Below are 144,179 nucleotides of genomic sequence, written 5' to 3' on the forward strand. Positions count from 1 at the left end.
AGATAGAGGGTTTCTGGGGGAGGGGGCAGGAAAGAGGATAAAATTTGAAATGTAAATAAAGAAAATATTCAATAAAAAATAATGAGGCAACATGGAAAAAAAAAAAAAGAATGGCAAGCTGGTGTGATAATGGAACATGTTTTTAATCCCAGTACTTTGGGGACAGAATCAGGTAGATCTCTGTGAGTTCAAAGCCAACCTAGTCTACAAAATGACATCCTGGACATTCAGAATACACAGATATACTCTATCTTGCAAAATTACAAATAAAGGAAAGAAAGGAAAAGAATAACAAGCTGAACTACAGAAAAGTAGTAATAAAAAACTACATGGGAATTGTCATAAAAACAGATACATTGATAAAGATAATTGAAATACCAGACAAATACACAAACCTATGAATAATTGAATTTTGAGGAAGACTGAAAAATATAAACTGGAAACAAAATCTTTAAAAAAAAATAGTGCTGCCGGACACCCGCAAGACCTGCACAGGATTCCCCACGGGATCCTAAGACCTCTATGAGTGGAACACAGCATCTGCTCCAATCCAATCATGCAGAACCTGAGAATGCATTAACTAGGGAAGCAGAAAACCCGGCCTGAAGTGGGGCACAATTCCCTTCTGGTCCACTCAAGCACCGGGGTGCCTTGCCAGTGGAGTCTCAAGACACCCGCAAGGACTCACACAGGATTCCCCACAGGATCCTAAGACTTCTGGAGAGTGGAACACAACTTCTGCCAGGAGGCAGGTTCAAACACCAGATATCTGGACACCTTCCCTGCAGAAATAGAGCTTGCTTGAAGAGAATACTCTGACCACTGAAACTAAGGAGAGAGCTAGCCTCTCAGGTCTGCTGATAGAGGCTAACAGAGTCACCTGAGGAACAAGCTCTAACCAGAGACAACTATAACAGCTAGCTTCAGAGATTACCAGATGGCGAAAGGCAAACGCAAGAATCCTACTAACAGAAATCAAGACCACTCACCATCATCAGAACGCAGTACTCCCACTCCACCTAGTCCTGGGCACCCCAACACAACCGAAAATCTAGACCCAGATTTAAAAGCATATCTCATGATGATGGTAGAGGACATCAAGAAGGACTTTCATAACTCACTTAAAGAAATACAGGAGAGCACTGCTAAAGAGTTACAGGTCCTTAAAGAAAAACAGGAAAACACAACCAAACTGGTAGAAGTCCTTAAAGAAAAACAGGAAAACACATCCAAACAGGTGATGGAAATGAACAAAACCATACTAGACCTAAAAAGGGAAGTAGACACAATAAAGAAAACCCAAAGTGAGGCAATGCTGGAGATAGAAACCCTAGGAAAGAAATCTGGAACCATAGATGCAAGCATCAGCAACAGAATACAAGAGATGGAAGAGAGAATCTCAGGTGCAGAAGATTCCATAGAGAACTTCAGCACAACAATCAAAGAAAATGGAAAATGCAAAAAGATCCTAACTCAAAACATCCAGAAAATCCAGGACACAATGAGAAGACCAAACCTACGGATAATAGGAGTTGATGAGAATGAAGATTTTCAACTTAAAGGGCCAGCGAATATCTTCAACAAAATAATAGAAGAAAACTTCCCAATACTAAAGAAAGAGATGCCCATGATCATACAAGAAGCCTACAGAACTCCAAATAGACTGGACCAGAAAAGAAATTCCTCTCGACACATAATAATCAGAACAACAAATGCACTAAATAAAGATAGAATATTAAAAGCAGTAAGGGAGAAAGGTCAAGTAACATATAAAGGCAGGCCTATCAGAATTACACCAGACTTTTCGCCAGAGACTATGAAAGCCAGAAGAGCCTGGACAGATGTTATACAGACACTAAGAGAACACAAATGCCAGCCCAGGTTACTATACCCGGCCAAACTATCAATTACCATAGATGGAGAAACCAAAGTATTCCACGACAAAACCAAATTCACACATTAACTTTCCACAAATCCAGCCCTTCAAAGGATAATAACAGAAAAAAAAAAACAATACAAGGACAGAAATCATGAAAGCAAGAAAATAATCCCTCAACGAACCTAAAAGAAGACAGCCACAAGAACAGAATGCCAACTCTAACAACAAAAATAAAAGGTAGCAACAATTGCTTTTTCTTAATATCTCTCAATATCAATGAACTCAATTCCCCAATAAAAAGACATAGACTAAGGGACTGGCTACACAAACAGGACCCAATATTCTACTGCTTACAGGAAACCCATCTCAGGGAAAAAGACAGACACTACCTCAGAGTGAAAGGCTGGAAAACAATGTTCCAAGCAAATGGTGTGAAGAAACAAGCAGGAGTAGCCATTCTGATATCGAATAAAATCGAATTCCAACCCAAAGTTATCAAAAAAGACAAGGAGGGACACTTCATACTCATCAAAGGTAAAATCCTCCAAGAGGAACTCTCAATTCTGAATATCTATGCTCCAAATGCAAGGCCAGCCACATTCATTAAAGAAACTTTAGTAAAGCTCAAAGCACACATTGCACCTCACACAATAATAGTGGGAGACTTTAACACACCACTTTCATCAATGGACAGATCCTGGAAACAGAAACTAAACAGGGACACAGTGAAACTAAGAGAAGTTATGAAACAAATGGACTTAACAGATTTCTACAGAACATTTTATCCTAAAACAAAAGGATATACCTTCTTCTCAGCACCTCACGGGAACTCTCCAAAATTGACCATATAATTGGTCACAAAACAGGCCTCAAGAGATACAAAAATATTGAAATTGTCCCATGTATCCTATCAGACCACCATGGACTAAGGCTGATCTTCAATAACAACATAAATAATGGAAAGCCAACATTCACGTGGAAAGTGAATAACAGTCTTCTCAATGATACCTTGGTCAAGGATAGAATAAAGAAAGAAATTAAAGACTTTTTACAGTTTAATGAAAATGAAGCCACAACTTACACAAAACTATGGGACACAATGAAAGCATTTCTAAGAGGGAAACTCACAGCTCTGAGTGCCTCCAAAAAGAAACTAGAGAAAGCACACACTAGCAGCTTGACAACACATCTAAAAGCTCTAGAAAAAAAGGAAGAAAATTCACCCAAGAGGAGTAGACGGCAGGAAATAATCAAACTCAGGGATGAAATCAACCAAGTGGAAACAAGAAGAACTATTCAAAGAATTAACCAAACGAGGAGTTGGTTCTTTGAGAAAATCAACAAGATAGATAAACCCTTAGCTAGACTCACTAGAGGGCACAGGGAAAACATCCTAATTAACAAAATCAGAAATGAAAAGAAAGACATAACAACAGATCCTGAAGAAATCCAAAACACCATCAGATCCTTCTACAAAAGGCTATACTCAACAAAACTTGAAAACCTGGACGAAATGGACAAATTTCTGGACAGATAGCAGGTACCAAAATTAAATCAGGATCAAGTTAACGAGATAACCAGTTCCATATCCCCTAAAGAAATAGAGGTAGTCATTAATAGTCTCACAGCCAAAAAAAGCCCAGGACAAGATCGGTTTAGTGCAGAGTTCTACCAGACCTTCAAAGAAGATCTAATTCCAGTTCTGCACAAACTATTCCACAAAATAGAAGTAGAAGAAACTCTACCCAACTCATTCTATGAAGCCACAATTACTCTGATACCTAAACCACAGAAAGATACAACAAAGATAGAAAACTTCAGACCAATATCCCTTATGAATATTGATGCAAAAATACTCAATAAAATTCTTGCTAACCGAATCCAAGAACACATCAAAACAATCATCCATCCTGACCAAGTAGGTTTTATTCCAGGGATGCAGGGATGATTTAATATAGGGAAACCCATCAATGTAATCCATTATATAAACAAACTCAAAGACAAAAACCACATGGTCATCTCGTTAGATGCAGAAAAAGCATTTGACAAGATCCAACACCCATTCATGATAAAAGTCTTGGAAAGATCAGGAATTCAAGGCCCATACCTAAACATGATAAAAGCAATCTACAGCAAACCAGTAGCCAACATCAAAATAAATGGTGAGAAGCTTGAAGCAATCCCACTAAAATCAGGGACTAGACAAGGCTGTCCACTCTCTCCATACCTATTCAACATTGTACTTGAAGTCCTAGCCAGAGCAATTAGACAACAAAAGGAGATCAAAGGGATACAAATTGGAAAAGATGAAGTCAAAATATCACTTTTTGCAGATGATATGATAGTATATATAAGTGACCCTAAAAATTCCACCAGAGAACTCCTAAACCTGATAAACAGCTTCGGTGAAGTAGCTGGATATAAAATTAACTCAAACAAGACAATGGCCTTTCTCTACACAAAGAATAAACAGGCTGAGAAAGAAATTAGGGAAACAACACACTTCTCAATAGTCACAAATAATATAAAATATCTTGGTGTGACTCTAACTAAGGAAGTGAAAGATCTGTATGATAAGAACTTCAAGTCTCTGAACTAAGAAATTAAAGAAGATCTCAGAAGATGGAAAGATCTCCCATGCTCATGGATTGGCAGGATCAACATTGTAAAAATGGCTATCTTGCCAAAAGCAATCTACAGATTCAATGCAATCCCCATCAAAATTCCAACTCAATTCTTCAATGAATTAGAAAGAGCAATCTGCAAATTCATCTGGAATAAGAAAAAACCTAGGATAGCAATAACTCTTCTCAAGGATAAAAGAATCTCTGGTGGAATCACCATGCCTGACCTAAAGCTTTACTACAGAGCAATTGTGATAAAAACTGCATGGTACTGGTATAGTGACAGACAAGTAGAGCAATGGAATAGAATTGAAGACCCAGAAATGAACCCACACACCTATGGTCACTTGATCTTTGACAAGGGAGCCAAAACCATCCAGTGGAAGAAAGACAGCATTTTCAACAAATGGTGCTGGCAAAACTGGTTGTTATCCTGTAAAAGAATGCGAATCGATCCATTCCTCTCTCCTTGTACTAAGGTCAAATCTAAGTGGATCAAGGAACTTCACATAAAACCAGAGACACTGAAACTTATAGAGGAGTAAGTGGAGAAAAGCCTTGAAGATATGGGCACAGGGGAAAGATTCCTGAATAGAAGAGCAATGGCTTGTGCTGTAAGATCGAGAATTGACAAGTGGGACCTCATGAAACTGCAAAGCTTCTGCAAGGCAAAAGACACTGTCAATAAGATAAGAAGACCACCAACAGATTGGGAAAGGATCTTTACCTATAGTAAATCAGATAGGGGACTAATATCCAATATATATAAAGAACTCAAGAAGGTGAACTCCAGAAAATCAAATAACCCCATTAAAAAATGGGGTTCAGAACTGAACAAAGAATTCTCACCTGAGGAATACCGAATGGCAGAGAAGCACCTGAAAAAATGTTCAACATCCTTAATCATCAGGGAAATGCAAATCAAAACAACCCTGAGATTCTACCTCACACCAGTCACAATGGCTATGATCAAAAATTCAGGTGACAGCAGATGCTGGAGAGGATGTGGAGAAAGAGGAACACTCCTCCATTGTTGGTGGGATTGCAAGCTTGTATAACCGCTCTGGAAATCAATCTGGTGGTTCCTTAGAAAATTGGACATAGTACTACCAGAGGATCCAGCAATACCTCTTCTGGGCATATATCCAGAAGATGTCCCAACTGGCAAGTAGGACACATGCTCCACTATGTTCATAGCAGCCTTATTTATAATATCTAGAAGCTGGAAAGAACCCAGATGCCCTTCAACAGAGGAATGGATACAGAAAATGTGGTACATTTACACAATGGAGTACTACTCAGTTATTAAAAAGAATGAATTTATGAAATTCCTAGCCAAATGGATGGACCTGGAGGGCATCATCCTGAGTGAGGTAACACAATCACAAAGGAACTCACACAATATGTACTCACTGATAAGTGGATATTAGCCCAAAACTTATGATACCCAAGATATAAGATACAGTTTGCTAAACACATGAAACTCAACAAGAATGAAGACTGGAGTGTGGAATCTATGCTCCTCCTTAGAATTGGGAACAGAATACACATGGAAGGAGTTACAGAGACAGTTTGGAGCTGTGACGAAAGGATGGACCATCTAGAGATCCATCCCATGATCAGCATCCAAACGCTGACACCATTGCATTCACTAGCAAGATTTTGCTGAAAGGACCTAGATATAGCTGTCTCTTGTGAGACTATGCCGGGGCCTAGCAAACACAGAAGTGGATGCTCACAATCAGCTATTGAATGGATCACAGGGCCCCCAATGGAGGAGCTGGAGAAAGTACCCAAGGAGCTGAAGGGATTCGCAACCCTATGGGTGGAACAACATTATGAACTAACCAGTACCCCAGAGCTCTTGACTCTAGCTGCATATGTATCAAAAGATATCCTAGTCGGCCATCACTGGAAAGCGAGGCCCATTGGATATGCAAACTTTATATGCTCCAGTACAGGAGAATGCCAGGGCCCAAAAAATTGGGAATGTGTGGGTAGGGAAGTGGGAGGGAGGGTATGGGGGACTTTTGGGATAGCATTGGAAATGTAATTGAGGAAAAGATATAATAAAATATATAAAAAAAATTAGTGCTGGTCTAACTAGATGTCAATATGTAGAAGAATGCCAATAGACCTATGTTTACAACCTTGATTAAACCTTATGTCCATGAAGATCAAAGGCCTCAACATAATCCAGTTACACTGAATCTCATAGAAGAAAATATGGGGAACAATCTTGAATACTTTGGCAGAGGAGAAAACTTGAACAGAACACAATGTAAGATAGGCACTACTCTCATCAGTTGATCAAACTGTACCTCATGGAATTAAAATGATCTTTAAAGGAAAAGAAACATTCAATAGGACAAAATGGCAGCCCACCTAATGGGAAAAGGATTTCACCAACCTTACATTTGACTGAGGGCTAATATCTAAAATATATAAATAACTCATGTAATTAGACACCAATAAATAGATAACCCAATTAAAATTTGTGTACAGATCTACAAAGAGAACTCTCAACATAGGAATCTGGAGAAAAACATTTAAAGAAAAGTTCAACATTCATGGATCCTCAGCCATAGCCAACAGGGAAATGCAATTAAAAATGACGTTGCAATTTCATCTTACTCCTGTCAGAATGGTTATTTTCAAAAACACAAGTGACAGCTAATGCTGGCAAGGATGTCCAGCAAGAGGAACATTCCTCAAATATTGGTGGTAGTGTAGTCTTCCACACTTACTTTTGTGTCAATATGACTGTTTTGCAGAAAATTGGGAATCAGTCTACCTCAAGGCTCAACTATACCAAATCTGGATATATACCCAAAAGATGCCCCATCATGCCACACAGGCATTTGCCCAGTTTGGTTAATAGCATCTTAATTCATAAGAAGCAGAAACTGGAAATAGCCTAAATGCCCCTCAACTGGAGAATGGATAAAGTAAATGTGGTTCAGGTATACAATGGTGCATTACTCAGCTCTTAAAATTAATGAAATTAATTCAGGAAATTTGAAATCAACAGATGTCATTTAAAAAAGAGCTACCTGAGTGAAGTAACCCAAAATCAGAAAAAGAAATATGAAATGTATTCATTTCTAAGTGGACATTACGTGTAAAGCAAAAGATAGTTTCACTGTTGTCCATAGACCCAGAGAAGCTAAGTACAAAGTAGGGCTGTAGGAGGAAATTTAAGAGTATCCCTGTTAAGGGGAAATAAAATAGCTTTTCCAAGTGGACTGGGGGTGAAATGGGTTTGGAACAGAAGTGATAATATTGAGGGGAGGGAGAATATACTGGGATAAAAGGGTGAAGTGGTGGAGGAGAATATTGGGAATGAGGTGGAAACCTAGTGCAATAGAAACTTCATGGAATCCATGAAAGCAGAATGGAATGTATGACTAGCAGATTACCAGTAAGAGAGGATAGGGACCAGAAGTGGCCATCTTCTCTAAGCAGGCAAGGCCATAAGTGGAGTGATTGCGTTGCAAACTTAGCTATAAAAGCTTTGACTTGCAGTTTGTTCTGGGTCTGGAGCTTATCATAATTATCATCAAGAAGACCAGAGATATTTCACCTAGCAACTGATCAAAGCAGACGCAGAGTCCTACATCCAAACATAAGCAGAGCTCTGAAGGTAATATATAGAGAGAAGAATCATAGGAACTGGAGGGGTCAGGAACACCATGAGAACATGGGCTAGAGAATCAACTGATTAGTATTTATGGGGGCTCACAGAAATCAGGGAGTCAGGGAGTCTGTAGAGATCTGATTTGGGTCCTCTACATATATATATATATATATATATATATATATATATGTTATGGTCCCATACCTTGCTGTTCTTGTGGGAAGTTGATATCAGGGTGAAAAGAAAATATTGTCTATTTCCTTTCCAGGGAGATCCTTGCATCCTGTCTTCAGTCCTCTTTGTCACTTAGCCTCTCTGGATTTATGGATTACAGCATGTTTATCTTTTACTTTGCAGTTTATAACTGGATGTTTCCATTTATAAATGAGTATATACTATGTCTGTCTTTCATGGTTTGTTTTTCCTCACTCAGGATGATTTTATTTTTCTAATTACATTCAATATGACTCTTTAGTCTACTCATGGGAAACTTCTTCCCATATTGGGTTGCTTTTTCCAGTCCATGTTTCTAGATTAGCCTAACTTAACCTGATTGTCCTTTAAGTACATTGTCTCAAAGAAGCACAAGTTCTCTGCTCTCAGGAACATGACTGGATATTGTGGGAGCAGTGTACTTGATATGTAGTCCCAATCATGAAATTCTAAACTTAAAATAAAACTCTAAGTGTATATGTAGTATAATACTTAACTGGAATGGTATGGTGGTCAAAACATTTTACATAGCACTTGAGAAGCAGAGGGAGGGTAATTCCAAGGCCAACCAGGACTACGTAAGGAAACCAAGTTGCAAATGACAAATAAAAGTGACAAACCAACCAATTAACCAAACAAGGAAACAAAAACCCAAACAAAATATCTGAAATAATAGAAACTCTTACTGACTTGATGTGTAGGGTTGTATATATAGTGTGTTTGAAATTTTTCAGCTCCTTTCACATTTCTGTTAATGATTGAGAATTTTGCAAATCTAGGCTTAGAAAAAAGATACAACATAATTTTATCTCTATTAAGACTATTGAAATTTGAAAATTTGAAAATTTGGAATGATGCACCATTATACATCAAGGGTATGGGTATGACGCTGTTGTGTAGACATGTACCAAACATATTTCAACATCAGAACCTTACTCTACATTTCTGACACCTCTGTTTTCCAGACATAGAACCATAATGACATGTAGTAGCCAATTTAGTAACCCATGTAGTCAAATTGATCCCCAGGTTTTGCATCCCAGTTCCTGTGAACCTTGTTTTAAATTGTATAGGGCAGGATCTAACACAGTCCTCATGATTACATTGTAAGCACTTCTCTGAATAAGTCGTATTCCACACCCAAATTATCTTGTCTAAAACCTTAAAATATTCCCCCACATGTCAATTCTTCAATCTCTCTGTTAACAAATAAAATAGATATAGTTATGATCATCAAACCTAATAGATTTCTGCTATGTTCATGGTAATCTGCAGTCATAACTTTTCTTCATTGTAAATATTTTCATTTAGGGAATACAATCCTACTTGGAAAAACAACATAAATGAATAATCAAAAACAAGATGAAACAAAGCCCTCTAATTTTCTCCAAACCCAAATGATGCTGCCTTTGCTCCCAACCAAGCTATCCATTATCCTAGGTACCCACCATGACAGGAGGCTTTAGCACTTGTCATTCAGACACTCCATGAATCTCCTCATATTTCTGCCACTGGATTTCCAATTTTCTGTCAAAGCAAACTTGTCTTTGGAGTGCCCAGTGCTGAGAAACTGCTCCAAGACCAGTTGAAAAATCATCTCTTCCTTGCTTTGCTTTTCTGGGTGCAACCAGGAGGTAAACATTTCCCAGATGAATGATGATGAATGATGAATGTCCTAGGATCTTCAAATATGCCTGTAACCATTCAGCAGACCACAGAATGCTCCAGAAAAAAGAGGGCATTTTTCTGTCCCACTTGTCAGAAAATATTCAGCCGTATCTCTGATTTCTGACTTCATGAAGTCATACAGAGACCAGAAAAGGCTTTAATATGCAGCACATGCAAAATGTCTTTCAGCCACAAGACCAACATGCAGGCTCATGATAGAATTCACACAGGGGAGAAGCCTTTCACCTGTTTCCTATGTAACAGTAGCTTCCACCAATCATCCATATACCACTGTCACTTAAAGAATGTCCAGAAATCTGACTGAACTGTGGTACCTCCTCAAAGAGGCTGGCAGGGCTTCTGCTTTAGTGTGTCATCTGTTTATGAGGAGGCCTGTAACTACTAAATAGTACTAGCCAATGAAGATATCTCCTTCATCTCCTTCAGTCTTCCTCATAACTATTCCACAGGGCTCCCTGGCCTCAGTCCAATGGTTCGCTGTTTCTGCTTTTGTCTCAGTCAGTTGCTGGTAGAGGCTCTCAAAGGGCAGCCATGCTAAGCTCCTCTCTGCAAGTACAATATGTTATCATTAATAATGTCAAGATTTTGTGCCTACCCATGGGATAGTTTCCAAGTTGGGCCAGTCACTGGATGGCATTTCCTTCAATCTCTGCTCCATGTTTGTCCCTACATTGCTTTTAGTCAAGAACAATTCTGTGTCAAAAATTTTGAAGGTAGGTTGGTGACATCTCTTCAGTTGGGGCCCTGTCGATCTATAGGAGGTGGTTTCTTCAGGTGCCACTGTCCCATTGTTGGGCATTTCAGCAAAGGTCATCCCCACTGAGTTCTGGGAGCATTTCACGTCCCAATTCTCTGGGACTTTCTAGAGGTCTCCCCGTGTAACTACATATTTCTAATCATTCTCCTGTCCCATCTGGACTACACTTCTATTTCCCAACATATGTGACCTTGCTCCCCTTTGCTTCCCTCTCCCCTCTCCCAGATAGGTCTCTCCTTTTCTATGCCTCCCATGATTATTTCCCACTTCTGAGTGGGACTGAAGCATCTTTATTGGGTCTTCCTTCTTGTTAAACTACCTACAGTTTGTTGTTTGAATCATGGGTATTTTGTAGATTTTGGCTAATATTCACCCAATGAATATATACCATGCATGTACTTTTGGGTCTTGGTTACCTCATTCACAATTATATTTTCTAGTTCCATCCACTTGCTTGTAAAACTCATGTCCTCATTTTAATAGCTGAATTGTAGTTCATGGTGTAAATGAACAACATTGACTGTATTCATTCTATGGTTGAGGAACATCTGTGTTGTTTCCAACTTCTGAGTATTATCAATAAATCTGCTAGAAACATAGTGGAGCATATGGCCTTGTAGTGTGGTAGAGCATCTTTGGGGTATAAGCCCAGGAGTGGTAGAGGTGAGGCTTCAGGTAGAACTATTTCCCATTTTCTGAGGAATTACCATAATGATTTCCAGAGTGGTTGTACCAGTTTATAATTTCACCAGCAATGGAGGATTGTCTCTCTTTCTCCACATCCTTGCCAGTGTGTGCTATTGCTTGAGGTTTTAATGTTAGCCATTCCCATTGATGTAAAGTGGAATCTCAGGGTAGTTTTCCTTTGCATTTCCCTGATGACTAAAAAATTTGAGCGTTTCTTTAAGTACTCTGCTATTCAAGATTCCTCAGCTGAGAATTCTCTGTTTAGCTCTGTACCACAACTTTTTATTGGGTTATTTGGTTTTGTTTGTTTGTTTGTTTTGGGTTTTTTTTTTTTAGTTCTTTGAGTTATTTTTATATATTCAATATTAGTCTTTGATCAGATGTAGGGTTAGAGAAGATCTTTTCCCCAATTTGTAGGTTGCCATTTGTTCTATTGACAGTGTCCTTTGCCTTTCAGAAGTTTTAAAGTTTCATGAGGTCCCATTATTAAATTGTTGATCTTAGCGACTAAGCCATTGGTGTTCTGTTCAGGAATTCTTTTCCCTGTGCCAATGTGTTCAAGACTAATTCCTACTTTCTCTTGTATTAGATTCAGTTTATCTGGTTTTACATTGAGGGCTTGACTCACTTAGACTTGAGCATTATACAAGCTGATAAATATGAATCAACTTGCATTCTTCTATAATCAGACCACCAGTTAGGTGAACACCATTTGTTGAAGAAGTTCTTTTTCCATTGTATGATTTTGGATTCTTCTTCAAAGACCAAGTGTCCATAGGGTTCTGGGTTTATTTCTGGATTTTTGTTCTACTTTATGTATCCACCTCTATGTCTCTGTACCAATACCATGCCGTTTCTATCACTATTGCTCTTGAGGTCAGGGATGGGGATTCCCCCAGTTGTTCTTTTATTGATCAAGATTGTTTTCAATATTCTGGGCATATTCTTTTTCCATATGAAGTTGAGAACTGCTCTTTCCATATTGTGAAGAGTTATGTGTTAATTTTGATGTGGATTGCATTGAATCTACACTTTCACTATGTTAATCCTATCAATATATGAGCATAGGAGACATTTCCATCTTCTGAAGTCTTCTTTGATTCCTTTCTTCAGAGTCTTCAAATTCTTGTCATACAGATTTTTCACTTGCTTGGTTACAGTCACACTAAGATATTTTATAGTATTTGTGGGTATTGTGAAAGGAGTTGTTTCCCTAATCTCTTTCTTAGCCTGTTTATCATTTGTATAAAGGAAGACTACTTATTTGTTTGAGTTAATTTTATATCCAGATAGATATAGATCAACTTGCTGAAGTTTTATTATCATTACTAGTAGGTCTCTTGTAGAATCTTGGAACTTGCTTATGGTTACTATCATATCATCTACAAATAGTGATACCTTCAATTATTCCTTTCCAATTTATAGTCTCTTGATCTTTTTTTGATGTCTAATTGCTCTAGCTAGAACTTCAAGTACTATATTGAATAGATAGTGAGAGAGTGGGCAGCCTAGTCTTGTCCCTGATATTAGTGGGATTGCTTCAAGCTTCTCTCCATTTAATTTTATGTTGGTTTGCTGTATATTGCTTTTATTGTTCTTAGTTATGTGCCATGAATTCCTGATCTCTCCAAGACTTTTAACATGAAAGAGTGTTGTATTTTGTCAAAACTTTTTCAGTACGTAATGAGATGATCATGTGTTTTTTTTAGTTGAGTTTGTTTATATGGTATGTTACTTTGATGGATTTTCATATATTGAAACACCCATGCATCCCTGGGATGAGGCCTACTTGATTGTGGTGAACGGTTGTTTTGACATTTTCTTGGGTTCAGTTTGAAAGAATCTTGTTGAGTATTTTGGCATTGATATTCATAAGTGAATTTTGGTCTGAAATTTTCTTTCTTTCTTTGGTCTTTGTTTGGTTTAGGTATCAGAGTCATTGTGGTTTCATAGAATGAATTAGGTTGTATTCCTTCAGTTTCTATTTTTGGTTGAGAGGTTTTTGTTGACTGCTTCTATTTCCTTGGAGATTATGGGACAGTTTTGATAGTTTACCTGATCTTGATTTAATTTTGGTATTTGGTATCGTTTAGAAAAGCATCCCTTTTATCTAGATTTTCCAGTCTGTGGAGTATAGTCTTTTATATATGATCTAATGCTTTTTTGGAATTCCCTCAGTTTCTGTTGGTATGTCTCCCTTTTCATTTCTGATTTTATTTATTTGGATACTCTCTCTGTGCCCTTTAGTTAGTTTGCCTAAGGATTTACTTATCTTGTTGATTTTCTCAAAGAAGCAGCTTTTGGTTTTGTTGATGTTGACTCAATCACACTCTTTGTTTTGTTTTGGGTGCTTTTTGTTATTATTATTGTTTTGTGTGTGTGTGTATATATATATATATATATATATAATTTTAAACTCCAGATTTTATTCTACTCCTAGACCACTATCTGACTGTCCCATATCCCATATGTCCTCCCTGCCCCCCTATCTCCATGAGGATGTCTCATCCTCCCACCCCATCAGACCTCTAAACTCCCTGGGGCCTCCAGTCTTTTGACAGTTCATCTCTGATTTGACACAGACTAAGTAGTCCTCTGCTGTATATGTATTGCAGGCCTCATATCAGCTGGTGTATGTTGCCTGGTTGGTGGTCCAGTATCTGAGAAACCTCAGGGGTCCAGGTTAATTGAGACTGCTGGTCCTCCTACAGGATTGCCCTCCTCCTCAGCTTCTTACAGCTTTCTCCTAATTCAACAACAGTGGTCAGTAGCTTCCGTCCATTGTTTGGGTGCAAATATGCCTTGTCGTGCTCAGGTTTCTGAGTTCCTCTACATATTTTCCTAGGAAAAGTGAGGCATCCTTTTACACTTGCTGAGAAACAAAATAAACAAAGTTTTTATGACTTCATGTTTAATTTAATACATTATCTTCCACACATACATAACTCTGCTCTCTCTTTATTTGATGGCTTATGTGGCCATGTATGTAAACCTCAGGCTCCTTTATTTAGTTCCCAGCAATGTGCTGTGTCCATAGCTCTACTATACAACTGTACTTTACAGAGAATGATCTTAATAAAATTTACTTTGTTCACTTGAAAAAAAAATCTGTATCTGACTCTTTCAGCTACTTATTGGGTCTTTCGTAGGGCAGCCATGATAGGTCCCTTTTTGTGAGTGCTCCATAGCCTCAGTAATAGTGTCAGGTCTTAGGACCTCCCCTTGAGCTGGATCCCACTTTGGGTCTGTCACTGGACCTTCTTTTCCTTAGGCTCCTCTCCATTTCCTTCCCTGCAGGTCTTTCAGACAGGAACACTTATGGTTCAAAGTTTTGACTGTGGGATGGCAACCCCAACTCTCACGTGATGCCCTGTCTTCCTGCTGGAGGTGGGTTCCCTCTCCCCAATGTAGGGACATTTCATCTACGGTCCTTCTCTTTGAGTCCTAAGATTCTCTCATCATTCATGACTCTGGTACATTCTGGAGGGTTTTCCAAACCTCCTACCTCCAGAGGTTGCATGTTTCCATTCTTTCTGCTGGCCCTTAGGGATTTCAGTGCTTTTCCCTCACCCAATAATTGATCATGTTCCTCCCCCAACCCCATCCCCTTTCTCTCCCAGATACCTCGCTCCCCCTTTATGGTTGCTTTCTTCTCCCTCCCAAGTGGAGGCATACTCACTTGGGTCCTTCATCTTGCTGAACTTTATAAGTTCTGTGGGCTATATCTTGCGCATTCTGCATTTTTTTTCTTTTTGGGGTAATATCCACTTATTAGTGAGTACATACCATACATGTACTTTTGGGCCTGAGTTACCGCACTCATGATGATATTTTCTAGTTCCACCCACTGACCTACAAAACTCAGGATGTTCTAGTTCTTAATAGCAGAGTAGTTTTCCATTGTGTAAATGAACCACATTTCTGTATCCATTCCTCTGTCATGGGTCATCTGGGTTGTTTTCAGCTTCTGGCTATCACAAAGAAGGCCACTATGAACTTAATGGAACACGTGCCCTTGTGGCATGGTGGGGCATCTTTTGGGTAAATTCCCATTAGCCACCTACAGATAGGGAAAATATTTTCACTAACCCCATATCTCATAAAGGGTTAATATCCAAAATATATAAAGAACTCAAGAAGCTAACCACCAAAAAACCAAACAAAGCACTCAAAAAATAGTGTATAGAACTAAACCAAGAATTCACAACAGAGGAATCTCAAATGGCTGAGAAACACCTAAAGAAATGCTCAAAATTCTTAGTGATCAGAGAAATGTAAATCAAATGACCCAGAGATTCCACCTTACACAAATCAGAATGGCTATACCATTCCTGGGCATATACCCAGAAGATGCTCCAACATGCAATAAGGACACAGGCTCCACTATGTTCATAGCAGCCTTATTTATAATAGGCAGAAGCTGGAAAGAATGAAGATGTCCCTCAACAGAGGAATGGATACAAAAAATATGGTTCATTTACACAATGGAGTACTACTCAGCTATTAAAAACAATAAATTTATGAAATTCTTAGACCAATGGATGGAACTAGAAAATATCATCCCAAGTGAGGTAATCCAATCACAAAAGAACACATATGGTATGCACTTATTGATAAGTGGATATTAGCCCAGCAGCTCGAAATATCCATTTTTTATTGGTCATTTGTTTACATTTCAAATGTTATCCCCTTCCCAGTTTCCCCTCCACAAACTCCCTATCTTCTCTTCCTACACCTTCCTTTATGAGGGTACTCTATCACCCACCAACCCACCTACTCCTGCGTCAGCATCCTAGCATTTCCCTACACTGGGTCATCTAGCCTCCATAGGACCAAGGGACTCGCCTTCCATTGATGTCTGATAAGGCAATCCTCTGCCACATATCCAGCTAGAGCCATGCCCCTCGCACCCCAATGTGTACTCTTGGGTTGGTGGTTTAGTACCTGGAAGCTTTGTGGTTCTGGTTGATTGATATTGTTGTTCTTCCTATGGGGTTGCAAACCCCTTCAGCTCCTATAGTCCTTGCCCCAACTTCTCCATTGACACCCCCCCCCAAACACCTCAGTCCAATGTTTGGCTGAGTACATCCACATCTGTATTGGCCTCTCAGGAGACAGCTATACTAGGCTATACTAGTCAGTAAGCACTTCTAGGCATCAGCGATAGTGTCTGGGTTTCCTGTGTGGAGATGGCTATCACAAAGAAGGCCACTATGAACTTAATGGAACACGTGCCCTTGTGGCATGGTGGGGCAGTGTCTGGATGGCCTTTTCTTCAGTCTCTGCTCCACTCTTTGTCCCTGCATTTCCTTTTGACAGGAGGAATTCTGGATTAATATTTTTGAGGTGGGTGGGTTGTACCTATCTACTGGATATGGTCTCTAAAGGTTCTATCTCCCCTTTGTTGGGTATTTTGGCTAATGTCCCCCCTGTTGGGTCCTAGGAACCTCTTGGGTCCCTGATATAAGAGAATTTCTAGTGGCAACTCCAAGTTCTCCCTCCCCGACTGCTACATACCTCCTTTCAAATTCCTGAGTCTCTGTACTTTTCCCCAATCTCTTCCCATATCTGAACTGGTCCCTCTTTTCCTTCCTCCTCCTCCTCTTTGTCTCCCAGAACCCTTACTACCTCTACTTCCCAGAGATTATTTTCTTCCCCATTCTGAGTAGGACTGTAGCATCCACACTTTGGTGTGATCTTCTTTCTTCTTGGGTTTCTTATGGTCTGTAAGTTGTATCATGGGTATTCCGAGCTTCTTTTTGTCCAATATCCGCTTATCAGTGAGTACATACCATTTGTTTTCTTTTTGTGACTGGGTTACCTCACTCAAGATGATATTTTCATGTTCCATCCATTTTCCAGTGAATTTCATGAAGTCATTGTTTTTAATATCTGAATAGTATTTAATTTCTATCTTTATTTCTCCCTTGATCCAGTGTTCATTCAGTATAGAGTTTTTCACTTCACGAATTTGTAGGGTTTCTGTTATTTCTGGTCTAATAACATACAGGGGACTACTCAGTTTCCCTCTATCTCTTGTCTCTTGCTTTGTAAGGCCACTTTTGAAGAGGATCTGTGAGGTGCCGAGAAGAGACTATATTCTTGTGTCTATCCATTTGAGTTATAGTATATATCAGGGTTGTTATTTCTCTGTTTAGTTTCTGTCTGGATGACCTGTCCATTGATAAGAGTTGGGTTTTGAAGTCTCCCACTATTATTATGTGGAGTTTGATGTGCAACTCAAGATTTAATAATTATTCTTTTACAGATGTATGTCCCTATTTGGGGCATAAACGTTCATAATTGAGACATTCTGTTGGTATATGTTTCATTTGATGTATATCGTGTCTTCTCCATCTCTCTCTCTCTCTCTATATATATATATATATATACATATATATATTGGGCTTATCTGTTCAATTTTGTTATAAAATAGAATGGCTCGATCAGTTTGAACTTTTGCCCATTTGCTTCGAAAAACTTTTTCTAACCCTTTACTCTGAGACAATGTCTTTTTTTATGTTAAACTGCTATTTGTTTATGAAGCAGAAGGATATTTCCTGTTTCTACATCAATTCCTTTAGCTTGCATCTTTTTATTGAGGTATTGGACCATATATTTTGAGAGATTTTAATGATAAATGACAGTAGTAGGACAGCTGGGCTCTGGTGGTGCCATAATGCCCTAGCTTTGTTGATTTTGCTGTCATGCTGGCCTCTAATTGTCTGGCTTTAGGGTTATTATAAGGACAGGTGCTGATTTATCAGTTTGTCTTTTTATCTGTTTCTGCCCTTGGTTTTCATTTCCTCTCTGATCTTTTGGTCTGAGTTGCCTGGGGTTTTGCTAACAAGCATGTCTTCACTTCCAGTAGGATGTCTTTGCTGGGGCTTTGGCCAGAATATGGAGACTATGAGAGGCTGTGCAGGTGGAGGTTGTTGAAGAGGAAAGAGCCTTGAATGGCTCTGGTCTCCAGTAAAGGATCTGGACTACAGACTGTAATATCTATTGGATTAGTTTTTAAATATAGTATCTTCATTAAATCTTTGAGAATGTTATATTTGCATAAAGTAGTATTTGATCATGTTGACACCTTTGCTTGTCCTGTGAATTCCTCTAGATGTGCCTTCACATTACCAAATTCTCCCAACTGCATAATTTCTTTTATAATAACCAACCTATCATGTCAATTTCTGTTGTCCATATATGTGTAAATGTATGAGTTTATCTACTGGTGGTTGGTCAACCTACTAGGGGCTTCACCCTTAGTGAAATTTGCCTCTCCATGCCCAGAAGCCATGAACTGTCAAAAACTCCTCACCTAGGGCTAGATTTTCATGAACACCTTCCTCATATTAAAATGTTGACTGGCCTAATATTGTGTATGTATATTGCCAAATGCAACATTTACAGCAAAAAACCACAGTGATCTCACAGGCTACAAATTCCCCACCTATTGTGAATTTATTATTACACTGGTTCAGATAGAGCCAGTAGATACTGCTACTGCTACTTCTACTTCTACTTTACTTCTACTTCTACTTCTACTTCTACTTCTACTTCTACTTCTACTTCTACTTCTACTTCTACTTCTACTTCTACTTCTTCTTCTTCTTCTTCTTCTTCTTCTTCTTCTTCTTCTACTACTACTACTACTACTAATAATAATAATAATAATACTATCATCATCATTATTATCATCATTATTATTATTTGTGGTACTACTTGACATAATGCCCTTTGAATTTTTTCATCCTATTTACCATGATGTTATCTGGTTTGGAGAATGATATAGACATCCTATTTGTGACAGGGAATTAAAGTTTTACTCATTCTTTGCATTTTGGTGAATATGATAACTACCCTCACAGCACACAGAAATTTCTCTGATAGATTCTGAATGTTGTACTAACCTAAAGTTATGGGATCTATGAATTTAAAGGCTAGTTTGCTACTATGTTCATTTATTAAAATAATGGCATTCATGTAGGCATTCATGGAGCCTACAAAGTCTCCTATCATGGGTTCCTGGTCCAATTAGCAGCTCTAGGCTTCCTGAAGAGCAGTGATTCTCATCTGTAGCTCAAAACCAAAGAAAAACACATATTTTCTCTATTTGTATGAACTCAAAACCATAATTTATTTTTGTTGGTACTTCATGACTGTAATTTTTCTAATGAGAAGTCTTTCAGATACTCAGAAATATATGTTTTCCAATAGTCAGGATCCACAGATTGAGAACCACTGCTGTAGAGCAAGCCCCAAATGCAACTGGAAAGTGACTGATTACCCCCAAAAAACTTGTTAGACCAATGTAGTCATGGGAGTATCTTACTAGGTCAGTGTTTGTTGTAGTTCACAGTGTTCACAGGTAGGTAAGACTATGAATGACGTGCATCTCAGATGCCAAGGAATGTACCAAGCACAGAGAAAACATATTGGTCAATATGAATTTAATTTCATATGTTCCATCTTGAAAGTGTATGGTGTCTTTGACAAGAGGGTCTTGCCTTGTATTACTTTTATTTTGTTTTTACTTTTATTATTTTTAACCAACTGCAGTGACAATAGTCTATATTGTTTGAGGGGTCTCCAGACACTCAGATCAAAACCTCAAGTGCATGCATATCACAATTGGCCTTTTTGTGGATACCCTATGAATTGCAATATTGTAATACTCTGTACATAATAACCCTAAATAAATATTTCTACAAACAAAAATATATAGACCTTCCAAATGACTTTTTAAAGTATACATAGTGTTAGATATACCCTCCCTCACACTCCACCTGCATCCATGTTTACAGTAATATAATAGAGAACAGTTTTTGAAATGATTAAAGTATATAATGAGCATAAATATTTGAGGGTTTGCATATGCACATTTGTTTTGTGTGTGTGTGCATCTTTATATTTGTTGATTCTGTGTTGGGATTTTTACATCAATTATGGTATATGTGTATTTACCTCCTCCTGATTAATTATGCATTTTAAAGTTGGGAATCCTGTGCATCTTAACTCAAAAAATATAGACTTTTAAAAAATATTATTTTAATAAAATATTATTTTTTTATAATTCAAAATCATATGTATGGATGTCAAGTAGACAATATGGCCTTGTGCTAGTTACCCTTCCTTGTCCACATGAGAGTGAAGGTATTTCAGAGAGGTTTCTCTGAGGGCATTAGACCAATTTCCAATTTGTGTGATACCATCTCATAAGCTGATATAAAATCTAAATAAAAAGCAGCCCCCAAAGAACCTAATACCACAATTCATTGTCTCTTCTTTATGACTGTGAACTCAGTGTTTACACATACCTCATGCTTCTACCACCACGAAAACCATCTCCCCAACTGCTTCTAGCTTTCTATGATGGAATTTACCTTCAGACTATGGAGTGAAAGAAACTGACCCATTCTTTAAATTGGCTTTGTCAAGGAACAAGAAAATAAATATCAGTTCTATCAGGTGGCTTTTCATTTGTCCTAAGATCCTGCTTTTCTTATTTCTAGGGTGTGAAATGTGTGTGTGTGTGCGTGCATGCGCACGTGTGTGTGTGTGTATATATATATATATATATATATATATATATATATATATATATATGTGTGTGTGTGTGTGTGTGTGTGTGTGTGTGTGTGTTAGTGTGTGTGTATGTGTGTTTTATAGGTAACTTTTTACCTAATTCCAAATTTTGAAAATGCTTTCACTAAATTTGTAGTATTATTTCGATATTTTGATGAAACAAAATATAAGAAGTTTTGGCATTTCTGCTACTAGTTGAATTTTTTAAAATTTTATATTATGAGAAAATTTCAAGTTCATAGAAAAATTGCAAAAGTTACAAAAAAAAAAAACCTTTCCCATCTAACTTTACTCAGCTTCCCAGGGTGTGGACAATGCAGTGGTAGAATGTTTTCCTAACAAATGTGTTGCCATAGGGAATTTATACAGGTAACTATTTACAGCATATGTCACACAAAATTTAGTATACATTTCCTAACAGGAACAGCATCACAGCAAAATCCTCATTGAGACTGCAAACCCATAGTATTAATCTCTACTTAACAATACTATCTCATCAGCTACCACCTTTCATATTTCCCAACAACCACAATGGTGTGCTTTGTAAGAAGAAAACCAAGTGTTCCTCTGAAAAATGTGAGCCAGGATTAAATATAGTATTTACAAACCTTCCTTCTCTACAGTATGTTTACATCCAAATCATATATGAAAATAAAATTCTATACTAAGATTAGGAAATGTATTGTCTAGGAGAAACAAGAAAATGTGGGAACATATTTTCACTTATTTTGGAGCTGGAGAACAAAGTGATAATGTCTGTAATATGATACATTGCTCACAGATAATGCATTATACTAGAAGATAAGAATTGAATCAGAGAAGTCTTAAAATATTCAGTGTTATAAAATCACAAATATGGAAAATTGTTCTGTTTTGTGAAATTGACAGATGGAAATAAAATTAAAGTTGAAGTATTTGAATGAAACAAATTAAAGTTGTCATGTAAATCCTCTAAACCAACTGGAAGATGGTACTTATGGTTTGGTAGTGCCCTGGTTATTTAGAAAATATATAAATGCCTTTTTTTTTTCAAGACAGGGTTTCTCTGTGTAGCCCTGGCTGTCCTGAAACTCATTTTGTAGACCAGGCTGGTCTCGAACTCAGAAATTCTTAAGAAGGGTGCTAAAGTCTGAATTTGAAGGTCTCTGAACAAAGCACAATCCGTTAACATGATTTTTTCCACCATGAAAAAGTTGGAGCATTTAACTACTTGATGGAAAGCATTTGGGTTATTGGGGTGCACACACTCTAGGAAATTGCAGACTTGACCCATTTATTCTTTGCAGAAAAATAAGAAAATTTATCCTAGTTAAAGTTAGTATAAACTAAGCATGTAAGAGATGTAACTCCTTAGAAATAAGCAGGAGGCCAGAGGTATATTTTCTTGAGAAAATGAATCTGTGCAAACACCATAATTTCACACAATTAAAGTATTTTGAAGAACTTTCTAGAAAGTTAAAGTTACAGCACATGGCATGCAGGAGAGAAAGAAGAGGCACAGAGATAGTCATGGAAGTAAAATAAATGAAATGAGCCCCAGGGCTGTGATGAAAGGTTTCAATTTCTTTCTATTTTAAAGCATATGCTAATTATCCATGTTAAAATATTAAAGGATTGTGATACTTAAATACATGTAAAATATGAGTTTGTGTCATACTAGCTGTTCTTCATCTCATCTCTATCTCCCTTTCTTTCTCTATGGATCTTTTCAACTGTAATTCATATTTGACTCTGGTTCCTCATTGTTCCATGATTTCACATTAAAGAAAATGTTATGTTTACCTTTGTCAGAACAACTAATTTTATTAAGTTCCCCTCTGTTTGCATCCCCATTTCTATAATGTATTCATAGCAGAGATGACACTTGGAACATTGTAGTTTCTACACATGAGAAGCAATAAACAAGACCTTGGAGCTTGGGAGCTAGCTCAGTATTTAAAATCATGCAGTGATCTTGCAAATAAACTGATTTCTGTTCTAAGCAACTACATTGACTGATATGTCACTGCCTGTAGCTATAGTTCCACAAGATCCAAAGCACTCTTCTTGCCTCTGTGGGCAGCAGACCTGTATGGTGTGGACATATACACACTTAAGTACTTACACATGGACAAAATTAAAATATTAAAACATTATTAATAGATTTCAGTTCTGAAAGGATGGCTTGGTAATTATCATCCATGGCTGTTCTTCCAGAGTTCCAGTGTTTTGTTATCACCCAATGCTTGCTTGCTCAAAACTATCAGTAACTCCAGGTCTAATTGTACAAAACATCTTCTAAGCTCTCCAGGTATTTTGCACATATGGTACACAGATAGACATGGAAGAATTATATCCATTCATATACAAAGAGAATATTATACATGCACATACACTCACTCAATCAAATATATACTTTCCTGGGCCATCAGATAATTTCTAGCCTCCCAAATATATTATCTTATGTTCACTATACTTTTATTAATAACAATTTATATAAAAGGGTAAAAATTTTGGTCATTATTGAATAGTAACATGTAAAAATAAAGTTGTGATGACTGATAACTGACTTCTAATGAGTTCATATAGTGAAGGAATTGAAGGAAACAATATTTTCAAACTGCAATCATGGCATTGTACAACAGATAAAAGAACAAGACAAGGTATAAGATAAGAGAGATGACCAGGGCTCATATCGTGCTTGAACAGAGCTATCACTTACAAAAGCAGGATAAAAACAGGCTAAAACTAGGCTTGATATTGCTCATGAGAACAAAGGGGCAAACTATGGGAAAGCATGTTTCCAGAAATGTAAATACACTTACTCGCAGTAACATTGGATATTTGGAGTAGGACATAAATATAACCATAATGGAGGAGAACAAATAAGAGATGACAAAAGTGCACACTAGGATGAGGATAGATTGGGTGGCTCGGTTTTCAGGTGAAGCATTTAGAAACTGCTGAGAACTATGGATATATTTGACTTGTCTCTTATGTCTGTAGAGAATACTCACCATGGAGACACTTGAGCAGGCCATGAGAACCAGACATAGTCCATCAGAGAAGCACAGTAAGAACATATACAATGCATCTCCCACATTTCCAAAAGTAAACCATGAGCAGTATTCATAAATCTTCCACTTAGTCACATTCTTGTTGTACCTGAGACCTGATACTCTTACTGGAATCATGATGTTTAGAAAGAGATGCACAAGCCAGCCCACTGAGCAGGAGGGACCAATGTACTTAGTAGCTCTTTGTTTAAGTGTCACCCACCTGTAGTTGTTGGGGCTAATGGTGATTGCTTGGAAGCAACTCAGTATGCACATTGAATACAGGGACATTCCCCTTGTTATTCGATAAACATAGTTTATTAACTTACACCCAATATCATCCAGGAAATCTTTAAATCCATAATTTAACAGTGTCTGTGGAATACCTTTTGAAATGACAGACAAGCAGTTGGCAAAAGTCAAATGCTCTATAATCAGGTCTTTGGGCATTAAAGGCTTTCCAGTTGATATCAAAATGACATAATAAAATAGTATTGAAGAATTTCCAAGCATTCCCACTGTAGTCTGGGAGAAGAGAAAAATCCCCATTGCAAAGTTTTCAGAAGCCATTTTGTTTCCTATTTTAAAAGTAAACAAATTTAGTATGGTTATGAGTCTCTAGAAATATATTATCAGTGTGCACTATTTCATGTTACCTAAAGGAATGTAGTTATTACTTTATTATATTTTTACAGCTCTCCCACTGAAGAACTTTCAAAGGCTTGCTCATTGTTAGAGTAAATATTCTCTATTATTTACATGAAAAGTTTGAATACCTTTCCTTAAGAATAATGTTTTTACTGGACAAGATAATGCATGACCTTCATCATAGCTACCAAGACATAGAAGTACACAGACAAATGAATATAAGAGTGACCTAGTCTACAGAGTTATTTTCAGGGTAGACAGTGTTACAGAACACATAAATCTATGTTAACCCCCCAAAATGATAAATGCTTTTATTGCTTTAAAAAATAAAAGATGATTTGGGGTCAATTTTCAAAGAAAGAATTTTTAAGACACTTTAATTCTGAAATTCATAAGTAATACAACTCACAATTCCTTAAGAAAAGCAATAGATATTTGAAAATCTTATTTTAAAAGAGTGGTTAAATATTCACAACATATAAAGTGTTTTTAATTTTAATATTTATATAATTTTTCATTATGTGTTTTTAACTACTGGGGTGGTTGCATGAGAGTATAAGTGCCAACAGGGGATAGAGTTATTGGCTCTGCCATCTTTGGATTTGAAGACAGGAATAAGCCACAAATAGGAACTTTAAAATAAACTCACATAAAAAGTATTAGCAATATGCACTCTTAAGAATTGGCTTATTGTTATCTATCCTATAAAAATATTTGAGTCTACATTTGAAAGAAAACATAAAATATAAAGCAAATGAAAGATGAGTTCATGACTTAGATAAGTTAAATATAAACTGTTCACATGTCAAAAATGTGCAAGATCTGGCCCAATATCCCCAATAATTAAAGGAATAGAATGAAGGGAAGCAAATCAAAGCTGCAATGAGACATCAACACATTCAGTATAAACAGGTGTTAATCAAAACAAATTACCATAAATAAAGGCATGATTTAAAGCTGCTGAGCATAAGATGAAATAAGTATCCATGTTCAGACTAGTGGAAAGTAAAGTATTTTAGCAACTATACTAGTATTGTTTTTCCTGAGGAAACTGATAAATCATTACCAAATTCCAATTGACATGTTACAAGAATCTAGGGTCCTGAAAGGATCCAATGCCATATCAGAAATGATTGGTTTTGAGTAAAAAGTATAAATGAATGCTTTTTGTTTTTGTCACATTGCCCTACTGAGTCTCAGCAGCTCTCAGATAGAATTTGAAAAGCCACAGTAATTTCTTTCTTTATTGTTTTGTAGTCTGAATTTCTGACCCTGAGTGATTTTGTATGAAATTGATATCAGCATACCTAAAAACTGGATTATGAGTATATCCTCTCACTTTGCAATAAAATCATCATCTCATTGAAAAGCTAAAATGCAAGAACTGTAAGAAGAAAATGCTAGTACACAGATGTTGGTAGAAACAACAAGACTCAATAGTAGAGACATTGCACAAAGAATTTAGAAGTAGAATTGTTTGAAATTAAAAAGCATTCAGCACATCAAAGGAAAGTAAAACCCTAGCTAGGTAAAACCTACAGGATGGTAGAACATATTGACTTTTGAAATTGAATCAGGAGCTTAGTACCAACCAGCTATAAAGGAAAATAAAGATTAAACTATATCTTCACTAACATTTCAGTCAGGAGAGTAATGAAACTGACAGTAATTCTTTAAATATGAAACACAGAAGGGCAGGAAATGGCTTTTTTTTTTTTTTTACATAAACTCACCTTATTTAGCATTCCCGTGAAATGAAAATTCCAAATATTTTGAGACTACTTTGCAGACCTTAGAATGATTAGCATCAAGAGAATAGACAATAACAAGTGATGAAGATGTTGTGATAAATAATCATAATTCTATACTGGTGGGAGGGCAAAGTAATAAATACATTCATTACAGACGTGAATATAAACATTCCTCAAGTAATTAAGAATAGAATTACCATATAACATGCTATATAATTTTGGGGTATATATCTAAAGGACTCTATAACCTACCGCACCAGGCATGCTGCTGTAGTGAAGACATGATGTCCATCCTGTTGGACAACATGATGAACATAATGTTCACCAGCAGACAATGGAAATTTACAGTGAAATTTTGTTCAACTCTAATGGAAAATAAAATTGTGAAATATTCAGTAAGGAGACAGATTGGAAAATAATTCAGCAAGGTAACAATTTAAGATAAACAAGTTGTTCATAGAACACAGACATGTCTATATGAATGTATGTGGTAAAAAATCATTATGGACTATAAAATCAGAAAAGAGTTCAAAACATTGAGACAAAAGAGATATTGAGGAACCAAGGCTAGGGTAGTAAATATAGTATATGTGGCAAAAAGTGAGTATTATTATATACTGAAGTGCTTGATGTTGAGGGGGTTTGAGAGAAAACCTAGAAGAGAAACAAAACTAAATTTTTGAAAAAGTAATGAAATCCAACGTTATGTATAGTAACTTAGCTTTAAAATCTGCCCCTCCATTATTATTGTTTTGGAGTAAATTTTTACAAATAAACATGACAATTCTTGTTGTCAATATAATTTTACAACTTATACCCTATACTTAAAATTAAAATTTCCTAGTGATTCTTGTGTTATATGTCTTCTATGGAAATTTGCTTATATTTGAAGGACTGTGAATTAAACCCTGAGTTCATGAATAGAAGATGAGTACTCTGCCATGGTGCTATAGTCCTATTTTTTTCTATATGAATTTTAGACCAGTATGCCATGATTTAGGAAAATGAAATTTGAAATATTTATATCTTGGTGATACGGTGGCTATACTGTCATTTGGTGCATAGGAAATTTTGATTAAATCTGTCTTGTTCTTGTCCCAGAATTTTAGCTTGAAGGACATGACATAAATGAACATTCCTCTTTGCTTTATAGAGTAAATTTTAAAGTGTAATAACTTTATTCCTAAAAGCAATGCATTTTCCAAGATATTTCTTATGTTTTATTAATTATGTTTTGATATAAACACATCTCTGAAAATCGAGTGTAAATATATCTCTGAAAGAAGTTCTTATGATATATGTCTATATGTTTGTGATATATTTTTCATATGAAAGAGGAATTGCTATTTCATCTACCAATTCCACTTCTTAGTATGATTAAAAAATAGTTAAAATCAAAGTTGTGAAAAGTACCTTGTCAGTAACTTCCATAACACAATCACTCAAAACAAAACAGCAGAAAAGCAATTATTCCACATGTCCATCAACAAAGAATTTCATGAAGACTACATGGTGTATACATATAATGGAATGACATTATATGTATTATAGTGTAGTTTATATAATATATGCTTTCTACAAAGCCTGATGTCCAGATACCAAAAAGGGTCCAACATGGTGAAAGGAAAGAATCAGCTCGCAAAACATATCTTCTAAGTTCCGAACTAATATGTTGTCCTAGGTTCACATATTTTTTCTCAAAATAAATGAATCCTATAATAAAAATATAAAGGAGAGTAGAATAATGATTGACAAGGATATGCAGAGAAGGTGATGAATATTTGATGATTGGGCAAAGTGTTTTAGATCTGTGATGAAAAATTCTTGAGATCACTACAGAATAATAAGATCATGTTTCTCATTTTTGAACTGTATACTTAGAATGATTTACATGAAAAATATTTGTAATTTGACTTTGGTTTTTACTTTCACAATGAGGGCATTGTGAGTAACATGTGGAAACTTCTTGTTATGTTTTGAGGTATGGAGCTATAGTGATGACAGCCAACTAAGCAGGATACTAATTTGTGCTCTTAGCTTTCTGATATATAGCATAGGGTCACAATGATGAGTTTCCATTTTTGCGTATAAGGAAGATTTAGAATTGTATTAGATAAGGGTATAATATGGAAGAGTTTTGCTGTTGTTATTTTTGGTTAGTAACATTAATCCCTGGCATTAGGTAGGTGCATGATATCTTCTGAAATTCTCTACAGTGACCATGACATTGGAATATAGAAAGCCAAACACTTGTGTAAAATTTCAAGAGGTAGATAAGCCTAGCTGTTCATATTAAAAGAACCCTGAATCTGCATGTTATTTCTACCCAATCAAAAAAATGTGGTATAGAACTAAATTGAGGTGAGAATTCTTTGTTTAGCTCTGAGACACCCATGGAAGGAGTTACAGAGACAAAGTTTGGAGCTGAGATGAAAGGATGGACCATCTAGTGACTGACATACCTGGGGATCCATCCCATAATCAGCCTCCAAATGCTGACACCATTGCATACACTAGCAAGATTTTGCTGAAAGGACCCAGATATAGCTCTCTCTTGTGAGGCTATTCTTGGGCCTAGCAAACACAGAAGTGGATACTCACAGTCAGATGGAACACAGGGCCCCCAACGGAGAAGCTAGAGAAAATACTCAAGGAGCTAAAGGGATCTGCAACCCTATAGGTGGAACAACAATGTGAACTAACCAGTACCCCCCAGAGCTCGTGTCTCTAGCTGCATATATATCAGAAGATGGCCTAGTCGGCCATCAGTGGAAAGAGAGGCCCATTGGTCTTGCAAACTTTATATGCCTAAGTACAGGGGAATGCCAGGGCCAAGAAGTGGGAGTGGGGGGGGGGGGGAGGAGAGTGGGGCGAGGGCATGGGGGGCTTTTGGGATAGCATTGGAGATGTATAAAGAAAATACCTAATTTAAAAAAAAGGAAAAAGAAAGAAAAAGAACTAAACTGAGAATTCATAACTGAGAAATCTAGAATGGCCAAGAAACACCTAAAGAAATGTTTAAATTCCTTAGTGATCAGAGAAATGCAAATGAAAACGACCCTGTGATTCCACCTTACACCGGTCAGAATGGTTGATATCAGAACCTCAGGTGACAACACATGTTGGAGAGGCTGTGAAGAAAGAGGAATACTCCTCCACTGCTGGTGGGGTTGCAAACTGCTACAACTACTCTGGAAATCAATTTGGAGGTTCCTCAGAAAATTGGAAATAGATCTACCTGAAGACCCAGCTATAACACTCTTGGGACTATACCCAAAAGGTGTCCCACCATGCCACATGGGCACCTGTTCCATTATGTTCATAGTGGCCTTATTTGTGATAGCCAGAAGTTGGAAACAACCTAGAGGACCCACGACAGAAGAATGGATGCAGAAAATGTGGTTCATTTACACAATGAAATACTACTCAGCTATTAAGAAGAGGACATCCTGACTTTTGCAGGCAAATGGGTGGAACTAGAAAATATCATCCTGAGTGAGATAACTCAGATCCAAAATGACATACATGATATGAACTCACTAATAAGTGGATATTAGCCAAAAAAGAAAAAAGAAAAAAGAAAAAAACCTATACAGAATACTGAAGATACAGTCCACAGAATCCAAAAGGCTCAACAAGCTGAAGTACCCACATGAGGATGCCTCAGCCCAACTTGGGAGAAAGAAGAAATCAGTAACAAGTGGGGAGGGAGGGACTGGGACGGAATGTGGACAGGGTGGGTGGTAGTGGGGGATAGAGGGGAACCTGGTCTGGTATTGGGTGATGGAAAACGACTGAAGCCTGGAGTGCCAGCAGAAAGGATGAAAATAGGCAACCTCAGGAAAGCAGAGGTTATGGAGGCCCCCCAGAATGCACCAGAGACCTGGGAGGTGAGAGACTCCCAGGACTCATAGGGAGGGACCTTTGAGGATATGCCCGACAGTAGGGAGTGGGTATTTATAGAGCCCACCTCCAGTAGGAATGCATGTTATTTCTAATAACAAGTAACCTGGGATGCTATACCAACCAATCTAAGGGTTTCTTTAGTGAAACCTAGAAACAGAATCAGAAAAACATCTGAAACAGTCAAAATAAGTGAAGTAAAAAGAAATTAAACATATTCCCAGTAGGCATTCACCACTTTCTTATAACTCATTGAACTTTTGATTCCAATTCTCAATTTTCTATAAAATTCATATTTTCCTTATAGAAAAATCACCCTGTAATTTTATCATTAGTTAAAGAAAATACAAAGTGTAAAAAGCTACTAGTGCAAAACAGCTAGAAAATTCAGGATACAATAAAAAGATCAAATCTAAGAATAATTGGAATAGCAAAGTGAGAAGATTCCCAGTTCAAAAGTCCAAAAAAATTAAAAAAAAATCATAGGGAAAAACAAAAATAAAAACAAAAAAACCTTTCCATAACCTAGTGATAGAGATGGCCATAAATATACATGAAGCCTAAAGAACACAGAATAGATTGGACCAGAAAAGAAAATCCTCCCATCATACAATAATTAGAAAACAATACTTGCACAGAACAAAGTAAGAATATTAAAAGTTATGCAGGGAAAAAGGAGGAAATATCACAATTATACCAGACTTCTCTACAGAGACTCTAAAAGCCAGCATATCCTGACCAGATGTCAATCATACCATCAGAGAATACAAATGCTAGCTTACTGTGTACAGCAAAACTCTCAATACCATGGATAAAGAAACCAATATATTCCATTGTTAAAACTAACTTTATACAATATCTTTCTACTAATCCATACATACTGGAAGGAAAACTCAAACACAAGGAAGTTAACTATAATCCAGAAAATATAAGAAATTAAACATCTCACAAAAAACCCAAAAGAAGGGAATCACATATACATAATACCACTTCTAACAACAAAAGTAACAGGAATGTACAAGCATTAGTGTTTTATATCTCTCAACACAAATGGGCTAATTTCCGCAATAAAAAGAAACACACTAACAGACTTGATATGCAAGCAGGATCTAGAATTTTGCTGTATACAAGAAACACACTTCAGTGGTAAAGACAGACACTACCTCAGACTGCAGGGCTGGAAAAAAGTTCTTCAAGCTAATGGTCCCAAGTAACAAGCTGGATTAGCCATTCTAATATCCAAGAAAATAGACTTTCACCTTCTAGTCTGAGCTGGTGCCCTGAGCAGATCTTGGACACTGACTCTGCCCCAATCCCACAACACTCAGAGTAAGTTGGACTCCCAGGATCTCTAAAGATCAGAATCATAGGTGAGACTACAACATCTGCCCCAACACCAGGAGGTACTGGGACACCCAGGGCCCAGAAATGCAGGAACTCCAGCCCAGCCAGTGGCACGGGTTCCTTCCAGTCTGAGTAAGTGTCCTGAGCAGACCTTAGGTGCTAGCTCCCCACCAAGTCCCACAAGATCCAGAGGAATCTCTACTTCCAAGTGTTCTAACATGCACAGGATCATAGGATCACAGGATCTCAGGAGCTTGGTCACACCAGAATTTTGATCCCAGAGGCAGCTTGACTACTATGAGCTCTTACACCCAGGATCTCTGGATTACAGGATCACAGAGACAGCTGGACTCTGATGAGTTTGGACACAACCAAGATAACATGAGGAACAGGCTCCAGGTAGAGACAGTGAGTACATTTAGAAGTAGAGATAACCAGAAGGAGAGAGGCAAACACAAGAACATAAGCAACAGAAACCAAGATTACTTGAAATCATCAGAACCCAGCTCTACAACCATAGTAAGTCCTTGATACCCCAAAAAGACTCTGATTTAAAATCATATCTCATGATAATGATAGAGGACTTTAAGAAGGACATAAATAACTCCCTTAAGGAAATACAGGAGAACACATGTAAACAGGTAAAATCTTTTATAGAGGAAACCCAAAAATCACTTAAATAATTAGAGGAAAACACAAACAATCAGGTAAAGGAATTGAACAAAACCACCCAGTATCTAAAAAAGGAAATAGAAACAATAAAGAAATCACAAAGGGAGATAACCTTAGAGACAGAAAACCTAGGAAAGAGAACGGGAGTCATAGATGCAAGCATTACCAACAGAGTACAAAAGATAGAAGAGAGAATCTCAAGTGCAGAAGACAACATAGAAAACATTGGCACAAGAGTCAAAGAAAATGCAAAATGCAAAAAGCTCCTAACCCAAAACATACAGGAAATCAAGGACACAATGAGAAGACCAAACCTAAGGAAAATAGGTATAGAAAAGAGGGAAGATTCCCAACTTAAAGGGCCAGTGAATATCTTCAACAAAATTATAGAAGAAAACTTTCCTAAATTAAAGAAAGAGGTGCACAAACAAACTTCCACATCTTAATAACAAAAATAACAGGAAGCAACAATCACTTTTCCTTATTATCTCTTAATATCAATGAACTCAATTCCACAATAAAAAGACAGACTAACAGATTGGATATGTAAACAGGACTCTGCATTTTTCTGCATACAGGAAATGCACCTCAGTGACAAAGACAGACACTACCTGAGAGTAAAATGCTGGAAAACAATTTTCCTAGCCAGTGGTCCCAAGAAACAAGCTGTAGTAGCCATTCTAATATCAATAAAATTGACTCTCAACCAAAAGTTATCAAAAAAGATAAAGATGGATACTTCCTACTGGTTAAAGGAAAAATCTACCAAGATGAATTCTCAATTCTGAACATCTATGCTACAAATTCAAGGGCAAGGGTGGATAAAGAGAAACACTCCTCCATTGTTGGTGGGTTGTAAGCTGGTACAACCATTCTGGAAATCAGTCTAGCAGTTCCTCTGAAAATTGGACATAGTATTACCTGAGAACCCAGCTATAGCAATCCTGGGCATGCACCCAAATGATGCCCTAACATATAACAAGGACATATACTCCACTATGTTCATAGTACCCTTATTTATAATAGCCAGAAGCTGGAAAAAACCCAGATGCCCTTCATAGAGAAATAGATACAGAAATGCCACACCCACTCTAGTGGAGTCTGTGTGACAAGTCCAAAAGCTTGGCTGCAGTCCTGAGGAACAAAGTTTCATGAAAACTGGTCTTCTGGAGTCTTTGGTGTCCTATAACATGGATGTGGTGCAGATATGTCCTTGCCATAGTGGTGGAGGGTCTTGCATGCTTCCTTTCAGTATTGTTTTATTATAGGTGCTCCCAAGGAATGATTTGACAAATACATAAGTTAGATTGAACATTGCTTCCTGGCCTCCACTAGTGTCCCAATATCCTAGGCAATCTTTGAGTCGACCTTGGGCTTGGAATTTTATAAGAATGTTACTTATTCAGACGAAATGCCTCCAGAGAGATATTGAAAGATATCAGGCATTGCAGTTTACTTGGTAAGAGCTAGGAATCTCAGGGCTCGTTCAACAAAGTAAACTTAGAATTCTCATTACAGTCAGTTATGGCAGACTACATTAGATATTAGAAAAAAGTTTGTGAACTCCTCTGATAAATGGAGGTTCCCTATGGATACTTAAAATAACAGCTAAGTTACTCCCATATGTAGCAATTTACAATGGTCTAGGAAGAAGGAGAGTTGTGTCTTAGAAGGGGTAACAAAATACTAATGGGTGCAAATACGGAGACAAAGTGTGGAGCAGAGACTGAAGGAAAGGCCATCCAGAGACTGCCCCACCTGGGAATACATCCCGCACATAGTTACCAAATGCAGACACTATTGTGGATGCAAAGAATTGCATCCTGACAGGAGCTTGATATAGCTGTCTCCTGAGAGGCTCTGCCAGAGACTGACATATGCAGAGGCAGATGCTCACAGCCAGCCTTTGAACTAATCACAGGGCCCCAAATAGAGTAGATAGAGAAAGGACTGAAGGAGCTGAAATAGTTTGAAAACCCATAGGAAGAACAACATTATCAACCAACCAGAGCTCCCCCACCAACCAAAGAGTGCACATGGAGGGACGCATGGCTCCATCCCTATATGTAGCAGAGGATGGTCTTGTTTGGCCATCAATGGTAGAAGAGGCCCTTGGTCCCATGAAGGCTCAATGCCCCAATGTAGGGAAATGTGTGGGCAGGGAGGTGGTATTGGGTGAGTGTGTAGGGGTACACCCTCCTAGAATCAGGAGGCAGGGAGAATGGTGTAGGGGATTTCTGGGGGGAAATTGGGAAAGGGGATAACATTTGAAATGTATATAAATAAAATATCCAATAAAAAAGAGAATAGACTCTATTTTGATTCCATTGCAAATCTTTCAGCTCTACTTCTTACTGTAATGGATAATTTATTTTAATAGATGGTGTAAGAGCCAAGGGATAGACAGAAAGTCACCTATATAATATTTCATTGGACAAAGGAAGAAAGTAAGTGTCCATATAGAAAAATAGAACAATAAATTTCAAAATATGTGGACTCTAACTCTGAATCTCAAAAGTAGAGACCAAAGCTCAAAGAGAAACATCATAAGGAGAGTGTAAGTAGGATTTCAAAGCTGATGAAACAGACAGGGAGCATTGAGCATTGAATGAAATCTAAACTATACCTGTCACAAACCATTGAAATTAGATCAGATCAGGACTGTTCCTTCTATCTTCCCCATGAAACTGTCTTTGAAGAAGGGCTATCTCAGGCCTTGATTCAACGTTCATCAGGTGACTTAGGGGATCTAAAAGAAATTATGTTTCTGTACAGACATACATCAGTATGAATGGGATTCAGAATGACTTTAAGAAAGGCTGAATCAGAGACAAAATTTGTTTTTTATTTTTTCTTAAAATGTTCAGCAGGAGGTAAGACAGGAGTTGGAAGACAGTAGACGTAGAACAAATTGAAAAGCAGTAGATAAGAAGGAAAATCATGAAGCTTGAATAAGAAATCATTAAGGGCAGGGCTAGGAATCCACATTTAAAATGAAATGAAATTGAATGAAATCTAAACTATACCTGATATTTATTTTATTGGAATGTCTCATAGCCGTGAGATTATTCTAGGCATCATGAATCTAAGGTTTCTGGGAGTCATAAAAATAGGTTGATTATGAGAAAAAAGGAGTAAATCTGAACTTCCTCTTCATCACAACCCAGTAGCCTACTTGGTGAACATCTCTCTCTCTCTCTCTCTCTCTCTCTCTCTCTCTCTCTCTCTCTCTCTCTCTCTCTCTCTCTCTCTCTTTCTCTTTCTCTCTCTCTCTTTCTTCTCTCTCTCTCGTGTGTGATTATTTGTTTGTTTCTCTGTCTTTCTCTCTCTTTCCAGATAATGAATCTTCCTGACAATGTAAACTTTTTCTTCCTAAGACCTTCACTAAAGAATTATCTTCAAGGAGCCAGGATAAATGAGATGGCTTTTAGTTGAAGACCTGGTGAATTAAGAGATAAATCCTGATCTTGGGTCCCGGATCCCTCAGTGAGTAGTCTGCACAGGTGAGTGTGTGGACTACAGAAGCTGAACAGCTTCTGAGGCAGACCCCATTTCGGGCTTCAGACATTCAGGCACCTTCCCCGCCAGAGGAGATGTGTCCAACCTGCCCTGGAGGGCTCTGCTGCAGAGCACCTGGGGGACCCATCTTGGGTCCTGGTTCCCTCAGAGACTAGTCTGCGCAGGTGAGAATGCAGACTACAGAAGCTACACAGCTTCAGGGACAGGCAGAAGTGACACAGCTTCTGGGACAGGCCCTGTTTCGGGCCTTCATCTTCAGCCAGGAGGCAGATCCAAATACCAGATATCTGTGCACCTTCCCTACAAAAAGAGAGCTTGCCTGCAGAGAGTACTCTTATCACTGAAACTCAGGAGAGAGCTACACTCCCACGTCTGCTGACAGAGGCTAACAGAATCACAGGAAGAACAAGCTCCAACCAGAGACAACTCTAACTATTAACTCCAGAGATTACCAGATGGCGAAAGGCAAACGTAAGAATCTTACTAACAGAAACCAAGACCACTCACCATCATCAGAATCCAGCACTCCTACCTCAGCCAGTTCCCCAACACACTCGAAATGCAAGATTCAGATTTAAAATCATATCTCAAGGGATACAAATTGGAAAAGATGAAGTCAAAATATCACTTTTTGCAGATGATATGATAGTATATATAAGTGACCCTAAAAATTCCACCAGAGAACACCTAAACCTGATAAACAGCTTCGGTGAAGTAGCTGGATATAACATTAACTCAAACAAATCAATGGCCTTTCTCTACACAAAGAATAAACAGGCCGAGAAAGAAATTAGGGAAACAACACCCTTCTCAATAGTCACAAATAATATAAAATATCTTGGCGTGACTCTAACTAAGGAAATGAAAGATCTGTATAATAAAAACTTCAAGTCTCTGAAGAAAGAAATTATAGAAGATCTCAGAAGATGGAAAGATGTCCCATGCTCATGGATTGGCAGGATCAACATTGTAAAAATGGCTATCTTGCCAAAAGCAATCTACAGATTCAATGCAATCCCCATCAAAATTCCAACTCAATTCTTCAACGAATTAGAAAGTGCAATCTGCAAATTCATCTGGAATAACAAAAAACCCAGGATAGCAAAAACTCTTCTCAAGGATAAAAGAACCTCTGGTGGAATCACCATGCCGGACCTAAAGCTTTACTACAGAGCAATTGTGAGAAAAACTGCATGGTACTGGTATAGTGACAGACAAATAGACCAATGGAATAGAATTGAAGACCCAGAAATGAACCCACACACCTACGGTCACTTAATCTTCGACAAGGGAGCTAAAACCATCCAGTGGAAGAAAGACAGCATTTTCAACAAATGGTGCTGGCACAACTGGTTGTTAACATGTAGAAGAATGAGAATTGATCCATTCCTATCTCCTTGTAATAAGGTCAAGTCTAAGTGGATCAAGGAACTTCACATAAAACCAGAGACACAGCTGGGCGTGGTGGCGCACGCCTTTAATCCCAGCACTCGGGAGGCAGAGGCAGGCGGATTTCTGAGTTCGAGGCCAGCCTGGTCTACAAAGTGAGTGCCAGGACAGCCAGGGCTACACAGAGAAACCCTGTCTCGAAAAACCAAAAAAAAAAAAAAAAAAAAAAAAAACCCAGAGACAATGAAACTTATAGAAGAGAAAGTGGGGAAAAGCCTTGAAGATATGGGCACAGGGGAAAAATTCTTGAATAGAACAGCAATGGCTTGTGCTGTAAGATCGAGAATTTACAAGTGGGACCTCATGAAACTGCAAAGCTTCTGCAAGGCAAAAGACACCATCAATAAGACAAAAAAACCAACAACAGATTGGGAAAGGATCTTTACCTATCCTAAATCAGATAAGGGACTAATATCCAATATATATAAAGAACTCAAGAAGGTGGACTCCAGAAAGTCAAATAACCCCATTAAAAAATGGGGCTCAGAACTGAACAAAGAATTCTCACCTGAAGAATACCGAATGGCAGAGAAGCACCTGAAAAAATGTTCAACATCCTTTATCATCAGGGAAATGCAAATCAAAACAACCCTGAGATTCCACCTCACACCAGTCAGAATGGCTAAGATCAAAAATTCAGGTGACAGCAGATGCTGGCGAGGATGTGGAGAAAGAGGAACACTCCTCCATTGTTGGTGGGATTGCAACCTTGTACAGCCACTCTGGAAATCAGTCTGGCAGTTCCTCAGAAAATTGGACATAGTACTACCGGAGGATCCAGCAATACCTCTCCTGGGCATATATCCAGAAGATGTCCCAACCGGTAAGAAGGACACATGCTCCACTATGTTCATAGCAGCCCTATTTATAATAGCCAGAAGCTGGAAAGAACCCAGATGTCCCTCAACAGAGGAACGGATACAGAAATTATGGTACATTTACACAATGGAGTACTACTCAGCTATTAAAAAGAATGAATTTATGAAATTCCTAGCCAAATGGATTGACCTGGAGGGCATCATCTTGAGTGAGGTAACACAATCACAAAGGAACTCACACAATATGTATTCACTGATAAGTGGATATTAGCCCAAAACTTAGGATACCCAAGATATAAGATACAATTTTCTAAACGCATGAAACTCAAGAAGAAGAAAGACCAAAATGTGGACACTCTGCCCCTTCTTAGAATTGGGAACAAAACACCCAGGGAAGGAGTTACTGAGACAAAGTTTGGAGCTGTGATGAAAGGATGGACCATCTAGAGACTGCCGTATCCAGGGATCCATCCCATAATCAGCTTCTAAACACGGACACCATTGCATACACTAGCAAGATTTTGCTGAAAGGACCCAAATATAGCTGTCTCTTGTGAGACTATGCAGGGGACTAGCAAACACAGGAGTGGATGCTCACAGTCAGCTATTGGATGTATCACAGGGCTCCCAATGGAGAAGCTAGAGAAAGTCCCCAAGGAGCTAAAGGGTTCTGCAACCCTATAGTTGGAACAACATGATGAACTAACCAGTATCCCGGAGCTCTTGTCTCTAGCTGCATATGTATCGAAAGATGGCCTAGTCGGCCATCAATGGAAAGAGAGGCCCATTGGACTTGCAAACTTTATATGCCCCAATATAGGGGAATGCCAGGGCCAAAAGAATGGGAATGGGTGGGTAGGGAAGTGGGGGGTGCTATGGGGGACTTTTGGGATAGCATTGGAAATGTAATTGAGGAAAATAAGTAATAAAAAATATTAAAAATTAAAAAAAAAAACTCACACTGAAGGACCCCAAATATGGCGAGAAAACCTAAAATAAATAAATAAATAAATAAATAAAATAAAATCATATCTCTTGATACTGGTAGAGGACATCAAGAAAGACTTTAATAACTCACTTAATGAAAAACAGGAGAACACTTTGAAAGAGGTAGAAGTCCTTAAAGAAAAACAGGAAAACACAACCAAACAGGTGATGGAATTGAACAAGACCATACAAGACCTAAAAAGGGAAGTCGACACAATAAAGAAAACCCAAAGTGAGGCAACGCTGGAGATAGAAACCCTAGAAAAGAAATCTGGACCCATGGATGCAAGCATACAAGAGATGGAAGAGAGAATTACAGGTGCAGAAGATTCCATAGAGAACATCGGCACAACAATCAAAGAAAATTCAAAATGCAAAAAGTTCTTAACTCAAAACATCCAGGAAATCCAGGACACAATGAGAAGACCAGACCTACGGATAATAGGAGTAGATGAGAATGATGATTCTCAACTTAAAGGGCCAGCAAATATCTTCAACAAAATTATAGAAGAAAACTTCATAAACCTAAAGAAAGAGATGCCCATGAACATACAAGAAGCCTACAGAACTCCAAATAGACTGGACCAGAAAAGAAATTCCTCCCGACACATAATAATCAGACAACTAAGTAAAGATAGAATATTAAAAGCAGTAAGGGAAAAAGGTCAAGTAACATAAAAGGGCAGGCCTATTAGAATTACACCAGACTTCTCACCAGAGACTATGAAAGTCAGAAGATCCTAGAAAGATGTTATGCAGACCTAAGAGAACACATGTGCCAGCCCAGGCTACTATACCCAGCAAAACTCTCAATTACTATAGATGGAGAAACCAAAGGACTCCATGATAAAACCAAATTCACACAATATCTTTTCACAAATCCAGCCCTTGAACGTATAATATAGGGAAAACACCAATACAAGGATGGAAACTACACCCTAGAAAAAGCAAGAAACTAATCCTTCAACAAACCTAAAAGAAGACAGCCGCAAGAACAGAATCCCAACTTTAACAACAAAAATAACAGGAAGCAACAATTACTTTTCTTTAATTTCTCTTAATATCAATGGACTCAATTCCCCAATAAAAAGACACAGACTAATAGACTGGCTACACAAACAGGACCTGTATGCTCCCCTAGCCTGAAGCAGGCTGATCCAACCTTTGACCTTGCTGCCACTAAGAAGGTGATTGCCTAGGGTGGAGCCTTCAGACCTAGATGGCTCTATTATTCTGTCACCTGCCTCTGCTCTCCTCCAAGACATTGCTACCTGCTGACAGGCTCCTGAGATATTCCGGAGGAAAATCCTATCCTGCATGTCGCCTACAGGCTGGCTCCAGACACCAAGAATGGACTGGCAGGGGATGGGCCTTCCCCCTTATGGGCACACTCTCTTAGTAAACTGGAGAGCCTTGAACACGGAATAGTCTTGGCTCCATTATCTCTCTTGCTGTCTAAGTCTTTTTCAGCCCCAGCCTGCCTCCCAGGTATACCCGGTTCAAGTAGGCTGTGGACCAGCATACAACAGATTAGAATCTGAGCCAGGGACCTTGGGAACAGAGGGAAAACCCTGAGGGGATCACTGTCTTGTATGGAGCTCCAAGGGAAGGAAAGAATCAGAGGAATATATGGGTCACTGTGAGCAACAGGTATTTATGCTAGCGCTGGCTTTAAATTTCATTTTTTAAAAGTGTAGCTGGAGGTGCAGAAGGATATGGGCTAAGTTTGGAACAGTGCTAACCTGACACTTTTTCCACTTAGGATTTGACAGCGAAATACGTGTGGGACTAGAAACTGTGAATCAGGCGGTTGTCCGCAGCTTTAAAAGCTGTCTCAGGCGAGAGGAATAGGGTTTAAAAATCTTAAAAAATTAAAATAAAATAAATAATGAAACAGGTGGTTGTCCTCAGTTGAGAACTGCATCAGGCTAGAGGAATAGGGCTTAAAATGATGGAGTAAAATAAATAGAGGGAAATAGATTTTGAAACTCTTCCAGAGACAGAGAGAAAATCAAGGGACACCCTGCCTTTTTCTCTCTGGCCCATGCAGCAGAAGTTCTCTGCCCTCTTTGTGTTGTCTAATGTCTGGTGCACCAAATCCGTTTATGTGTCAATCCACGTGTGTTTTGTCTCATCCTCGGAATGACTGAATGTTATGTGTTTCATGTTGGAAAATAAAAATGGCTAAGACTTTATCTGCTGGTTCAGCAAAGCCCTAGAGTAGCCACATGCTTTAGCCAAAGATCAGGGACAGCAGGGGAGCCACTGCTGGATAAGCTGCTTTCAAAGAAAGGGAGTCTGCAGCCTCTTAGTTTTGTGGCAAAAAAGCTGATAGATTTTTTTTTTCCCTTGCAGGGTTCTCTGAACTCATGATTAATGTGTTTGGCAAATGACAAAGTGTTTTTTTATCTTATAATTATAGCTAGTAAAATTAAAATTCTTTGATTGGTCTAAATTTATAAGACTCGTGTAGCCGCTTCATTTGGTCTTTTACTGGTCTTAGAGGTGTAATATGCTCTGAGTGTCTTCATCATAGAGTAGTATCTTATGAGTTATTGGGCATGATCAAAAAGGTGTAACTCTGGTTACTAGAAAGTTAGCTTTAAATCAGTAGTTAGCTTTAAATTGGTAACTCAGGTTTGGAGTCTTTACAACACGTGGCATAAAGCAGGCCAAAAATCTAGGCCTCCTAGGGATACTTCTAGTTGAGATAATATTTAATGCGATTCTTATACTAAAAGGTAGATAAAGGTAAGATTTAAAGCAATGTCTCTTTAATGAAGCATTAAAATTTGCACTGTCATGCATTCATAGGTATAAATTGGCAGCCAAATTTCATAACGTGATAGTGATGTTTCTAACATTGATTCTAAGGTGATAAATTGTTTTGAAATTGGGTTTTGCTTTCCCAAGTTTGTAGAAGTTATCCTAACGTTGTAAAAGAAATTTGAAAATTATGGTTAAAACTGCCAGTGTGCCATTGACGGCAGCTTGCAGTTTGATTGCAAATTTAAGATTTTCTACTCACCCATATGTTGTTAATTAAGATAATTACAAGAGTAATCATCTTATGAGAGCACTAATACAGCTCTCTGTGGCTATACAGCCATACAAAACAGAGCAGCCACAGAGAAGCTTGTGTGACTTGGACTTTCAAAAGAGCCTAAGGAAGCTCTTGAAACTTGCCTCTCCTTGCCTCTCAAAGGAAGTGTACTTCACATCTTTGCTCTCACATAATGAGCTTTAAAGTTCTGGGGAGTAGCTGTTGCTCCAGAAAAGATTCAGAGGCAATATCTTTATAATATTTAGGGTCTTAGTTATATGAGAAAATTGTGGTACAGAAAATCTAAGAACGAAAAATTGATTTGCTTTTATTTTATTTTCAAAAGCTTCCAGGACATGTTAGTTGGCTAAGACCTCACCTTAAACTCACCACAGGAGAACTTTAGTCTTTGTTAGGAGCTATTAAGTGAGACACAAATTAACTGGCAAAGAACAAAAGGCTTTGCAGAAAATAAAGAAAGCTTTTATAATTGTTATCAATTATGATCAATGGTAATCAAATATTAGCTGCTTATTTTAGTTAGGGTTATTAAATGTGCCCACAGCAACTCTTTGGCAAAAGAAACATTAATGTAAAATCATCTTTCTTCACCTTGAAGCAAAGTTTTAACATCCTATTAAGGCTGCTGTGGTGCTAATACAGAATTGTAAGATAAATTAGTATATTTTAGAAAACCTATTAAAAAAATTGTGTCTTAAGAACCTGACAACGTGTCTGTTCCTTGTTCCAAACAGCAATTAATTTGGTTATTGCAGAATATTGATATTCGGCCTATTGCATACCATCATTTTAAATATAATTGATAATCATCATCCTAAAGATAAATTGATAAAATTTGTTTTTATGCATGCTTTTGTATCTTCTATAAATTCATGCATGCATCCCATTTACTGTGTTTAAAAACAGCCCTTCTATGGGAAAAAAAGTATATGTGAATTGGATCACATGCTTATTCTTTTGAGTTCCCTCCTGCTTCAGCACAGATAATTAAATTGTGTGCTGTAGATGGTGTTTTAAAATGTTGAATAATCAAACTTTAATTTGTATATTAATAGTCAAAATATATCTCAGAGCTTACAATTGCTTAAAATTGTTCATCCCTCAGATACTATAAATTCTCAAATTTGCAGTTGTTTATGCATATACAACTCTTCTTAATAATATAAATTGAAGAAGATCTCAGAAGATGGAAAGATCTCCCATGCTCATGGATCAGCAGGATTAATATAGTCAAAATGGCTATCCTGCCAAAAACAATCTATAAATTCAATGCAATCCCCATCAAAATTCCAACTCAACTCTTCACTGAGATAGGAAGGGCAATTTGCAAAGTCATCTGGAAAAATTAAAAAAAGTAGGATAGCAAAAACTATTCTCAACAATAAAAGAACCTCTGATGGAGTCACCATGCCTGACATTAAGCTGTACTATAGAGCAATTGTGATAAAAACTGCATGGTACTCGTATAGTGACAGACAGGTAGATCAATGGAATAGAATTTAAGACGCAGAAATGAATCCACACAGCTATGGTCAATTGATCTTTGACAAGGGTGCTAAAACCATCCAGTGGAAAAAAGACAGCATTTTCAACAAATGGTGCTAGCACAACTGGCAGTTAGCATGTAGAAGAATGCGAATTGATACATTCTTATCTCCGTGTACAAAGCTCAAGTCTAAGTGGATCAAAGACCTCTACATAAGACCAGAGACACTGAAATTAATAGAGGAGAAAGTAGGGAAAATCCTTGAAGATATGGTCACAGGGGAAAAATTCCTAAAGAGTTCAGCAATGGCTTGCGTTGTAAGATCAAGAATTTGACAAAGGGACCTCATAAAATTGCAAAGCTTCTGTAAATCAAAAGACACTGTCAACAAGACAAAAAGGCCACCAACAGATTGGGAAAGGATTTTTACCATTCCTAAACCTGATAGGGGACTAATATCCAATATATACAAAGAGCTCAAAAAGCTGGACTCCAGAAATTCAAATAACCCCATTAAAAATGGGGTTCAGAGCTAAACAAAGAATTTTCAACTGAGGAATACCGAATGGCTGAGAAGCACCTGAAAAAATGTTCAACATCCTTAATCATCAGGGAAATGCAAATGAAAACAACCTTGAGATTCCACCTCACACCAATCAGAATGGCTAAGATCAAAAATTCAGGTGACAGCAGATGCTGGTGAGGAAGAGGAGAAAGAACACTCCTCCACTGCTGGTGGGATTGCAAGCTTGTACAACCACTCTGGAAGTCAGTCTGGAGGTTCCTCAGAAAATTGGACAGAATACTCCTGGAAGATCCAGCAATACCTCTCCTTGCATATACCCAGAAGAAGTTCCAACTGGTAATAAGAACACATGCTCCACTATATTTATAGCAGGCTTATTTTTAATAGCCAGAAGCTGGAAGAACCCAGATGTCCCTCCACAGAAGAATGGATACTGAAAATGTGGTACATATACACAATGTACCATACTATTAAGCTATTAAAAACAGTGGATTTATGAAATTATTGGACAAATGGATGTATCAGGAGGATATCATCCTTAGTGAGATAACCCAATCACAAAAGAAGTCATTAGATATGCACTCACTGATAAGTGGATATTATCCCAGAGACATAGAACACCCACGATACAATTTGCAAAACAGAAGAAAATCAAGAAGAGGGAAGACCAATTCGTGGACACTTCATTCCTTCTTAGAATATGGGACAAAATACCCATGAAAGGAGTTACAGAGACAAAGTTTGGAGCTAAGATGAAAGGATGGACTATCCAGAGACTACCCCACCCGGTGATCCATCCCATAATCAACCACCAAACCCAGACACTATTGCACAATGCCAGAAAGATTTTGCTGAAGGGACCCTGCTATAGCTATCTCATATGAGGCTATACCAGTGCCTTGCAAATACAGAAGTCGATGCTCACAGTCATCTATAGGATGGAAAACAGGGCCCCTAATGGAGAAGCTAGAGAAAGCACACAAGGAACTGAATGTATCTGCAACCCTATAGGTGGAACAACAATGTGAACTAACCAGTACCCCCAGAGCTCATATCTCTAGCTGCATATGTAGCAGAAGATGGCCTAGATGGCCATCACTGGGAAGAGAGGCCCCTGGGTATTGCAAACCTTATATGCCCCAATACAGGGGAATGCCAGGGCCAAGATTCAGGAGTGGGTGGGTAGGAGAGCAGGGCAGAAGGGGGGTATAGGGAAATTTCAGATAGCATTTGAAATGTATATAAAGAAAATATCTAATTAAAAAAAGATAAATCCTTCATTTTGCTCTGTGACAGGTTTCTCTCTCTCTCTCTCTTATTCTTTTATTTTTGACCTAACATTTTTTTAATTAGATATTTTCTTTATTTCCATTTCAAATGTTATCCCTTTTGTGAGTTTCCCCTCTGAAAATCCCCTCTCATCTACCCCCTCCTCGTCCTCACCAACCTACCCACTCCGGCTTCCTGGCTCAGACATTCCCGTATACTGAGTATAGAACCTTCATAGGACCAAGGGCCTCTCCTCCCATTGATGACCTTTTAGGCCATCCTCAGCTACATATGCAGCTAGATCTACGAGTCTTTCCATGTGTTTTCTTTTATTGGTGGTTCAGTCCCAGGGAGTTCTGGGTATACTGGTTAGTTCATATTTTTGTTCATCTTAGGGGGCTGCAAAACCCATCAGCTCCTTGGTTGATTTCTCTAGCTCCTTCATTGGGGACCTTTTGCTCCGTCTAATATATGACTGTGAGCATCCACTTGTCACAGGCTTTCTTATGCGGTCCTTCCACAGCAGACTTCAGAAGCCTACAAAGTCTTTCTCTAATAATTTTAGATAAAATAACCAACTGGATCAACTCCCATGGTGACATCCTCCTTTACCTATCCTAAATCCAACAATCCCAAAGATGCACTATACTTCATAGAGAATTCCCTTGAATTTGTGACTGATTTACATACAACAATGGAAAGCATGAAGAAGAAAGATGCAGTGGAACATGTGAGAGAATCAGATGGATGGAATGACATTAAACACAGAGCATGTTTTACCTTTTCAAGTGTGCTTTGCTCTCAATAGACAAGTGAAATCAGCATACGCCCATGAAACTGAGATTTGGGGAAATGTAATTCCATTCTTAATTTTTTCCAGCACATCTCCCATCCACCTGGATGGTCTTGATAAAAGCCTTGGGCATTTACCAATCATTCAAATCTTATGCTAAGGAGACTCATCTCTGCCTATCTTTACTTCTAATTATTGCAAGTATATAGTGTTGTGAAATAAGTGAATGAGTCACAGATGAATATAACAAGTTCCAACATAATATGCTTTTTAATCACTGATGCATGGTAAGTTTTAAAATGTGTGTAGGTGAGGCATTTGTCTATATATAATTCAAACACCTTACAGTTCACATTGTCCTCCCTGTGCATAATATTTGGAGATAAACCTTTGGCAGTGCTAAAAATTTGGACAGTAAAGTCTAGAATTCTATGAAGTCCCATGCTGCTTATGTTAGCTTAGTCTCTTGCTTTTTCTGAGTATCTTCACAGTGTGTTATTGTTGCCACATCCTATACAAGATGCTTTCTTTCACACACATATCCCTTTATAATTAGAAAAAATCTGGTTAAATATAAAATCCAAGAAATTATGACTATATATTAATTATGTATTTTTCAAAACATTTATTGAAGTATAGCAGTCAGAGGCAGGATGATCAAGAAACCAATTTGTACTACTAAATATTCTGCTTCAAGAAGTAGTGGAGAAGTAGAATTAAGATTAAGCAGCAGAAGCAAGAAGAAGGACGGAAGAAAGAGGAGAAGAGAAAGAAAAAAATAACCATCAACTATTAGATATTAAAGATATTTTGTGGGATTTCAACAGATCATGGAAAGTTACATTTTTCATGATATTACTAGCTTTTTTGAGGTTAGGTAGTCTAGAGTTTTATTTGTATATTTTCAAATGGTTAATAATTTCTGAAATGTTGATTAAAGTGTGAATTCCTTAAACTTGCAAAAAAGTTTCAACCAAAAGTTATCAAAAGATGGGTTAGGACATTTTATATTCATCAAAGGAAAAATCCACCAAGAGGAAGTTTTAATCCAGAACATCTATGGGCCAAATTCAAGCACACCCACATTTGTAAAAGAAACTTTACTAAAGCTCAAAACACACATTGAAACTTGAACATTAATAGTAAAAGACCTCAACACCACACTCTCACCAATGATCAGCTTATTGAAACAGAAACTAAAATGAGACACAGTAAGCCTAACAGAAGTTTGAACCAAATGGATTTAACAGATATATAAAGAGCATTTCATCCCCCAAACAAGAGAATATATCTTCATCTCAGCACTGGATGGAAACAACTCCAAACTGACCATATAATCAGGCATGAAACTAGCCTCAACAGCTACAGGAATATTGAAATAATCACAGTCAAATTTCTGACCCAGATTGTTCCTGTCTAAAAGAATTGCTGGGACAAAAATGGAGGAGATTGAAGGAAAGGTTGTCCAGTAACTGGCCCAACTTGGGATCCTTCTCACTGGGGGTGGGGGGAGCACCAAGACCTGACAATATTACTGATGATATAATTTACTTACAGACAGAAGACTGGCATAGTTGTTCTCTGAGAGGCCCTACCAGCAGCTGACTAAGACAGATGCAGATACTTACACCCAACCATTGGACTGAAGTTGGGGACCCAATGGAGGAATTAGGGAGGATTGAAGGAGTTGAAGGGGAGCGTGACCCCATAGGAAGATCAGCAGTCTCAACTAAATAGACCTCTGGCAGATCACTGCAGCTGAGCCACCAACCAGGCAGCATACACCTGCTGGTCCCAGCCTCTCCCTTCCCCTCCATTCCTCACATCTGACACATATATAGCAAAGGATTAAGTGATCTGGCCCCAGTGGGAGAAAATGCACTTAAACCTGGAGAGATCTGAGGCCCCAGCAAAGGGGATACATGAGAAGGGGGATGAGGGGGAGGATCCTCTTGGAGACAAGGAGGGTGTAATGGATAGAAGAACTGTGGGTGTGCGATTTATTTGTTCTTTTAAGGTACTGTTAATTTGCCTATTTCTGAATTCCCTGTATAATTGTACACTAAAAGAAAATTTTGATTGTGTAATAAGTTATAAATGCAATAAAATGCTACTTTTAAAGTACTGTGCCCCCTGCTTGTTACTGCTCCCCAAAGGGCCTAAATAAACTTTATCAGTGAGCATTTGTTCCAATTGCTATTTGCCAAATGAGAAACTTGAGATCAAAACAAAACAAAACAAAACAAACAAAAAAAAAAAACTGTGGGGGGCCATGGGAGAGGCAATGAAAATAAATAAAATAATTAAAGAAAAAATGAACAACAGGTTTTTGGCTAGACTGTGGTGGTATACACCTTTAATCTCAGCAGCAGAGAAGGCAGGGGCAGGCAGGAAGACCTCTGAGTTGAGGCCACCCTTCTCTATAATGCAAGTTCCAGGACATGAAGAACTACACAGAGAAACAGTATCTTCTAGGTAAGTTGGAAGTTAAGAAAAACAATTTTTAAATACTAATACCTACTTTTTTATTTGGGGAAGATCCATGAAAGAAATATATTTTAAATATCAAAATATAAAATTTTAAAGAAATAAACATTGCTAATTAACTGGAAAACTTATAGAAAAATTAAAAAATAGAAAAATATAAAAGTGAGTTTTTAAAGAATCAATATAATATTATCTTCAGATGCTAAAAAAAATATTTCTAATTCATGAGTCTGAGTGGTCAAATTGCTTTTTAGGAAGTAAAAATGTTTAGTAAAATGGCAGTAGATAGTTCTCCTCTAAGACATAGGACCTCACTATTCATGAGAATTTGGGTAATGTGCCAGGCCTGATTTTTCCTCTGTTGAGCAGACCTTAAGTACAACTGGACAGCTCTTGGTTACTGCCAAGATATCAGTACCACTTCATTCTTAGGACTGTATTACCACCCTTGTCTTCATTGTGTATCATAGGTTTCATTGTAACGTAGGATTATTGGTTGCTTCCCTCCTTTGGATGCTTGCATAGAAAGGTCAACACAAAAGGCTCAGAGAGGAAATCTGCTGTAAGATTGTCTCTTAGAAATGGTAGGGAAGCTGCACCCATGATACCTCAACAATGTGACTGACTAAAGCAGACCTGAACAAGTGCTAACGTGGAAAGGGAAATTTTCATGGCACTACTCAACCATGAAATCACATAAAAGTAACACTAAACATACTGAACACACACACACACACACACACACACACACACACACACACACACATATATATATATATATATATATCAATAATAAGTAATGAGAAAGGAGGGCATGAATCTGAGGGGGAATAGCGGAGAGAGCATGGGAATGGATAAATTGGACTCAGAGTGTTACCAAAACAAAAACAAGCAAACAAACAAGGGATATAAAGGTGAGAAAGATCAATGTATCTGAGACAGTCTGGGAAAGTCAGACTGAAGGAATCACAGTTTGACATGATCAATATGCCCTCTATAATTCATTTGGAATTTTCAAAAATTTTTTAAATGCTTATTTTAGGAAACAATAAGAGCAAGCTGTAAATAGAGGGGCAATATAGCTAACTAGGATCAAGAATGTAATTTTCCGTTGATTCTGAGTAACAGCCATGACAGAGAGTTGGCTTTCATTAGAGAAACGCTGTGTTTATCCTATTCCTGTTTGTCAGGAATAAATTTGAAAATGAATATACTGATTTTTGCTTGCTTTGGTTTGTTGATGTTCCATTTTAAAGGTGAGGTTTTCTTTTATTTCACTTTTTTTTTTTTTTTAAAGACAGGTTTCTTTATGTAGCACAGACAGTCCTGGAACTTACTATGTGGACCAGGCTGGACTTGAACTCAGAGATCTAGCTGGCTCTACTTTCCAAGTGTTGGAATTAAAGATATTTTGGTGTAGAAATAGGACAAAGATTGAAACTACTTCAGATCAACACTGAGCATATCACTGACAAACAATGCAAAGGGAATAAAGAAGATAGTCCCCATCATGTGGTTGTATTCTATAATCACTCACATACACATCTGTCTTTGACATGGGGAGAGTCCCAAGGACATTACTCTATAACTGCTTTATCTTAGCAACATGCAAATGGTTTGATGATCATGCAGACAGTAGAGATAAGGAGGAACACAGTAAAAGAGGGAATCAGATCTCCAATTGGTACTTATCTTCAGTCAGAAATTAAAATTGAGACAGCAACAGTACGACCCAGGAAGCTACACCTTTCCTTGATATGCTCTCTTGTGAGTGCCCCCAGGCCCCTGCCTAGATTCCTTTTCTTCCTTGGTTGATAACCTTCACAGGATCACAATCAGTGAGAGCCCCAAACATTCAGTGAGTTGAGGGCAGAATAGATAAGAACTTTAAAAAGAAAAGTGCTCCAATGTCTCCTACAGAGGCCTCTGCACTGTCCTCCCTGTCTCTGTGAACTTGGGATTCTTTCTTTAGTGAAAATAAGTCACCTTCCAGAGAATTTGTAGAGTATCTGATGTGTTTTTATGCAAGGACCTTCCTGAGCAATGTCGAAAGCAACTAATCTTAATTATAATTAATGAATTAACCTGAATTAACCTGAATGTGGAATTTTCACTTTAAGCTGTTAAGGATGCCACAATCTTTGATACTATAAATAGTGTAACTGATCAAGAGAGTTGAAAAGAGTTGTTTTGCTTTTTACTAAAGCAAAACAAATGGAGAGAAGATTCAGTTAATGCACTGGACATTTGATCCCAAAGCACCATATTAAACCTGTGTAATTTTGCTGGAGCAGGAGAGTACGAAAAACAGTGTGCAGGTGCACATAATGTAAGAGGCCACAAAAGATGCCATATGTCTTCCTCTATTGCTCCCTGCCTCATCAGCTTGAGAAAGAGGTCTCTCTGTGAAGAAGAAACTCTACATAGACATCTATACTCACCTGGCCCCAGCACCAATGCTAGCTGTATAAGTATCATTCACACAGACACATCTGGCTTTTTATGTAGGTGCTGGGAATTAAACTTGGGTTCTCAGGCTTGAACAGCAGGTGGTCTTACCCAGTGAGGAAGTAGAAGATGAAGTCAACCATAATGAGACTCTGGAAAAGACTTTGACTTTTCTGATGGTCAGGTAGTCAGGTCCTGTCTGTTACCACCTTCAAAAACATTTGCATCTCAAATGCCTACAATCTACTGATTTCTGGCTAGGTTTTTTCTTTCTTTCTTTTTTTTTTCTTTTATTAAAATATACTTGACTTTCAAAGATCTCAATGATTTCATATTTCATGTAACAAAAGAAAATAAAAATATTTTTAAAAGTGTAAAACACTTTAATCTATTTAGCATAATATGGGGATGTAGATAATAGCTTGTCTATCCTTGAAAGGAGTCTGGGTTTGAACCCCAGTGGCATCATTAAAGAAAAATGAAGAATCCAAAGAAAACTTTCTTCTAAAAACCAAAAGAAGGCAAAAACATGCAAAAATATAGATATGGCAAGAAAGAAGAAGATAAAGATAACACATGGAAGAGACAAAGAAGGAGGTAAAGTAGAGGAGGTAAAGAAAGAAGAAAATGAGGTGATATCAATAATAAGAGAGGCTCAGCAAGAGCTTATTGGAGGAACATGGATCACTCAGCTGAGGGAGGATTTGAAACAGTCTACTCTGACCTGAGATGGAAATAGCTGCAGTTTCAGCCAAAAATACATTTATGTTTCCTCTTTCTAAATAGCACCTGAGTGCCTTTCCCATAACCTATCTATGTCTTGAGTTTCCCTCCCTCTTTCACACCATTCATCCCTTCTTCTCGCAATCCCTTCTTCAATCCTCCCCTCCCTTCTTCTTTTCTGTCCTTATCTCTCCCTTCTTTACTTATTTCCTTCATTTCTTCCTTCCATCTTCATTCCTTCATGTCTGAGTCAGGGTTTCTATTCCTGCATAAACATCATGACCAAAAAGCAAGCTGGGGAGGAAGGGGTTTATTCAGCTTACACTTTCACAGTGTTGTTCATTACCAAAGGAAATCAGGACTGGAACTCAAGCAGGTCAGAAAGGAGGAGCTGATACAGAGACCATGGAGGGATGATTCTTACTAGCTTGCTTCCTTTGCCTTGCTCAGCTTGCTTTCGTATAGAACCCTGGACTATAAGCCCAGGGACGGCACTACCCACAATGGACCCTCTCCCCTTGATCACTAATTGAGAAAAGGCCTTCCTGATGGATATCATGGAGGCATTTCCTCAAGGGAAACTACTTTCTGTATGATAACTCCAGTTTTGTCAAGTTATCACACAAAACCTGCCAGTACACTTCCCCTCTCTTTTTCTTTCTTTTTTTTTTTTTAATATTTTTATTACATATTTTCCTCAATTACATTTCCAATACTATCCCAAAAGTCCCCCATAGCGCCCCCCAATTCCCTACCCACCCATTCCCATTCTTTTGGCCCTGGCATTCCCCTATATTGGGGCATATAAAGTTTGCAAGTCCAATGGGCCTCTCTTTCCATTGATGGCCGACTAGGCCATCTTTCCATACATATGCAGCTAGAGACAAGAGCTCCAGGGTTCTGGTTAGTACATCATGTTGTTCCAACAATAGGGTTGCAGATCCCTTTAGCTCCTTGGGTACTTTCTCTAGCTTCTCCATTGGGAGCCCTGTGATACATCCAATAGCTGACTGTGAACATCCACTCCTGTGTTTGCTAGGCCCCGGCATCGTCTCACAAGAGACAGCTATATTTGGGTCCTTTTAGCAAGATCTTACTAGTGTATGCAATGGTGTCAGCGTTTAGAAGCTGATTATGGGACGGATCCCTGGATACAGCAGTCTCTAAATGGTCCATCCTTTCATCACAGCTACGAACTTTGTCTCTGTAACTCCTTCCCTGGGTGTTTTGTTCCCAATTCTAAGAAGGTGCACAATGTCCACACTTTGGTCTTCATTCTTCTTGAGTTTCATGCGTTTATCAAATTGTATCTTATATCTTGGGTATCCTAAGTTTTGGGCTAATATCCACTTATCAATGAATACATATTGTGTGAGATCCTTTGTGATTGTGTTACTTCACTCAAGATGATGCCCTCCAGGTCCATCCATTTGGCTAGGAATTTCATAAATTCATTCTTTTTAATAGCTGAGTAGTACTCCATTGTGTAAATGTACCATAATTTCTGTATCCATTCCTCTGTTGAGGGACATCTGGGTTCTTTCCAGCTTCTGGCTATTATAAATAGGGCTGCTATGAACATAGTGGAGCATGTGTCCTTTTTACCGGTTGGGACATCTTCTGGATATATGCCCAGGAGAGGTATTGCTGGATCCTCCGGTAGTACTATGTCCAATTTTCTGAGGAACCGCCAGACTGATTTCCAGAGTGGTTGTACAAGCTTGCAATCCCACCAACAATGGAGGAGTGTTCCACTTTCTCCACATCCTTGCCAGCATCTGCTGTCACCTGAATTTTTGATCTTAGCCATTCTGACTGGTGTGAGGTGGAATCTCAGGGTTGTTTTGATTTGCATTTCCCTGATGATTAAGGATGTTGAACATTTTTTCAGGTGCTTCTCTGCCATTCGGTATTCCTCAGGTGAGAATTCTTTGTTCAGTTCTGAGCCCCATTTTTTAATGGGGTTATTTGACTTTCTGGAGTCCACCTTCTTGAGTTCTTTATATATATTGGATATTAGTCCCTTATCTGATTTAGGATAGGTGAAGATCCTTTCCCAATCTGTTGTTGGTTTTTTTGTCTTATTGATGGTGTCTTTAGCCTTGCAGAAGCTTTGTAGTTTCATGAGGTCCCACTTGTCAATTCTCGATCTTACAGCACAAGCCATTACTGTTCGATTCAGGAATTTTTCCCCTGTGCCCATATCTTCAAGGCTTTTCCCCACTTTCTCCTCTATAAGTTTCAGTGTCTCTGGTTTTATGTGAAGTTCCTTGATCCACTTAGACTTGACCTTAGTACAAGGAGATAGGAATGGATCGATTCGCATTCTTCTACATGTTAACAACCAGTTGTGCCAGCACCATTTGTTGAAAATGCTGTCTTTCTTCCACTGGATGTTTTTAGCTCCCTTGTCGAAGATCAAGTGACCATAGGTGTGTGGATTCATTTCTGGGTCTTCAATTCTATTCCATTGGTCTATTTGTCTGTCACTATACCAGTACCATGCAGTTTTTATCACAATTGCTCTGTAGTAGAGCTTTAGGTCCGGCATGGTGATTCCACCAGAGGTTCTTTTATCCTTGAGGAGAGTTTTTGCTATCCTAGGTTTTTTGTTATTCCAGATGAATTTGCAGATTGCACTTTCTAATTCGTTGAAGAATTGATTTGGAATTTTGATGGGGATTGCATTGAATCTGTAGATTGCTTTTGGCAAGATAGCCATTTTTACAATGTTGATCCTGCCAATCCATGAGCATGGGAGATCTTTCCATCTTCTGAGATCTTTTATAATTTCTTTCTTCAGAGACTTGAAGTTTTTATTATACAGATCTTTCACTTCCTTAGTTAGAGTCACGCCAAGATATTTTATATTATTTGTGACTATTGAGAAGGGTGTTGTTTCCCTAATTTCTTTCTCAGCCTGTTTATTCTTTGTGTAGAGAAAGGCCATTGATTTGTTTGAGTTAATTTTATATCCAGCTACTTCACCGAAGCTGTTTATCAGGCTTAGGAGTTCTCTGGTGGAATTTTTAGGGTCACTTATATATACTATCATATCATCTGCAAAAAGTGATATTTTGACTTCATCTTTTCCAATTTGTATCCCTTTGATCTCCTTTTGTTGTCGAATTGCTCTGGCTAGGACTTCAAGTACAATGTTGAATAGGTATGGAGAAAGTGGACAGCCTTGTCTAGTCCCTGATTTTAGAGGGATTGCTTCAAGCTTCTCACCATTTACTTTGATGTTGGCTACTGGTTTGCTGTAGATTGCTTTTATCATGTTTAGGTATGGGCCTTGAATTCCTGATCTTTCCAAGACTTTTATCATGAATGGGTGTTGGATCTTGTCAAATGCTTTTTCCGCATCTAAGGAGATGACCATGTGGTTTTTGTCTTTGAGTTTGTTTATATACTGGATTACGTTGATGGATTTCCGTATATTGAACCATCCCTGCATCCCTGGGATGAAACCTACTTGGTCAGGATGGATGATTGTTTTGATGTGTTCTTGGATTCGGTTAGCAAGAACTTTATTGAGGATTTTTGCATCAATATTCATAAGGGATATTGGTCTGAAGTTTTCTATCTTTGTTGGGTCTTTTTGTGGTTTAGGTATCAGAGTAATTGTGGCTTCATAGAATGAGTTGGGTAGAGTACCTTCTGTTTCTATTTTGTGGAATAGTTTGTGAAGAACTGGGATTAGATCTTCTTTGAAGGTCTGATAGAACTCTGCACTAAACCCATCTGGTCCTGGGCTTTTTTTAGTTGGGAGACTATTAATGACTGCTTCTATTTCTTTGGGGGATATAGGGCTGTTTAGATCATTAACCTGATCTTGATTCAGCTTTGGTACCTGGTATCTGTCTAGGAACTTGTCCATTTCATCCAGGTTCTCCAGTTTTGTTGAGTATAGCCTTTGGTAGAAGGATCTGATGGTGTTTTGGATGTCTTCAGGATCTGTTGTTATGTCTCCTTTTTCATTTCTGATTTTGTTAATTAGGATGCTTTCCCTGTGCCCTCTAGTGAGTCTGGCTAAGGGTTTATCTATCTTGTTGATTTTCTCAAAGAACCAGCTCCTTGATTGGTTGATTCTTTGAATAGTTTTTCTTGTTTCCACTTGGTTGATTTCACCCCTGAGTTTGATTATTTCCTGCCGTCTACTCCTCTTGGGTGAATTTGCTTCCTTTTGTTCTAGTGCTTTTAGGTGTGTTGTCAAGCTGCTAATGTGTGCTCTCTCTAGTTTCCTTTTGGAGGCACTCAGAGCTATGAGTTTTCCTCTTAAAAATGCTTTCATTGCGTCCCATAAGTTTGGGTATGTTGTGGCTTCATTTTCATTGAACTCTAAAAAGTCCTTAATTTCTTTCTTTATTCCTTCCTTGACCAAGGTATCATTGAGAAGAGTGTTGTTCAGTTTCCACGTGAAGGTTGGCTTTCTATTATTTATTTTGTTATTGAAGATCAGCCTTAGTCCATGGTGATCTGATAGGATGCATGGGACAATTTCAATATTTTTATATCTGTTGAGGCCTGTTTTGTGACCAATTATGTGGTCAATTTTGGAGAAGGTACCATGAGGTGCTGAGAAGAAGGTATATCCTTTTGTTTTAGGATAGAATGTTCTGTAGATATCTGCCAGATCCATTTGATTCATAATTTCTGTTAGTTTCACTGTGTCCCTGTTTAGTTTCTGTTTCCATGATCTGTCCATTGGTGAAAGTGGTGTGTTGAAGTCTCCCACTATTATTGTATGAGGTGCAATGTGTGCTTTGAGCTTTACTAAAGTTTCTTTAATGAATGTGGCTGCCTTTGTATTTGGAGCATAGATATTCAGGATTGATAGTTCCTCTTGGAGGATTTTACCTTTGATGAGTATGAAGTGTCCCTCCCTGTCTTTTTTAATGACTTTGGATTGGAAGTCAATCTTATCAGATATTAGAATGGCTACTCCAGCTTGTTTCTTCATGCCATTTGCTTGGAAAATTGTTTTCCAGCCTTTCATTCTGAGGTAGTGTCTATCCTTTTCTCTGAGATGAGTTTCCTGTAAGCAGCAAAATGTTGGGTCTTGTTTGTGTAGCCAGTTTGTTAGTCTATGTCTTTTTATCGGGGAGTTGAGTCCATTGATATTAAGAGATATTAAGGAAAAGTAATTGTTGTTTCCTGTTATTTTTGATGTTAAAGTTGGCATTTTGTTCTTGTGGCTGTCTTCTTTTAGGTTTGTTGAGGGATTACCTTCTTGTTGTTTCTAGGGCGTGGTTCCTGTCCTTGTATTGGTTTTTTTCTGTTATTATCCTTTGAAGGGCTGGATTCGTGGAGAGATAATGTGTGAATTTGGTTTTGTCGTGGAATACTTTGGTTTCTCCATCTATGTTAATTGAGAGTTTGGCTGGGTATAGTAGCCTGGGCTGGAATTTGTGTTCTTTTAGTGTCTGTATAACATCCGTCCAGGATCTTCTGGCTTTCATAGTCTCTGGTGAAAAGTCTGGTGTAATTCTGATAGGCTTGCCTTTATATGTTACTTGGCCTTTTTCTCTTACTGCTTTTAGTATTCTATCTTTATTTAGAGCATTTGTTGCTCTGATTATTATGTGTCGGGAGGTATTTCTTTTCTGGTCCAGTCTATTTGGAGTTCTGTAGGCTTCTTGTATGTTCATGGGCATCTCTTTCTTTAGATTTGGGAAGTTTTCTTCTATAATTTTGTTGAAGATGTTTGCTGGTCCTTTGAGTTGAAAATCTTCATTCTCATCCACTCCTATTATCCGTAGGTTTGGTCTTCTCATTATGTCCTGTATTTCTTGGATGTTTTGAGTTAGGATCTTTTTGCATTTTACATTTTCCTTGATTGTTGTGCCGATGTTCTCTATGGAATCTTCTGCACCTGAGATTCTCTCTTCCATCTCTTGTATTCTGTTGCTGATGCTCGTATCTATGGTTCCAGATTTCTTTCCTAGGGTTTCTATCTCCAGTGTTGCCTCATTTTGGGTTTTCTTTATTGTGTCTACTTCCCTTTTTAGGTCTAGTATGGTTTTGTTCATTTCCATCATCTGTTTGGATGTGTTTTCCTGTTTTTCTGTAAGGACTTCTACCTGTTTGATTATGTTATCATGTTTTTCTTTAAGGATTTGTAACTCTTTAGCAGTGTTCTCCTGCAATTCTTTAAGGGATTTTTGTGCTTCCTCTTTATTGTCTTCTGCCTTTTTATCAGTGTTCTCCTGCATTTCTTTAAGTGTGTTATTAAAGTCCTTCTTGAAGTCCTCTATCATCATCAGGAGATATGCTTTTAAATCCGTGTCTAGCTTTTCCGGTGTGTTGGGGTGCCCTGGACTGGGCGAAGTGGGGGTGCTGGGTTCTGATGATGGTGAGTGGTCTTGGTTCCTGTTAGTAAGATTATTACGTTTACCTTTAGCCATCTGGTAATCTCTGGGGTTAGTTGTTATCGTTGTCACTATTTAAAGATTGGAGCAGAAGCTGTGTTCCACTCACCAGCAGTCCCAAAATCCTGCGGCGGGGGTCGTGGGTAGCTGGCGGGTGTCAGGCAACCCTGCGCTCCCGCTACCCCGGCGCTGATCCAGCCGGATGAGGCCTGTGGTCCTACTCAGGCCGGTTTCTGCTTCCCTAACTAATGCAGTCTCAGGTCCCGCGCAATTGGATTGGAGCAGAAGCTGTGCTCCACTCACCAGAAGTCTTAAGATCCTGTGGCGGGTGTTGTGGGTAGCTGGCGAGTGTCAGCAGACCCTGCGCCCCAGCTGCCCAGGTGCTTTTCTCTTTTTCTTTCTTTTTAAAAAAAACTTCTTTCTTACCTTCTTTCCTTCTTCCATCATTCTTGTTTGCAGCAGAGGTTTTGAAATATATTCTTAATACATATTTTAAGTACAACTGAGATTTACAGAGACACTTGGGAAGAGGGTAAGAGCACATGCCTGCTTTCTCCAAAGATTGCTTTCTAAGGTCTTTCATGTTTACTATTCCTGTGCTGTGGCCACTTACCTTAGTGCTTGATGACACCATGGCTATGCCTGGAACCTTGAGAAGTGAGTCTCTGCTGAAACCATGGTGCAGTACTCCCCATCACTTAAAGGGGTAATGTTCTCCTGGGGTTCTTTCCCAGAGGATTGGTGATTTTTAACTCAGTTCTGGACCCCTGATGACAGCATCTCCACATGAATCTTCAGTAACTTTTAATCACCTTCCTCTCAAAAAAAAAATACATAACTTAACAAACCAAGATATACAGTTACATGAGCTATCAGAAGGAAGCAATTAGGAATCTGAACAGGAACTATTTTGTTAGTCCTTGCAGCAGAAAACTTACAGTAAAGTGAAACACAGGCTGAACTTCAAGGCAGTTAAAGTATAAGAAATTTTCATGGACTTTTCCCTAGAGGGGCTTCTCCTATCACCCAGCCTCTCAGATAGTTTCCACATAAAGAAAAATTTGGTTACATAGACACACAGGACAAATTGCTAAATTAGGTGCCTATTAACACACTAAAAGCAGATACTAGCTGGACATACTCTCAGAGCCTTGTAAGTACCTCTACAGAGTTTTGATTCCTCTCAACACTTCTTACCCAAGCCTTGTACATTAATCCTTGTAGATGAGCTTCCAGAGTCTAAGTCAAGAGCATATATGGCCTAATTTACACAAATGTAGCAGAGGACTGCCTTGTATGGCATCAGGGGAAGAGGCTGCTAATGCACGTGTAAAGTTAATGTCCCAGGAAAGAAGGATGATGGTGGGGGTAGGATACAGATGGGTGAGCACATGGGGTAATGCCCTCTCAGAAGTAGGGGGCAAGGGGAAGGAGGGTGAAATCTAGGGGAATGGCAACCAGGAAATGGGGTAACTTTTGGAATGTAAGTAAATAAAATAATTTAATAAAAATAGAAAGAAAATGATTCAAAAATGAAAAAGAAAGGAAAAAAGAGATATGATCAAGTATTAAATGTAGCATTTAGGAAACCTCTTAATTTGCTCATGTCTAAATTGTATTTTGTCAGAAAAAGAATTCTTAATAAGAGATGAGAAACTTCTGACCAAAGTAACTACAGAATAAGTACAAATTCCTCAGGCATTTTGGAGATGGTCAGCAAGTGATAATTTCTGTAATATGTAGAGAAAGCTTACAAATACTGTACTATACAAGAGGCTAACATTAAATCCGAAAAGATTTAAAACAGTGTTAAGCTTCATACAAATAAAAATAAAGATAATTGTCCTCCTTTTATGAATTGGGCAAATGAAAGTAAAACTAAAATTGAGATATCTGAACAAATCAATCTTAAAAGTGTGGATACAGACCTAAGAAACAGAGTTGAGTTTGGTGCTCATGGCTTAGCAGTGGCCCAGACAGTTAGCAAACAAAATATCAATGCTTCTTAAAAATGGCAATCTGGGGTGATGGTGGTGCATGACTTTAATCCCAGTACTTTGGAGACAGAGGCAGGTAGACCTCTTTTAGTTCAAAGCTAGTCTAGTCTACAGAATGACTTCCAGGACTTTCATGATACATAGATAGACTCTATCTCAAAAAAAAAAAAAAAAAAAAAAAAAAAAAAAAAAAAAGAAAAAGAAAAAACCAAAAAAACCAAAAAAAAAAAAAAAAAAAAAACCACACAAATAAAATGACAGAAAAGAAAAGAATGGCTAAGTGTACTACAGAACTATTGTAATAAAAGTGGCATGGCATTGACATAAATGCAGAAATGTTGATCAATGGAATTGGATTAAAGACCGAACATTAAATACCCCACTTAAGGATAACTGGATTTTGAGAAAGATTCAGCAAATACACAATAGTGGTGGTGGTGGGGGGGGGGGCTGGTCTAACTAAAAGTCAGTATGCAGAAGAATGCAAATAGACCTACATTTACAACCCTGGATAAAACTCAAGTCCAAGTAACTCTAAGGCCTCAATATAAACCAGAAATACTGAATCTGATAGAAGAGATGTGGGGAATAATCTTCAACCATTGGCAAAGGAAACAATTTCTTGAACAGAACACAATAGGGTGGGCACTAATGTCATAAATTAATAAATTGGACCTCATGGAACCAAAACATCTTTAAGGCAGAGGACACCATCCATAGGACAAAATGGCTGTCTACCTAATGGGAAAAGGCTTTCACCAACCCTACATCTGACAATGGGCTAATATCCAAAACATATAAAGAACTCAAGTAATTAGATACCAATAAAACATATAACCCAATTATAAAATAGGGTACAAATCTAAACAGAACTCTCCACATAGGTATCTCAAAAGAGCCATATAAGAAATGTTCAATATTGTTAGATCCTTAGCCATAGCCATCTGGAAAATGCAAATAACAATGACTTTGATATTTCCTCTTACTTCTGTCAGAATGGCTATGATTAAAAACACAAGTCACAGCTAATGCTGGCAAGGATATCCAGCAATGAGAACACTTCTTCTATGTTGGTGGTAGTACAGTCTTGCACAGCCTCTTGGATATCAATATGGCAATTTCCCAGAAAATTGGCAGTCAGTCTACCTCAAAACTATAACAAATTTAGGCACAAACCCAGAATATTCCCTACCACATCAAAAGCACTTCCAAAGCTAGGTTCATAGCCACTTAATTTATTATAGTCAGAAACTAGAAACAACCTAGATGTTCCTCAACAGGAGAATGGAGAATGGATAAAGAATAGAGAAGAAAGTGGGGAAAACCCTCCAAGATATGGGCACAGGTGAGAAATTCCTAAACAGAACAGCAATGGCCTGTGCTGAAAGATCAATAATTGACAAATGGGACCTCATAAAATTGAAAAGCTTCTTTAAGGCAAAAGACACTGTCAATTAGACAAAAAGGCCACCAACAGATTGGGAAAGGATTTTTACCAAACCTAAATCTGATAGGGGACTAATATCCAATATATAAAAAGAGCTCAAGAAGCTGGATTCCAAAAATTCAAATAACCCCATTAAAAATGGGGTTCAAGGGGGCTGGTGAGATGGCTCAGTGGGTAAGAGCACCCGACTGCTCTTCCGAAAGTCCAGAGTTCAAATCCCAGCAACCACATGGTGGCTCACAACCATCCGTAACGAGATCTGGCGCCCTCTTCTGGAGTGTCTGAAGACAGCTACAGTGTACTTACATATAATAAATAAATAAATCTTTAAAAAAAAATGGGGTTCAAAGCTAAACAAAGAATTCTCAACTGAGGAATACTGAATGGCTGAGAAGCACTTGAAAAAATGTTCAACATCCTTAATCATCAGGGAAATGCAAATCAAATCAACCCTGAGATTCCACCTCACACCAGTCAGAATGGCTAGGATCAAGATGCTGGCAAGGATGTGGAGAAAGAGGAACACTCCTCCATTGCTGGTGGGATTGCAAGATGGTACAACCACTCTGGAAATCAGTCTGGCGATTCCTCAGAAAACTCGACATAGTACTACCTGTAGATTCAGCAATACCTCTCCTGGGCATATGCCCAGAAGATATTCCAACTGGTAATAAGGACAAATGCTCCACTATGTTCATAACAGCCCTGTTTATAATAGCCAGAAGCTGGAAAGAACCCAGATGTCCCTCAACAGAGGAATGGATACAGAAAATGTGGTACATTCACACAATGGAGTACTACTCAGCTATTAAAAACAATGAATTTATGAAATTCTTGGGCAAATGGATGTATTTGGAGGATATCATCCTGAGTGAGGTAACCCAATCACAAAAGAAGTCACTTGATATGCACTCACTGATAAGTGGATAGTATCCCAGAAACCTAGGATACCCAAGATACAACTTCCAAAACACCAGAAAATCAAGAAGGAAGACCAATGCGTGGATACTTCATTCCTCCCTAGAATACGGTATAAAGTATCCATGGAAGGAGTTGCAGAGACAAAGTTTGGAGCTAAGATGAAAGGATGGATCATCCAGAGACTGCCCCACCCAGGGGTCCATTCCATAATCAGCCACCAAACGCAGACACTATTGTATCCGCCAGCAAGATTTTGCTAAAGGGACTCTGATATAGCTGTCTCCTGTGAGGTTTTGTCAGTGCCTGGCAAATACAGAAGTGGATGCTCACAGTCATCTATAGGATGGAACACAAGGCCCCCCCAATATAGGAGCTAGAGAAAGTACTCAAGAGTTGAAGGGGTCTGCAACCCTATAGGTGGAACAACAATATGAACTAATCAGTACCCCCAGAGCTTATGTCTCTAGCTGCTTATGTAGCAGAAGATGGCCTAGTCGGCCATCATTGGGAAGAGAGGCCCCTTGGTCTAGAAAACTTTATATGCCCCAATACTGGGGAATGCCAGGGCCAAGAAGTGGGAGTGAGTGGGTAGGGGAGCAGGGCAGGGGGGAGGGTATAGGGGACTTTTGTGATAGCATTTGAAATGTAAATGAAGAAAATATCTAATAAAAATGTGGGAAAAATAATAAAAATGGAATGAAATGCAAAAAAAGAAATGGCATATTAATCACCTATTAATAACAATGGCATCATAAAGTTGATATACAAATGGATGGAACTAGAAAAGAGCTACCTGAGTGAGGTAACCTAGACCCAGGAAAAATATGGTACTCACTTATAATTGGATATTAGTTGTAAAGCAAAAGATTATGCTATCATCCACAAGCCCAGAGAGGCTAAGTACAAATGAGGGCTGTAGGAGGAAACTTAAGGATCTCTTTGTTAAGGGGAACTAGAATTAATTTTTCAGGTGGATTGTGGGAAATAGTGGTTGGTTACAGAAGTGATTAAGTTGGTGGGTGGTGAAAATACTTTAAGAACTAACAAATTGAGGGCAGAATTTTGTGGATGAGATAGAAACCTAGTCAATAGAATCTTCATGGAATCTATGAATGGCAGGTTTCTAGAGGGACATGGACAGAGCTACAAATCTTCAACCTCAAGGTTGTCTTGCTTGTAAAGTGTTCTGGGACTGGAACCTATCATAATTATCATCAGAGACCAGAGAGATTTTATCCATGCAATTGATGAGAACAGAAGCAGAGTCTCACACACAAACAGCCAGAGCTCTGAAAGTCATACAGATTAGAGAGGCAAGAATCATAGGAAATAGAGGGGTATGGACACCATGAGAACATGGGCTAGAGAATCAAATAACTGGGACGTATAGGGACTTACAGAGATCATTGTGCCTGTAGAGATGTAACCTTGGTTCTCTGCATAATTTTTAATGGTTTCATAGCTTGATGTTATTGTGGGAAGCCTATCAGAATGAAGAAATAGAATAGAAAATATTGTCTGTTCCCTTGCTAGGCAGATCCTTCCATGTAGGATTGTGGGTCCTGCATCAGCTCCACCACAGGGCACTGCAGCTCAGGGAGGCAGGACACAGGAGTTGACCCAAGCCATCTCTTGGTGTGTGTTGGGCAGTAGGGAAGCCCTGGGACACTGCTCAGGTATAGGAAAGAGAAGTCTGAGGTGCTGGACAGCCAGAGCTGGCTCAGGGTCACTGGGCCTGCCAAGAGGTTGGGGCAGTCTGACTCTCTAGTTCTTAGACGCCCAGGTGATGCTGTGAGCCATGGAAGAACCTAGATAAGAATAGGGTCCTATGGAATGGATCTAGCTCAGGGCAGAGGTAAGGGAGAGCTTAAGCTGGCCCCACCATGAGAGTCTTTGGCTTGACGGTGATAGCCTTGGCTTGAGATTGGTGATGGTCATGGCTACAAGTGTAGATAGGCCTTCTACAGGAGACTAGACAGGGGATCTCTAGGTGAAGGACTTCTTGACTTCCCAAGGCAGATCCCAATGAAAAGAGACAGTCCATGGTTCTAAGGGATTTATTGTCATGGCAGAAATTGAATGTGTAAAACCATACCCCAATTCATAGGGTGGGCCTGGGATTAAATACCTTTTTCAGGAAGGAATATCTGGTAAGGAAAACTTACTGGCTACAACCTACAGGCCTCTATGTATCTCATTAGCATGGACATCTGTCTTGAGCAGGCATGACCTGTGGTCATGTCCTTTTCCTCATCTACATGTGGAGGGCTTAGAGTGTTGCCCTTATGTGACTGATGGCCAGAAATCTAGGGGGGTGCTATGGCTAGTGACAGGGACTTGGTGCCCAGGAGCAGGCAAAACTCCAACTGTCCCTTCAGGGTCTCTGGGGCTTCTAGCCTTAGCTCAACTGGGGACCATGCTACCTTTCACTGTTCCACACATGCATCTTGACATCACTCCACTTTGTTACCTAGCCTTTCTGAATCTGTGAATTTTACAGCTTATAAGTGGATATTTCCATTTATAAGTGAGTACATATCATGTTTGATTTTCAGGTTCTGGTTTTCCTCACTCACAATGATTTTTATTTTCTAATTCTATTCAACATGACTCTAGCCTACTCATGGGAACTTCTCATACTGGGTTGCCTTTGTCTAGCGTTGATGTGATTTAATGTGCCTATTCTTATTGTAACTTGTTATGCACTCTTAATATGCTGTCCCTGGGAGGCTAGATCTTTCTGAGGGAAGAAGGCAGGGGGTGGTAGTGTTGACAGATCTGTGTGACAGGTGGTAAGAATATACTTGGAGAGGGCTAGGGCTAGGAAACTGTAGCTAGGATGTATATGAGAAAAGACTATTTTAAAAGGCCAGGAAGTCTGTATGGCACTAGTGTCAGAATTTGAAGGAGCCTATTGTGGTTCCATTTGTTAACCTTTCCTCCCACCGTGGAAATGATGTAGCAATTCACACCTAGACTGTTAATACTTATGTTTTTAGTGTGTATATCCTCCGAGGATCAAAAGACACTCAGCCAAGACCATTTTCTACTTTGAAGAAAAAGAAAATTTACTCCTAGGAAAAATTGCTATATATTAAGTACAATAAATAGGTAACTCCTCAGGAAAATGAGCAATACAGGGATATTCTTTCTTGAATAAATAAGTATATGCAAAGAATACAATTGTACAAATTAAAGTATTTTAATGAATCTTCTGCAAGCTGGATGTTACAGAATATGGCATGGAGGAACTGGAGTCATGAAGATCATCATGGAAATGAAACAAAGCAGCAGGCCACAGGGTGACAGTTTTGAAATACATTTTATTTGAAAGAGGATATTAATGGTACATAAGAGGTGATTGCACTGTGATAATTTCATATCTCTGTGTTATGTACTTCTGTCATATTTACCACTCATTATCACATGTATTTCTTCTGAATAGTTTATATTTCTACAACCATTTCAGACCAGTGATAACACTGGAAGAACTGTAGTGTCTTCATGTGAGAAGCAACAAACAACAGATTGGAGCTCTTATCAGGGCTGTTGCTATTTTGATTGTGAAGATTATGTGCTTTTGTTAGCTGGGACTGAAGAATCATCTGTGATTAACAAGATACCAGGACTACTAAAGTGAAACCTTTGCTGGTTGCTCTTAGCATCTCAGGGAAAAAAACAATGAAGGAAAAGAAGTTGTATGATAAAATCGAACAGCCCTGGACACAAGTAAACAATCTAAAAGTTGCTAAGTCTGCCCTTGAAGAGAATCTCCTCTCCAGCAGCCACAAAGCACAAGTTGCAGAAAATCAAACTGAAGCCCTCATTATAAGGCTGGCTGAATTACAGAGAAAATTTAAGTTGCAGCCTCAGAGGGTATCAGCAGTTAAAGTAAGTGAAATGAATTAATCTTTTAGGAAATATGACTTGAAGAAAGTGAGACAAAGGTCATTCACTATAACTCATTCCTTCAGGCCTATTAATTCCCTTGGTTTTCAGAGTTTAAATGTGTATCAGAGCATTTCTGGGCATTGAAAATAGGTCTCAACTTGTCCTGTATTCATGAACTTCATATTCCTACCATTGGTTCTTTCAGCCTTCTGCATCCTGCCTTGTAATGCTGTGGGATCACAAAGCAGTTTTCTTCCTAATTATTCCTCATTGCTTCATTGCATTTGCTCCTGTGAGAAGGATATCTTTGCATTGACATGTAATTGTTGGAAAGTCATTAAAAAGTTTTCTTGGTGCTTGTATAGATGGTGTTTTGGATCTTGGTTTGAGTTGAAAGTCATTACTGTAATAGTAAATGGGACCTGGGAATAATAAACTTACATATCAGGGTTCAGAGTCTCATCTCCACACAGAACAGGTGCACCTCTTTAGCTCAGCACTTGTTCTTGTGGCAATGCACAATATACAGGGGAGAACTACTTTCCAGTCAAGAGATGTATAAAATTGGAAATCACCTGGGCATCGAGGAATTGACCATGATGCTGTGATTGAGACCTGAAAACATTTTAGCAGAAATTGGAAGATATTTACTGCTGGGTGTAGAAAAGTTTGTGTCCAACTCATCATGTGAAAATATAATAACTTCCAGCGGATCCCAAAGGATACACTTGATACTTTCCTCCCTTAAGTGAGATTCTTCTTTTCATTTCTTAATTCTTACTTCTGTCCATGTACTCCTTCCTTCCCACCTCCTTGCGTTTTCATTCAATATTTAACACATTTTCTTTTCAATTTCTAGCCCTAATGAAGGAGCAACTTGAAACTGAGAGCAATTAGGAGAGGGTAAATCAGTTTTCTTCACTAAAATGACACCAGGAATGGAAACCACATTGAGGTCAGTCCTCATACTCAGGAATCATTAGCCAAAACATTTTAGACTGATTTTCAGTGTTATTTTTCCCTTCTTCTTATCTTTGATGTTGCCTTCTCTTAAGAAGGAAAATGAATATAAAATTTAGTATGTATAGAGCAAAGGAATATCTGAGAGGAGTTGATCAATGTGAAAGAATCTATTATAATATAATATATAAAATTGTTAAAGAATAAATATATTATAATACTTGAAGAATAATATGAAAACATATATTACATGCCCAATTCTAAAATGTCTTCAATAATCTAATATATATATGTATACACACACATATATATATATATATATATATATATATATATATATATATATATTTAAATGCTTCCTCACAGTGAAATGGAAAACTGATGTTTGACAAATGGAGAATAAATAGCAAGTGTGTATCCTAGTTTTTCTTGGAAAGCTACATGAGATTTAATATGAAAAAAAGATTGTGTTGAAAACTTTCTTTCGTTAGTTAGGTACTTGCATGAGAGAGAAGAGGGGCAGTGGAAAAGGGGAGCAGGTTCAAGTATGGGGAGAGAGAGGAGAGAAGTCCAGAGGGCCAGGAGAATGAACAAAAATATGGAGCTGCTGGCAGTAAGAGTGGTAAGAACCTCTAGAAATTCCCAGAGGCCTGGGATGGGGGAAGCTCCAGGACTCAGTGTGGGTGACCTTAGACAAAATGCCTAACAGTGAAGATATGCAACATGAAGAGACTACTTCCTAGACAGGGCCCACTCTGGAGGGATGGGGACACCAACTCACCTTTAAAATTTTCTACCCAAAATTGTTCCTGCCAAAAAGAAATGCAGGGACAAAAATACAGCAAGGACTGAACAAACGGCCAACCAGTGACCAGCGTTCCTTGGGATCCATCCCATTGGTAAGCAAGAAACCCTGACACTATTATTGATCCTACGTGGTGCTTGAAGATAGGATCCTCACATGGCTATCCTCTAAGAGGCTCAATCAACAGCTGACTGAGACAGATGGAAATACTCACAGCCAAGAATTGGAATGAAGTCGGGAACCCTATGAAAAGTTACAGTAAGGATTGAAGAAACTGAAACTGATGGCAACTCCACAAGGAAGACCAACAGTCTCAAGTAACCTGTACCCCTGGCAGGTCCAAGAGACTAAGCCACCAAGCAAAACATATACCTGGATGGTTCAAAGCCCCTGGCACATATGTAGCAGAGGACTGCCTTTAAAACAAAAAGAAGCAAACACTAAAAGAGAAGTAGATAGGAAATCATCCAACTCTGTGTTGAAATAAATAAACTAGGGACAAAGAGAACAATTCAAAAACTCAACAAAACCAGGAGATGATATTTTCAGAAATTCAACAATAGAGAAATTTCCTATGCAAACTAACTAAAAGACACAGAGAGATTATTAAAATTAAGAAAATAATAAACGAACAGGGTTATATAGTAACAGACACCAAGAAAATCCAAAGAATTTTTATGTCTCATTTCAGCAGCCTGTATTCCATAAATTTGGAAAATCTAAATGAAACAGATGATTTTCTAGATAGATACCACTTAGGAAACTTAAATCAAGATAAGGTAAACAATGCAAACATTCCTAAAGACCCCATGAAAATTCAAGCAGTAAGAAAAAGTCTCTCAACCAATAAAAGCCCAGGACCAGATGGATTTCATATAGGAATCTGTCAGTCTTTCAAAGAAGAGCTAATACTAATACTTCTCAAACTATGCTACAAAATAGAAACAGAAGGAAAATTACCAAACTTATTTATGGTGAATAATGAATCCAAAGTTAGGCTGACAATCAAACCAAACAAAGAATCAGCAAAGAAAGTGAATTTCTGGCCAATTTCTTGAACTAATTTTCATGCAAAAATACATGAAAACTGAATTCAAGGCCATATCAAAACATGATCTGCCATGATCACTATGCCTTATCCCATGTATGCAGGGGAAGTTCACAATATGAAAATCTATTAAAGTAATCCACAAGATAAGCAAACTGGAAGAAAAAAGAAACAAATGATCATCTCATTAGATGTTGAAAAGTCTTTTGACAGAATCCAATACCACTTCATGTTAAAAGTCTTGGAAAGAACAGGGATAAAAGACACATCGCTAAACATAATAAAGGCATAATAAATAATTATAAATAAAAACATAATAAATATGTTTTAACATTTTAATAAATAAATATAATAAAAACATAATAAATAATATACAGCAAGCCAATGGCCAACATCAAATTAAATGGAGAGAAACATAAACCAATTGTATTAAAATAAAGGACAAAACAAGACTGTTCACTCTCTTCATATCTTTTCAATATAGTATTTTAAGTTCTAGTCAGAACAATAAGACAGCTAAAGCATATGAAGGGCATACACATTTGAAAAGAACTAATCAAAATATAGCTCTTTGCAGATAATATGGTAGTATACATTTGTGACCCTAAAAGTTCTATTAGAGAACTTCTACCACAGATAAATATCTTCATTAATGTTGCTGGATTAAAAAAAATAACTAAAACCAAAAATGAGTATACTCCCTTTATAAAAATAATAAATAGCCTGGAAAGAAATCAAGAAAACAGCCTTCACAATAGCCACAAATAACATAAAATACCTTGGTGCTACTCTAACTAAGCAAGAGAAAGACTTGTAGATCAAGAATTTCAAGTCTCTGAAGAAAGAAATTGAAGAAGGTATCCAAAGATAGACACATGCCCCTTGCTCATGTATTGGTAGATTTTATACAATAAAAAAGCCATCTTACCAAACACATTGACTGCAACTTCTTAAACCTAATACTAATGACTCAGGCACTAAGATAAAAAATTGATAAATGGTACCTCATAAAAGTGAAAATCTTCAGTAAGGTAAACACACTATGAATAGGACAAAACAACAGCCTACAGATGGAGAAAAGATTTTTACCAACCCTATATCCAAGAGATATATACCACATACAAAACATATAAAGAACTCAGGAAGTTAGACATCAATAAACCAAATAACACAATTATAAAGGGGGTACAAAGCTAAACAGGGCATTCTAGGTGGAGGAATCTCTAATCACCTATAAACAAAGAAAGGTTCAAAGTCCTTAGTCATCAGGGAGATCCAAATCAAAATGAACCTAAGATTCTATTGTATACCAAACACAGTGGCTAAGATCAAAAGACCCAAAAACTCAACTAACCTGGAAACATAGGGGCTCAGAAAGATTGGGCCATCAACCACGGAGCATGCAGAAGCTAGATGTAGACCCCCTATACATTGGTAGCAAATATGCAGCATGGACTTTATGTGGGGCCCCTAAAAAATGGACTGGGGTCTATCTCCATCTCTGTTACCTGCCATTAGAACTGCCTAATTTGGCCACAGCTGTTCAGCATATGCTAGTACTGCTAGAACTACATGTCCCAGGTTGGGATGGTACCCAAGTGGGGCTCCCCTTCTCTGAGGAGAAGAGAAGGTAGTAATGGAGAAAGGATTTGTAAGGTTGAGACTGGGAATAGAAGAGGAAGTGGGGCTGTGAATGAAATGTAAAGTCAATAAAAAATTTAAAAAATAAGAATAACTTACTCTAGTTTTAGTCTACCAAAAATAAACAAAAACAACAACAGCAACAGAATAAAAATAAGAACAAGAACAACAACAATAACAAAACAAACACAGAAAACTCAGGACAGCATATGTTTGCAAGGATGTGGAGCCAGGTCAACACTCTCCATTGATGGTGGGAGTACAATCTTGTGCAAATACTCTGGAAATCCATTTTGTGGTTTCTCAGAAAACTAGGGAAATCTCAAGATGCAGCTATATCACTCCTAGCCATATACCCAAAAAGTGCTGTAACACTGACTCTGGTATATTTATAATATCTTTATTTGTAATAGCCAGAAATTGGAAACAGATGCCCTTAAACCAAAGAATAGATAAAGAAATGTGGTTCATTTACACAACGGGATACTAGTCAGCTATTATAAATAAAGCAACCTTGAAATTTGCAGGGCAAGGAATGAAACTAGAAAATATCATTTTAGTTAGTTAACCCAGACCCAAAGACATGCATTGTATGTACCTGTTTATAAGTAGATATTAGCCATAAAGTAAACAATCCATATGCTTTAATCCATGGGCTCATGGGAGTACTCTTGAATCCCACAAAGTCAGGAAAACAAAATAGATATCAGAAGTGAATGGATGTGGGGAATTGGGTGAGACAGGGGTTGGGGAAGGTAACAAGTGATGTGTAATATGGTAGGGGAGCATTTATGGGATGTGTCAAAGACCTTGGATGGGGGAGGCTCCAAGCAGTCTATGAGAGTGACTCTAGCTGTGACTCCAAGCAGTGGGGTATATGGAACCTGAAGTGGCCACCTCTGGTAGATAGACAAGATTCCCAAGGGATGAGGACACCAACCCTCACATAAAATGTTCACCTGAAAATATGTCCGGTCTACAAAAATTGCAGGGTTAAAGATGGAGCAAAGGCTGGCCAACCAATAACTTGCCCAACTTGAGACATATCTACCCCATGAGTAAATAATAATCCCTGATACAGTGAATTACTTTCCCCTGAGGGCCTTCACCCAGCAGCTGGCCAAAACTGATGTAGAAACTCACAGCAAAGCAGATGGAGCTCAGGAAATCTTGTGGAAGAGTTGAGGGAGGGATTAAGGAACCAGAAGAAATGATACGAACTCCTCAAGAAGACCAACAGAATCAACTATCTTGGGCCCTTGGAGGCTTTCAGAGACTGAAACACCAACCAAAGAGCATACAAAGCTGGACGTAGGTCCTGCACAAATGTAGCAGATGTGTAGTTTGTTCTTCATGTGGGTTCCACAAAAACTTGAGCAGAGACATAATCTCACTCTGCTGCCTTCCTGTGGATCCTGTTCTCCTAACTGAGCTAGGAGAGAAGTTGTTTGACCTCAGTGGAAGAGTATAGACCTAGGTCTGCTGTGACATGTGTTGCCAGGGTGGGTTGATATCCACAGAGGACACCCCACTTCTCATACATAAATGAGAGTGGGGATGGGTGTAGGGGCCAAGTACAGGGATGGGGAGGGAATTGGATGTAAGGGCTGGCTTTGCTTGGAATTTAATGTGAATATATAAATTAAATATTGGAAAAAATAGAGAAGAATCAAGAGAAGGTCCACTGACAAAGAAATGATCCACCGACACAGAAGCACATGGTGAAAATGTCAAGGTTTATAGAAAAGAGAAGCTGGGCGAAAGGAAATGAATTCCAGGTTCAATAGAGGTTTAGGGTAGGGGCCTGAGGTGAGAATGCTGAGAGTAGCCAGGAGTCTGTAGGAGCTACTTGCAATGCTCTGAGAGTCTGGCAGCTAGCATTGCTTTCATATATCAATAGGCACCTAAATTAGCCATTTGTCCTGAATGTCTTTGGGAGGATAGAATTTTGAGATGTTGAAATTCTCGAGGATGCTGGATGATAGGGAACGATCCTCCAGGAGCAAGGCCATGCAACTTGCTGATACTTAATATCATTTAAGATCCTTCTTGGAAATGTAAATGAGGAAAATACCTAATAAAAGTATTTTTAAAAAAAGATCCTTCTCCTTGCCTTTTTGACATACCCTTGGTGCCCCAAATTCTGACAAAAGTGTTCCAATCCAGATTCCTAATTGCTTCCTTGGAGTAGTGTGTGTAATTTGCACATCTTGTTTTGTTTGCTTTTGTATTGTTTTCTGACAGGAAGGTGTTTAAAAGTTACTGCAGATCCTTGTTGAGAGGCTGTCATGGTTCCAGAGTTGAGTTGAAAATGACCAATCTTCTGGGAAAGAGTAATAGGAGATCATGATTCTTTAAGTGAGCACAAGTGTTTCATCACACTTTCAGCAGAGACTCACTTCTCACCGTGAAGGTATAACCATAGTGTCATCATGGACTGAGGTGAGTGATCAGAGCACAGGACTAGTAAAAACTAAAGATTTTAGAAAGCTATGTTCAGAGAAGCCACATGTGGGTTGTCAGGTGCTTCATATTTCCTTCCTGAGTGCTTCTCTTACTTTTAATTGTATTTAAAATCTGTAGTAAAAATTTGTTTTGAAATCTCTGCTGAAAAGAAGGATGACGGAGCAAAGGAAAGAAGGAAGGAAGGAAAGACTGAAAGGGGGAAAGCAAATTAAGGAAGAAAGACAAAGAAAGAAGATAGAGAAAGAATGGAAGAAAGAAAAGAAGGAAGGAAACACAGAAAGAAGGAAAGAAGGAAGGAAGGAAGCATACAAGGAAGAAAAGAAGGAAAACTCAACACAGGTAGGTTAAGTAAAAGGCATTCAGGAATTGTTTATGAAGTGGGAACTTAAATGCCCTTTTGCGTGAAATTCCTTCTATTTCCACCTCAGGTCAGAGTAGTCTGTCTCTAAACTTCCCGCAGCTGTATGACCCCTTTCACATAATCTGCTGCTGAATCTTTCTTAGCACTGATATTAGCTCATTTTCTTCTTTCTGTTCTTCACTTATCCTCTGACTCTGTCTCTCCTCTCTGTTTATGTATTTTTCATTATCTTTTACATCCTCTCTGTATCTTTTTTTGTATGTCTTCCTATATTTAGTTTTTGTATGTTTTATTTTATTGGTTATTTTCTTTATTTACATTTCAAATGTTATCCCCCTTCCTGTTTTCCTCTCTGTAAACCCCATATCCCTCCCTCCTCCCCCCCCCCGATTCTATGAGGGCGTTCACCCACCCAACTACCCACTCCCACCTCACTGACCTAGCATTCCACTACATTGGGGCATTGAGTTTCCACAGGACCAAAGGTCTTCCCTTCCATTGATTCCAGATAAGGCAATCCTCTGCTACATAGGCAGCTGAAGCCATGGGTCATTCCATTCTTTGTTGGTGGTTTAGTCCCTGTGAGCTCTGGGGTGGGGGTAAGTCTGGTTCCTTGATTATGTGGATCTTCCTACGGGGTTCTAAAGCCCCTCAGCTTCCTCAGTCCTTCCCTTAACTCCTCCATTGGGGTCCCCATGTTCAGTCTGATGGTTGGCTGCGAAAGTATCCACATCTGTATTAGTCAGGTTCTGGCAGAGCCTCTCAGAGGACAGCTATCCCAGACTCAATTTAGCAAGTGCCTTTTGGCATCAGCAATAGTGTCTGGATTTGGTGTTGGCAGATGGGATGGATCCCTAGGCGTGGCAATCTCTGGATGGCTTTTCCTTCAGTCTGTGCTCCACTCTTTGTCCCTCCACTTTCTTTAGACAGGAACAATTCTGGGTTAATTTTTTAAGATGGGTGGGTGGTCCCATCCCTCACCTGGGGGTAATGCCTAACCTCTGGTAACAGAGGGTCAGGAAATTAAATGGAGTTGTATAGCAGTGGGGGTTGGGGAACTTGGGGTAGTCACTAGAAAGTCCCACATGGTAGTGAAACAACAGGCTCCCAGGATCCAAATGGGATGGCATTAGTTGAAATACTCAATGAAGGGGAGAGAGAAAATGTAGAGACCGTATCCAGGGGTTAGGCATGGCCCCCTCATTTTAGTTTTTAAAAGAAAGGTTTCTTTGGACTCTTCATTTTTGTTTAATTATGGTCTTGAGGTTCACTCTCAGGGGACTTTGAATGCTAGACAAGCCATGATCTACATCCGCATCTTATGATAAATAGTTTGAAGTGTTTTACTCTTCAGATCCTTCTATTTACATATTTATATGCTTCTGGAAAATGCTATATTCTATTTTTTTGTATTTCAAGTATTAGAATATAGGAATGGGTTGCACAGAATATTGTTACTAGTAATTTAAATTGTATTATCAATGATAAAATTATAGGGCGATTTTCTATGAGGAAAAATTAATTTTATGAAAGGTTGAGAATAAAAATTAAAAGTTCAATGAATTACAAGAAATTATTGAATGAATCTTAGGTGTATGTTTAATTTTTTTGGTACTTACCCTATTCTGAAATATGACCGATTTAATAGTTCTGATTCACTTCCTATGTTTTCTTTAAGTTTAGTTTTTAAAAGAAAGGTTTCTTTGGATTCTTCATTTTTGTTAAATGCCTTAGATTTGTTGGTATAGAATCCCATATTACTTCTTATTAGAAAGAACATGTAGACACAGTCTTCTTATTGTGTAAAGAGTTAGGCATGTCCCCCTCTTGAAAATACACACAAGTATTTTGGCTTTCTCTATTTCAATGTCAATGTCACTATTGAGAATTTTAGAAGATATCATATATATCTGTCTGCTGTCAGGGATTGTTCTTAATAAGTAGAACCCAAAACAACAGCACAAAACTCTGCCATACCATACCCTTACTTGATATGTTTCTAAATCTGACTTACACATAAAAATGAAAACTCACTATGACCCTAATTTTATGATACAAACCTGTGAGCTTAAGTCAGTGCATTGTTTAGTTGACTGTCATCATTCTTGCCCCATACCATACAACAGAGCAAGAACTTCCTGTTTATTAACGACAAAGTCCTTATTCATAGTTAAAAAACAAAGCCAAACTACAAACATTTATCCTTTTAACCATTTTTAGTGCATAGTTCACTCACGTGAAACAGGATCCTATTGTTCTGCAGCTTCTCTCCAGAATATTTCAATATAAACCCAAAACTCTGTGCTTATGAAATAAACATACACCACCTTCTCCCTGCTTCCTGTCAATCATTATTCTAACGCTCTTCAAATTTACATTGCATGATTCATTTATTTTGAGGAAGGACATATGCACCTAAGACAGCATACATGTGTGGAGGTTAGAAAATATATTTTGAGAGCTAATCCTCTCCTTTCACTATGTGGTACCCATTTTGAACTCTGGCCATAGGGCTTTTTCAGAGAGTACTTTCATCTGCTGAAGAGGCCAGCTGGTCCTTATTATTTTAGTTTTCAGGTTTTGGTAGTTGATCACGTTAGTTAAAACAGCTTGACAGAATCAAAGAGCAACAAAACTGGTCATAGCACTTTTGTCATGTTCAATGTCAAAAAATTACCACAATACAATAATATTTTTTTCTTTTTTGGGGAGTGGTCTTTCAATTTTGTATTTCATTATGATGTTTCTAAAAATTTTATTTTTTTGTTGTCTTCTTCTAGATTGTGTCTCAAATCCCCCCAATAACTGCTTGCACTTCTAAATCCTATTCACTTTTTTGCCACATATGCTTTATTTATTACCTTCTCTTGATTCCTTAACATGTCTTTTGTCTGTGATTTTTGATCTCCTTCCAGTTTTCATAGCCCATAAACATTTTCTCTCCATTTATGTTCATATGGACATGTCCCTTTTTGACAAACAACAGGTGACACTTTCTTTACTAAGTCTGTCACCTGGCTGAATTGATTGCAATCCCATCTAGTTCCTGAATATTCCTGATTTTAGTTTTTTTACAGTAGAACATAATTCCACTGTGGAAAGTTACCATACATCCATTATCTGACTATGAACACCTAGGATGGGCATCATCTCTTTGCTGCTGTGAATGAAGCAGCAGCTTGTGTGGATGTGCAAGCATCACAGTGGTAGAACATGAGTCCTGTTCAAATAGGCCCAGAGTAAATAGGAGCTATGCACTATTTATTCTATTGAACACAGCCCATATAGCTGTGTTACACCGTAATTCTATTTTTAATTTTATGATAAATCTTTGTATTTATTTCAAAAATACAAGTAAAACTTTGTCCTCCCACAAGCAAAAAATGATGACTACATTTCTACACACCAGCATCACTGCTTGTTATGGTCTCTTGATGATAATTATTTTAAGGTGTGTAATGGAGTCTGAAAGTAGTTGAATTTTCATTTTCACAAAAGATAAATATGTTGAACACTTGCAAAAGGCATTTACTACTTATGTATGTTTCTTGTTTTTTTTTTTTTTTTAATTCTGCCTATTTCCTTAACCTGTTTGTTAACTGGAAAGTTTGTGGGGATTTGGTTTATTTTATTATTTATTTATTTTCCTTTATGCATTCTAGGCATTCAACTCCTGCTAGAAGTAGAAACATTTTTCTCCAATTTTGAAGCATTTATCCTCTCTCAGTTATTACTTTCTTTTAATGCACAGAAGGCTTTTAGTTTCATGCAGTTTCACTCCTTAATTTGTGGTTCATTGTCTGTGCTATTGAATCCTGTTGCCTCTACATAAATCATGTACTACTAGCATTTTCCTCTGACAGATTTAGCATTTAAGCTTTTGAGTAAGTTAACATTAATTTTATGCAATTGGAGAGGATAGAAACATATTCCATTTTTATGCAAGTGAATATTCATTTTACACAAAGTCTTTAAAAGTCAGAAGTTCTGACCACCAAACATTCAAAACAGAAATTATTCTGTCTTTTTATGTTCTTCCACAAAACTTCTGAGACTCAATAGGGCAGTCACAAGGAAACTCAGAACCCTCCTTTATCCTTTTTACTCAAAATTAGCTATTCCCTGGGTAGCTTTTGATACCTTCAGGTCTACAGATCCTTGCAACACTACATTTGAACTTGGTAATGATTGATCAGTTTATTGAAGAAAAACAATACTAGCTTGTATAGTTACTACAACATTTTACTTTTCAATAGAGTCTGTATTAGAGATCTTTTTTTTCACCCTAAGCTCAGCAGCTTTAAATCCTACTCTTATTTATGTCAATTTTTAAAAATATTACCTGTTTATACAGTATGTGATGATCTCTCTTTGCAGCTTTGGTTTGCATATCTTCATTGTATTCCCTTAATTATTTGTGATATTGCTATTATTTTGAACACATTTTGGATACCTGAATTATTTATAGGAAATCTCTTAGCTTAGTTTTTTCACTGTAGTTTCAAATACTAGAATAGACAGATAAGCCAGTTTTTTTTTTTCTCTTAGGAGTTTCATTTGTCATGGTATTTTATTATATCACTGAAAATTTGCTAAGGTATAGATTATCCAGTCTAACACATAAGTTCCTTCCCTTACAGTATTCTATAATAAATTCTCAATCAAAATTAAAACAACATAAAAATTCACAAATGTATATCACCCCAGGATAAAAACTAGGGAATGTTCTTTCCCATTGGGGCGAAGTTTCCTCTATTTCTGTCATTAATAGGATAAATTAATAAATGCATATGGAGAGCCTGAAAAGGTAGCTTAGTGTATAAGAGTTCTGGCTGTTCTTCCAGAGGACCTAGCTTCAAGACCCAGAACCTATAGGGTGGCTCACAACCATCTGTAACTCCAGTACCAAGGGATCTAGTCCCTTCTTCTGTCCTCTACAGGCCCTACACACACATGTAGTGCACAGACATACATGCAGGTAGAGCATCCATAGCCATAAAATAAAATAAAATAAAATAAGACCAATATATTAGCTACAATGGTCTTATCTCAATATGATCAAAGCTGTGTATAGGACAGAAGTTAACATACATTATACTGCATTTTAAAAAGGAACATTTCTTCTAAAAATAGAAATAGCAGCGGAGTGTCTCTCCTCACCATTGATATTCAATAAAATACTTAGAATATAAGCTAGAGTCATAAAATAACAGAAAGCAACAAAAGACATACAAATAATAAAGAACTCACATTATACAGGTTTGTAATTGATATGATACTACATTCTAAAGATCCTGAGGACTGTATCAATAAACTCATAAACGTTTTTAACAAGATACAAACTCACTACGATATGAAAGTTTAACAGCTCTTCTATTTTTTCTTTCAGTTTTTTTCAATGAATTTATAATTGATAGATAAGCCAGTTTTTCAGAGTTTGTGCTGCTATTACTTTGGATGTGATTTCAATTCCTTGGTCCTGTCTGTGGCTCATGTAGCAGATCCCAACATTCTGGCCCCTATTGGCACTCACACTCACATGCAACCAACTCCAGCACATACATAACTAAAAACCAAGTAAATATTAAAACAAAATATACCTTATGTAGTCTGAATATTTAACCAGTCTAAATTGGATTTTCAAGCAGTGTCTGTTATTTTTATTGATGACTTTTGATTTCTGCTTTTTGTGAACTTCTGTTCAATAAAATAATTAGTCTCAATTGAGGGTTTCTACCAAACCTTTGACCATTCAGTTCTCAGATAAAAGACACAAAACTTTTATAATTATAATATGCCTTAATCAACACTAGAGCTTGGCAGATATCTACTTTCTATACTAATACGTCTACTTCTCTGCCAATAACCCTGAGATATGAGTTGCCATACTTCATCTGAGCAATTTTTACTTATTCTGACTAACATGCATAGTCAATTTGCAGTCTTTACCCCCATGGCATCTTCTCTTCTATCCATCTTCTTTCTCTTTCCACATGGGCCTACTCAGGCCCTAGGCCTTGAAACTCAAACATCACCTACCTGTCTTTTGCCCAGCTGTTGGCTGTAAGCATTTTTTTTCCTGGTGATTTGCAGTCTTTATTAAAGCTTTCTTTTTTATATTTTTTTATTTTCTTTTATTGGATGTTTTCTTTATTTACATTTCAAATGATATTTCCTTTCCCAGTTTCCCCTCTAAAAACCCCCTAATCGCAACCCCGCTCCCCCAACTTCATTTTTTTTTTATGTTTTATTTTTTAATATTTTTAATTAGGTATTTTCTTCATTTACATTTCCAATGCTATCCCAAAAGTTCCCCTTAGCCTCCCCCCCCCCACTCCCATACCCAGCCACTCCCACTTCTTGGCCCTGGTGTTCCCCTCTACTGAGGCATATAAAGTTTGCAAGACTGATGGGCCTCTCTTTCCAATGATGGCCGACTAGGCCATCTTCTGATACATATGCAGCTAGAAACATGAGCTCTGGGAGGGGGTACTGGTTAGTTCATATTGTTGTTCCACCTATAGGGTTGCAGACCTCTTTAGATCCTTGGGTACTTTCTCTAGCTCCTCCACTGGGGGCCCTGTGATCCATCCAATAGCTGACTGTGAGCATTCACTTCTGTGTTTGCTAGGGCCCAGCATAGCCTCACAAGAGACAGGTATATCTGGGTCCTTTCAGCAAAAACCTTGCTAGTGTATGCAATGGTGTCAGCGTTTGGAGGCTGATTATGGGATGGATCCCCTGGTATGGCAGTCTCTGGATGGACCATCCTTTCGTCTCAGCTCCAAACTTTGTCTCTGTAACTCCTCCCATGGGTGTTTTGTTCCCAATTCTAAGAAGGGGCAAAGTGTCCACATTTTGGTATTTGTTCTTTTTGAGTTTCATGTGTTTTGCAGATTATATATTGTATCTTGTGTATTCTAAGTTTCTGGGCTAATATCCACTTATCAGTGAGTGCATATCATGTGAATTCTTTTGTGATTGGGTTACCTCACTCAGAATGATGCCCTCCAAGTCCATCCATTTGCCTAGGAATTTCATAAATTCATTCTTTTTAATAGCTGAGTAGTACTCCATTGTGTAAATGTACCACATTTTTTGTATCCATTCCTCTGTTGAGGGGCATCTGGGTTCTTTCCAGCTTCTGGCTATTATAAATAAGGCTGCTATGAACATAGTGGAGCATGTGTCTTTCTTACCAGTTGGAACATCTTCTGAATATATGCCCAGGAGAGGTATTGCTGGATCCTCCAGTAGTACTATGTCCAATTTTCTGAGGAACTCCCAGACCGATTTCCAGAGTGGTTGTACAAGCTTGCAATCCCACCAAAAATGGAGGAGTGTTCCTCTTTCTGCACATCCTCACCAGCATCTGCTGTCACCTGAATTTTTGATCTTAGCCCTTCTGACTGGTGTGAGGTGGAATGTCAGGGTTGCTTTGATTTACATTTCCCTGATGATTAAGGATGCTGAACATTTTTTCAGGTACTTCTCAGCCATTCTGTATTCCTCAGGTGAGAATTCTTTGTTTAGCTCTAAGTCCCATTTTTTTTAATGGAGTTATTTGATTTTCTGGAGTCCACCTTCTTAGGTTCTTTATATATATTGGATATTAGTCCTCTATCTGGTTTAGGGTAGGTAAACATCCTTTCCCAATCTGTTGGTGGCCTTTTTGTCTTATTGACTGTGTCTTTTGCCTTACAGAAGCTTTACAATTTTATGAGGTCCCATTTTTCTATTCTCAATCTTACAGCACAAACCATTGCTGTTCTATTCAGGAATTTTCCCTGTGCCCATAACTTCGAGGCTTTTTCCCACTTTCTCCTCTACAAGTTTCACTGTATCTGGTCTGCTCCCCCAACTTCTAAGAGTGTTCTCCACAACACACCCACCCATGCCCACCTCCCTGCCCTGGCATTTCCTTACATGGTGTATCCAGCCTTCCCAGGACCAGTGGCCTCTCCTCCCATTGATGCCCTACAAGGCCATCCTTTACTACATTTGTGGCTGGAGCAATGGGTCACTCCATGTGTACTCTTTGATTGGTGGTGTAGTCCTGGGAGCTCTGTGGTGTCTGGTTGGTTGATATTATGGTTCTTCTTATGGGCTTGCAAACCCCTTCATCTCCTTCAGGCTTTGCTCTAACTCCTCCATTGGGGATCCTTTGCTCAGTTCAGTGGTGGGCTATCTCGGTATTTTTCAGGATCTGGCAAAGCCTCTCAGGAGATAACTATATCAGGCTCCTTTCAGCAAGCACTTGTTTGTATCCTCAATAGTGACTAGGTTTGGTGACTGTATATAGGATGGATCCCCAGGTGGGGCAGTCTCTGGATGCCCTTTCCTTCAGTCTTTCCTCCACACTTTGTCTATGTATTTCCTCCCATTGGGAAGAACCTCGAACACTTGGGCACAGGACAAAAATTCCCAAACAGAACACCAATGGCTAACGCTCTAAGGACAAATGGGACCTCATAAAATTGCAAAGCTTCTGTAAGGCAAAGGACACTGTTAATAGGACAAAATGGCCACCAACAGATTGGGAAAAGATCTTTACCAATCCTACATCCCATAGATGATCTAATATATACAAAGAACTCAAGACGTTAGACTCCAGAGAATCAAATAACCCAATTAAAAAATGGGGGTACCGAACTGAACAAAGAATCCTCAACTGAAGAATATCAAATGCCCAAGAAGCACCTAAATAAATGTTCAACATCCTTAGGCACCAGGGAAATGGAAATCAAAACAACACTGTGATTCCACCTCACACCAGTCAGAATGGCTAAGATAAAAAACTCAAATGACAGCAGATGCTGGCAAGGATGTGGAGATAGAGGAACATCCCTCCATTGCTAGTGCAATTGCAACCTGGTACAGCCACTCTGGAAATAAGTCTGGGGATTCCTCAGAAAATTGGACATAGTACTACCTGGTGACCCAGCTATACCTCTCCTGGGCATATACCCAAAAGATTCTCTAACATATAACAAGGACACATGCTCCTTTATATTCATAGCAGCCTTATTTATAATAGCCAAAAGCTGGAAAGAACCCAGATGTCCTTCAACAGAGGAATGGATATAGAAAATGTGATATATTTACACAATAGAATAGTAGTCTGCTATTAAAAATAATAACTTCATGAAATTTTTATGCAAATGTTGTAACTAGAAAATATCATCCTTAGTGATGTGACCCAATCACAAAAGAACACACATGGTATGCACTCATTGATAAGTGGATATTAGCCCAAAAGTTTGAAATACCAAAGATATAATTCACAGATCACATGAAACTCAAGAAGTCAGAGCAATGTGTGGAGATTGTCAGTATCTTGAATCAACCAACAGTTTTAAATTAAGAAGCAAGGTCATATAGCATTTTTGGTGTACATGAGGATTCTCTTGTCCTTGAGGACAACCAGACCTTGGGGGTCAGTATTTACCATTACAATACATAGAAACTAAGCAAACTTTAAGACATTTCAGAAATAATGGCAGATCTTAATTAAAAAAAACTGAACTCAAATCATTCTGTTTAGTCAAAAGCAGTGAGAGCACTACTCATTTATTTGGGTTTTGAAGATAGATTGTTACTTTTTGTAGCTCTGAAAATGACTCAGTAGACCAGGTTAGCCATAAGTTCAAATGTCTGTCTGCCTCTATCTCTTGATTGCTATCTTGAAGGTCATGCAACACCTTGTCCAGTAAAACACTATCCTTCAGTAAACATATCCAATACCTTCCATTTAAATGATAAATCATATAAATTATTTATTTACTTTAGTAAATAGCAAAGCTATGGATGTTCTTCTTTAAAAGAAGTTCGAGATAAATGCAATAATGTGATGTTTATATTATTTTAGCTAACATCACTAGAAATACACACTGACAATGTATTTCTAGGGTCTTATGGCCATAACAAATGTATTAACTTTTTTCATAGGGATGAAAATGGCTTCTGAAAATGTTGCAATGGGAATTTTTCTATTCTCCCAGATGACAGTGGGAATGCTTGGCAATTCTTCAATACTATTTCATTATGTGATTTTGATGTTCACCGGAAAGAATTTAATGCCTAAAGACCTGATTATAGAGCACTTGACCTTTGCCAACTGCTTGTCTATCATCTCAAGAGGTATTCCACAAACACTGGCAGATTATGGATTTAAAGATTTCCTGGATGACACTGGATGTAAATTGATAGTGTATATATACAGAATAACAAGGGGGGTGTCCCTTTATGCAATGTGCCTACTGAGTTGCTTCCAAGCAATCACAATCAGCCCTAATAACTCCAAAGGGCTGATGCTTAAACAAAGAGTCATCAAGTACATTGGTCCTTCCTGTTCAGTCAGTTGGCTTGTGCATATTTTTCTAAACATCTTGACTCCAGCAAGAGTGTCAGGCCCCAGTTACAAGAAAAATGTGACTAACATGATGAGCTATGCCTACTGCTCATGGTTTGCATCAGGCAATTTTGCAACTGCACTGTATATGTTCTTACTATGCTTCTCTGATGGACTGTGCCTGGGTCTCATGGCCTACTCAAGTGTCTCCATGATGATTATCCTCTACAGACACAAGAGACAAGTGAGACATATTCATAAGGCTCAGTACTTTCTAAAACAATCACCAGAAAACAGAGCTACCCAAACAATCCTCATCCTGGTGTTCACATTTATCATCTCTTACTCATTCTCTTCTATTGTGGTGATCTTTACAACCTACTCCAAATATCCAATGCTATGGGGAGTAAGTGTATTTACATTTCTGGAAATATGTTTTCCCATACTTTGTCCCTTTGTTCTTCTCAGCAATATGAAGCCCATTTCCAGCCCGTTTTTACCCTACTTTGTTAAGAGATAGCTTCCTCCAAGTTTAGCATGAGATCTCAATGAAACATAAACACACACACACAGAATGAGTGTGTGTGTGCTGCATCTATGTGTATTTCTGTGTGTAACTTCATTTTTCTGTTTTCTGTGTTATGTCTGTGTAAAACATATGTATAATATCTGGTCAGTCTTTAAGAGGGCATTGTCCTCCTTATGGCTGGAGTTACTGTTAGCTTTGAGCCACTCCTTTATGATAAAAATAAATCCTTGGACTTGTGGAAGAGCAATCAGTGCTTTCAAGCACCAAGCCATGTGTCCAGACCTGAATATTTTGAGTATATTTTAAAATTTAGTTTTGTGTATGTGTGCCTAGATGCATATAGGGGAAGAAAATGCATGTTTGCTACCCACAGACACAAGGCAAGTATGTTGGATCCACTGGAACTAGAATTCTCATCTGTTGTTTATTTTTTCCCATTTTTTAAGATGGGGTAATAATTTTAAGACTCTACACCAGTGTCAGTCTACACTTTGATGTCATATAGATCCAAAGTGGGTCTTCTGCAATCAGTTGAGTTTCTCTAAAACACATACACAGTAATATTGACACTGAAGAATAGCCATCACTAGAACATACTGTCAACATGACACCCATACATATGATTTAAAAACTATAAAAATTGATCTTTAAATTAAAGTTATATTTTTAAGGACAATATGGCACATTATTCCCAACTTTAAGCTGCATAATTAATCATGAGCAGATAAATTAATATATGCCACAATTGCTGTAAAAGTCTGAACTCAGACTTAATAAGTATACATTTGTATACATACATATGCATATAGACGTACATTCATACATAAATGCACAAATACATATATATAAATATATGTGTATATATATATGTATATACATATACATGCTCAGATACATATATGTGTATGTAAATCACCAAATATTTATGCTCATAATATATTTTATTCATTTCAGAAAATTGCATACCTTTGTATGAAGAGGTGAACAAGCTTGACCAGGGATGGTGTTGGCAGAAGTACAAGTAGCAAGAATATTGAAAAAGCAGTATGATAGCTCTGATTATGGCTGTCCGTTTGAGTGTTTACTAGGGTTATCCTATACAGAGTATTATGCTCATCCCAGAAGCCATAGGTTGGTACCTTAAAAGTGCAGTGTGACATGCCTTCCCGTTTTTCAGGTCTGAGTGATTATAATCCCCACACACCATAGAGATACTGTAATCTTATTTTCCAACCATAAATTTATGGCAAGACCCTCTTGCTGAAAAGACCACCTGATTTAGACATAAGACATGGCATATTAAGTTCATATTGACCAAGATGATTTATCCCTGCTAGGTGCATTTCTTTCTTTCTTTTTTTTTTTTTTTTAGATTTTTTAATTAGGTATTTTCTTAATTTACATTTCAAATGCTATCCCAAAAGTCCCCCCAGACACCCCCCCATTCCTCTACCCACCCACTCCCACTTCTTGGCCCTGGCGTTCCCCCTTACTGACAAATATAAAGTTGGCAAGACCAAGGGGGGCTCTCTTCCCAATGATGGCCGACTAGGCCATCTCCTGATACATATGCAGCTAGAGACATGAGCTCCAGGGGTACTGGTTAGTTCATATTGTTGTTCCACCTATAAGGTTGCAGACCCCTTTAGCTCCTTGGGTACTTTCTCTAGCTCCTCCACTGGGGGCCCTGTGTTCCATCCACTAGCTGACTGTGAGCATCCACTTCTATGTTTGCTAGGCCTCAGCATAGCCTCACAAGAGACAGCTATATCAGGGGTCTTTCAGCAGAATCTTGCTAGTGTATGCAATGGTGTCAGCCGTTGGAGGCTGATTATGAGATGGATCCTCGGGTATGGCAGTCTCTAGATGGTCCATCCTTTCGTCTCTATTCCAAACTTTGTCTCTGAACACTTTCCATGGGTGTTTTGTTCGCAATTAAAAGAAGGGGCATAGTGTCCACATTTTGGTATTCATTCTTCTTGAATTTCATGTATTTTGCAGATTATATCTTGTATCTTGGGTATTCTAAGTTTCTGGGCTAATATCCACTTATCAGTGAGTGCATATCATGTGAGTTCTTTTGTGATTGTGTTACCTCACTCAGGATGATGCCCTCCAGGTCCATCCATTTGCCTAGGAATTTCATAAATTCATTCTTTTTAATAGCTGAGTAGTACTCCATTGTGTAAATGTACCACCTTTTCTGTATCCATTCCTCTATTAAGGGGCATCTGGGTTCTTTCCAGCTTCTGGCTATTATAAATAAGGCTGCTATGAACATAGTGGAGCATGTGTTCTTCTTACCAGTTGGAACATCTTCTGAATATATGCCCAGGAGAGGTATTGCTGGATCCTCCAATAGTACTATATCCAATTTTCTGAGGAACCGCCAGACTGATTTCCAGAGTGGTTGTACAAGCTTGCAATCCCACCAATAATGGAGGAGTGTTCCTCTTTCTCTACATCCAAGTCAGCATCTGCTGTCACCTGAGTTTTTGACCTTAGCCAATCTGACTGGTGTGTGGTAGAATCTCAGGGTTGTTTTGATTTACATTTCCCTGATGATTAAGGATGCTGAACATTTTTTGAGGTGCTTCTCAGCTATTTGGTATTCCTCAGGTGAGAATTCTTTGTTTAGCTCTGAGTCCCATTTTTTAATGGGGTTATTTGATTTTCTGGAGTCAACCTTCTTGAGCTCTTTATATATATTTTAATATTTTTAACATTTTTTAAGTTGCTTCTCAGTCATTCAGCATTCTACAGGTGAGAATTCTTGGTTTTGGTCTGTTCCCCATTTTTTAAATGGGTCATTTGATTTTCTGGAGTCCATATTCTGGATTTCTTTATATATATTGGATATTAGTCCCCTATCTGATTTAGGATAGGTAAAGATCCTTTCTGAATCTATTGGTGGCCTTTTTGTCTTACTGACAGTGTTTTTTGCCTTACAGAAGCTTTGTAATTTTATGAGGTCTCATTTCTCGATTCTTACAGCACAAGCCATTGCTGTTCTATTTAGGAATTTTTCCCCTGTGCCCATATCTTCAAGGCTTTTCCCTACTCTCTCCTCTATAAGTTTCACTGTCTCTGGTTTTATGTGGAGTTCCTTGGTCCACTTAGATTTGACCTTAGTAAAAGGAGATAGGAATGGATCAATTCACATACGTCTACGTGATAACTGCCAGTTGTGCCAGCCCCATTTGTTGAAAATGCTGTCTTTTTTCCACTGGATGGTTTTGCTCCCTCATCAAAGATCAATTGACCATAGGTGTTTGGGCTAATTTCTGGGTCTTCAATTCTATTCCATTGGTCTACTTGTCTGTCGCTATACCAGTACCATGCAGTTTTTATCACAGTTGCTGTGTAGTACAGCTTTAGGTCAGGTATGGTGATTCCACCAGAGGTTCTTTTATCCTTGAGAAGATTTTTTGCTGTCCTAGGTTTGTTGTTATTCCAGATGAATTTGAAAACTACCATTTCTAATTCCTTGAAGAATTGTGTTGGAATTGTGATGGTGATTGCATTGAATCTGTAGATTGCTTTCTGCAAGATAGCCATTTTTACTATATTGATCTTGACAATCCATGAGCATGGGAGATCTTTCCATCTTCTGAGATCTTTAATTTCTTTCTTCAGAGACTTGAAATTCTTATCATACATGTCTTTCAATTCCTTAGTCAGAGTCACACCAAGGTATTTTATATTATTTATGACTATTTTGAAGGGTGTTGTTTCACTAATTTCTCTCTCAGCCTGTTTATCCTTTGTGTACAGAAAGTCATTGACTTGTTTGAGTTAATTGTATATCCAGCTACTTCAATGAAGCTGTTTATCAGGGTTAGGGGTTCTCTGGTGGAATTTTTAGGGTCACTTATATATACTATCATATCATCTGCAAAAAGTGATATTATGACTTCTTCCTTTCCAATTTGTATTCCCTTGACCTCCTTTTGTTGTCGAATTGCTCTGGCTAGGACTTCAAGTACTATGTTGAATAGGTAGGGAGAAAGTGGGCAGGCTTGTCTAGTCCCTGATTTTAGTGGGATTGCTTCCAGCTTCTCACCATTTACTTTGATGTTGGCTACTGGATTGCTGTAGATTGCTTTTATCATATTTATGTATGGGCCTCAAATTCCTGATCTTTCCAAGACTTTTATCATGAATGAGTGTTGGATTTTGTCAAATGCTTTCTCCACATCTAATGAGATGATCATATGGTTTTTGTCTTTGAGTTTGTTTATATAGTGGATTACATTAATGGATTTCCATATATTAAACTATCCCTGCATCCCTAGAATGAAACCTACATGGTAAGGATGGATGATTGTTTTGATGTGTTCTTGGATTCAGTTAGTGAAGATTTTATTGAGAATTTTTGCATCGATATTCATAAGGGAAATTGGTCTGAAGTTCTCTATGTTTGTTGGATCTTTCTGTGGTTTAGGTATTAGTGTAATTGTGGCTTCATAGAATGAATTGGATAGAGTACCTTTTGCTTTTATTTTGTGGAATAATTCGTGAAGAACTGGAATTAGATCTTCTTTGAAGGTTTGATAGAACTCTGCACTAAAGCCATCTGGTCCTGTGCTTTTTTTTTTTGGTTGGGAGCCTATTAGTGACTGTTTCTTTTTCTTTAGGGTATATAGGGCTATTTACGTCATTAATCTGATCCTTATTTAACTTTGGTACCTGGTATCTGTCTAGAAACTTGTCCATTTCATCCAGGTTTTCCAGTTTTGTTGAGTATAGCCTTTTGTAGAAGGATCTGATGGTGTTTTGGATTTCTTCAGGATCTGTTGTTATGTCTCCCTTTTCATTTCTGATTTTGTTAATTAGGATGCTGTCTCCGTGCCCTCTAGTGAGTCTGGCTAAGGGTTTATCTATGTTGTTAATTTTCTCAAAGTACCAGCTCCTCCTTTGTTTGATTCTTTGAATAGTTCTTCTTGTTTCCACTTGGTTGATTTCACATCTGAGTTTATTTCCTGCTGTCTACTCCTCTTGGGTGAATTTGCTTTCTTTTGTTCTAGAGCTTTTAGGTGTGTTGTCAAGCTGCTAGTGTGTTCTCTCTAGTTTCTTATTAGAGGCACTCAGAGCTATGAGTTTTCCTCTTAGAAATGCTTTCACTGTGTCCCATATGTTTGGGTATGTTGTGGCTTCATTTTCATTAAACTCTAAAAAGTCTTTCATTTCTTTCTTTGTTCCTTCCTTGACCAAGGTATTATTGAGTAGAGTGTTGTTCAGGTTCCACGTGAATGTAGGCTTTCTATTATTTCTGTTGTGATTGAAGATCAGCCTAAGTCCATGGTGATCTAATAGGATGCATGGGACAATTTCAATATTTTTGTATCTGTTGAGGCCCGTTTTTTGACCAGTTATGTGGTCTATTTTGGATAAGGTACAATGAGGTGCTAAGAAGAAGGTATATTCTTGTTTTAGGATAAAATATTTTGTATGTATCTGTTAAAACCTTTTGTTTCATAACTTCTCTTAGTTTCACTGAGTCCCTGTTTAGTTTCTGTTTCCATGATCTGGCCATTGATGAAAGTGGTGTGTTGACGTCTCCCACTATTATTGTGTGAGGTTCAATGTGTGGTTTGAGCTTTACTAAAGTTTCTTTAATGAATGTGGCTGCCCTTGCATTTGGAGCATAGATATTCAGAATTCGGAGTTCCTCTTGGAAGATTTTACCTGTGATGAGTATGAAGTGTCCCTCCTTGTCTTTTTTAATGACTTTGGGTTGGATGTCGATTCTATTCGATATTAGAATGGCTACTCCAGCTTGTTTCTTCAGACCATTTGCTTGGAAAGTTGTTTTCCAAACCTTCACTTGAGGTAGTGTCTTTCTATTTCCCTGAGAGGGGTTTCCTGTAAGCAGGAGAAGGTTGGGTCCTGTTGGTGTAGCCAGTCTGTTAGTCTATGTCTTTGTATTGGGGAATTGAGACCATTGATATTAAGAGATATTAAGAAAATTAATTGTTGCTTCCTATTGTTTTTGTTGTTAGAGTTGGCATTCTGTTCTTGTGACTGTCTTCTTTTAGGTTTGTTAAAGGATTACTTTCCTGCCTTTTCTAGCACGTAGTTTCCATCCTTGTATTGGTTTTTTTCTGTTATTATCATTTGAAGGGCTGGATTCATGGAAAGATAATGTGTGAATTTGGTTTTGTCGTGGAATACTTTGGTTTCTCCATCTATGGTAATTGAAAGTTTTGCTGGGTGTAGTAGCCTGGCTGGCATTTGTGTTCTCTTAGTGTCTTTATAACATCTGTCCAGGATCTTCTGGCTTTCCTAGTCTCTGGTGAAAAGTCTGGAGTAATTCTAATAGGCCTGCCTTCATATGTTACTTGACCTTTTACCCTTACTGCTTTTAATAGTCTATCTTTATTTAGTGCATTTGTTGTTCTGATTATTATGTGTCTGGAGGAATTTCTTTTCTGGTCCAGTCTATTTGGAGTTCTCTAGGCTTCTTGTACATTCATGGGCATCTCTTTCTTTAGGTTTGTGAAGTTTTCTTCTAGAGTTTTGTTGAAGATATTTTCTGGCCATTTAAGTTGAGAATCTTCATTCTCATCTACTCCTATTAGCTGTACGTTTGGTTTTCTCATTGTGTCCTGGATTTCCTGGATGTTTTGAGTTAGGATCTTTTTGGATTTTGTATTTTCTTTGATTGTTGTGCCCATGTTCTCTATGGAATCTTCTGCACCTGAGATTCTCTCTTCCATCTCTTCTATTCTGTTGCTGATGCTCACATCTATGGTTCCAGATTCCTTTCCTAGGGTTTCTATCTCCAGCGTTGCCTCACTTTGGGTTTTCTTTATTGTGTCTACTTCCCTTTTTAGGTCTAGTATGGTTTTGCTCATTTCCATCACCTGTTTGGTTGTGTTTTCCTGTTTTTCTTTAAGGACTTGTACCTTTTTCGCAGTGTTCTCCTGTATTTCTTTAAATGAGTTATTAAAGTCCTTCTTGATGTCCCCTAACATCATCATAAGATATGCTTTTAAATCCAGATCTAGCTTTTCGGGTATGTTGAGGTATCCAGGACTGGCTGAGGTGGGAGTGCTGGGTTCTGATGATGTTGAGTGGTCTTGGTTTCTGTTAGTAAGATTCTTACATTTGTCTTTTTCCATCTGGTAATCTCTGCAGTTAGTTGTTTTAGTTGTCTCTGGTTAGAGCTTGTTCCTCCCGTGATTCTGTTAGCCTCTATCAGCAGACATGGGAGACTAGCTCTCTTCTGTGTTTCAGTGGTCAGAGTACTCTCTACAGGCAAGCTCTCCTCTTGCAGGGAAGGTGCACAGATATCTGGCATTTGGACCTGCCTCCTAGCAGAAGATGAAGGCCCGAAACAAGGCCTGTTCCAGAAGCTATTTCGCTTCCACTTGTTCCATAAGCTGTGTAGCTTCAGTAGTCAGTACTCTCAACTACACAGTCTAATCTCTAAGTGATCCCAGACCAGAGATGGCTCCCCTAGGTGCTCAGGCAAAGCTCTCCCAGGCAGGGAAGAGACTTCTCTTCTCGCAGGGAAGGTGCTAAGATGTCTGGATCCTGAAACGGGGTCTGCCTCAGAAGCTGTGTGGCTTCTGCCTGTCCCAGAAGCTGTTAGCTTCTGTTTCCACACTCTCACCTGTGCAGACTAGTCTCTGAGGGATCCGGTAACCAAGATGGCTTCCCCAGGTGCTCTGGCCAACTCTAAGAATCCTAACCACCAACCTAAGAAATATATATGAGCTGGGCGTAGGCTTCCCTGCACATATGTAAAAATAGTACAGCATAGACTATATGTGGGTCCCTGGAAACTGGAATGGGACCTATCCTAAAAGCTGTTACCTATACATGGGTAACATTCTTCTAGCTAGGCTGCCTTGCTAGGCTTCAGTAGGACAGGGTTTGCCTTGCCTTGAATAGACTTTGTAGTGCCAAGATTTAGGGAAACCCAGAAGAGACCCCTGACATATTGGTTGAAAAGGGGGTGGGGGTGTGATGAAAGGACTTTTGGATGGGGAGCAGCCAGCAGGATGTAAAGTTAATGAGTTAGAAAATTAAATTAATTTTAAGATATACAGAAATCTTAAACACACAAACACTGACACAATTGGTGAAAGTACATCTGATCATTGGAAATTTTGATGATATCTTTGCTTTCATAGATAAACAAAATTCTACTGTGCGTTGATACCATACTTTTAGTATATGCTAATGAATATTATTTTTGTGCTGATTAAAATATGTACAACTAAATAAACATGGATGTACAGTTTCTATATGGTAGAACATATAGTCCCTTGGGTATATGCCCAGAAATTATAGAGCTGTGTTATATTGTAATTCTAATTTTAGTTTAGTGGAAATCTTCATATTTATTTGTACTATGAAGGAAACACTTAACGACTTATCATTAAAGAATGAGACTCTGTTCTTTCCACACCATTGTCTATTTTTTCTGCTCTATGCTTTTGGTGTTAATATTTCTAAGTGGAATAATATAGTCTCAAATTATTTGTAATTTACATTTCCTCTATAGGAATACATACTGCACATTAGTGCCTTGTTTTTTAAAGAAACCCTGGCTCATTTCATTAACTTTTTCTTTGCTGGAAATTTTATGATGAGATTGTTTAATCTGTATTTCCCTTTATTGTAGGTTTTAAGCTTCTGAGTGAAATACCAACATCAAAGTTTTTTTCTGTATGTTTTATCTACTTTTGGTTGATAGTTTTCTTCAATGTACAGAAAGCTTTTAATTTCTTGCAGTTCACTAGTTAATTTTTGTTGTATTACCCTTTTTTTTTTTTTCCAGACAGGGTTTCTCTGTATAGCCCTGGCTGTCCTGGAACTCACTTTGTAGACCAGGTTGGCCTCGACCTCAGAAATCTGCCTGCCTCTGCCTCCCGAGTTCTGGGATTAAAGGAGTGTGCCACCATGCCTGTCTTTGTATTACCTTTCTATTAGTATGATTGCCTCTACCTATGTCTTGTGTTTCTAACATTTCACTTTGGGGGTTTTTCATTTCTCATTTAGAGTAATTTAACATTAATATTTGTAACTGGTAAGCGGACATAAATATAATCCCATTTTGCAGGTGGCTATTCAGTTTACACAGTGTCATTCAGGATGTCTGTACATCTGAATACAGGATTACATCAAGCATTCAAGAAAGAAGTGAATGAATCTTCTTGTGTTTCTTCCTGAGAACTCCTGAAACTCATCAGGGCATTGGTCTGGAATTTCTAACATCTCCTTAATCCTTCTTATTCAAGATTGGTCATGCCCAGTTGGGCATGGTGGCACATGCCTATAAACCCAGCACTTAGGAGGCAGAGGCAAGCACATTTCTGAGTTCGAGGCCAGCCTGGTCTACAAAGTGAGTTCCAGGACAGCCAGGGCTACACAGTGAAACCCTGTCTCAAAGAAAAAAAAAAAAAAAGATTGGTCATTCCCTATGTACCTTCGTACCCCAGCTCATTATATAAGATTTGTTACTGTGATGAACAAGAGTTGGTTATCCAACAAGTACAAGAATTTGTCAACACTGCAGTCGGAACGTGGTAACTATTTTTCATTTTTTAAAAGAAAAACAGCATTTTTATAGCTTCTGCAACATTTTACTTTTCTGTGGCTTCTATACTCAGTTGCTTTTCCTCCATATACAACGTTGCTTTCACTCCTGCTCTTATTTATGTAATATATTTCAACTAACATCCTTTTGTCAAGTATGTAATGGTCTCTCATTTCAACTTCATTTCTATCCCCTCATTTTTGTATGTTAATTATTGGTGATTTCGAACCCTTCATAGGAAGCTTTTCCACATTCAGGACACATTTCAACTTAATCTATATTTTAGGTTTTTCTAAATTTAGTTGTAAATATTTTTTAATGTAAAGAGATGAGTGAATGATTAAGAGTCTATTCTCCTGTTACTTTGTATCAGTGTTACTTCCGAGGTCCTACTGGTGGTTTACAAGTGTCTACAATTAAACAGTAGGACAAGCCTCTGGCCACTGGCAATCACACTCAAATGTAACCTCCCAAATATAGCCTTAATTAAAACACAGGATCATTACTAAAATAGTGTTTTCTTTTCCTCTTTAATCATCAGAACTATGCCTTTCAAATACTTCTACCATTTTTCTTAATTTAGTTTGTAAATATTTCATGGTATTTTACAGGTAATGACATGTATTAGTCATTTTGTCTTTGGAAATAAAATGAAATTAATTAAATTTATTCAAAATAAAAAATACACATTAATCCAAATTTTTGCTTTTGAATTTTTATAGTGGGTTTGTCTTTGTATAGGCCTAACATTCTTGGAACTGTCTCAGTACTGGACCACACTAATAACAAATTCATAGGTATATGTGTCTTTGTCTTTTGACTCCTTAATTAAAAATTCCTACTACCATGTCTTAATAAAATATTAAACTGGAGTAAACATATCTAATTTTTCCAATTCCACTCAAATAGTAGACACCAAATTTATTTATAAAGAAAACTCATTTAAACACAAGAACTATATAAATGAAATTATAGTGATGAATGCATTATTTAAGCTAAATTAATGAAATAATGCAGAAAATTGGAAAGAGTTCTACTGCAAGACTCAGTTATACATTCCCTGGATATTTACTCAAAAATTTCCATCATACCACAAAGATACTTACTTAAATGTGTTCATAAAAACTGTATTCATAATAACCAGAATCTGGAAACAACCTGGATGTCCCTCAACCAAAGAATGTATACAGAATATGGTTCATTTCCACAATGGAATACAATTGAGCTATTAAGAACTAGGATATCATGATTTTTGTAGGCAAATGAATGGAACTAGAAAGTATCATCCTAAGTGAGGTAACTGAGATCCAAACAGACATGTACGATGTTTACTCACAAATAAGTGAATATTAGCTAAAGAAATAGAGAATATCTAGGATGTAAACCACAGAACTGAATAAGGTTAACAAGTAGAACAGTTCAAGTGAGGATGTTTCAATCCCACTTGGGAGGGAGAAGAATGCTATCATAGGAGGCAGGGGGAAGGAGAGAATTGAGTGGGAGAAAGGAGGAGGAAGAGGGAAAAAGAGGAATATGATCAGTTATGGGGTGGTGGGAGGGTTGACAAGAAGTCCTGATAGCCAGCAGAATGAATGGAAATATGCAACCTCAGAAGGTGGAATGTGGAGGAGCCCTCTAGTAAATACCAGAGCCCTGGGAGGTGAAAGACAGACATTCAGGACTCAAAGGGAGATAACTTAGATGAAATGCCGAACAGTGAGAGGAGGAAACTCTGTAGATTCCACTTCCAGTAGAAAGACAGGATAATAAGTGGAGAGTTTGGGATGCTATCCCTTAGTCAAAAACTATGATCCAGAATTAGACCTGTCTAAAAGAACTACAGGGACAAAATGGAGAAGAGACTGGTGGAAGGCAGTCCGGTAACCTGCCCAACTTGGGTTCTATTTCAAGGGAGGCTGCAAGGCATGCCATTATTACTGCTGCTATGGTGTACTTACAAACAATAGCCAAGTATGGTATTCTTCTGAGAGACCCAAAAAATCAGCTGACTGAAACAGATGCAGGTACTAAAACTCAATCATTCAACTGAACTTGGGGACCACTGTGGTTGAATTAGGGAAAGGCTAGAAGAGGGCTGAGAAGGAGAGATATCCCATAGGAAGACCTATGGTCTCAACTAACTGGGACTCCTCAGATATCTCAGCCACTGAGCCAAGAACCAGACAGCATACATGAGCTGATCTGAAGTGCTGGACACATATACAGCCGTGGACTACCTGGTCTGGCCTTAGTAGGAGAAGAGGCATCTAACCCATGAGAGAGGTAGTGGAGAGGCCTGGTAGGGGTTGGGGAAGAAATCCTCCAAGAGAGAAGGGGTGAAGAGGAATGGGAGGAGGAACTGTGAGAGGGCAAATCATGAGAGAGGAAATGACTGGACTGTAAAAGTTAAAAGTAATAAAAAATTTAAAAACCAACTTTTAAATGAAAGTCTGTATTTTAAGGATAAAATAATTCAGGTTTATTATGTTAAATAAATAAGTTATTATGAGGAGAAAAATTCATATATACCAACATTAATGTAAAATTCCCAACACATAATCAACTATGAGACATGTGTATACAAATACACATAAATACATTCATACATACATAGGTGCATACATACATATATGGATATATACATGTATGTATATGCAAACTCTCAAACATTTAAGCTCATGATATATATTTATTATAAAATATGATAATAATTTTCTTTTTATTGGTTATTTTATTTATTTGCATTTCAAATGTTATCCCCCTTCCAAGTTTCCCCGCCTCAAGACCCCATCTCCTCTTCCCTCTCATCTGCCTCTATCATGGAGGGTGCTCAATCATTTCAGGAAACTACTTGACATTATATAAACTAGGGAAATAGGTGAGGGTGTACAGGAGGTAATAACACTATGGATGACTGAGAGTCCAAATGGAATTTTTCTGTATGCTTGTCTGTTTCTTTGGGCTTATTCTTAACAGAGCATTACCTTTATTTCAGAAAACACAGGTTGCTGACTTAAAAGTCTTATGTGGGATGGCTCCCCTTGAATATTTGTTCTGAGTTTCTATAGATACCCCAAATAATACAAACTTCTGTCAGTCCTGATTATCAACTTGAATGTTATAGCAAGTTCTTCTTGCCTAAGATACCACAAACTTTGGAGATTGGACATGAGAAATCAAGTTAGTGTTGGCAAAGACAATTCAGCACTATTGGGTACCTTTTATAGCACCTGAGTGCATTCAAGTTATTCAAAGAATAAATTTACCCAGCTTTTTACATTGTGAACTTCGCCAATGTCCATTTTTGTAACTTACTACCATTATTGCCACATTGGTAGCATGTATAATGTTGTGGTACAAAGCATTTGTCTGGGTGGGTTTGTGGCTTGCTCTATACTGATGATTCTCAATCCATGGTTCATGAGTAATGGAATGCATAGATTTCTGATAGTCTTATGAACAAAGGCACTATTCATTAGGAAAACTACCATTGTAATAGCAAATATGTTTATGGTTGTAGATTTTTTTCTTTTCTTTTTGTAACTATTCAACTTGTTTTAATATTTTTTTCACAAGTGGTGAGAATACTAAGGTATGGACAAGGAATAATCATAATATTGTCCCCAACATTATAAATATTGAATTAAAAATTTTAAATATATTCCGATTTAAAAAATAAAGCTTGTCATCCTGAAGCTCTGCAGGTCTCTAGAAGGGCTGGTCTCTACATTACTGAAGGTGCTAGCCTTTATCCATTTTCCCAGGACTGCCTGTTATGCCTCTTCTTCCTCCTATCTGTTCCATTCTAGGTCCATGAAGACCCACAGGACTCCCTTGTCTTCCTTAAACAAAGCCAACTTGGTCCATGCTGAGGCCACATTGGAAGCCTACGCTAACTCCACTTCTGCTAGCTCTGAATATTTCTTCAGAACAAACTAGATCCATGAGTCTACCTCTCTCTCCTTGCATGCCATCAGGGCTGCCTCCGATACAATCAACACATCAAGGTGGAAGTGAAGGAAGGGGGAAGAGCTTGGAACTAGAGGTTTTACATTGTTTGACTTCTCTTCTCCAGACAAAGTTCCCATTTTGACAGTCTGGAATAGGACACTGCCAGACTCCAGCTTGGTGCTGGACATTTTATCCTCCAAAGGGGTTTTCTCTGGAGCCTTGGTTCCCACTTGGGTGAAAGCCTCCTGTCTCCTCCATGGCTTCCCATGTAAACCATGGGTTCTTCGGGACCCCCTGTACCACCAGGACCTCCCTGAAGTGGTGGTGGCCTCTCTCTACCCTCACATGGTGACATGCTACCCTGCATGCTGTTTATTGGAGGCTTCTTTTAGTCAAGATAAACTTTAAGTTTGCTTCCTTGAAAATTGTTCCCACCAAACTGTTCCATAGCTCCCTTGGCTCTTGGTGGAACTTCATAGTACAGTTTGGCATCATTTGTGGCTTTCCTGTCTCCTTATGCAGATATATATGGGTGATAGGTTGTCCAGTTCTCTTCTTCATCTTGCCAACCCACTCTGCTTAAAGAAGTCTGCCAGATCATCCGGAACCACATTGTCATTTAATCCTTGCACAGAAATTTCACTGTTGCCAGGCGGTGGTGGCGCACGCCTTTAATCCCAGCACTTGGTAGGCAGAGGCAGGCGGATTTCTGAGTTCGAGGCCAGCCTGGTCTACAAAGTGAGTTCCAGGACAGCCAGGGCTATACAGAGAAACCCTGTCTCGAAAAACCAAAAAAAAAAAAAAAAGAAATTTCACTGTTGTCAGTCTACATTGGGGTTTATATAAAGGGCTAGATCAAGATCTGGTCCTTCATTAATGGCTTATTAAATCGACCTTGCTCTCTAGAACTGCCCATTCCACCATGTCCTCCACCCTGTACACCTTTGCTCAGGCATTCATGATCTAATTCTCTTCTTCCCCTGCCTGTGTTATCAGGGTAACTCAAGTTCGGGTACTCCCCTTGTCCTGAAAATTCTCCAGACTTCTGCCCATACACCCATGCTGCTGGGGTGATTCTGTAGGAATGAACTCTGCTGCCCATAGCTCTTTTTTTGTTGGCTATATTGACTTGGAGTCTGGCTATAGAATCCAGTCTGAGGGGGTAAATAATGGGATGCTGCTGCCCATAACTGCTTTATTGAAAACAGCTACTCTGGTGTCCATAGCTTCTTGGCTTCTCATAGGTGTTCTGCTGAAAGTAACTGCTCTGTAACTACTCAGCTGTGAAGAGGAGTAGCTGGTAGGATGGTGATGTGGTGACTAACTGCATTGGGTAGCTCCCAGGTACCAGGGGATAATTGTAATTACTCTGTCAATATTCTAGGATGGGTTCATTATAACACCCCCTGTGTTAGATGGAAATTGCCAAATTTAAAAGAGTTTGTTACAATTTTGTGGTTTTGTAGGTGGGGAGGCTTCTGGCTGCTAGCCATGGGCTGGGTAGGCTGACTGGGTGCCATATGCAGACTGAGTTTCATAAGACACGTGCATTTTGGTGACTGTAGTAGTGGTGAAATCATAAGTACTAGTGCTATACACTTGAACTAGCTGGTTGTATGCCAGTTGGAGTGGTATAACCAGTGAAAGGCTATCCAAAGAACAGCTCTGAGACTCCACCACACACAAGTCAAAATGGCTAAGATCAAAAACTCAGGTGACAGCAGATAATGGCAAAGATGTGGAGGAAGAGAAACACTCCTCCATTGCTGGTGGGATTGGAAGCTGGTACAACCACTGTGGAAATCATTTTGGCAGTTCCTCAGAAAACTGGACATAGTACTACAGGAGGATCCAGCAATACTGCTCCTGGGCATATACCCAGAAGTTGCTCCAACATGTAATAAAGGACACATGTTCCAGTATATTCATAGCAGCCTTATTTATAAGAGTCAGAAGCTGGAAAGGACTCATGTCAGAGACCATCCTGTGAGAAAGTGAGCCCATCACAATCTCCCTAAAAGGCCAAAGGGCCTTGTGCTAAGAGCTGGTTGTCACCCCCTTCCTCCTTATTCTCTTTCTAACACCTAAGGCTGTAAAATTTGAATAACAGTCCCCTCTTCCCTATCTCTTCCTGAGTTCCCATGACTTCCAAGGACATGAGTTGTGCCTGAGCCCAGCTTGACTCCCAAGGCTGTTACTGAGGATCAATGTTCCAGAGATAAGATGCAAAGTACCCGCTGCTTGGCGCCTGACTTCGGCCCCCATGTCAGCAGTTGCCCATTTCTTTGTTCTTTGTATAATTCTCCCTCGACCCCTCCCATTTTCCCCACGATGTATGCTGTAAAAAGAAGGCACCTCAGCATAATAAATGAAACCTCGATAGGTACCCTTCCTGGTCTCCTATTCTTCTTTTTCTTCCTTCCATTTCCTTCCAGGTTTGTGGTCCCCCTCACACCCACGAATAACTGAATCCAGCAGGATGGGATAAACTCAGATGTCCCTCAACAGAGGAATGGATACAGAAAATGTGGTACATTTATACAATGGAGTACCACACAGCTATTAAAAACAATGAATTTGTGAAATTCTTTTACAAATGGATGGATATGGTGGATATCATCCTTAGTGAGGTAACCCAATCACAAAAGAACACACATGATATGCACTCACTGACAATTAGATTTTAGCCCAGAAGCTTGGAATACCCAAGATAAAATTTACAGACCACATGAAACTCAAGAAGAAGAAGAAGAAGAAGAAAAAAAAGAGTGTGGATACTTCGGTCCTTCTTTGAAGAGGAACAAAATACCCATGGAAGGAGTTACAGAGACAAAGTGTGAAGCAGAGACTGAGGGAATGAACATCCAGAGACTTCCCTACTTGGGGAACCATCCCATAAACAGTCACCAAAACCAGACCCTATCATGAATGCCAACAAGAGCTTGCTGACAGGAGCCTGACATAGCTGTCTCCTGAGAGGCTCTGCAAGTGCCTGACAAACATGGGAGTGGATCCTCACAGCCATCCATTTAACTGAGCACAGGTTCCCCATTGAAGGAGCTAGAGAAAGAACAAAGGAGCTGAAGGGATGTGCAGCCCCATAAGAAAAACAACAATATGAACCAACTAGTAACTCCAGAGTTCCAAGTCACTAAACCACCAACCAAAGAGTACACATGGAGAGACTCATGGCTCCAGAGGCAAATGTAGTAGAAGATGGCCTAGTCAGTCATCAATGGGAGGAGAGGCCCTTGGTCCTGTCAAGGTTATATGCCCCAGCATAGGGGACTGCAATAACCAGGAACCGGGAGTGAGTAGGTTGGTGAGCTGGGGAGAGGGGAAGAATAAGAGATTTTCAAAGGGGAAACTAAGAAAGAGGATAACATTTGAAATGTAAATAAAGAATATATCTAATTTAAAAAGAAAAAGAAGTCACATATGCAATCTGCCCATAGATGGCAGTCGTCTGAATCTGTGTATAGCTGACATCAGTAGACTATTCATATATTCCCTAGCTTTGTTGCCCTAGGTTGTCTGTGCATATCCTTGAGTTGAGTAGGCTGCAGCTGGGCTATAGATACTGTCATCTGTGGTCACAATTTTTCTCTTTCCTCCTTTTTCTCTCAAGATTTCTCTCCCTTTCAGATTCCCCCATGTTTGAGAAATTTTAACTCTAGAGGAAATACGTGCTCTCCAATTGTTGTAACACACAGATTGCGAAACACTGCTTTTCAGGAAGCCTTGTGCTGCAGGTCAAGTCAGGAGTAATTTGTAGGGTTTCTCACAGGCCCATCAATAATTAATGCTTTAAGATTTCTAAGTGGACATAAAATCAATGTACTCTTTAAACTATTTGATCTATACCCATAAGTAAGTGTGACACTACCAACTCATCAGAGTAATTTCTTTGGGCTGTGAATGTGTTTATGAAACTAAGCAAACTGTAGAGAATGAATGACTCTGCCATGCCCATTCACAAATGTGATATATATATATATATATATATATATATATATATATATATATATATGATTTTTCCTTCACCAAAGGTTCAGGTAACATGGTCAATAGAAGGGAAAAATTCAAAGAGCCAGATGTGAGAGTTGAACAGAAAAAAAAATTTACTGGTGATGATAATACTACTACATTCAGGAACTCACAACATATGTTGTTGACTGCATATCACACACACACACAATGCTATGTCAATCTACATTCTACCATTGGGGAGGGCTTCAGGAAACCCTAGAAATAACAGAAAATCTATTGTCAGTTCATGGCATTTGGGTATGTGAAAGACGTCTTATATAATAGTGCTATCCTTAGTAGGTAAGTTAGGCTCAACAAGAAACCATACACACCTCTGAGTATATGAATAGTAGAAATTGATTGATGCGTTATTAAAAAAATAGTTTGTTAACTTTGGAGAATTTGGAAATGTGAAATTAGACCAAAAGGATGTAGGAAGACAAGACAAAGGGTGAACATCAATAAAGTGCATTGTATGCTTATATGATACCCTCAAAGAAGCAAAGAAATTTTCTGTATTAAAAAAAATCCAATAGCTCTTCTACCTTACATTTCAGCATTTTTTCCAGAGGCCAAAGATGTCCCAGGGACCCTAGCTTCCCAAAAACTCAACTTTACTCTTTATCATAAACAACTTTTGCCTGTCCACATTTTTGGCGGCCCAAAATGTTCTTGGAACACGAGAAGCCACATGGGTAATTGGGAGCCCAGAGGCAACATTGGTACCCAAAATGCCAATAGATCACTCAGACTGCAAAATCTACAGCAAAGATCTCCTACTGAAGACCCTTTACTCACCAAAACACAGGCCATTCAGGCCAAACACTCGAGAGGAAACAGAAACTGCCTGAGAGAACATCAAAAATGCATCTATCCACCAAGGATATACTTAAAAATCAGTACCTACACCAATAATAACACCAAACTCAAATGATTTAGAGGTATCGTAGGAACACAATAAAAAACTTCCAAGGCAATATTGCAACACCATCTCCCACCTGTCCTACTATAGTAACTCCTGAGTATTCCAACATACCTGAAACACAAGGAAATTATTTTAAATTCAATCCTAAGAAGATGATAGTTGCCTTTAAATAAGAATAAATCTTTTAAGAAACTGCAGGAATATACAATCTTGGGAGAGAGAAAAATAAAACTGTTCAAGACATGAAAATGGAAATAGAAGAACTAAGTAAAACACACACTGAGAGTATACTGTAGGTAGAAATTCTAGGGAAGAGAATGGGAACAACAGACCTAAGCATCACCAAGAAAATATGAGAGATCAAAGAGAGAAACTTGGGCATCAAAGACAAAATAAAAGTAACTGATTCAAAGATGTTAAGTGTTAAACGTTCCTTAAATAAACCATTCAGGATATCTAGGAATACTATAAAAATACCAAACCTATGAATAATAGAAATACAGGAAGGATATGGTTCCCAGTGCAAAGGACCAGAAAATATTTTCAACAAAACTATAAATGAAAATTTTCCTGACCAAAAGAGAGATGCATATAAAGGTGCGAGAATCTTCCAGAAAACCAAATAAATTGGACTGCAAAAAAAAGTACACCTGCCACATAATAATCAAATCAGTAAATGTACAGTACAAAAAAGAATATTAAGGCTTCAAGGGAAATAAGACAGTAATATTTAAGGTAGACCTATTAAAATTATCCTTGACATTATCTTGAATTTTATAACTCAGACTCAGGAAGGCTCACATGATATATACTCTCCAGCTCATGGATATCAGCAAAAACATACAGGATAAATATGCTACAATCCACATATTTATGAAACCTGAGTGATAAGGGAGGACACTTGTGTCTCACTGAGAATGGGAAATAAAATGAACCTCAGAGTTTGACAGAGAGGGAGAGAACTGGGAGAGAGTTTGTGTTGGGAAGGGAACAGTGCAAATCAACTATGGGGAGGACTGACAACTGAGAAAAGCAGAATTGGGAGAGAGAACTGGAATTGTTTGTGGGAGACCTCATCTCAGGGATAATATAGAAACCTAGGAGAATGGAAATTCCCAGCAATATATGAGGGTGATCCCACCTAAGAACAGTACTGGATGGGGACTTGAACAATTCTTGTAACTAGGCAAGACTTGCAGAGGGAAGCCTATCATAACTGTCTCCTGGGATGCTTCCCCTAGCAGCTGATGGAAACACATGCAGAGACTCTAGCAAACAATTCGATTGAGCATGCAGAATCTTGTTGAAGATAGGAATGAAAGAATTGAAGAACCCAGAGGGGTCATGTACACTACAAGAAAAATCTTATAGAATCAAATAACCTGAGCTCATATGGGATCACAGAGACTGAAGCACTTACCAGAGAGCATCCAGGGATGGAAGAAGGCCTTTGACACATATGTAACTGATGTACATCTTGGTTTTCATGTATGATCCAAAGAGGAGGATCAGGGTCTATCTCTGACAATGTTGCCTGACTTTGGATTCATTTTCTCTAGTTGGGCTGCATTGTCTAACCTCAATAGAAGAAAATAAGATTAGTCCTATTGCAACTTGATAACAAAAGGGGATTACCATCAATGAGCAGGTCCTGTTCTTTGGAAAGAAAGGGAAAGTAAATGAAAGGAGATAAAGTGAGAGCCATGAAGATAATGTAATCAAGGGTAAGTCTAAGAAAGCAAGTAAAATTCCTTATGTAAGGAATTTTAAGTTTTCAAAAATCTATATCAGAAAAGACATGCGAAGATAAAATGTACTATAATATTTGTGTATTAGCAGGATGAACATCCTGAAATGGCCATCTTACCAAAAGCAATTTACAGCTGCAACACAATTCCCATCAAAATTACAGCGCAATTCTTTAAAAATTGAAGAACATTACTCAACCCCAAATAGAAAAAAAAAAAAAAAAAAAAAAAGAACATAAAAACAAGATAGCTAATATAATCCTGTATATGTAGAGATCTTCTGGCGGTATCACCATCTCTGATTGCAAGCTGCACTACTGAGAAACTGTAATAAAAACTGCCCAGCATTGGCATAAACACAGTTGGGTCACTTGTAGGAGTCAAATCAATCATCCAGATGTAAATCCACATAGCTACAGACATGTGATTTTTGACTAAGAGTTCAAAATTACTCAATAAAACAAAAACAAAAACAAAAAAAACCTATAACAAATATAATGTTCTGATTATCTTCTTCTAGAAGAATGCAAATAGGTTCTTATTAATTACCCTGCACAAAACTCCACATAAATCTAAGGCTTCAATGTAAAATTACATACACTAAACCTGATAGAGGAGAAAGTTGGGTAAATATCCTTGAGCAAATAGACAACAGAAATGACTTCCTGAACAGAAGATCTGTAGCAGACAGTAAGGTTAATAATTCAGAAGCAGGATCTCATGAAAATTAATAGCTTCAGGATGGCAAAGGGCATATTCAGAAGGACAAAATGGTAGCCAACAGAATGGGAAAAGATCCTTCACTAACTCCACATCTGAAAGAGGACTGATAATCAAAACAGATAAAGAACTCAAGAAACTAGATCACCATCAACCCACATAACCCAATTTAAAATGTAGTTGGCATATAAAGAGAATTCTCAAAAGGGTAATCTCAAAAGGCAAAAACAAAACAAATCAAAACAAAACAAAACAAAACAAAAAACCAACCACTTACAGAAATGTTCATTCTTAGCCATTAGGGATAAACATATCAAAATACTCTGAAATTCAATCTTACAGCTGCCAGAGAAGGTAAGATCAATAACCTAAGTGCAATTCATACTGACTCGGGTATGGAGCAAGGGAACACTCCTCCATTGCTGATGGGAATGGAAACCAGGACATCCACAATGGAAATCAATATGGTTGTTCCACAGAAAATTAGGACTCAATCTACCTGAAGGTACAGCTCTACCAGTCAAGAATATATACACAGAGGATGTTTCACTGTAACACAAGGACTATTGTTCAATTAACTATGTTCTTTTTTTTTTATATAACTTCTTTTTTTTTATTAGGTATTTTCCTCAATTACATTTCCAATGCTATCCAAAAAGTCCCCAATACACTCCCCTCCCCAGTCCCTCACCCACCCACCCCCACTCCTTGGCCCTGGCGTTCCCCTGTACTGGGGCATATAAAGTTGGCAAGTGCAATGGGCCTCTCTTTCCAGTGATGGCCGACTAGGCCATCTTTTGATACAAATGCAGCTAGAATCAAGAGCTCTGGGGTACTGGTTAGTTCATAATAATGATCCATCTATGGGGTTGCAGTTCCCTTTAGCTCCTTGGGTACTTTCTCTAGCTCCTCCATTGGGGGCCCTGTGATCCATCCAATAGCTGACTGTGAGCATCCACTTCTGTGTTTGCTAGGCCCCAGCATTGTCTCACAAGAGACAGCTATATCTGGGTCCTTTCAGAAAATCTTGCTAGTGTATGCAATGGTGTCAGCGTTTGGAAGCTGATTATGGGATGGATCCCTGGATATGGCAGTCTTTAGATGGTCCATCCTTTCTTCACAGCTCCAAACTTTATCTCTGTAACTCTTTCCATGGGTGTTTTGTTCCCAATTCCAAGAAGGGGCACAGTGTCCACACTTTGGTCTTCGTTCTTCTTGAGTTTCATGCGTTTAACAAATTGTATCTTATATCTTGGGTATCCTAAGTTTCTGGGCTAATATCCACTTATCAGTGAGTACATATTGTGTGAGTTCCTTTGTGAATATGTTACCTCACTCAGGATGATGCCCTCCAGATCCATCCATTTGCCTAGGAATTTCATAAATTCATTCCTTTTAATAGCTGAGTACTACTCCATTGTGTAAATGTACCACATTTTTCTGTATCCATTCCTCTGTTGAGGGGCATCTGGGTTCTTTCCAGCTTCTGGCTATTATAAATAAGGCTGCTATGAACATAGTAGAGCATGTGTCCTTCTTACCAATTGGAACATCTTCTGGATATATGCCCAGGAGAGGTATTGCTGGATCCTCTAGAAGTATTATGTCCAATTTTCTGAGGAACCGCCAAACTGATTTCCAGAGTGGTTGTACCAGCTTGCAATCCCACCAACAATGAAGGAGTGTTCCTCTTTCTCCACATCCTCGCCAGCATCTGCTGTCACCTGAATTTTTGATCTTAGCCATTCTGACTGGTGTGAGGTGGAATCTCAGGGTTGTTTTGATTTGCATTTCCCTGATGATTAAGGATGTTGAACATTTTTTCAGGTGATTCTCTGCCATTCGGTATTCCTCAGGTGAGAATTCTTTGTTCAGTTCTGAGCCCCATTTTTTAACGGGGTTATTTGTTTTTCTGGAGTCCACCTTCTTGAGTTCCTTATGTATATTGGATATTAGTCCCCTATCTGATTTAGGATAGGTAAAGATCCATTCCCAATCTGTTGGTGGTCTTTTTGTCTTATTGACGGTGTCTTTTGCCTTGCAGAAACTTTGCAACTTTATGAGGTCCCATTTATCGATTCTCGATCTTACAGCACAAGCCTTTGCTGTTCTATTCAGGAATTTTTCCCCTGTACCCATATTTTTGAGGCTTTTCCCTACTTTCTCCTCTATAATTTTCAGTGTCTCTGGTTTTATGTGGAGTTCCTTAATACAGTTAGATTTGACCTTGGTACAAAAAGATAGGAATGGATCAATTCGCATTCTTCTACATGATAACCGCCAGTTGTGCCAGCACCATTTGTTGAAAATGCTGTCTTTTTTCCACTGGAAGGTTTTTGCTCCCTTGTCAAAGATCAAGTGACCATAGGTATCTGGGTTGATCTCAGGGATTTCAATTCTGTTCCATTGATCTACTTGTCTGTCGTTATACCAGTACCATGCAGTTTTTATCACAATTGCTCTGTAGTACAGCTTTAGGTCAGGCATGGTGATTCCACCAGAGGTTCTTTTATCCTTGAGAAGAATTTTTGCTATCCTAGGTTTTTTGTTGTTCCAGATGAATTTGCAGATTGCCCTTACTAATTCGTTGAAGAATTGAGTTGGAATTTTGATGGGGATTGCATTGAATCTGTAGATTGCTTTTGGTAAGATAGCCATTTTTACAATGTTGATCCTGCCAATCCATGAGCATGGGAGGTTTTTCCATCTTCTGAGATCTTCTTTAATTTCTTTCTTCAGGGACTTGAAGTTCTTGTCATACAGATCTTTCACTTCCTTAGTTAGAGTCACACCAAGGTATTTTATATTGTTTGTGACTATTGAGAAGGGTGTTGTTTCCCTAATTTCTTCCTCTGCCTGTTTATCCTTTGTGTACAGAAAGGCCATTGACTTGCTTGAGTTAATTTTATATCCAGCTACTTCACCGAAGCCATTTAGCAGGCTTAGAAGTTCTCTGGTGGAATTTTTAGGGTCACTTATGTATATTATCATATCATCTGCAAAAAGCAATATTTTGATTTCTTCTTTTCCGATATTTATCCCCTTAATCTCCTTTTGTTGTCTAATTGCTCTGGCTAGGACTTCAAGTACAATGTTGAATAGGTAGGGAGAGAGTGGGCAGCCTTGTCTAGTCCCTGATTTTAGTGGGATTGCTTCCAGCTTCTCACCATTTACTTTGATGTTGGCTACTGGTTTGCTGTAGATTGCTTTTATCATGGTTAGGTATGGGCCTTGAATTCCTGATCTTTCCAAGACTTTTATCATGAATGGGTGTTGGATTTTGTCAAATGCTTTTTTCAGCATCTAACGAGATGATCATGTGGTTTTTGTTTTGAGTTTGTTTATATAATGGATTACATTGATGGATTTTCATATATTGAACCATCCTTGCATCCCTGGGATGAAACCTACTTGGTCAGGATGGATGATTGTTTTGATGTGTTCTTGAATTCGGTTAGCAAAAACTTTATTGAGGATTTTTGCATCAATATTCATAAGGGAAATTGGTCTGAAGTTCTCTATTTTTGTTGGGTCTTTATGTGGTTTAGGTATCAGAGTAATTGTGGCTTCATAGAATGAGTTGGGTAGAGTACCTTCTGATTCTATTTTGTGGAATAGTTTGTGAAGAACTGGGATTAGTTCTTCTTTGAAGGTTTGATAGAACTCTGCAACTAAACCCATCTGGTCCTGGGCTTTTCTTGGTTGGGAGACTATTAATGACTGCTTCTATTTCTTTAGGGGATATGGGACTGTTTAGATAATTAACCTGATCTTGATTTAACTTTGGTACCTGGTATCTGTCTAGAAACTTTTCCATTTCATCCAGATTCTCCAGTTTTTTTGAGTATAGCCTTTTGTAGAAGGATCTGATGGTGTTTTGGATTTCTTCAGGATCTGTTGTTATGTCTCCCTTTTCATTTCTGATTTTGTTAATTAGAATACTTTCCCTATGCCCTCTAGTGAGTCTGGCTAAGGGTTTATCTATCTTGTTGATTTTCTCAAAGAACCAGCTCCTCGATTGGTTGATTCTTTGAATTGTTCTTCTTGTTTCCACTTGGTTGATTTCACCCCTGAGTTTGATTATTTATTGCGGTCTACTCCTCTTGGGTGAATTTAATTCCTTTCGTTCTAGAGCTTTTAGGTATGTTGTCAAGCTGCTAATGTGTGCTCTCTCTAGTTTCTTTTTGGAGGCACTCAGAGCTATGAGTTTTCCTCTTAGAAATGCTTTCAATGTATCCCATAAGTTTGGGTATGTTGTGTCTTCATTTTCATTAAACTCCAGAAAGTCCTTAATTTCTTTCTTTATTCCTTCCTTGACCAAGGTATCATTGAGAAGATTGTTGTTTAGTTTCCACGGGTGTGTTGGCTTTCTATTATTTATTTTGTTATTGAAGATCAGTCTTAGTCCATGGTGATCTGATAGGGTGCATGGGACAATTTCAATATTTTTGTATATGTTGAGGCTTGTTTTGTGACCAATTATGTGGTCAGTTTTGGAGAAGGTACCATGAGGTGCTGAGAAGAAGGTATATCCTTTGGTTTTAGGATAAAATGTTCTGTAGATATCTGTCAGATCCATTTGTTTCATGACCTCTGTTAGTTTCACTGTGTCCCTGTTTAGTTTCTGTTTCCATGATCTGTCCATTGGTGAAAGTGGTATGTTGAAGTCTCCCACTATTATTGTGTGAGGTCCAATGTGTGCTTTCAGCTTTACTAAAGTATCTTTAATGAATGTGGCTGCCCTTGTATTTGGAGCATAGATATTCAGAATTGATAGTTCCTCTTGGATGATTTTACCTTTGATGAGAATGAAGTGCCCTTCCTTGTCTTTTTTAATGACTTTGGGTTGGAAGTCAATCTTATCAGATATTATAATGGCTACTCCACTTGTTTCTTCCTACCATTTGCTTGGAAAATTGTTTTCCAGCCTTTCATTCTGAGGTAGTGTCTATCTTTTTCTCTGAGATGAGTTTCATGTAAGCAGCAAAATGTTGGGTCCTGTTTCTGTAGCCAGCCTGTTAGTCTATGTCTTTTTATTGGGGAGTTGAGTCCATTGATATTAAGAGATATTAGGGAGAAGTAATTGTTGCTTCCTTTTATTTTTGTTGTTAGAGTTGGTGTTCTGTTTTTGTGGCTGTCTTCTTTTAGGTTTGTTGAGGGATTACCTTCTTGCTTTTTCTAGGACGTGGTTTCCGTCCTTGTATTGGTTTTTTTCTGATATTATCCTTTGAAGTGCTGGATTCGTGGAAAGATAATGTGTGAATTTGGTTTTATCGTGGAATACTTTGGTTTCTCCATCTATGGTAATTGAAAGTTTGGATGGGTATAGTAGCCTGGGCTGGAAGTTGTGTTTTCTTAGTTTCTGTATAACATCTGTCCAGGCCCTTCTGGCTTTCATAGTCTCAGGTGAAAAATCTGGTGTAATTCTGATAGGCTTGCCTTTATAAGTTACTTGACCTTTTTCCCTTACTGCTTTTAGTATTCTATCTTTATTTAGTGCATTTGTTGTTCTGATTATTATGTATCAGAAAGAATTTCTTTTCTGGTCCAGTCTATTTGGAGTTCTGTAAGCTTCTTGTATGTTCATGGGCATCTCTTTCTTTAGGTTCGGGAAGTTTTCTTCTATAATTTTGTTGAATATATTTGCTGGTCCTTTGAGTTGAAAATCTTCATTCTCATCTACTCCTAATATCTGTAGGTTTGGTCTTCTCATTTTGTCCTGGATTTCCTGGATATTTTGAGTTAGGATCTTTTTGGATTTTGTATTTTCTTTGATTGTCGTGCCGATGTTCTCTATGGAGTCTTCTGCACCTGAGATTCTCTCTTCCATCTCTTGTATTCTGTTGCTGATGCTCACATCTATGGTTCCAGATTTCTTTCCTAGGGTTTCTATCTCCAGTGTTGCCTCAATTTGGGTTTTCTTCATTGTCTCTACTTCCCTTTTTAGGTCTTGGATGTTTTTATTCAATTCTATCAGCTGTTTGGTCTGGTTTTCCTGCAATTCTTTAACGGATTTTTGTGCTTCCTCTTTAATGTCTTCTACCTGTTTAGCAGTGTTCTCCTGCAATTCTTTAAGGGATTTTTGTGCTTCCTCTTTAATGTCTTCTACCTGTTTAGCAGTGTTCTCCTGCAATTCTTTAAGGTATTTTTGTGCTTCCTCTTTAATGTCTTCTACCTGTTTAGCAGTGTTCTCCTGTATTTCTTTCAGTTTGTTATTAAAGTCCTTCTTGATGTCCTCTACCATCATCATGAGATATGCTTTTAGATCCGGGTCTAGCTTTTCCGGTGTGTTGGGGTGCCCTGGACTGGGTGAAGTGGGAGTGCTGGGTTCTGATGATGGTGAGTGGTCTTGGTTTCTGTTAGTAAGATTATTACGTTTACCTTTCGCCATCTGGTAATCTCTGGGGTTAGTTGTTATCGTTGTCACTGTTTAAAGATTGGAGCAGACTCTGTGTTCCACTCACCAGAAGTCTCAAAATCCTGTGGTGGGTGTAGTGGGTAGCTGGCGGGTGTCAGCCGACCCTGCGCTCTAGCTACCCTGGTGCTGGTCAGACGGGAAGAGACTTGTGGCCCTACTCAGGCCGGATTTCTGCCTCCCCAACCAGAGCAGTCTCAGTTCCCGCGCGATTGGACTGGAGCAGAAGCTGTGTTCCACTCACCAGAAGTCTCAAGATCCTGTGGCGGGTGTCGTGGGTAGCTGGCGGGTTTCAGCCGACCCTATGCTCTAGCTACCCTGGTGCTGGTCAGACCGGAAGAGCAATTAACTATGTTCTTAACTGCTTGATTCATAATAACCAGAAACTGGACACTATATACATATGTGTGTGTGTGTGTATAATATATGTTCCAGAAATAAAGAGTACATAAAGAAGATGAAGATGTGTTTACAAACTTTATATGCCCCAGTATAGGGGAACGCCAGGGCCAAAAAAAAAAAAAAAAAAAAAAAATGGGAGTGGGTGGGTAGGGAAATGGGGGAGAGGTGGGAGGGTATGGAGGGCTTTTGCGATAGCATTGGAAATGTAATTGAGGAAAATACGTATTAAAATATATTAAAAAAAAGATGTGTTTAAAGAAGAGTACATAAAGAAGATTCATATTTTAAAAATAGAATATTATACAGCTGTTAAAAACATGGACATCATGAAATTAGGGGGCAAATGGATCGAAATAGAAAGATCACTCTGTATTAGGTAACCGAGTCTCAGAAAGATAACCATGATAATCACTCACTTATAAGTGGATATTAACCTTAAAATAAAGGACAACCATCCTACAATCCACAGACAAGGAGAAGGTCTGTAAAGAAAAGTATTCAAGTATCCCAGGTCCCTCAGAGTTCAGTCTGCACAGGAGAGCCTGTGAACTGCAGAAGCAACAGAGCTTCTGTGACAGGCCCCATTTCAGGACGTCATCTTCAGCCAAGAAGCAGACCTGAGCTCCAGACCTCTGTGCTCCTCCCTCGGCAGAGCAGAGGTGTCCTGCAGAGGGTACTCTGACCACTGAGACTCAGGAGAGAGTTAGACTCCCAGAAGTGCTGACAGAGGCTAACAGAATCACAGGAGAAACACGCTGCAGCCAGAGACAGCTATAATAACTAAAGCCAGAGATTATCCTTATAGAGAATGCACAGGAAGTACAAGCCATTTCTTTCACTAGTATGATAAGTTTGGATATGAACAAGCCAAGGAATCTTTGAGGAAAAGATTTATATATATTAGGTAAAAAAAAAAATAGGTAGAAGCATCAGGAAGACTCTAGAGCATGCATAGATGGCAGTCCAATAGACATGCCCAGTAAACTGAATAGGTACTAAAGAAAATACAATAGGAGAGAGTGAAGGAAGAAGACTTGTAAGAGGAGTAAAAGCCTCCACAAGAAGCAAGAAGACAAAGTGCCTAGAAAAGTACCAAGAGAAGGAGGACTAAGAAAAACCACAGGAATACTTCATCCCTCGATAGAATGGGGAACAAAATACCCATGGAAGGAGCTACAGAAACAAAGTTTGGAGCTGACATGACAGGATGGACCATCCAGAGACAGCACCACCCAGGGATCCATCCCATAGTCAGCCACCAAAATGCAGATATACATATATCAGCAATATTTGCTGAAAGGACCAAGATATAGCTGTCTCTTGTGAGGCTATGCCAGTGCCTGGCAAATACAGAAGTGGATGCGCACAGTCATAGATCGGATGGAACACAGGGCCCCCAATAGAGAAACTAGAGAAACTACCCAAGGAGCTGAAGAGGTCTGCAACCCTATAGGTGGAACAACAATATGAACTAACCAGTACCCCCAGAGCTGCATATGTAGCAGAAGATGGCCTAGCTGACCATCTTTGGGAAGAGATGCCCCTTGGTCTTGCCAACTTTATATGCCTCAGTACAGAGCCAAGGGCCAAGAAGTGGAAGTGGGTGGGTAGGGGAGCTGGGCAGGGTGGGGGGAGGGTATAGTGGACTTTCAGGATAGCATTTGAAATGTAAATGAAGAAAATATCTAATAAAATATTGAAAAGAGAAAAGAAAAAAATACAGGATCCCAAGAGCACATGGTGAACATTTCTGGGTTTTAGAAGAAAGAGATGCTGGGGAAAGAAAGGGGAGATAGTGGACTAATAGTTTTAAGGTACATGACTGTGGTGATAAATGTTGTGAGGATCTCTATAAGACGATCTTGAAAGGCTCTGAGAGTGTAGAATATAGCAGGTGTTTTCATGTATTAATTGGTACTTAAGTTAGTCATTTGTCTTGAGTGTCCATGGAACCAAACACTTTGAGATATAGAAAATATATGGAGGAACATAGTCTGCACAGGTGAGAGTGTGCACCACAGAAGCTGACAGCTTCTGGGACAGGCAGGAGCCACAGAGCCTCTGAAGCAGCACCCTTTTCAGGCCCCAGACATCCGGCCACCTTCCTGGCCAGAGGACAGGTGTCCACCCAGCCCAGGAGGCTTTTGCTTCTAGATTGGCAGGAGCCATCTTGGTTCCAGGACTACACCAAAAATAGTCTGCACAGGTGAGAGTGTGCACCACAGAAGCTGACAGCTTCTGTGACCTGCCAAAGCAACACAGCTTCTGGGAAAGGTCCTGTTTTGGGCCTTAATCTTCGGCCAGGAGGAGATCCAAACACCAGATATCTGTGCACCTTCCCTGGAATAGGGGAGCTTGCCAGCAGAGAGTGCTCTGACCACTGAAACTCAGAGGAGAGAGCCTGTCTCACAGGTCTGCTGATAGACGGTAATCAGAATCACCAGAAGAACAATCTCTAAACAGAGACAACTATAACAACTAACTCCAGAAATTACCAGATGGCGAAAGATAAATGTAAGAATCTTACTAACAGAAACCAAGACCACTCACCATCATCAGAACCCAGCACTCCCACTTTGCCTAGTCCAAGGCACCCCAACAGACACAAAAAGCTAGACCTGGATTTAAAAGCATATCTCATGATGATGGTAGAGGACATCAAGAAGGACTTTAATAACTCACTTAAAGAAATGCAGGAGAACACGGCTAAAGAGTTACAAGTCCTTAAAGAAAAACAGGAAAACACAACCAAACAGGTAGAAGTCCTTAAAGAAAAACAGGAAAACACATCCAAACAGGTGATGGAAATGAACAAAACCGTACTAGACCTAAAAAGGGAAGTAGACACAATAAAGAAAACCCAAAGTGAGGCAACGCTGGAGATAGAAACCCTAGGAAAGAAATCTGGAACCATAGATGCGAGCATCTGCAACAGAATAGAAGAGATGGAAGAGAGAATTTCAGGTGCAGAAGATTCCATAGAGAACATGGGCACAACAATCACAGAAAATTCAAAATGCAAAAAGATCCTAACTCAAAACATCCAAGAAATCGAGGACACAATGAGAAGACCAAACCTACGGATAATAGGGGTGGATGAGAATGAAGATTTACAACTCAAAGGACCAGCAAATATCTTCAACAAAATTATAGAAGAAAACATCTCAAATCTAAAGAAAGAGATGCCCATGATCTTACAAGAAGCCTACAGAACTCCAAATAGACTGGTCCAGAAAAGAAATTACTCCCGACACATAATAATCAGAACAACAAATGCACTAAATAAAGATAGAATATTAAAAGCAGTAAGGGAAAAAGGTCAAGTAACTTATAAAGGCAAGCCTATCAGAATTACGCCAGATTTTTCACCAGAGACTATGAAAGCCAGAAGAGCCTGGACAGATGTTATACAGACACTAAGAGAACACAAATTCCAGCCCAGGCTACTATACCCAGCCAAACTCACAATTGCCATAGATGGAGAAACCAAAGTATTCCACAACAAAACCAGATTCACACATTATCTTTCCATGAATCCAGCCCTTCAATGGATAATAACAGAAAAAAACCAATACAAGGACCGGAACCACGCCCTAGAAAAAACAAGAAGGTAATCCCTCCACAAACCTAAAAGAAGACAGCCACAAGAACAGAATGCCAACTTTAACAACAAAAATAATAGGAAGCAACAATTACTTTTCCTTAATATCTCTTAATATCAATGGACTCAACTCCCCGATAAAAAGACATAGAATGACAAACTGGCTACACAAACAAGACCCAACATTTTGCTACTTACAGGAAACTCATCTCAGAGAAAAAGATAGACATTACCTCAGAATGAAAGGCTGGAAAACAATTTTCCAAGCAAATGGTCTGAAGAAACAAGCTGGAGTAGCCATTCTAATATCTAATAAGATTGACTTCCAACCCAAAGTCATCAAAAAAGACAAGGAGGGGCACTTCATACTCATCAAAGGTAAAATACTCCAAGAGGAACTATCAATTCTGAATATCTTTGCTCCAAATACAAGGCCAGCCACATTCATTAAAGATACTTTAGTAAAGCTGAAAGCACACATTGGACCTCACACAATAATAGTGGGAGACTTCAACATACCACTTTCACCAATGGACAGATCATGGAAACAGAAACTAAACAGGGACACAGTGAAACTAACAGAAGTTATGAAAGAAAATGATTTAACAGATACATACAAAATATTTTATCCAAAAACAAAAGGATATACCTTCTTCTCAGAACCTCATGGTAACTTCTCCAAAACTGACCACATAATTGGTCACAAAACAAGCCTCAACAGATACAAAAATATTGAAATTGTCCCATGCATCCTATCAGATCACCATGTACTAAGGCTGATCTTCAATAACAAAATAAATAATAGAAAGCCAACATTCACGTGGAAACTGAACAACACTCTTCTCAATGATACCTTGGTCAAGGAAGGAATAAAGAAAGAAATTAAGAACTTTTTAGAGTTCAGTGAACATGAAGCCACAATATACCCAAACTTATGGGACGCAATGAAAGCATTTCTAAGAGGAAAACTCATAGCTCTGATTGCCTCCAAAAATAAACTAGAGAGAGCACACATTAGCAGCTTGACAACATACCTAAAAGCTCTAGAACAAAAGGAAGCAAATTCACCCAAGAGGAGTAGATGGCAGGAAATAATCAATCTCAGGGGCGAAATCAACCAAGTGGAAACAAGAAGAACTATTCAAAGAATCAATCAAACAAGGAGCTGGTTCTTTGAGAAAATCAACAAGATAGACAAACCCTTAGCCAGACTTACGAGAGGGCACAGGGAAAGCATTCTAATTATCAAAATCAGAAATGAAAAGGGAGACTTTACAACAAACCCTGAAGAAATCCAAAACACCATCAAATCTTTCTACAAAAGGCTATACTCTACAAAAGTGGAGAAACTGGATGAAATGGAGAAGTTTCTAGACAGATACCAGGTACCAAAATTAAATCAAGATCAGATTAATGATCTAAACAGCCCTATATCCCCCAAAGAAATAGAAGCAGTCATTAATAGTCTCCCAACTAAAAAAAGCCCAGGACCAGATGGGTTTAGTGCAGAGTTCTATCAGACCTTCAAAGAAGATCTAATCCCAGTTCTTCACAAACTATTCCACAAAATAGAAACAGAAGGTACTCTACCCAACTCATTCTATGAAGCCACAATTACTCTGATACCTAAACCACAAAAAGACCCAACAAAGATAGAAAACTTCAGACTAATATCCCTTATGAATATTGATGCAAAAATCCTCAATAAAGTTCTTGCTAACCGAATCCAAGAACACATCAAAACAATCATCCATCCTGACCAAGTAGGTTTCATTCCAGGGATTCAGGGATGGTTTAATATACGGAAATCTGTCAACGTAATCTATTATATAAAGAAACTCAAAGACAAAAACCACATGATCACCTTGTTAGATGCTGAGAAAACATTTGACAAAATCCAACACCCATCCATGATAAAAGTCTTGGAAAGATCAGGAATTCAAGGCCCATACCTAAACATGATAAAAGCAATCTACAGCAAACCAGTAGCCAACATCAAAGTAAATGGTGAGAAGCTGGAAGCAATCCCACTAAAATCAGGGACTAGACAAGGCTGTCCACTCTCTCCCTACCTATTCAACATAGTACTTGAAGTCCTAGCCTGACCAATTCGACAACAAATGGAGATCAAGGGGATACAAATTGGAAAAGAAGAAGTCAAAATATCACTTTTTGCAGATGATATGATAGTATAGATAAGTGACCCTAAAAATTCCACCAGAGAACTCCTAAGCCTGATAAACAGGTTCAATGAAGTAGCTGGATATAAAATTAACTCAAACAAGTCAATGGCATTTCTGTACACAAAGGATAAACAGGCTGAGAAAGAAATTAGGGAAACAACACCCTTCTCAATAGTCACAAATAATATAAAATATCTTGGCGTGACTCTAACTAAGGAAGTGAAAGATCCGTATGATAAGAAATTCATGTCTCTGAGGAAAGAAATTAAAGAAGATCTCAGAAGATGGAAAGATCTCCCATGCTCATGGATTGGCAGGATCAATATAGTAAAAATGACTATCTTGCCAAAAGCAATCTACAGTTCCAATGCAATCCCCATCAAAATTCCAACTCAATTCTTCAACGAATTAGAAAGGGCAATCGACAGGTTCATCTGGAATAACAAAAAACCTAGGATAGCAAAAACTCTTCTCAAGGATAAAAGAACCTCTGGTGGAATCACCAGGCCTGACCTAAATCTGTACTACAGAGCAATTGTGATAAAAACTGCATGGTACTGGTATAGTGACAGACAAGTAGACCAATGGAACAGAATTGAGACCCAGAGATGAACCCACACACCTATGGTCACTTGATCTTTGAAAAGGGTGCAAAAACCATCCAGTGGAAAAAAGACAGCATTTTCAACAAATGGTGCTGGCACAACTGGCTGTTATCATGTAGAAGAATGTGAATTGATCCAAAGAAATTAGGGAAACAACACCTTTCCAATAGCCATAAATAATATTACATACCTTGGTCTGACTCTAACTAAGAAAGTGAAAGATCTATATGATAAAAACTTCCAGTCTCTGAAGAAAGAAACTGAAGAAGACTTCAGAAGATGGAAAGATCTCCCATGCTCATGGATTGGAAAGATTAACACAGTAAAAATGGCCATCTTTCTGAAAGCAATCTACAGATTCAATGCAATATGCATTGTAGTGGCTATTCTTGGTTGTCAGCTTGACTATATCTGGAATGAACTACAATTCATAATTGGAAGACTCACAAGTGATCAGAATCTGGAGGCTGGGAAATAGAAGTTTCTGACCTGAATCTTGGCATGGAGATCTTGAGGTATAGTGGCTATGAATTCCAGAAAATTAAGACAGGGAGATCTCTGAGTTCAAGGTCATCTGAGATTAAAGGTGTGGTGGCACACACCTTTAATCTGGGCTACACCTTCTGCTGGAGGCCTACATAAGGACATTGGAAGAAGGAAGATTGACACACTGTCTCTTTGACTGTTTGCCTTGTGGGACTGAGCAACTCCTACATTGTTGGACTTCCTTTCACAGCTGCTGCAGACCATTGTTCGGAGTTGGGATGCAGAATATAGTCATCAACAAATTCTTTTCCTATATAAAGACTACCAATAATTTGGTGACTCTAGAGAACCCTGACTAATACACTCATCAAAATTCCAAATCAATTCTTCATAGAGTTAGAAAGAGCAATTTGCAAATTCATATCAAATAACAAAAAACCCAGGATAGCAAAAACTATTCTCAGCAATCGAAGAACTTCTGGGGGAATCACCATACCTGACATCAAGCTATATTACAGAGCAATTGTGATAAAAAATAAAAAACAAAACAAAAAGAAAAACAACCAACAAACCAACCAAATAAACAAACAACTGCATGGTATTGGTAGAAAGACAGGCAGGAAGATAAATAGAATAGAATTGAAGACCCAGAAATGAACCTACAAATGTATGGTCACATGATCTTTGACAATGATGCTGAAACCATCCCGTGGGAATAAGACTGTATTTTAAATAAATGGTGCGGGTTTAACTTTTGGTCAGCATAGAGAAGAATGCAAATCAACTCATTCTTATCTCCTTGTACAAAGCCCAAGTCCAAGTGGATCAAAGACTGTCACATAAAACCATATACACTGAAACTTACAGAGGAAAAAGTGGGGAAGAGTCTCGAACATATGGGCACAGGGGAAAATTTCCTGAACAGAACACCAATGGTTTGTGGAACAACAATATGAACTAACCAGTACTCCCCTGAGCTTGTGCCTCTAGTTGAATATGTAGCAGAGGATGGCCTAGTCAGCCATCAATGAGAGGAGAGGCCCTTGGTTTTGCGAAGATTATATACCCCAGTACAGGGGAATTCCAGGGCCAGGAAGCAGGAGTGGGTGGGTTGCAGAGCAGGGCAGGGGAATGGTATAGGGGACATTCAGGAATGCATTTGAAAAGTAAGTGAAGAAAATATTTAATAAAAATTTTTTTTAAAAAATCAACAAATGGGACCTCATAAAATTTCAAAGCTTCTGTAAGGCAAAGGACACTGTCAATTGGCAAAAAACAACAAACAAACAAAACAGCCAAGAAATTCTGAAAAGCTCTTTAACAGTCCTACATCTGATAGAGGGCTAATATCCAAATATACAGAGAACTCAAGAAGATACACTCCAGAGAACCAAATGATCCCATTAAAAAATGGGGTACAGAGCTAAACAAAGAATTTTCAAGTGAGAAATATAGAATGGCCAAGAAGCACCTAGAGAAATTTCAACATCCTGAGTCACCAGGGAAATGCAAATCAAAACAATCCTGAGATTCTACCTCACCCCAGTCAGAATGTTTAAAAAACTCAGGTGACAGCAGATGATGGCAAAGATGTGGAAAAAGAGGAAGACTCCTACATTGCTGGTGGAATTGAAAGCTGGTACAACAAATCTGGATATCAGTTTGGCATTTCCTCAGAAAATTGGACCCAGTATAACCTGAGGATCCAGCTAAACCACTCCTCAGCATATACCCAGAAGATGCTCAAACATGTGAGAAGGACACCTGCTCCACTATGTTCATAGCAGCATTATTTATAATAGCCAGGAGCTGGAAAGAAACCAGCTGTCCTTCAACAGAGGAATGGATACAGAAAATGTGGTGCATTTACACAATGGAGTACTACTCAGCTATTAAAAATGATGAATTCATGATATTCTTAGGCAAAATCATAGAACTAGAAAATATAATCCTGTGTGAGGTAACCCAATCACAAAAGAACACACATGGTATGCACTCACTGATAAGTGGATATTTGTCCAAAAGCCCCAAATAACTAGGATACAATTCACAGACCACTTGAAGTTCAATAATAAGGAAGACCAAAGTGTGGGGCTTCTGTCCTTTCTTAGAAGGAAAACAAAATACTCACAGGAACAAATATGGAGATAAAGTGTAGAGCAGATACAGAAGGAAAGGTCACCCTGAGACTCTCCACCTGGGGATTCATACCTTATACAGTTACCAAACCCAGAGACTATTGTGGATTCCAAGAAGTGCATGCTGAAAGGAGCCATTATGGCTGTCTCCTGAGAGGCCCTGACAGAGCTTTACAAATACAGAAGTAGATGTTAGCAGCCAACCATTGGACTGAGTGCAGGGTTCCTAATAGAGGAGTTAGAGAAGGGATTGAAGGAGTTGAAGGGGTTTGCAACCTCATAAGATGAACAAAAATATCAACTGACCAGACCCCCCAGGACTCCCAGGGACTAAGCCATCAACAAAGCAGTACACATGGCTCCAGCTGCATATGTAGCAGAGGATGGCCTTGTCATGCATCAAAGGAAGGAGAGGTCCTTGGTCCTATAAAGGCTCAATAGATGCCCCAGTGTAGGGGAGTCGAAAGCAGGGAGGTGAGAGTAGGTGGGTGGAGGAATACACTCATAGAAGCAGGGAGAGGGAGGATGTAATAGGGTGTTTCTGGAGGGATGGAAAACAGAAAAGGGGATAACATTTAAAATGTAAATAAAGAAAATATCCAATAAAAGAAAAAAGAAAAATATTTACTTTTATTAATGTGAATATTTTACCCTCATGTATCTTTGTATGCCACTTGCACCCCTGGTGCTCTTAGAGTTTAGAAGATGAAGTAGGGTCATCTGGAATGGCTATTATCTACTGAGTAAGTCCTGGAAACTCAACATTGTCGTCTGTGAAAGTAATACCTGCTAATGAATTCTGAGGTAAATTTACCCCTAAGGTAAATTTTAAATGAAAGATTTATCTCATGGGCAAAGATCATAAAGAATGTATCAGTTTCATCATACTTTAGGAGCATACATATGAAAATATGTTTCTTTTCTTTTTTTATTAGATATTTTCTTTATTTACATTTCAAATGTTATCCACTTTCATAGTTTGTCCTCCAAAAATCCCCTATCCCTTCCCCCTGCTCCCCAGACCACCCACTCACATCCTTGCTCCTGGCATTCCCCTATACTGGTGCATAGGGCCTTCACAGGACCAAGGGCCTCTGCTCCCATTTATGACCAACTAGGCCATCCTCTCCTACATATATAGCTAGAGCCACAAGTTCCACCATGTGTTTTTATTGATTGGTGGTATATGTCCAAGGAGCTCTGCGGGTACTGGTTAGTACATATTGATGTTCCTTCTATGGGGTTTCAGTGCCCATAAGCTCCCTGGATATTTCTCTGGCTCCTCCATTGGGGATCTTGTGATCTGTCCAATGGATACTCAGAGCATCCACTTCTGTATTTGCCAGTCACTGGCAGAGCCTTGCAGGAGACAGCCATATCAGGTTCCTGTTAGCAGGTTCTTCTTGGCATCTGCTTAGTGTCCAGGTTTGGTGGTTGTTTAAGGGGTGGATCCCCATTAGGACAGTCTCTGGATAGTCTTTCCTTCAGACTCTGCTCCAAACTGAATCTATAACTCCTTTCATGGATATTTTTTTCCCATTCTAAGAAGGAACAAAGTATCCACAGTTTACTCTCCTTTCTTCTTTAGTTTCAAGTGTTTTGCAAATTGTATCTTTGGGTATTCTAAGTTTCTGGACTAATATCCACTTATCAGTGAGTGCATATCATGTAAGTTCTTTTGTGATTGAGTTTCCTCACTCAAGATGATATCTGCCAGATCTATCCATTTGCCTAAGAATTTCATAAATTACTTGTTTTTAATGCTGAGTAGTACTCCATTGTGTAGATGTACCACATTTTCCATATCCATTCTTCTGTTGAGGAACATCTGGGTTCTTTCCAGCTTCTGCCTATTATAAATAAGGCTGCTATGAACATAGTGGAGCATGTGTCCTTATTACAAATTGGGACATCATCTGGGTATATGCTCAGGAGAGGAATTGCTGGATCTTCCAGCAATACTATGTCCAATTTTCTGATGAACTGCCAGGCTGATGTCCAGAGTTTTTGTACCAGCTTGCAATCCCACCAGCAATGGAGGAGTGTTCCTCTTTCTTCACATCCTCACCAGCATCTGCTGTCACCTGAAGTTTTGATTTTAGCCATTCTGATTGGTGTGAGGTGGACTCTCAGAGTTGTTTTGATTTGCATTCCCCTGATGATTAAGGATGTTGAACATTTTTTCAGGTGCTCCTCAGCCATTTGGTATTCCTTAGTTGAGAATTTTTTGTTTAGCTCTGTAGGCAATATTTTAAAAGTTTTATTTGATTTTCTGCAGTTCAACTTTTTGTGTTCTTGTATATATTGGATATTAGTTTCCTATCTGATTTAGGATTGATAAAGAGTGTTTCCAAATCTGTTGGTGGCCTTTTTGTCTTATTGACAGTGTCTTTTGCCTTACAGAAGCTTTGCAATTTTATGAAGTCCCATTTGTTGATTCTCGATCTTACAGCACAAGCCATTGCTGTTCTGTTCAGGAATTTTTCTCCTGTGCCCATATCTTCCAGGCTTTTCCCCAGTTTCTCTTCTATAAGTCTCTGGTTTTATATAGAGTTCCTTGATCCACTTAGTCTTGAGCTTTGTATAAGGAGATAAGAATGGATCAATTCACATTCTTCTACATGATAACCACCCATTCGGCCAGCACCATTTGTTGAAATGCTGTATTTTTTTCCACTGGATGGAATTAGCTCCCTTGTCAAAGATCAAGTGACCATAGGTGTGTGGGTTCTTTTCTATGTCTTCAATTCTATTCCATTGATCTACCTGTCTGTCACTGTACCAGTACCATGCAGTTTTTATCACCATTGCTCTGTAGTACAGCTTGAGATCAGGCATGGTGATTCCACCAGAGGTTCCTTTATTGTTGAGAATAGTGTTTGCTATTCTAGGTTTTTTGTTATTCCAGATGAATTTGCAAATTGCCCTTTCTAACTCTGTGAAGAATTGAGTTGAAATTTTGATGGGGATTGCATTGATTCTGTAGATTGCTTTTGGCAAGATAGCCATCTTTACTATATTGATCCTGCCAATCCATGAACATGGGAGATCTTTCCATCTTCTGAGATATTCTTCGATTTCTTTCTTCATAGGCTTGAAGTTCTTTCATATAGATCTTTCACTTCCTTAGTTAGAGTCACACCAAAGTATTTTATATTATTTGTGACTATTGTGAAGGGTGTTGTCTCCCTAATTTCTTTCTCATCCTGTTTATCATTTGTGTAGAGAAATGCCACTGATTTGTTTGAGTTAATTTTATATACAGCTCCTGCACTGAAGCTGTTTAACAGGTTTAGGAGTTCTCTGGTGGAATTTTTAGGGTCACTTATCTATACTATCATATCATCTGCAAATAGTGATATTTTGACTTCTTCCTTTCCAATTTGTATCTCCTTGACCTCCTTTTGTTGTCTAATTTCTCTGGCTATGACTTCAAGTACTATTTTGCATAGGTAGGGAGAACGTGGGCCCTCATTTTAGTGGGATTGCTTCAAGTTTCTCTCCATTTACTTTGATGTTGGCTACTGGTTTGCTGTATATTGCTTTTATTAGGTTTAGGTACGGACCTTGAATTCTTGATCTTTCCAAGACTTTTATCATGAATGGGTGTTGGATTTTGTAAAATGCTTTCTCAGCATCTAATGAGATGATCATGTGGTTTTAGTCTTTGAGTTTGCTTATATGGTGAATTACGTTGATGGATTTCCATATATTAAACCATCTCTGCATCCCTGGGATGAAGCCTACTTGATCATGATGGATGATCGTTTTGATGCATTCTTGGATTTGGTTTGCAAGGATTTTATTGAGTATTTTCACATTGATATTCATAAGGGAAATTGGTCTGAAGTTCTTTTTTTTTTTTTTTTTTGAGTCTTTGTTGGTTGGCTTTGAGGTTGGTTGGCTGATTTTTCGAGACAGGGATTTTCTGTGTAGCCTTGGCGTTCCTGGAACTCACCTTGTAGACCAGTCTGGTTTCAAACTTTGAAATCTGGTTTAAGTATCAGAGTAATTGTGCTTCATTGAATGAACTGGGTAGAGTAACTTGTTTCTATTCTGTGGAATTGTTTGAGGAGAATTGGAATTAGGTTTTCTTTGAAGTTCTGATAGAACTCTGCAGATAGAGAAATAACCCATGGAGCTAAAGGGTTCTGGAACCCTATAGGAGGAACAACAATATAAACTAACCAGTATCCCCCAGAGCTTGTGTTTCTAGTTGTATATGTAGCAGAGGATGACCTAGTAGGCCATCAGTGGGAGGAGAGACCCTTGGTCTTGTGAATATTATATGCCCCTGTATAGGGGAATGCCAGGGCCAAGAAGCAGGAGTGGGTGGGTTTGGGAGCAAGGCAGAGGGCGGGTATAGGGGACTTTCAGAGATAAAACTAGGAAAAGAGATAGCATTTGAAATGTAAATGAAGAAAATATCTAATAAGAAAAAGAATTCCCAGCACTCGGGAGGCAGAGGCAGGCGGATTTCTGAGTTCGAGGCCAGCCTGGTCTACAAAGTGAGTTCCAGGACAGCCAGGGCTACACAGAGAAACCCTGTCTCGAAAAACCAAAAAAAAAAAAAAAAAAAAGAAAAAGAATTCATACTCCTATTACTTTATATCTGTGTTAGTTCCTAGCTCCCACTAGCTGTTCAAAGCTGTCTACAAATCTAGCTGTATATGACAAGACTCTGGCCTCTGGCAATAATGCTCATATGTAAACTCTAAAACATATGCTTGATTAAAAATAGGATAAATCTTAAAATAAATTAGTTTTTATTCATTCTTGGAACTATGACTTTCAAATATTTCTATTATTTCTCTTGATTTAGTTTGAAAAATTTTATGGTATTTTATAGATAATGATACATTTTAATCATTCTGTATTTGAAAATTGAATGCAATTCATTAAATTTATTCAAAAGAAAAATATTAATCTAATTTTTTGTTTTTTAGTTTTTTGTTTGGTTGGTTGGTTGGCTGATTTTTCGAGACAGGGATTTCTGTGTAGCCTTGGCGTTCCTGGAACTCACCTTGTAGACCAGTCTGGTTTCAAACTTTGAAATCTGTCTGCATCTGCCTCCCAAGTGTTGGGATTAAAGGCATGTTCCACCATGTCTAGCCTGTTTTTAGATTTTTATAGTGGCTTGTCTGTGTATAGGCCTCAAATTCATGAAACTGACTCCATACACCAGAGTAAAAGTAAATGCATAGATATATGTGTCTCTGTCTTTTGATTACTAAAATTAAAAATGCCTACTACCACATCTAAAGAAAGTATTAAACTTCAGTAAACATATCCATTTCCCCCATTCTATTGAAATGATAGATGACACTTAATTTATTTATAGGGAAAACACATCTAAACAATTTTCTTTCAGTAAGAGAGCTACATAATTACAAATGTTGTGATGAAAGCATTATTTAAGCTAAATTCATGAAATAATGCAGAAAATTGGAAAGAGCTGTACTTCAAGACTCATTTATACCACCCCTTGGCATATACTGAAAAATATTCCATCATACCACAAGGATACTTCCTCAACTATATTCATAAAGGCTGTATTTATAATAGCAAGAAGATGGAAATGACCCATATGTCTCTCAACCAATAGATACCGAAAAATATGTTTCATTTACACAGTGAAATACTACTCTGATATTAAGAATAAAGACATCATGAGTTTTGCAGGCAAATGGATGGAACTAGAAAATATCCTCCGGAATGAGCTAACTCAAATCCACAAGGAAATGCATGGTATGTCCTTCTTAAGAAGTGGATACTAGCCAAAGAATTACAGAATACATAGGATATAATCCACAGAACTCATGAAGGTTAACAAGCAGAAGGGTGCAAGGGAGGATGTTTTAGTTGGACTTGGGAGGGAGAAGAATGAAATCACTGGAGACAGAGGAAGGGAGGGAACTTGTGTGAGAGAGAAGGGAGGGGGAAAAGGGCACATGATCTGGTATGGGGCAGGGGGATACAGGATAGAAGCCCTGAAAAAACAAATAGAAGTATGCAAACTTAGGGGTGATAAATGTGGGTGGACCCTCTGGAAGGTAACAGATAGCTGGGAAGTGAGATACTCTCAGGACTCAAAGGGAGGAACTTTAGATCAAATGCCCAACAGTGGGGAGAGGGAACTTGTAGAGTCTACCTCCATTAGAAAGACAGGGCATTGAGTGGAGGGATGAGGTTGCCATCCACAGTCAAAAACTCTGACCTAGGATTGTTCCAGTCTAAAAGTGCCACAGGAACAACAATGGAGAAAAGCCTGAGGGAAGATGGTCCAGTGGCCTGCCCAATGTGGGGTCCATTTCAAGGGATGGCTCCACAGCCTGACAATATTACTGATGCTATGGTGTTTTACAGACAGGAGCCTAGCATTGTTGTCCTCTGAGGGGCCCAATAAGCAGCTAACTGAGACAGATGCAGGTACTTACATTAAATCACTGGGCTTAAGTCAGGGATTCTTGTTGTTGAATTAGGGAAAGATTGGAAGAAGCTGAGGACAAGGGCAACCCCAAAGAAAGACCAACAGTCTCAACTAACCCCTGTAATCTCTCAGACACTGAGCCACCAAACAGGCAGCTTATACATGAACTGTTCTGAGGCTCTGGACACATATACATCAGAGGACTGACAGGTCTGGTCTCAGTGGGAGAAGAGGAGCCTATCCTTTGAGAAATTTGAGGCCCCAGGGAGTTAGAAGGCATTGCAGGAGGTGATGGAGATATCCTCTTGTAGAAAATGGAGGAGAAATGGGGTAAGGGAATGAGAGGGCACTGACTGGACTATAAAAATATAAAAGTAATAAAAAAAGATTTAAAAATAAATTTTTCAATTAAAGTATATATTTTGAGTTCAAAATGGCTCAGGTTTCTAATGCAAAATGAATACGTTATTATGAGGAGATAAACTTACATATATCAATATTAATATCAAATTCCCAACACATAATACACAATGATATATGTATATATATATATATATATATATATATATATATATATATGAATACTTATAAGAACATTCAGACACACACCGATGTACACAGTATTTTCCTGGTTGGATTTGTTACTTGCTCTATAATGATGATTCTTAATCCATGGTTTATGAGTAATGGAATACATAGATTCCTGGTCGTATCAAACACTTAGACTCTACTCAGTAGCAAAACTACCACTATAACAATTAAAAATACATATGGCTGTGGATTTTTTCACTATTTAGCTTGTTTTAATGTTTCTTCACAATGATAAAAATAAAAAGTACAGGCAAAGAATAAACATAATATTCTCACTAACATTATAAACATGGAATTATACATTTAAAACATTTTCTATTTTAAAAACTAAATCTGGTCATCAATGCAGCTCTGCATGTCTCTAGTAGGGCCAATCTCTGTGTTGCTGATGGTGCTCACGTTTATCCAATTTCCCAGGACTTCCAAGTCTGCCTGTTCCTTCAATCTGATCCAATAAAGGTCCAGGAGGGCCACTAGGACTACCTTGTCTTCCTGTACCAAAGCCAAACTAGTCCATGCTGAGGCCTCCTCAGAAGTCTTATCTGTCTCCACCTCTACCACCTCTGAACATTCAGCTACGATGATCGCAGTCAGTCCCTCAGTCCAACTATTTCTCCTCACATGCCACCAGGGCTGCCTCAGCTATGATTACCACCCTGAGGTGGAAATGGTGGAGGGAGGAACCCTCAGCATTAGGGGCCTTATACTGGTTGCATTCTGTTCTCCAGGTAAAATTTGGTTTCCACAGCACAGATTGAGACATTGCCAGACACTGCTTGCTGCTGGACATTTCGCCTTCCAAAGGGATTCCCTCTTGAGCCTCAGAGACCCTCTTGTGGAGGAGCTTCTGCTACCTCCTCCATGGCCTGACATATAAACCAACGTTCCTCCAGGACATCCTGTGCAGCCAGAACTTCCACGAAGTGGTGGTGGTATCCCTCTGCCCTCACATGATTGCATGCCACCCTGCAACCTGTTCATTAGAGGCTTCTTTTGGGTAGAGAATTTTTATGTTTGCTTCATTGAACATCTTTTCCATCTCCATTCCATGGCCCTGTTGGTAGATGGTGGAGCTTTGTAGGACATTGTGGCATCACATTTAGGCTTTCCTGTTTCCTTATCCATGCAGATATTGATCATGGCTTGTCCAGTTCTTTTGCTCATCTTCACAGTCCCACACTGCTTAAAGAAGCCTTTAGATCATCCAAAGTCAGATTGTCACTTAATCCTTACACATAAATTTCACTGTTGTCAGACTCTTCATCGAGGTCTATAGGAAAGCCTTGATCAAGATCTGGTCCTTCATCCATGGGTTCAGCAGTCTTATTGAAGACACCTTGATTTCCACAGTACCCATTGCACTCCTCCCTGCCCACTTTTGCTAATGCTTCTAGAATCAAACCTCCCTCTTCTCCTGCCACAGTTATCAGGGTCACTTAAGCTCTGGTTATCCCTTTGTCAGGAAAATTCTCCATATTTCTACCCATAAATACCCATGCCACTGGAGTGGTTCTTTTGAAAAGAACTCTGGTGCCCATAGCTGCTACTCTGTTGGCTATATTGATTTTTAGCCTGGCTATAGGTTCTTGTCTGAGGGGAGTAACTGTCTTATTTTGTGTTTTACTGCTGTGAACCAACACCCTGACAATGGCACGTCTTACAAAAAACAACATTTAATTGGGGTTGGCTTACAGGTTTAGAGGATGAGTCCATTATCATCAAGATAGCAGCATGATAGCTTCTAGGCAGGCATGGTACAGGCAGAACAGAGAGTTCTTAATCTTCACCTGAAGGCTGCTCGTGAAAGACTGACTTCCAGGCAATTAGAATGAGGTTCTTGAAGCCCATGGCAACAGCAGCACACCTATTCCAACATGGATAGGCCTCCAAAATGTGCTATTCCATGGACCAAGCATACTCAAACCATGACATTCCACTACGTGACTCCAATAGGCTTATTGAACTACGAGTCTATGGAGGCCATAGCTAGTCATATAATATTAAAAAAAAGCACATTTAGTACAACTTTTAAAGTCCACATAGTGTAAAACAGTATCAATTTTAAAATTCCAAGCTTCAAGGCCTCTACTGAGACCCAGCCAATCACTTATCTTTAGTCTCCAAATCAAGACAGGAACCAGCTGTGCAAACTAAACTTTGTATTTTCATGTCTGATGTCAAAGCAGTTGTCAGTTCTGAAACACCTTTTGCATCTTTGTTGATGGCCACAAACTTCTTTTCCTGAGCTGGTTCCATTCTGTGTTACCAGCATTACTGAGGAGATATCCATTGGCTCTGGTACCTTGAAAATCTTGGGTCTCTGAGGCAACTTGGATGTTACAGCTTCTTTGAAACCAGGATCCTTACATGATCTTCTGGGCTCCTCCTAAGGGCAGATGTCAGGTCTCCAGCTCTGTTATCTGTATCAATCCAAGCTCAGGTTCATCCACTCCACTGCTGCTTTTGTTCTTGGTGAGCATCCCATGGGACTGGATTCTCCAGTATGCTGGGGTATTTAACTGCAACTAGGCTTCACCAATAACCTCTTATAGGCTCTCTTCATGATGTCAAGCTTCAAATCCTTTGCAAGACCCCATCAGTCCTAGGATATCAGCTGCAACTGCAGCTAAAATTTCACCGGTGGCCTTCAATGGCTTCTCACAGTGCTAGGCCTCAGCTGATATTCATGACCCCTTCATGCATTCAAAACCAGTACAACTTGTGTGACACTTACACACCAAGTATAGCTGCAACATGAGGAACAACCTCAGCTATCTCTGAACCATGATTTTGTGCTCTCAGTAAACACGTGCAAGAAGTTTTCACCTCAGTGATGCTGGTCACCACTAATTCCTTAGCTTCAGCTAACCAGCAATAGTCTCCTCTCCTCTTGACTATAAAGTTTGAGAAACATGTCCCAAGCTGCTATGTTCTGCTGATTGCAACATCTCGAACATGGTCCTCTAGTTCTATTACATTAACACTAGCTTCCTCTTTTCTAACTTCTTCATTGCCTAAGCTTTTCTGTCCTGTATCATGCTCTGTATATTGACCTTGAATTTAAATATCAGAATGCCTGACTCCTGGGATTAAAAGGGTGTGCCACCACACCTGGATTTAAGTTGTTTTTATTTTTTCCCCACCTAGAACATGCTTTGTCTCAGGGTGTTCTTCTTCAGGGATCTGTTCGGCTTTGTCTGCTGGGATTAAGTGTGTGTACCACCATGCTTGGATCTAAATTTAGTTGGGTAGGTTCTTGCCACAAGGGCACTACTTCCTTAGTCCAATTTAATATCATGAACACAGAATTCAGCTCCATTTCACTTCCGGGTACCCCTTTAATACTCAGATTATATATTTTTGATTTTTCCTTTCTCAGCTTACCATGTTCCTTTAAAATGCTTTTTTTGAAACTTAACCAGAGGAAAAAAATCTATGATGGGCATTTCTGAGATTTCTTTATCAATTTAATTGATCTGACTTTCTTCATCTTAGCCTCACACAGGATCTTAAAACAAGAGCAAAATTTGATCACATTCGTCCCCAAAATATCACAAAAGCATTCTTTAGGACACATATTGAAAATCTCCCCTGAAACCTCTTAGACCAAGTCTGCATATTTCAAACTCTTTCTCAGTAACAAATTATTCCATATTCTTAATATTGTAGTTCCTTTTGCCCTATTTAAAGCATTCCACTGCATTCCAAATCCAAAGTACCCATATCCACATTTTTCCAATAAATAAATAGATAAATAAATAAATAAGGTCAGGCCTATATTAGCAATATCCCACTCCTGGTGCCAACTTCTTTTTTTTATTTTTTTTTCTATCCACCCACCATCCATCCATCATCTACCTACCAACCATCCATCCATAATCCATCCACCCAACCATCCATCCATCCATCCACCTACCATCCACCCACACATTTTTTTTAATTTTTAATATTTTATTACATATTTTCCTCAATTACATTTCCAATGCTATCCCAAAAGTCCCCCATAGCGCCCCCCACTTCCCTAGCCACCCATTCCCATTCTTTTGACCCTGGCATTCCCCTATATTGGGGCATATAAAGTTTGCATGTCCAATGGGCCTCTCTTTCCATTGATGGCCGACTAGGCCATCTTTCGATACATATGCAGCTAGAGACAAGAGCTCCGGGGTTCTGGTTAGTACATCATGTTGTTCCAACAATAGGGTTGCAGATCCCTTTAGCTCCTTGGGTACTTTCTCTAGCTTCTCCATTGGGAGCCCTGTGATACATCCAATAGCTGACTGTGAACATCCACTCCTGTGTTTGCTAGGCCCCGGCATCGTCTCACAAGAGACAGCTATATTTGGGTCCTTTCAGAAAAATCTTGCTAGTGTATGCAATGGTGTCAGCGTTTAGAAGCTGATTATGGGATGGATCCCGGGACATGGCAGTCTCTAAATGGTCCATCCTTTCATCACAGCTACGAACTTTGTCTCTGTAACTCCTTCCCTGTGTGTTTTGTTCCCAATTCTAAGAAGGGGCACAGTGTCCACACTTTGGTCTTCATTCTTCTTGAGTTTCATGCGTTTAGAAATTGTATCTCATATCTTGGGTATCCTAAGTTTTGGGCTAATATCCACTTATCAGTGAATACATATTGTGTGAGTTCTTTTGTGATTGTATTACTTCACTCAAGATGATGCCCTCCAGGTCCATCCATTTGGCTAGGAATTTCATAAATTCATTCTTTTTAATAGCGGAGTAGTACTCCATTGTGTAAATGTACCATAATTTCTGTATCCATTCCTCTGTTGAGGGACATCTGGGTTCTTTTCAGCTTCTGGCTATTATAAATAGGGCTGCTATGAACATAGTGGAGCATGTGTCCTTTTTACCGGTTGGGACATCTTCTGGATATATGCCCAGGAGAGGTATTGCTGGATCCTCTAGTAGTACTATGTCCAATTTTCTGAGGAACCGCCAAACTGATTTCCAGTGTGGTTGTACAAGCTTGCAATCCCACCAAAAATGGAGGAGTGTTCCTCTTTCTCCACATCCTCGCCAGCACCTGCTGTCACCTGAATGTTTGATCTTAGCCATTCTGACTGGTGTGAGGTGGAATCTCGGGGTTGTTTTGATTTGCATTTCCCTGATGATTAAGGATGTTGAACATTTTTTCAGGTGCTTCTCTGCCATTCGGTATTCCTCAGGTGAGAATTCTTTGTTCAGTTCTGAGCCCCATTTTTTAATGGGGTTATTTGACTTTCTGGAGTCCACCTTCTTGAGTTCTTTATATATATTGGATATTAGTCCCTTATCTGATTTAGGATAGGTGAAGATCCTTTCCCAATCTGTTGGTGGTTTTTTTGTCTTATTGATGGTGTCTTTAGCCTTGCAGAAGCTTTGCAGTTTCATGAGGTCCCACTTGTCAATTCTCGATCTTACAGCACAAGCCATTACTGTTCTATTCAGGAATTTTTCCCCTGTGCCCATATCTTCAAGGCTTTTCCCCACTTTCTCCTCTATAAGTTTCAGTGTCTCTGGTTTTATGTGAAGTTCCTTGATCCACTTAGACTTGACCTTAGTACAAGGAGATAGGAATGGGTCGATTCGCATTCTTCTACATGTTAACAACCAGTTGTGCCAGCACCATTTGTTGAAAATGCTGTCTTTCTTCCACTGGATGTTTTTAGCTCCCTTGTCGAAGATCAAGTGACCATAGGTGTGTGGGTTCATTTCTGGGTCTTCAATTCTATTCCATTGGTCTATTTGTCTGTCACTATACCAGTACCATGCAGTTTTTATCACAATTGCTCTGTAGTAGAGCTTTAGGTCCGGCATGGTGATTCCACCAGAGGTTCTTTTATCCTTGAGAAGAGTTTTTGCTATTCTAGGTTTTTTGTTATTCCAGATGAATTTGCAGATTGCACTTTCTAATTCGTTGAAGAATTGAGTTGGAATTTTGATGGGGATTGCATTGAATCTGTAGATTGCTTTTGGCAAGATAGCCATTTTTACAATGTTGATCCTGCCAATCCATGAGCATGGGAGATCTTTCCATCTTCTGAGATCTTCTATAATTTCTTTCTTCAGAGACTTGAAGTTTTTATTATACAGATCTTTCACTTCCTTAGTTAGAGTCACGCCAAGATATTTTATATTATTTGTGACTATTGAGAAGGGTGTTGTTTCCCTAATTTCTTTCTCAGCCTGTTTATTCTTTGTGTAGAGAAAGGCCATTGATTTGTTTGAGTTAATTTTATATCCAGCTACTTCACCGAAGCTGTTTATCAGGCTTAGGAGTTCTCTGGTGGAATTTTTAGGGTCACTTATCTATACTATCATATCATCTGCAAAAAGTGATATTTTGACTTCTTCTTTTCCAATTTGTATCCCTTTGATCTCCTTTTGTTGTCGAATTGCTCTGGCTAGGACTTCAAGTACAATGTTGAATAGGTATGGAGAAAGTGCACAGCCTTGTCTAGTCCCTGATTTTAGAGGGATTGCTTCAAGCTTCTCAACATTTACTTTGATGTTGGCTACTGGTTGGCTGTAGATTGCTTTTATTATGTTTAGGTATAGGCCTTGAATTCCTGATCTTTCCAAGACTTTTATCATGAATGGGTGTTGGATCTTGTCAAATGCTTTTTCCACATCTAACGAGATGACCATGTGGTTTTTGTCTTTGAGTTTGTTTATATACTGGATTACGTTGATGGATTTCCGTATATTGAACCATCCCTGCATCCCTGGGATGAAACCTACTTGGTCAGGATGGATGATTGTTTTGATGTGTTCTTGGATTCGGTTAGCAAGAACTTTATTGAGGATTTTTGCATCAATATTCATAAGGGATATTGGTCTGAAGTTTTCTATCTTTGTTGGGTCTTTTTGTGGTTTAGGTATCAGAGTAATTGTGGCTTCATAGAATGAGTTGGGTAGAGTACCTTCTGTTTCTATTTTGTGGAATAGTTTGTGAAGAACTGGGATTAGATCTTCTTTGAAGGTCTGATAGAACTCTGCACTAATCCCGTCTGGTCCTGGGCTTTTTTTAGTTGGGAGACTATCAATGACTGCTTCTATTTCTTTGGGGGATATAGGGCTGTTTAGATCATTAACCTGATCTTGATTCAACTTTGGTACCTGGTATCTGTCTAGGAACTTCTCCATTTCATCCAGGTTCTCCAGTTTTGTTGAGTATAGCCTTTGGTAGAAGGATCTGATGGTGTTTTGGATGTCTTCAGGATCTGTTGTTATGTCTCCTTTTTCATTTCTGATTTTGTTAATTAGGATGCTTTCCCTGTGCCCTCTAGTGAGTCTGGCTAAGGGTTTATCTATCTTGTTGATTTTCTCAAAGAACCAGCTCCTTGATTGGTTGATTCTTTGAATAGTTCTTCTTGTTTCCACTTGGTTGATTTCGCCCCTGAGTTTGATTATTTCCTGCCTTCTACTCCTCTTGGGTGAATTTGCTTGCTTTTGTTCTAGTGCTTTTAGGTATGTTGTCAAGCTGCTAATGTGTGCTCTCTCTAGTTTCCTTTTGGAGGCACTCAGAGCTATGAGTTTTCCTCTTAGAAATGCTTTCGTTGCGTCCCATAAGTTTGGGTATGTTGTGGCTTCATTTTCATTGAACTCTAAAAAGTCCTTAATTTCTTTCTTTATTCCTTCCTTGACCAAGGTATCATTGAGAAGAGTGTTGTTCAGTTTCCACGTGAAGGTTGGCTTTCTATTATTTATTTTGTTATTGAAGATCAGCCTTAGTCCATGGTGATCTGATAGGATGCATGGGACAATTTCAATATTTTTGTATCTGTTGAGGCCTGTTTTGTGACCAATTATGTGGTCAATTTTGGAGAAAGTACCATGAGGTGCTGAGAAGAAGGTATATCCTTTTGTTTTAGGATAGAATGTTCTGTAGATATCTGCCAGATCCCTTTGATTCATAACTTCTGTTAGTTTCACTGTGTCCCTGTTTAGTTTCTGTTTCCACAATCTGTCCATTGGTGAAAGTGGTATGTCGAAGTCTCCCACTATTATTGTATGAGTTGCAATGTGTGCTTTGAGATTTACTAAAGTTTCTTTAATGAATGTGGCTGCCTTTGTATTTGGAGCATAGATATTCAGGATTGATAGTTCCTCTTGGAGGATTTTACCTTTGATGAGTATGAAGTGTCCCTCCCTGTCTTTTTTAATGACTTTGGGTTGGAAGTCAATCTTTTCAGATATTAGAATGGTTACTCCAGCTTGTTTCTTCATACCATTTGCTTGGAAAATTGTTTTCCAGCCTTTCATTCTGAGGTAGTGTCTATCTTTTTCTCTGAGATGAGTTTCCTGTAAGCAGCAAAATGTTGGGTCTTGTTTGTGTAGCCAGTTTGTTAGTCTATGTCTTTTTATCGGGGAGTTGAGTCCATTGATATTAAGAGATATTAAGGAAAAGTAATTGTTGTTTCCTGTTATTTTTGTTGTTAAAGTTGGCATTCTGTTCTTGTGGCTGTCTTCTTTTAGGTTTGTTGAGGGATTACCTTCTTGTAGTTTCTAGGGCGTGGTTCCTGTCCTTGTATTGGTTTTTTTCTGTTATTATCCTTTGAAGGGCTGGATTCGTGGAGAGATAATGTGTGAATTTGGTTTTGTCGTGGAATACTTTGGTTTCTCCATCTATGTTAATTGAGAGTTTGGCTGGGTATAGTAGCCTGGGCTGGAATTTGTGTTCTTTTAGTGTCTGTATAACATCCGTCCAGGATCTTCTGGCTTTCATAGTTTCTGGTGAAAAATCTGGTGTAATTCTAATAGGCTTGCCTTTATATGTTACTTGGCCTTTTTCTCTTACTGCTTTTAGTATTCTATCTTTATTTAGAGCATTTGTTGTTCTGATTATTATGTGTCGGGAGGTATTTCTTTTCTGGTCCAGTCTATTTGGAGTTCTGTAGGCTTCTTGTATGTTCATGGGCATCTCTTTCTTTAGATTTGGGAAGTTTTCTTCTATAATTTTGTTGAAGATGTTTGCTGGTCCTTTGAGTTGAAAATCTTCATTCTCATCCACTCCTATTATCCGTAGGTTTGGTCTTCTCATTGTGTCCTGTATTTCTTGGATGTTTTGAGTTAGGATCTTTTTGCATTTTACATTTTCCTTGATTGTTGTGCCGATGTTCTCTATGGAATCTTCTGCACCTGAGATTCTCTCTTCCATCTCTTGTATTCTGTTGCTGATGCTGGTATCTATGGTTCCAGATTTCTTTCCTAGGGTTTCTATCTCCAGTGTTGCCTCATTTTGGGTTTTCTTTATTGTGTCTACTTCCCTTTTTAGGTCTAGTATGGTTTTGTTCATTTCCATCATCTGATTGGATGTGTTTTCCTGTTTTTCATTAAGGACTTCTACCTGTTTGATTAGGTTATCCTGTTTTTCTTTAAGGATTTGTAACTCTTTAGCAGTGTTCTCCTGCAATTCTTTAAGGGATTTTTGTGCTTCCTCTTTAATGTCTTCTACCTGTTTAGCAGTGTTCTCCTGTATTTCTTTAAGTGTGTTATTAAAGTCCTTCTTGAAGTCCTCTACCATCATCAGGAGATATGCTTTTAGATCCGTGTCTAGCTTTTCCGGTGTGTTGGGGTGCCCTGGACTGGGCGAAGTGGGAGTGCTGGGTTCTGATGATGGTGAGTGGTCTTGGTTTCTGTTAGTATGATTATTATGTTTACCTTTCGCCATCTGGTAATCCCTGGGGTTAGTTGTTGTCGTTGTCACTGTTTAAAGATTGGAGCAGAAGGTGTGTTCCACTCACCAGCAGTCTCAAAATCCTGTGGCGGGGGTTGTGGGTAGCTGGCGGGTGTCAGCCGACCCTGCGCTCTACTACCCTGGTGCTGTTCCGGCCGGATGAGGCCTGTGGCCCTACTCAGGCCGGTTTCTGCTTCCCTAACTAATGCAGTCTCAGGTCCCGTGTGCAATTGGATTGGAGCAGAAGCTGTGTTCCACTCACCAGAAGTCTTAAGGTCCTGTGGCGGGTGTTGTGGGTAGCAGGCGAGTGTCAGCCGACCCTGAGCCCTAGCTACCCGGTGCTTTTCTGACCGGAAGAGGCTTGTGGCCCTACGTAGGCCGGATTTCTGCCTCCCCAACCAGAGCAGTCTCAGGTCCCGCGTGATTGGACTGGAGCAGAAGCTGTGTTCCACTCACCAGCAATCTCAAAATCCTGTGGGGGGGTCATGGGTAGCTGGCGGGTGTCAGCCGACCCTGCGCTCAAGCTACCCTGTGCTGTTCCGGCTGGATGAGGCCTGTGGCCCTACTCAGGCTGGTTTCTGCTTCCCTAACTAATGCAGTCTCAGGTCCCGCCCGCAATTTCTGGTGCCAACTTCTGTCTTAGTTAAACTTGTACTGCTGTGAACAGACACTATGACTGACCAAGGCAAGTCTTATAAAGGTGACCATATACAAGGAAAGATATGATGGAGGTGTTATAGCTGGCTGCCTAGTATATCTCCTGAGTGCTTGGCGATAATGGTCATCTGTATCTGAGTCTAGGCTGGTTATAATCCCCCTGTGCTAGATTGAGTTTGACTAGTCTAAGAGGGCTTGGTACCATTCTGTGGTCTTTTAGGTGGCATGGATTCTGGGTGCTGGCTACTAGCTGCTCATCATAAGCTCAGCAGGCAGCCTGGGTGACATATGCAGACTGAGCTGTGTAAAAGGCCTGTGTTTTGATGAGTGTAGAATTGTTGGTGTCATAAGTATCAGTGCCATATCCTTGTGCAGGCTGACCAAATGCCTGGGAGAAGTTGGAGTGATATAACCAGTAGGCAGCTGTTCATAATAAGTTCCCTATGCAATCTGCCCTTAGGTGGCAGTGGGTATAGCAGACATTAGTAGGCTGTCTTTAGGTTCCCTGGCTTTGTGCCCATATGCCTTGTTGGTCTGTGCATATCTTTGAGTTGGCTGAGCTGGGTAGGCCCTGTAGCCTTTTTGGTTTGCAGGTTAGCTTTAGGCACTGTAATCTATGTAATCCATTTTCTCTCCTTCTTCCCTGTTCTCTCAAAGTTGGTCTCCCTCTCATGTTCCCCAATGGTTGCAAATTATAAGACCAGAGGAAATATGTGTTCTACAGTTGTTATGACATATTTTTTGAGAAGCATTGCTTTACAGGAAGCCTTTCCCTACAGTTCAGGCCAGGAATCAATGTCAGTGTTTCTCAAAGTCCCCATCAATAATAAAGGCCTTAATATTTTTCTAAATGATCATAGCAGGAATGTACTTTTATTAAAAAACCATTTTATTCATTTACATTTCAAATGATATCCCCCTTCCAGTTTACCCCTCCAGAAATGCCCATCCTATCCCCCCTCAGTCACCTCACCTTGCCTCTATGAGGTTACATCTTCACCCATTCAACCACTCCCACCTCATCACTCTAGCATCTCCCTACTCTGGTGCATCAAGTGTCCCTCCCTTCCCAATGATGTCAAATAAGGCCATCCTCTGCTTCATATGTATATGGAGTCCTGGCTCCTTCCTGTGTACTCCTCCTTTGGTGGTTTAATCCCTGGGAGCTCTGGGTGGTCTAGGTAGTTGATATTGTTGTTCTTATGGGGCTGCAAGCTCCTTCAGTCCTTCCCCTAACTCTTCCATTAGTATTTTCAGGCTCATTCTGATGGTTGGCTGTGTCTGCATCTGTATTGGTCAGGTGCTGGTAGAACCTCTCAGGAGACAGCTATATCAGGCTCCTTTCATTAAGCACTTCTTGGCATCAGGAAAAGTATAGCTGTTTGGTGTCTGCAGGTGGGAAAATGTCCCAAAGTGGGGTCGTCTCCAAATGGCCTTTCCTCCAGTCTCTGTGTTAATTTTTGGCCCTCTCTGACATGGATCACCCCGATCAAGTGTGGGGTCCCTGGAATGTGGGTCCTTGAAGGCTAGGTGGGTAGGGATTCACCAGTGACAAACAGAAACAAACATAGAGGCAGTTTGAATCTGAGTCTATTTTGCAGCTCTCAAGCTAGGGTTTTTATACATTAAAAATATATATATATTACAACTCTTAGAAGACATGTTCAGTGAAGCAATCTCAAATACCATCATTATCATTTGGCACAATAAAGCACAAAAATCAAGCAAACATTACAACTCTGAAAAGATGTATTCTGTGAATCACAAATAGAACAGACAGTATTACTATTTATAGAAATCATCCAAGTGTTACAACTCTGAAAGCATGGATTCAGTCATCCAAGGCTAGTGGCATATTTCCAAGAGCAGATTAATATGTCTTTTGGTCAATTATTTTTTTAACATCTAGTGCCTGACCCTTTTTTTTTTTTATAAATCTTCAACGTATAAATTTAAATTATTTTAATTCTTTTTATTTTAGTCTTTCTTATTCATATACCAAAACCTACTTCTGATGATAAATGTGTAGCCATATGAAATTTTATTGTTGGGAAAGATTTATCTATCATAGTACAATTATATGTTTTGTAAATGATTTATAAAGAAAAGTGTTGGATTTCCTGGGGATAAGGTCATTTTAGTGACCCCATCTCAAGAGATGGTTTCTTACCTATCATTCTCCCTTAAAATCTTGGACTAGGCTACCAGGAGCATGTCATAAATAAGAGAAAGAATAAAAGGAAACAAAACAGATACATCGCCATGAGAACTATGGCTCAGTATGTTGTTCTGTGCAAGAGTTCCACAATATGTTCTAGAAGGCATCCTTCTGTTGAAGTTTTATTCTCAGTCTGTGGAACTCATAACTATCTCTTTTGACTGTAGAGCTGTAGACAGAAGATGACTGGATAAATAATAATAATAATAATAATAATAATAATAATAATAATACTTATTCCTATGACAAGTATAATTCAATGTAACCAACTAACAGGGATTAATGACCATGAACCAGAGCTAATAGACTGAGTCAAATCCTCTACGCTAATAGATTCAACATGTGCTTTGCTTACAGCAGAGATCTGGGCTTGTAATTGAGCCATGTCATGAGTAATATCATTGTCTTTCCAAATTCTCAACAAATTTTTAGTAAAATTCTAATTATGACTTTCATTATAAGGTAATGGCACTGCACACACTACTTAAAGCTGGCATGGCCCTTGGTAAAAAGCTAACTTTAATATTTTCCACTTCTTGTCCTAGTGTTAAAATTACATCCTCTACAGCACCACTTTTTACTTCTAATATTTTAACTTTAACTCATTGCCTTGCAAGTGTTAAAGATACATTTTTATTTACATCATTAACACAATGTGCAGACTTCATATCTGAGACTAAGGTAACCGTTGAGACTGTAAGTGAAGTAAGGATGGCTATTAAAGCACTAATGCCTAAAATCAGAGCCAGAACAAAATGCTTTGGTCTAATTAGTGCATTAACTCTTTTAAACATTTGTAAGGTACTTTATCAAACCAAACATCATCTTTTAAATCTACAAGAAGAATAATATAAGTAGGTATTTGTAATAACGAAATAACTGAATAATTTTTAATTGATATAGGATCAACACAATTAATTAAAATACATTTGGAACATCTTACCTGATAAGATCCTTCTACCTTAGTAGTTTTTAAATCTAAGGATTGTCTAGCTATTATACCAAATGCTTAGGTAAGATCTAATTGCCAAAGGAATGCTCTTAGCTTCCTTAGGCTTTTTGGAATGACCATGTTAGTTGCAGCAAAATGTCTAAAGAATCCTGGAAGAATATTAGTAATATTATGTAAAGGAGAGTGACTGACATAAACAGATTCCACCTATCCTGCAGCAAACCATCTATTTACAGACTCATTTGAAAATGTATGGGGCCTATATCAATGAAAAAGCCGTAACTCATTGATTAAATGGTTTTGGTTTTCCTATTTGTGGGTTTTGTTTGTTTGTTTGTTTTTTTATTTGTTTTTGTTTTGGTATTTTGTTTGTGTTTGTGTTTTGTTTTGTTTTGTTTTGTTTTGCTTTGTTTTGTTGTTTTTTCAAGACTGAGGTTTCTCTATGCAGCCCTGGCTATCCTGGAACTTACTCTGTACACCAGGCTGTCCTGGAATTCGGAAATCTGCCTGTCTCTACCTCCCAAGTGCTGGGATTAAACATATGCATCAACCACTGCCTGGCTTAAATATTTTATATAATCATAAAATGGTGAGCTTATAGAATAGTTATAAATAACTTATTAGGTTTTCCAAGGATCTTGGACTGAATCCCAAGAACTAGATCCACAATTAAGCCATCTTGAACTTTCATCTTGAAGCAAGGATACCTACAATTTATCATTATCCTGATATTCTTGTAGACATTCTTTGGAAACATAGTCTCTCTTGGCCTTATAAAATTTTCATTACAATTATAATACCCTGACATCATTATTGAAAGCTCCCACATTTTTCCCCAATCTGTCGGTTGCCAATTTATCTTACTGAGTATGTTCTTTGTCTTTCAAAAGTTTTCCAGTTTTATGAGGTCCCATTTGCCAATTCTTGATCTTAGAACATGAGCCATTGGAGTTCTCTGTAGGAATTTTCCCCCTGTGCCAATTAGTTCAAGGCTCTTTCTCACTTTCTATTCTATTACATTCAGTGTATCTTGTTTCATGTTGAGGTCCTTGATCCACTTGTACTTGAGCTTTGTACAAGGTGACAAATATGGGTCTATTTTCATTCTTCTAGATACATACAGCCAGTTAGACCAGCATCATTTATTGAAGATGCTTTCTTTTTTCCATTGTATCTTTTTGGCTTCTTTGTCAAAGATCAACTATCCGTAAGTGTGTGGTTATATTTCCCAGTCTTCAATTCTATTCCACTGATCAATATATATGTTTCTGTACCAATACCATGCAGGTTTTTTTTTTTTTATCACTATTGCTCTGTACTAAAGCTTCAAGTCAGAGATGGTGGTTTCCTGCAGCCATTCTTTTATTGTTAAGAATTGTTTTCACTATTCTGGTTCTTAATGGTTGGTGGTGTGTGTGTGTGTTTTTTTTTTGTTTTTTTTTGTGGTTTTATTTTATTTAATTATTTTTTTGGATTTTTACTTTTTTGGTTTTTTTGTTGTTATTTTGTTTCACTTTTTCAGATGAATTTGTGAATAGTTCTTTGTATGTCTTGAAGAATTGTTTTTGGGAATTTGATGGGGATTGCATAAAATCTATAGATTACCTTTGGTAAGAAGGCCAATTTTACTATGCTAATTCTGCCAATCCATGATCATGGGGAATATCTCCATTTTCAGATATATTCATTGATTTTCTTCTTGAGAGACTTGAAGTTATTATCATACAGGTCTTTCACTTGTTTGATTAGACTTACCCCTAGATATTTTGTATTATTTATGGCAATTGTGAAGAGAGTTGTTTTCCTAATTCCTTTCTCAGCCTGTTTATCCACTGTATAAAGAAAGGTTTTTGATGTATTTGAGTTAATATTATATCTGGCCACTTTGCTGAAGTTGTTTATCAGCAGGAGAAGTTCTCTACCTGGAGTCTAAGCTATACTACTTTTGGGAATATACCCAAAGAATGGTCCACAATGCCACAGGGGCATGTGTTCCACTATGTTCATAGCAGTCTTATTTGTGATAGCTAGAAGCTGGAAACAACCTAGATGTCCCACAACAGAGAAATTGATAAAGAAAATGTGGTTCATTTATACAATGGAATACTAATCAGC

The 144,179-nt window shown here is 38.5% G+C and overlaps 2 protein-coding genes and 2 pseudogenes across 11 annotated transcripts; 1 reads left to right on the forward strand and 3 right to left on the reverse strand.

Annotated features, from left to right (window-relative positions):
• Positions 1-21,103: 21,103 nt before the first annotated feature.
• On the reverse strand, positions 21,104-59,126 carry LOC147003582 (vomeronasal type-1 receptor 4-like). 8 transcript variants are annotated; one of them, XM_085842271.1, is made up of 3 exons: positions 58,978-59,074; positions 26,488-26,545; positions 21,104-24,631 (listed from the first exon to the last, which is right to left on the reverse strand). In XM_085842271.1, the coding sequence occupies exons 2-3, from the start codon at positions 26,497-26,499 to the stop codon at positions 23,765-23,767; spliced, it is 879 nt and encodes a 292-aa protein (XP_085698397.1). In that variant the 5' UTR covers positions 26,500-26,545; positions 58,978-59,074; the 3' UTR covers positions 21,104-23,764. The 8 variants fall into 8 exon arrangements, with proteins under 8 accessions (XP_085698397.1, XP_085698392.1, XP_085698390.1 ...); XM_085842266.1 differs by having other exon boundaries at positions 21,104-24,684; positions 58,978-59,069; XM_085842264.1 differs by having other exon boundaries at positions 21,104-24,684; positions 26,488-26,621; positions 58,978-59,068.
• A 14,244-nt stretch (positions 59,127-73,370) lies between these two features.
• LOC147003583 (vomeronasal type-1 receptor 4-like) lies at positions 73,371-93,560 on the forward strand. 3 transcript variants are annotated; one of them, XM_085842272.1, is made up of 3 exons: positions 73,371-73,516; positions 73,658-73,879; positions 83,903-93,560. In XM_085842272.1, the coding sequence occupies exons 2-3, from the start codon at positions 73,694-73,696 to the stop codon at positions 84,770-84,772; spliced, it is 1,056 nt and encodes a 351-aa protein (XP_085698398.1). In that variant the 5' UTR covers positions 73,371-73,516; positions 73,658-73,693; the 3' UTR covers positions 84,773-93,560. The 3 variants fall into 3 exon arrangements, with proteins under 3 accessions (XP_085698398.1, XP_085698400.1, XP_085698401.1); XM_085842274.1 differs by having other exon boundaries at positions 73,690-73,879; XM_085842275.1 differs by lacking the exon at positions 73,371-73,516 and having other exon boundaries at positions 73,526-73,879; positions 83,850-93,560.
• Positions 93,561-98,333: 4,773 nt separating this feature from the next.
• Positions 98,334-104,712, reverse strand: LOC147003584 (RNA-binding protein EWS-like; annotated as a pseudogene).
• Positions 104,713-128,916: 24,204 nt separating this feature from the next.
• On the reverse strand, positions 128,917-130,154 carry LOC147003585 (RNA-binding protein EWS pseudogene; annotated as a pseudogene).
• Positions 130,155-144,179: the final 14,025 nt, after the last annotated feature.

This window comes from Mus caroli, unplaced genomic scaffold, assembly GCF_978045245.1.
Source record: "Mus caroli unplaced genomic scaffold, Mus_caroli_1 scaffold_8, whole genome shotgun sequence".
In the NCBI taxonomy this organism is placed as follows: Eukaryota; Metazoa; Chordata; class Mammalia; order Rodentia; family Muridae; genus Mus; species Mus caroli.

Excerpts from the sequence above, each read along its gene's own strand:
- LOC147003582 (XM_085842266.1), bottom strand. The coding sequence starts at position 24,676 with ATGGCTTCTGAAAACTTTGCAATGGGGATTTTTCTCTTCTCCCAGACT.
- LOC147003583 (XM_085842272.1), top strand. The coding sequence starts at position 73,694 with ATGACGGAGCAAAGGAAAGAAGGAAGGAAGGAAAGACTGAAAGGGGGA. Across the intron at positions 73,880-83,902 it reads AGAAGGAAAACTCAACACAG|ATGACAGTGGGAATGCTTGG; the intron begins GTAGGTTAAGTA and ends CTATTCTCCCAG.